At 34.6% G+C, this 142733-nt stretch overlaps 12 protein-coding genes, 2 long non-coding RNA genes and 1 other non-coding gene across 29 annotated transcripts; 6 read left to right on the forward strand and 9 right to left on the reverse strand.

Moving 5' to 3' along the window:
* Positions 1 to 7578: 7578 nt before the first annotated feature.
* On the forward strand, positions 7579 to 14042 carry LOC104904877 (serine/threonine-protein phosphatase PP1 isozyme 4). 2 transcript variants are annotated; one of them, XM_019251814.3, is made up of 4 exons: positions 7579 to 7949; positions 10392 to 10951; positions 11038 to 11265; positions 13613 to 14042. In XM_019251814.3, exons 1-3 carry the CDS (start codon positions 7745 to 7747, stop codon positions 11224 to 11226), a joined length of 954 nt encoding a protein of 317 aa, XP_019107359.1. In that variant the 5' UTR covers positions 7579 to 7744; the 3' UTR covers positions 11227 to 11265; positions 13613 to 14042. The 2 variants fall into 2 exon arrangements, with proteins under 2 accessions (XP_019107359.1, XP_019107360.1); XM_019251815.3 differs by having other exon boundaries at positions 11038 to 11260.
* A 999-nt stretch (positions 14043 to 15041) lies between these two features.
* Positions 15042 to 26138, reverse strand: LOC104904867 (folylpolyglutamate synthase). Of its 2 annotated transcripts, XM_010693276.4 has the most exons (16): positions 25873 to 26138; positions 25524 to 25666; positions 25359 to 25424; positions 24535 to 24644; positions 23098 to 23158; positions 22424 to 22507; positions 22214 to 22270; positions 22068 to 22128; positions 19386 to 19432; positions 19159 to 19236; positions 18703 to 18867; positions 18318 to 18614; positions 17232 to 17310; positions 16594 to 16743; positions 15749 to 15915; positions 15042 to 15662 (listed from the first exon to the last, which is right to left on the reverse strand). In XM_010693276.4, the coding sequence occupies exons 1-16, from the start codon at positions 25880 to 25882 to the stop codon at positions 15603 to 15605; spliced, it is 1635 nt and encodes a 544-aa protein (XP_010691578.2). In that variant the 5' UTR covers positions 25883 to 26138; the 3' UTR covers positions 15042 to 15602. The 2 variants fall into 2 exon arrangements, with proteins under 2 accessions (XP_010691578.2, XP_048495535.1); XM_048639578.2 differs by lacking the exons at positions 24535 to 24644; positions 25873 to 26138 and having other exon boundaries at positions 25524 to 25665.
* Positions 26139 to 28290: 2152 nt separating this feature from the next.
* LOC104904860 (probable glycosyltransferase At5g11130) lies at positions 28291 to 29749 on the reverse strand. The gene has a single exon (XM_010693263.4). It carries the CDS (start codon positions 29713 to 29715, stop codon positions 28636 to 28638), a length of 1080 nt encoding a protein of 359 aa, XP_010691565.2. The 5' UTR covers positions 29716 to 29749; the 3' UTR covers positions 28291 to 28635.
* Positions 29750 to 31101: 1352 nt separating this feature from the next.
* LOC104904851 (sm-like protein LSM2) lies at positions 31102 to 34969 on the reverse strand. Its single transcript, XM_010693252.4, has 4 exons — positions 34832 to 34969; positions 33791 to 33832; positions 33542 to 33700; positions 31102 to 31531 (listed from the first exon to the last, which is right to left on the reverse strand). Exons 2-4 carry the CDS (start codon positions 33791 to 33793, stop codon positions 31412 to 31414), a joined length of 282 nt encoding a protein of 93 aa, XP_010691554.1. The 5' UTR covers positions 33794 to 33832; positions 34832 to 34969; the 3' UTR covers positions 31102 to 31411.
* A 2576-nt stretch (positions 34970 to 37545) lies between these two features.
* TRNAV-CAC (transfer RNA valine (anticodon CAC)) lies at positions 37546 to 37619 on the forward strand. The gene has a single exon. It is a non-coding gene; the product is annotated as a tRNA-Val (tRNA).
* A 2621-nt stretch (positions 37620 to 40240) lies between these two features.
* Positions 40241 to 48499, forward strand: LOC104904840 (uncharacterized). Of its 2 annotated transcripts, none has more exons than XM_057392811.1 (6): positions 40241 to 40549; positions 41068 to 41107; positions 41189 to 41272; positions 43142 to 43307; positions 46637 to 46895; positions 47875 to 48499. In XM_057392811.1, the coding sequence occupies exons 1-6, from the start codon at positions 40496 to 40498 to the stop codon at positions 48064 to 48066; spliced, it is 795 nt and encodes a 264-aa protein (XP_057248794.1). In that variant the 5' UTR covers positions 40241 to 40495; the 3' UTR covers positions 48067 to 48499. The 2 variants fall into 2 exon arrangements, with proteins under 2 accessions (XP_057248794.1, XP_019107350.1); XM_019251805.3 differs by having other exon boundaries at positions 40244 to 40545.
* Positions 48500 to 62799: 14300 nt separating this feature from the next.
* Positions 62800 to 74293, forward strand: LOC104904817 (delta-1-pyrroline-5-carboxylate synthase). Of its 3 annotated transcripts, XM_010693221.3 has the most exons (21): positions 62800 to 63060; positions 64466 to 64537; positions 64664 to 64767; positions 65549 to 65651; positions 65762 to 65896; positions 65987 to 66004; positions 66362 to 66639; positions 67931 to 68081; positions 68209 to 68373; positions 68522 to 68599; positions 69486 to 69575; positions 71984 to 72070; positions 72172 to 72258; positions 72511 to 72607; positions 72721 to 72824; positions 72920 to 72995; positions 73068 to 73224; positions 73312 to 73380; positions 73553 to 73619; positions 73714 to 73784; positions 73887 to 74293. In XM_010693221.3, exons 1-21 carry the CDS (start codon positions 63010 to 63012, stop codon positions 73966 to 73968), a joined length of 2142 nt encoding a protein of 713 aa, XP_010691523.2. In that variant the 5' UTR covers positions 62800 to 63009; the 3' UTR covers positions 73969 to 74293. The 3 variants fall into 3 exon arrangements, with proteins under 3 accessions (XP_010691523.2, XP_010691515.2, XP_010691531.2); XM_010693213.3 differs by lacking the exon at positions 65987 to 66004 and having other exon boundaries at positions 62802 to 63060; positions 65762 to 65923; XM_010693229.3 differs by lacking the exons at positions 62800 to 63060; positions 64664 to 64767; positions 65987 to 66004 and having other exon boundaries at positions 64496 to 64537; positions 65762 to 65923.
* A 2126-nt stretch (positions 74294 to 76419) lies between these two features.
* Positions 76420 to 77596, forward strand: LOC104904810 (uncharacterized). Its single transcript, XR_791663.4, has 2 exons — positions 76420 to 76617; positions 77222 to 77596. It is a non-coding gene; the product is annotated as an uncharacterized LOC104904810 (long non-coding RNA).
* Positions 77597 to 80060: 2464 nt separating this feature from the next.
* Positions 80061 to 81626, forward strand: LOC104904806 (uncharacterized). Its single transcript, XR_791661.4, has 2 exons — positions 80061 to 80684; positions 81267 to 81626. It is a non-coding gene; the product is annotated as an uncharacterized LOC104904806 (long non-coding RNA).
* A 2093-nt stretch (positions 81627 to 83719) lies between these two features.
* LOC104904799 (hypothetical protein) lies at positions 83720 to 86143 on the reverse strand. The gene is made up of 3 exons (XM_010693188.4): positions 85787 to 86143; positions 84311 to 84657; positions 83720 to 84188 (listed from the first exon to the last, which is right to left on the reverse strand). The coding sequence occupies exons 1-3, from the start codon at positions 86051 to 86053 to the stop codon at positions 84029 to 84031; spliced, it is 774 nt and encodes a 257-aa protein (XP_010691490.1). The 5' UTR covers positions 86054 to 86143; the 3' UTR covers positions 83720 to 84028.
* A 2592-nt stretch (positions 86144 to 88735) lies between these two features.
* LOC104904721 (mannose-1-phosphate guanylyltransferase 1) lies at positions 88736 to 91756 on the reverse strand. The gene is made up of 5 exons (XM_010693086.3): positions 91602 to 91756; positions 90875 to 91032; positions 90448 to 90510; positions 89817 to 90056; positions 88736 to 89723 (listed from the first exon to the last, which is right to left on the reverse strand). Exons 2-5 carry the CDS (start codon positions 90983 to 90985, stop codon positions 89052 to 89054), a joined length of 1086 nt encoding a protein of 361 aa, XP_010691388.1. The 5' UTR covers positions 90986 to 91032; positions 91602 to 91756; the 3' UTR covers positions 88736 to 89051.
* A 7471-nt stretch (positions 91757 to 99227) lies between these two features.
* LOC125495051 (wall-associated receptor kinase-like 20) lies at positions 99228 to 108627 on the reverse strand. The gene is made up of 3 exons (XM_048639580.2): positions 107770 to 108627; positions 107211 to 107270; positions 99228 to 100461 (listed from the first exon to the last, which is right to left on the reverse strand). The coding sequence occupies exons 1-3, from the start codon at positions 108572 to 108574 to the stop codon at positions 99401 to 99403; spliced, it is 1926 nt and encodes a 641-aa protein (XP_048495537.1). The 5' UTR covers positions 108575 to 108627; the 3' UTR covers positions 99228 to 99400.
* A 4800-nt stretch (positions 108628 to 113427) lies between these two features.
* Positions 113428 to 120251, reverse strand: LOC104904693 (hypothetical protein At1g04090). Of its 2 annotated transcripts, XM_057392812.1 has the most exons (4): positions 120111 to 120251; positions 115702 to 115809; positions 114736 to 115594; positions 113428 to 114296 (listed from the first exon to the last, which is right to left on the reverse strand). In XM_057392812.1, exons 2-4 carry the CDS (start codon positions 115714 to 115716, stop codon positions 113764 to 113766), a joined length of 1407 nt encoding a protein of 468 aa, XP_057248795.1. In that variant the 5' UTR covers positions 115717 to 115809; positions 120111 to 120251; the 3' UTR covers positions 113428 to 113763. The 2 variants fall into 2 exon arrangements, with proteins under 2 accessions (XP_057248795.1, XP_057248796.1); XM_057392813.1 differs by lacking the exon at positions 120111 to 120251 and adding an exon at positions 116888 to 117880 and having other exon boundaries at positions 114736 to 115809.
* On the reverse strand, positions 119785 to 126058 carry LOC104904667 (ultraviolet-B receptor UVR8). 6 transcript variants are annotated; one of them, XR_007271666.2, is made up of 13 exons: positions 125898 to 126058; positions 125569 to 125794; positions 124938 to 125011; positions 124357 to 124441; positions 124137 to 124268; positions 123803 to 124039; positions 123251 to 123478; positions 122947 to 122990; positions 121209 to 121391; positions 120879 to 120969; positions 120529 to 120576; positions 120405 to 120445; positions 120167 to 120271 (listed from the first exon to the last, which is right to left on the reverse strand). XR_007271666.2 is itself a non-coding variant. In XM_010693027.4 (12 exons), exons 2-12 carry the CDS (start codon positions 125783 to 125785, stop codon positions 120149 to 120151), a joined length of 1452 nt encoding a protein of 483 aa, XP_010691329.1. In that variant the 5' UTR covers positions 125786 to 125794; positions 125898 to 126058; the 3' UTR covers positions 119785 to 120148. The 6 variants fall into 6 exon arrangements, 4 of the variants coding, with proteins under 4 accessions (XP_010691329.1, XP_019107318.1, XP_010691312.1 ...); XR_791634.4 differs by having other exon boundaries at positions 120405 to 120448; XM_010693027.4 differs by lacking the exon at positions 120529 to 120576 and having other exon boundaries at positions 119785 to 120271; positions 120405 to 120448; positions 123251 to 123472.
* A 10398-nt stretch (positions 126059 to 136456) lies between these two features.
* LOC104904649 (BTB/POZ and MATH domain-containing protein 3) lies at positions 136457 to 141547 on the reverse strand. Of its 4 annotated transcripts, none has more exons than XM_010692979.4 (4): positions 140814 to 141547; positions 140052 to 140400; positions 138565 to 138835; positions 136457 to 137075 (listed from the first exon to the last, which is right to left on the reverse strand). In XM_010692979.4, the coding sequence occupies exons 1-4, from the start codon at positions 141233 to 141235 to the stop codon at positions 136858 to 136860; spliced, it is 1260 nt and encodes a 419-aa protein (XP_010691281.1). In that variant the 5' UTR covers positions 141236 to 141547; the 3' UTR covers positions 136457 to 136857. The 4 variants fall into 4 exon arrangements, with proteins under 4 accessions (XP_010691281.1, XP_010691271.1, XP_010691298.1 ...); XM_010692969.4 differs by having other exon boundaries at positions 136457 to 137078; positions 140814 to 141542; XM_010692996.4 differs by having other exon boundaries at positions 137014 to 137075; positions 138527 to 138835; positions 140814 to 141546.
* Between the last annotated feature and the right edge of the window lie 1186 nt (positions 141548 to 142733).

The raw sequence follows: 142733 nt of genomic DNA on the forward strand, positions 1-142733 counted from the left end.
TTAAACTTTAATATTTAAGGAATGAAGGACTTTGTTATATATGTAAAAAAAGTTCTTTGAAGACTTCACTAGTTAGAACTTTGATGCCTTTCAAAATTCTTGATATTCCTTGAGAAGTTATAATCGAGTCAAGATATGTCCAGTTGCTTAGGTGCGCATCATCATAGAACTAAAAAGTTTCTCTTGAGTTGGTTTATGTTGTCCAAGTACAATGATGAAAAGGACTTTTTTCTTCTTTTGTAGAGTATGTTTAGATTGAAAAAAATTCTAGCATTTTTTGTGTGTTAGCTAAGCTAGGGAGTATTCTTCATCAATAGTTGGGGAAATTTTTCTCGAGGTACTGAAGTCAATTTAATGGGTATAGACCCCTTCCAACTTTGATTGCTCTATTTGCAAGAATCAGGGATGGAACTCCTGACCACTTGTTTAAAGAATGAGATCATTTAACACTCACACCAACCAATTTTGGTTAGCATTATTCCCCTCAAAATACTAGTATTACCAACCTCGGACGAGGTTAAATTGTTGAATTTAATTTACACATTGAGCATAATTAAACAACATAAGAACAATGAAAATAAATTATTGTTTCCTCAAAAACAATTGGTACCTTAATCCTATATGCATGTGTAATCCCAAACGTGTTCAGCAAATAATGACATTTAAGTTTTTAACATACATATAATAATGCGATTTCATCTTATAGTTAGTACTCCATATAAATGTTTATATCTCAATATAATATATATAGGTTTATTCATTATATTCTTATTTTTTTCATATAGAAATAAATATTGCAAAAAAAAAAGAAACTAGCTAGTTTATATTTTTCTAATCTCAATTGTCAATATAAATTGATAAATTTTAAATGCTTTATCTTCACTTGAGTTTTGCTAAACTATTGTTTGAACTTACTAAATTTTCCATAAATCCACGTTATCTTAAAAATAGAAAATTCGTTCCAGTATAATAAAAGTAACATGGGAAAGTAAAAATAATTTCTAATATATCATAAAAGTTTTAAGATTTTGAAATCAAAAACCAAAAATTTACTTTTTTTTTTTTTTTGATAAGTTAAAACCAAAAATTTACTTGAGAATATAAATTGATTTAAGGTGTTTTATCATCCACTCAAGTTCTGCTAAACTATTGTTTGAACTTACTCAATTTTCCATAAACCCGAATTATCTTAAAAATAGAGAATAGACTCTCAGTCTAATAAAAGTAAGAATACTTTTTTAGTATATATCATAAAAGTTTTAAGATTTCGAAATAAAAAATTAAGGGCTCGTTCGTTATCGTTTTTTGTTTTCAGTTTTCAGTTTTTTTGAAAACTAAAAACCATAATATAAAAGCCAAAAAAAGTAGTTTCCAGTTTTTACTTGTAGTTTTCAGAATTAGCATGATTACTATCATTATGACCAAGTTTAAGTTTATAATACTACTTATATCATATGATTCTAAAATCATAAAAATTGAAAATTAAAAACTGATAGTGATATCGAACTATCCCAAAAATTTACTAGTGATACCAAAACCAAATTGACCCTAATGTTCCTTTTTTTTTTCGTTATTTGAATTTTGATGTTTTGACCCTTTGAAATTTGAAAGCTTATATCATCATAGATGCTACTTTCAAGTTATAAATGGCCATCTTTACTCGTTTACATTTTTTTTTCTCCTTTTTTTTTGTCTACATTTTTATATACCTTTGCTTTTTCTTTTACTAAATAGTTTATTCAATGGCTACAACTAGTGTACAAGCTTTTACTTTTTCTCTTTATCTCTACTTTTTAACTGTCTAGCTTTTGCACATCTCAGATCTCTGATGCTCCTTGGGATTATATTCGTTAGGATATCTTGTAATAAGATTGAACACCACTCGCATAAATACTGAATTTACATGAGTGGTGAAAATTTTCTGGTGTATGTCTACCTTACTCATTGATGTTACATCTTGCAACCTTAAATATTTGCTGTTCATGTGTTATAGGCCGTTAATTTAGGATCTTTTTATTAGGTCAACTTACATTGTACATGATTTATCATTATATTGTCTTTCAGGGTTCAAGAATCAAAACATGCGGTTGCTTGATTATAAGGTATTAATAATTGAGAAGGTAGAAATACAAATTAAACCATGTTTCAATCTCATGTGTCATGTCATTATGTAATACGGTTTTATTATACGTAATCAACATGAACCAGATCGGATCGGTCCAAAAATAGGTGGTTTTGGACACTTTTTTTTGGCTCGTGCTTCTGGGTCGATCCCGTCCGAATTTCGGGTAAATAAGTATCGGAAAACATAAATATGAAAATTCATGTTAAATTTTGGCTCGGCCCGAAAAAATCTCGATACGATCGAAGCCTTGGCCTGAAATGGGTCACTTCTTTTTGGCCAAAATTTAGCTCGGTCTGGTCCATGATCACCTCTAAATTTTATATACTTTGATTGAACATCAACCGAAAATTGTCATACATCCGGGTGTACCGTGAGCATGATACACTATATCATTGCTTGTATGAAATCATCCAAATGAGTAAAATGTACTAGAGAATAAGAGTTTCAAATGAGTAGAAATTGTTCATGTTACACTCGGGTGTATGATGAGTGAACTCAGCATTAACTGCGTAGTTGAGGATGGAATAGCATGAACATGTACATTGCAACAATAAAAAAATCTACAAATTTACCTAAAAATGTAACACTATTGCTTACATTGTCTACCAAACTGTGCATATTATCTAATTCTCTTGCAAATTCTTGTTAAAAGATACTATTGTCGTACACATAATAATGTCCAAAATAATGACCTTTGAAATCTTAATTTAGGAATATTACTACCCCCTTATCATTTAAAAAAAACGTTTTCTACTTTTCAACTACTATAAAATTGAATTTATATTTTATATATGAAAATAATTTAATTTTATATGATACTTGAGGTCGTACTTTGCACATTAAGTACTTATAAATTATTCTTTCAAAAAAAAAGTACTTATAAATTATTGATAAAAATGGTAAGAAATTTACATTGATTTTGAAGATAAACAAAATGGTATAACTTTATGGTTTCTATCTTAAGGTATGTTTCAAAATGGTATAACAAAATGGTATACCATGTTTACTATAATGTATTGAAGTAACATTTATTTATTTATTTATTTATACAATTATAGTAAGAAATACTAGTGGTGAAAGAAAATTAAATCTTAAGGTATGTTTCAATATTGTATAAATAAATAAATAAATGTTACTTTATACATCCAATTAATTTATAGATTGAACATATCGAAGAATAAATTTTTCAGCAGGAAGTTGAGTATGGAAACTTGTCATGCGCTGGAATTTATGATCAAGTTGATTTGCTAGCAAACGTGAGATCTAATCAAGGCTCCCTGTATGTGAATGCCACCCTTGGGAGGGAAACGAAGTTTGTTGATGTAGTTAGCTCCCCAAGGGGAGAATAACGACTTTTGAGTAGTCTTTAGTTTGTTTTATGTTTTGGGTTACGTCCCTTCTATTCACACACAAAAATACTTTAATGGGATTGTTTGGCAATCGGCTGTTGACTGTTGGCTTTTGACTGGTTTGGTTGGCTTATTTGACTGGCTGGAAACATTGGCTGTATGTATTGGCTTTTTTAAGTTGGTTGTTTAAACTAGTTGTTTGCAAAAGTATTCGGCAAAATTAATTGTGATTGTTGGCGGTTTACTAGAGAGTTTGTAGGCCAACAAGCCAAAAGCCAATCCAAAAAACTGTTCCAAGTAGCTTATCATTTTGGCTTAAAAGCCAGCTTTTCAGCCAACCAAAAAGCCAATAACCACACACTTTTTTTGGCTGTTTGACCGAATTGAAAAGTCAAAAGCCAATGAAAAAGCCATTTACCAAACATGGTCATATATGTAGTTCAATAACAACGTTTTGTCTTAAAAAGATTATTAATAGTAAACATCGCTACAACTCTTTGTAATTAAATATAAGACATGTTTGTACTAAAAAGTCCATTTTTAATTTTATATATCCGATTAAAAGTATGAAGAAAAGATTAACAAATAAGAAGCTCATCTATCTCAAAAGAAATTGATGGAAAATGAATCTTGATATCGATAAATTGGAACCAACTTAACACCAAAAAAAAAAAATGGAACCAACTAGCCTCAGTTAACTATAAACTTTACATGCATATAATACATTATTTGTATTAGAATTATCAACAATTTTTTATTTTATGTTGCCGACTTGCTTGTCTTTTTTTTTTTTTTTCAAATATTCCCAATATTTGCACCTGCTCTTAAGGTAACCTCAAAATTGTTATAGGTTATAAACTTAACAATTATACTTCCTTACTTATTGAAGGGGATAATTTGTCATTGATCTATTCTATTCGGCAGTGTTGGAAGATTCTATGGAAAATTCATTCTTTGTTGCGGATTTTATGGCTCATTAGGGTCATGAGTCTTCTTCTATGTTGTATTAGTTTTCTTCTTCTAATGCTGTTTTTCTACCATCATCCGAAAAGATGATATAGGTTGGTCCCATAATACGGAAACAATTATGTGAATGCCAGAGGTGAAGAATAATGCTATAAACACTTTGACCGTACCCAAAAATCAAGGGACAAATGAAAGGTTGTACTACAATTGTTTATCAAAGTGGTAAACTCATTAGATCATGTCTTTATGAGTTGGAAGTGTTCCAAATAGGACGATGCAAGAAGTAACTAAATTGTATGCAAATCCGTCTTTGAAAAAACTAGGGACTGTGTACTAAAGTATTAAAATTTGATCTTAAAAATAAAATTATATTATGTAATAAAACATACAATAAACCTTGTAAAATAACCATATTAAGATTATTATGCTATAAAATAAATCACTTAAAGCATGAAATCTAGGATAATATGACCAAAAACTCTATTTATTTGGATATAAGTTTGAGAAAATATCTTTTGAGAAAAAAAATACAATTATCTGGTTAGTTGTGTTTTGCTTGTGTCAAACAAAATGGTCTCCAATACAAAACTAATGATAACAGCTCTACCTCATTACAAACATGACTTAAATCACTAAGTAATCACCACTAACTAATTAAAGCAATTAGTTAATTGCCAAGGTAAGAAGTAATTGTAGTGGAACTTAGCTTCATAAAGTTTATCAATTGTAAACAATTACTCTACCTAATTAGACGGTTAACTATTTAATATAAGTGAAACTATTGGGTCAGACCGTCTGACCCAATATATTTCGTCGGACGAAGCCGCGAGAACGGTGTCGCTGTTCCTTCTTCATCTTCTTCCTCCGCCGCCGCCGCGCCGCTGCTCGTTCTTCATCTTCTTCCTCCGCCACCTTGCTGTGTCGACGATGGACGTATTCCTTGAGATTTCATATCCTTGAATTAAGAGAGAAAGAGCCCAGTCGGTAGCAGCCATTGTTGTAGAGGAGAGAGAAATGAGTTCCTCCATACTTGGTTTTTAGTCTAATGTTCAACAGCAACAACAGCAACTACTTCCTTCATATGGAGAAATGAGTTCCTTCATATGGAGAACGATCGACAAATCTGGTTCAGCATGTTGTCCATCAACCACATGAAACTTGTAGTTATGAATCAAAGTTGCGCTTACCATCTTCAATTGTGTGAAAGCTACTTCCTTCCATAGGCAAGTTCTTGGACCGGCGTTATATGATAAAAATTTATAAGGTGACTATGATCCAAAGGGAATGAGGGTTGTTTAATAATGAAGAAGAAGGAGAAAGTGAGAGAAAGTAGAGGTTAGTGTTTTGTTTTCTTTTCAGTTGGACTTTGTTTTCTTTCAGTTGAACTTTCTTTTCTTTCAGTTAGACTTTCTTTTCTTTCAGTTGGACTTTGTTTTCTTTCAGTTGGACTTTCTTTTCTTTCAGTTGGACTTTCTTTTCTTTCAGTTGGACCAACTGAAAGAAATAATGGGCCAACTGAAAGAAATAATGGACTAACTGAAACAAAATGAAGACTACCTGAAAAAGAATAAAGACCAACTGAAACCCAAGTAAGTCTAACTGAAGCACAAAAACCCACTGAAAAACAAAGAAGACTAACTGAAAACAAAATGAAGACTACCTGAAAAAAATTTGGAACCACCTGAAAAAAAATGAAGACTAACTGAAAAAAAATTGGAACCACCTGAAAGTCGTCCGACCAAGATTATGGTCGGACGAGTCCGACACAATACGTTCTCTTAATATAATTATATGAATAAAGTTACTCTAATTTTTGGCGACCTTAACAATGCTAGACTTTAGCGCAAATAGCATTGTTGATTCTATCATTGCTCTAATATGCTTAGAATGTGACCTATTTTTATAGAGGATAACAGGAAGTGTGATATATTAATCAGTAGACAAACGTCCATACGAACAAGGAGATATCTTAACTGTACAATGATATTCCCAACGTTGTTCAGCATCAAAAAGGACAAATCTAGCTACGTGATGGGTAACATAATTTCCATCCCTTAGCACAATGAGACCATTTAAAAAAAATAAAAAATTCCTTGCTTATGTTGTAACCTTTGATTCAAAGATTATGACATATGAGGAAATATTTCTATTTTAGAAAAAGTTGAAAAAATACGAAATATATGTCATTACTCTATATTTCTAAACAATTCCCTTAGAACATATGACCTTTGTATTTTACTTTCATCTCATATATTTTCATTAATTCTTAGGAGTACAACATAGGGTATAGGAAATATTTTTTTCTCAAAAATTAGAATAAGGTGTTACGTTGACTTTTGCAACATTTGACTAAAAAAGATTCTTTAGTTAGGGATGTTCATTTCATCCATTCAAATCTTCCAATATTTGAAATGTCCACCCAAAAAAACACAATACAAACTTTAAAACACACTCAATAAAAAATTAATAATGGACCCACTCATCCCACAAACTAAATAACCTCACACACACATGAAAAATTTGAGATAATTCTTCTATATTATGCAATATATAGTATCAAGAATGTTTTGATTCAGTGAAAATTAAGATGTTGTAAACGATAGATTACAGATTCGAACCCCCTTCCCTTCTTTTATACTTACTACTTTGTACTGCATTCGTGATACGTAAGTCAGTATTAGGGATGGAAATGGATCGGATTCGGGGCGGGTGGAACATCACCCGCATCCACCACCCGCAATTGTTTACTCCACCCGCATCCATCCATCCGTCATCCATCGGGTGAAACGGGTGGGTCGGGTGCTAAACGGGTGATGATATTTAGTATATTTTTAAAAGAAATTAGTGACATAATATAAAATAATTATATCAAACACATTCAATATAAGTAATTTACACGTAAAATTTAATAATTGGGTAATGAGTTGGATGTTAAACGGGTGATGGATCGGGTGACGGATGAAAAAATTCTCACCCACCACCCACTTTCCATCCATTTAAATTCGAGTTTTCATCCATTTAAAATATCGGATTAAGCGGGTGATGGATCATCCATCACCCATTTCCATCCTTAGTCAGTATGGATAAACAAAAAATACTATCCAATATTACTATACCATCTTTGTATCAGTACTTAGAACAAAATAAGACTTCTCCCTCTTTCTTCTCTCTCTATGCGCGAGGGAGAAAAAGTGCAAGTGCTCTTTCTCTCCCTCCTCCTCCAAACCCCTCTGTTTGTTCTTTTCAAAATTTCTAGGGTTTCCGCCATTGTTAACGATTGAAGCTTAAATTAGTCTAATTAAAAATGGCGACTCAAGCAGGAAGTCAAGGGATAGACCCAGCAGTGTTGGACGACATTATCAGACGACTTTTGGAGGTTCGACTTGCTCGTCCTGGAAAACAAGTTCAGTTATCGGAGACGGAGATCCGGCAACTTTGCGTCGCTTCTCGTGAAATCTTTATGCAACAACCTAATCTTCTCGAACTTCAAGCGCCTATTAAGATTTGCGGTAAACCCTCACTTTCCCCTCTTTTTAAATCTTTACAATTGATGTTATTTCAAGTTTATTTTTTCGTAAGTGTAGGGCATTGTGATTTTTTTATTGAAGAATCTGTAAATTAGTAGGTAGTTGGTGAATTTGATGTTTATATATTGAACAATGATGTGTTATTAACTTATTAGGTATGATTATGCTTATATGTTGATAAATGTTGGATTTTAATGGCGGATTTATTTAACTTTTTGGTGCATTGTGATTCAGAGGTGCTGGTTAGATTTGGGAGTGATTAAGGAACAGGTAGCTTTTGTTTGTTGATTTGGGTTTTCATGTTTGATGTTTTGTGTGATAAGATAATGTTATTTGCAATAATTACTGATAAGATATGGCGGAGGGTGCTGTTATTGGAGGGGTTTATGTGTATTGATGGTTAGGCATTCGGAAGGAGCTATTAATTCGGAAGGAGCAATTCTTGTAAAGGGGCTTGGATCACTTAGCTTACAGAGATGGCTCAAGTTTAGTGAAGGTGATGGTTCATACTCTGTGTAAAGCAGCAGAATGCTCTAATGGTGGAAGAAGTTAATTTTGTCACTGGGGCCCTATTGAACTTTTTGTACATGGTTCATTTGGTATGCATATTTCTTAATCTAGAAGATAAGTAGAGGATTTTAAGTTTGGCAAAGGTGTAACTTTGTATCCGTGCTAGTGGATTGGATTGTTTCACTTTTCTGCTAAGAATTCCATGCAGCCGGTGATCTTAATCAGCTTTAGTAATTCCACTAAGGACACTCTCAACTGCAATTATGAATTATTGCATACTGCAAAGACTTTTCACATCAGTTAAGGTTGCAAGGAGTAGATGGGCATTATTCGACCAATAGTGTAGTAGCATTGTGGAAAGAGAGATTGATGATTGGTTAAATATACATATATTACCTAATTTAGACAATCAAATGAGACACATCAAACTAGAAGGAGAATGGGCATTTTGGGATGGTGGGAATACAATAGATGATTTAGACGGTTATTTGTCCTATCCTTGTCATATAATAGCATGTAAAAGCATTTTCCATTGTATGTTTGTATTTATTTATGTAAGGTTGTTTAGAACACTTTGCAACACTAAGATATAAATTACTTCCTCTATTTCTTAATGCAGGCATCGTATTGGCAGACATGCTAATGCACAACATTGATCATTAATATCTTTAATAATATATTATAAATAATTAGAAAAATTTTATATTTGTGATAATATACATTGAGATTAACCTAATAACAATTAAAATAATGAATTTATCTTGACATATTAGCAATTAAATATGACCAAAGTTAATATCTAAGTAAAGTTGTATGATGCATCTATAAGATATTTAGGAAGTATATCACTCCTTATTTCTAAAAATGCATTCAACTAAATGTTTGCGGCCAGTTGTAACCATAGTCGATTGAACTATGCCAGTTACTATATCTCATGCTTCCCCTCCTAATCTACTTTTGGGTTGGGCGAATATATGGAGGAGTATATGTCCTTAGGAATATCTTGCATAACTTTCTCTATTTGAAAATGAAAAAGTGAATGGTAGTTTTTTTTAGACCTGGCAGGAATATATGTAGAACCTTTTCCGGGAGCTTCATTGGTGATCACCTTTTCAGCTAGCTAAGGAATGGGTTTACTAGGTTCCTTTGTTTGAGAAGAAACCTAAAATCTTTTAATACTTCCTCATCTCGGGTCTTAGAACGTTTAGGACTTGTACAAGAATTTTACTAGAAAAGATCAAAAGAACTTGTTACCTTTATAGTTCTGTGGTTTTCTTTGTTAGTTGCAACATTTGAATAGTGGTTACTATTCATCTACCAATTATATCCTGTATCTTTTCACCAATCTATAAGAAAAAAAATAGTTAAGTGAGATGTTGTTTGATTCGTCCTAATACATACTTTATTACTTTCATAGTATCAACTTTTTATAATTTTTCGTTATACATAATTAAAGATAGTAAGGATCAAAGTAATGCATTGGATAGCGTGTAAACATGAAATGTTGCAACTAATAAAAACCAGAGGATGTATTTGTTATTGCCTTCGTTTCGGGCCTTTTGGGAGTCTAGATGAGGGGACAAGGGGCAGGCAGGTTGGAAGGATTCTTTTTTTTTTACTGACGGTAAACCGCTAAGTCTTTGCCTATAGTTAAGCTGGGTGATGCCATAAGATCTCTGATTCGGAACTAGTTTTTTGTTCTTTTGACCTAATTATCATTTTTCATGCAATTTTGAGTTTTAGACTATATTGGTATATCCCTTCATTGTTGTAAATTAAAATAGAATTGTTCTGATATGGAATTTGTTGGAAGAGTGCTGCTTGTCTGTCTGGTATTTCTTTTACAGTTCTTCTAGTTTACTTCGAATTTGGAAAAGCAGTTTTTGAGGAGACGTCTTACTTGCTCTGTTTCAGGTGATATTCATGGGCAGTATAGCGATTTGTTAAGGCTTTTTGAGTATGGTGGTTTCCCTCCTCAAGCAAATTATTTATTTCTGGGGGACTATGTTGATCGTGGAAGGCAAAGTCTTGAGACAATATGTCTTCTACTGGCCTACAAGATTAAGTATCCTGAGAACTTTTTTCTTCTCAGAGGAAATCATGAGTGTGCTTCTATTAATCGGATATATGGATTTTATGATGAATGCAAGAGACGGTTTAATGTGAGACTTTGGAAGACCTTTACAGATTGCTTCAATTGTCTTCCTGTTTCCGCTTTAGTAGATGATAAAATACTGTGCATGCATGGTGGACTTTCTCCAGACTTGCAAAACATGGACCAAATTAGAAGCTTACCTCGCCCTGTTGCTGTCCCTGATACTGGTCTGCTTTGTGATTTGCTCTGGGCAGACCCTGGTCATGATGTTAAGGGATGGGCGATGAATGATAGAGGAGTTTCTTACACCTTTGGTGCTGATAAGGTATCAGAATTTTTGTCAAAGCATGATTTGGACCTGGTTTGCCGTGCACATCAGGTTAGTGGCCTTCCTATTTAGCTATATCGCTCAGTTTTTTGAGAGTTGAATCACTCTGTTTTGCTAAAATCTTTTTCTTGTTTTAGGTGGTGGAGGATGGCTATGAATTCTTTGCAGATAGGCAGTTGGTTACTATATTCTCAGCCCCAAACTACTGTGGTGAATTTGATAATGCTGGAGCAATGATGAGTGTCGATGAGAACCTTATGTGCTCTTTCCAGATCCTCAAGCCAGCAGAGAAGAAAAACAAATTTTTGATGTCGACGAAAATGTGACTGTTGCTTTATCATGGTACCTTGGGTCTGAGAGGTTAGGTGTGTCTCTCTTGCTTTACCCTCAGCTGGTGATTTTTAGGATCTCGTTTTATATGCCGCTTTTTCTTTTCTTTTTTTACTGATTCTGTAGATTATTCTATCATCTAGGCATTATATAAGTGATTTCCCTTCTTTCCTGCTTTGCTTTAAAAAATCAGGTGCTGGTACTTGATATCAAATTATCAATGTGTGTAGGTTGCTATTTATGCTGTAAGAATTTAGATTCATGTGGATGCAAAATCCCCCCCCCCCCTCCTTAGAACGCACTTATTTTGAAATTTGAAGATATTTGACGTTATGTACGTAAACTTTTTTTCCTGGTAAGACTTCTATTGTGCGACACACATGTTAAATGGCTCTATCTGGCTCCAAAGCTGACAACTTGTTGATTATGTTTCTAGATGAGGTTTTTTTTCCGCATAGAAAGGTTTCAGGAACAATAAATTGATAAGTTTGTAAATGGCCAAGAAGTTTGAATATGGACCGATAAAAATGTATATAAAAAGATAATATGTCAGTACTCAGTACCGCAGGAAAAATAATCTGTCAGTAGTATATCATAGTTGTCTGAGTTTCAAAAAGATAATATGAGGTATTGGGAATTTAGGACCCAAATAGTGAAACAAACTATAAACTGATACTTAGTTGCATTTTCTCCCATGCGGAAAGCTGCACCAGCTTTTCTCATTTTAAACTTTGCTGCAAGAATGTTGGCCGTGTTGGAAACAGTATATTCCCTCTGTTTGAAGTTTTTGAAAGATACTTGTTTATTCCTTATCAGAAGAAAGCATGTGAAAATTTAGGAGTCTAGAGCCATAGCCATCTCTACCAGTCTATCTCCTATTTGTTTGGTCAATTGTTTCTTTTTTGAATCCTCACCTCAACACCTTCATTCTTTTGGTCTATGTGATCTTGCAAGTTCAGATTACAACTGTCCTTTGGTTTTATGACTGAAAACATACATAGAATTCCTGGCTTTGCTGAAGGTGGAACTTAAAGTTCCTATCATCGAAATAATGCTGTTGCAGATGATGCGTGGAAGTAGGTTCCAAGTTTCTGGTAAACTAGCATTTGATTCCTCCGTCTAATCATGTATGGAACCATTGGCACTCTGTAGCCAATATAACCAATGGCAAATGAGGACTTTAGAAGAGCAAGTCTAGGATATAGCTCTTGGAGAAAGATTGAAGCATGCATTAAGTAATACTTCCTCCATTTCTAAATACATTCAACATTTCCAGCCTACACGCTTTTCAATGCACTAAATTGTTCCTTAATATCTTTTGTTATATAACTAAAAATTATAAAAAGTTGATATCATGGATGTATAATAAGACTATACTTCACTCTATACTTTCTTATACATCTGTGAAAGAATGGGGATAACCTTAGTAGATTAATACTAGTCACTATGCAAATGTTGCATGTATTTGGAAAAGGAGGAAGTACATACTTCATGAAAATTTTGTTGCGCACAACTTGGCTATATACGTGAAATTAACAGCTCGTAGAACAGAAGTACAATTATGAATAGCGCAATGTGAAATTGATGAAAAGAAGAAAAGACATTATTTATGTAGTTTTGTAAATTGATAAGAGCACTAAGTGCTCTTCCATTCTTATTTTTTTTTCAAGCTTTGTGTTGTATGGAGTCAAATTCTCATATTTTCTGTTACTTTTCATCTGCGAGCCATCATGTATGCAGATGGGTGAATGACCCATATGAAAGGGAGTATGAATGCTAACGTGGGATTATGCAGTGAAATAGGAATAAAAGAAGTGAGAGGTCTATATGTTATTGAAAGATGAATAGATATTGGAAAAACAAATGAAGAGATCTGCATTTGCATCACATTAATTGCTAGCTGATTGTTTTCTACATTAACTTGCTGAATGAATCTGCTTAAAACTTTTGAGCTACAAAAATGTATATTGCTTTGAAGGTTCATCTGTACTGCCTCTATGGAAAAGCTTTTGAAGTCATCCTCACCTTTTATTGCATTTTTTTCGTCACATTTTGTGCATGAAACTTAGTCAAGAATGTACTGTGACTGTAATAGTGAACCAAAATTACGCACTTGACATGGTAACTGGATACTTTGCTCAATGGCAAATGTTTGATGGATCATGCTGAATACTCGATCAAGTATTCATGAATTTGCAATCTTGAGTTGTATTAACATACCTTGATGTAACTTCAGAAAATCAATAATGAGCTTGTATCTCATCTGTTATTGATCGATTTTGGTTTGATATTGTTCTTAAAAATTTGATCTGAAAGTTGCCAGCTAATAATATGTATGTTGTAATTGTATCATTTGCTGAAACGCATTCCTCTGCTTTCTAGTTGATTGGAGAATGTACTTGACGCTGCCAGTAATAGACTTGCTGGTTATTGAGTAGAGACAAGTTCTACGTCTCCTCCTACGACTTCGTTATCCATAGCTGTAGTTCGGTATGGCAGCCCCGAAATAATGAATTCTCGCTATGGCTCTTCTTTTCATTGCTCAATGGCGCCGGGCGCCGATTAGTCGATTACGATGATTTAGTTTCATGTATATTTGTAGTACTCGCTCTTAGATCTATTTGTGGGTCATTGTATCAGTAAAGTAAAGCCCATTTTCACACTGAGCTTTTTAGTAGTTTGTACCTTTTCGTCATGTTGCAACAAGTGATCAAAAAAATGAAAAATCTTGTGTAAGTTGAGTTGGCCTGATAATTCAAGATCCCTGCGAATTCACAATTTCACATTAATGTGCACTGGGAGTTTAGTTTGAGTATTATGTTCTAGATCAATCATATATTGTGCATTTTCATAGAGTATATTACATCCGTTCTTTTTTAGTTGCAACGTTTGACAAATTGCACTATTCATGTTTTCTTATTTGACCACATTTATTGATTTATATGTTAAACAAAATATAGTCATGTGGGGTCTTGTTTGATTCGTTTCGATGTAAGCTTTCATAATATCAAATTTTTATAATTTTTACTTACATACAATTAGAGATAAAACGATTTGAAATTGTACATTGGCAAGCGTGAAAGTCAAAACGTTGCAACTAAATAAAAAACAGAGGTAGTATTTTCCAATGGTGTTATATTTTGAACTTAAAATTATGTTGGTGTAGTTGGAGATTGAAGAACATCTCTTCTGAAATTTATCAGTAATTTGTCTCAAGGCTGGCAATTTTTTTAAAAAGATTATTTTTATGCTCTTCAAATGCCATGAAGACCAAATAATAATGCACAAATTATTAGAATATGCAGTTTAATTTTAACATAAAATTAGACGAATTTCAAATTGAATTTTTCTAAAAAGCCCGTTCCATTACATTCTAATCCATCATCATCCTAATTATCCCTTCTCTTCTTTTTTTTTTCTTGATTATCGAATTATAATAAATAATTTCAAAAAAAATAACTCGGTAGTTTTACCGGAGGGATTAAACTAGTCACTAAATGGATTAAACTAGTCCCCTCAAAAAAAAAAAAAAAATGGATTAAACTAGTCATTGAATTGATTAAAGAATGTCATTACTGAATAGACTAAACTGGTCATGAAATAGATTAATTTGGTCTCTAAATAGATTAAACTAGTCACTATATTAAAAAAAGGTGGCATGTTCTCCTCTTAATATTGGGCTTGGACCGTACTTAATTTTAAGTTAAAATTAAACAATCTCTTACAAGACTAACGGATAATAATGCCATGGGACTCCTTTTGTCCATTATACCGATTTGCATATGAATTTAGTATGGTTGAGGGAGGTATGTAAAAGAACAAACACTATCCAACATATTAGTGCAATCTATAAGTTACAAAGTGCTACTACCAGATAGTGGATTTCTGCAAAAGATACACTTGAATCTAAAAGAAAGCTTCCAAGTAATGCCTAATGGGTAGATTTGCAAATGCGTATGCGTAAGTATTTATTCGGACATACCGAAAATGGAACATAAACAGGAACACTAGCTATGGAACATAAACAAGATCAGTAAGAATTCTTACAACCCATTCTGTTCCTATCTTCTCTTTGGCATTTCAGAAAATAACTATGCTAAGTGACCAAAAAATCCCAGAAACTGTTTGCTGGCTCTACTCGCTTCATAGCAAGATATTTGGTGGCATCAAGTGGCTTCTCTTGCGAAGTCCATCTTCATCCATCAACGATGGATACACAATTAATAAAAGATGGCCAAGCTATGATATATAGGCTGCTCTTGAAGTGTAAGAATTTTCGCACCGTTGATGGCTTCCTTAAACTGGAGATCGAAAGAGAACTTGATTCTGATCTATACGAATGCAAAAATCACTGTAGATACTCATCCATGTTTCATTTCCTTATTAATCTTAAAACGTCTCCTATCAAATGCAGGGAACCCGTGACAAGGACCTAAAAGATTTCAACAAACTCATAATCGTTAAACGTTCTGATACCAGGGATTATAGGTGCCGCTATTACTAAGGAAGATGCTTTACCTGAACACGAACAGACTGATTTTGCCGGGCATTGTCCCGCAGCCATTTGATGGCCAAGGGAAGAGTTGGAAAGACTTTGCTGCTTGTACCACTGATAATGCCCTTCTCTAATTCATCTTGTGCTTCTTCAGAACTGGTTTCTGTATCCTTGGCATACCCACCTACAGCTGAATTAATACACATACATAAAACTCATAATCAAGCCGAATCTATTTGGTTCGACAAGCTTAGTTTTGCATTGTTCAAACTATCTTGCTCACAATATATAGCAAATTATATTTCGAGGGCTTTCTAAATTATCTCTATTATATAAGGGAAGCAGGAGGAGGACACCAAAAATGATAAATCCTTTTATACCCTTAAGTAATAAAATACAAATTCACCCTCTTTTACCATTATACCCTCAATTAACAAAATATTTACATCATTCTTGATTTATTGGTTTTCAATAAACAGAAGAAAAATATACAATGAACTTTATGAACAATTTTTCGTATATATTATTACGCAATTAATCTTTTGTTTGTTTTCGCACGCATCGCGTGCATACAAGACTAGTCAATGTAATGTGCACACCACAGTGGCATTTAATGTAATTTTGGGAGAAGGTAGTAGAAAAATGTGCGTTGTTTGAGACTCCTTCCTGAAAATTACAAACAATTGCCTCTGATATGCACTGTTTTCATATTGCAATGATAATATAGTACTTTCTCTGTTTCAAGGTTCAAAGAAATGTACCTAAGAACCTAACAAAGGTTATTTAGAAGTCTTTGGTTCAATAAAACATAAGGGAAAGCAAGAGCCAAAATCAGACACTCCGTGAAGGATGTGAGGGATGACCATACCTTTATCTGCAATAACAAGACTTTCCCATACTCTTTGAAGAGTCAACTGCCATGATAAATCAACTCGTTTTGCCGGTTGTGGAACATTAGTGATAACCTTGTTATACACTGATATATTTGGAACAAAGAGAGCCTGTTTAAATTGCACTCCTGATCATCAATATATAAATTTCAGCGGTGATACATTAATTCAAGCAGAATAAATAAGTTCAAAGATCAAACGCACAAATGGGTAGAAATAATTCCAGGAATCAATCTGTGACATTGTAAACCGGTCTATTAGAAAGCCACGTCACTGAATATAGTGATATAAACAAGGCATTGAGCAAATAGTACAATATCTTCAATCACTGTAAGAACTAAGAAGTCAGACACCAAATTCCAAACAAATCACTGGACAGGACATCAACTAACCTATAAAGGCCATTTTCCTCAATCTAGGCGATGTAACAAGCTTAAATAGCAATTAGAAATGCCATTATTTCTTCCCTATATTATCTAATAAGATTTTCCAATGTAAGTACTCTTGCAGGCAATTAAATCTCAGCATGTTAGATGAAGGATCACAAAATGTACTGTGTAACATATGCTAGGAAATATAGCAACTAAATTGACAAGGGACTTGCTCGAAATTTTACCATGACTTGCACAAGCTTTCATTAAACGTGGTAGAAGCAACTGGGGATCCCGTACAGACATACAATTGAAGAGCAATATCTGCACGTTCATCAATAGCAGATTAGTTTTTGCAGATTTCTTTTGGTGAGTATGGATATGACTAAAGATACTAGCAGAATTCTCAAATCTAATGTCACACATCTTTTATATCTTTTACCCCCCCCCCCCCACCCCCACCCTCTCTTAAAAAGTAAGAAGAGCACATAGCAATAAGCTATCATACATAATTGAGCTTAATATCTGGTTATATAACTAAATTTCTATATAAATGAGGGAGGTTTGCCACATATTAAGGAACAGCCTACTTGGTAGTCAAACAACCCAAAGTGTGGCCGAATATGAGACAAAGGGGGGGGGGGGGTTCCCAACTGATTTTCCATGTATATTTTATCCTATGTTACAAGTCGCACTAGTTGCAATAACTCCTTAATTATAACTTGATCCTTGGGCTAGAGGTGAATGGGAGGTTAGGCAACAAATTTGTACAAGGGAACAAATGCTGTTAACGAGAGAAACAATAGAATACAATGGAAGAAAATAGTGTTGTCATGTCGATGGGCCCTTATCCAACTCCTGATCATATTTTAGGTTTATTTACATCATACATATCTTCATATGCCAAAAAGTCACTTGTACTTTTTCTAGTTTATAACAATGTAGCACACCCCCATCGTCATGTATACAATTTGATAATTGGGCTAAGTCTGGTTAATAAGAGTCACAAAAGCGGAAGCCAATAGGGCAGGTCCAATAAGTTAGAGGTGGATTTGAACTTAGGACCGGAAGGTGGAAGAGCTTGTAGCTTAATCTTAACAGCATTAGGTGAAGACCTCTTTGGTTGGCATTGGACAGATATATGATCATTCAGCATTTATTTTTTTCGAAAAGTTTTCTGTACCTAAACCACATGATCTCTTGTGGATTGTACAATGACTTAGGGAGGGCTTTCCTCATAGAAAAACACATGTTCAACTTTTATTTGTCATTTTCAATAATTGCACAACTAAAGAAAATTTACTCAACAAACTATAATTTACACCGATTACCTGAGTTGAACACGTCTTTGTAGCAGAATTGTGAAAACCGCGTGCCATATCAAAAGAAATACTTGAATTATCAGGAAGTGAATGCTCTGCATAGTTCACTAGCTTCTCGTCATCTTTAATGACATGCGAAAACCATCTTCCACAGACTTCCATGCTTTCAGGACTGTGAGCTCCATCCATATAGAACACCAAATCTCCAGGTCCTTGAGTGTTGATATATTGATCAGGGACAATCTGGGCTCTTCCCTGAAGACTAGCGGTTGTCAACCCTTTGATGAACTGCTCGGGTAAGGAGCTCTGATACACAGCAACAGGAGAAGATTTACTCAGTGCTGAAGAGGGATGTAACCATGAGTACCAATATCCATGATATAAACAGACATACATTGTTTATATGGTAGGAAACTTCAACATGTCCAGTCCTTTGAAGCCATGAAGAGCATAATGCCACTGCAAGGCCAGCATTTACAAATTGATGCTCACCACCAAGACCAAGTTGCGAGCCATTTAGCATGTTAGGGTTTAATGGTGACGTTACTTGAAGAGTTACCTGCAATCACCAACATTTGCAGAACTGCCTTAAACATATAATACCTTTTAACTGTCAGGCACAAGATGCAGTAACTGGGTTCAAAGCTTTACAGGAATATTGTACTCAATACCAAATTACAGAAGGATTTATCTTCTAGAAAACATGCAATTTAGATCAACCTTTACAGAGATGCTGAGACAATGATTGTTGTCTAGGAGAACCAAATTCTTGGAACTACTGGAGTTCACCTACTTGATTAACATAGGATACGAATAGTCCCCAAGACACTAGGTAAAAGTCTTGACTCACATTCAATTTTGAGGCATTCTCTTCAAGTGCAGACATTGCTTCCTCAGGCTGCGGCACAGTAAAAGCGGGAATACCGTCCTGAAATGAAAGCTCAAAGTAATCACATCAAAGCATTGTATACCCCATCTCCAACCTCCCAGAAATAGAAGTCTTCAAAAAACTCCTCCCAACTCAAGTAGCCTCAAAGTTAAAACAGATATATCCAGTTTTAGAATGAGATGAGGGACCTTGAAGATGCCGGCTTTCTCTCCAGCAATTTGTCCAAGAGTGTTCCCTACAACAAAATCAAACAAGAGGGATTTCAAAAAGAAGTGAAGTATGCAAAAAATGATAAACATCGAAAAAAGAATGATGACCAATGAAATAGATTTATCAAGCAAACTCATTGAAACAGCAGCAGTTAAATGTAGATCCCACCACAATCATGGTCTAGGATTGTAGGAAGATAAAATGCAGGGATTCTTATTTCTTACAATTGAAAAGCAAGAATCAAGCAGGTCACTTATTGAAATAAAATTCACATAAATGTTTACGACCAATATTTACTAGTGCCGTCTTTAACCAAACAAAAGAATTGGGAGATCATATCCACTATATTGTCTTGACCTCAATGTGGGACAATCTTCAATCCTTCCTCAGAAGGCGTGTCAACTAAAGTCAACACATTTTTATTTTACTAGACATCAAAAGGTAAGTTTAAGGACAAAGTTGAAAGATTTTTTTAAAAAAAAAAAATCAATGTGCTTTTGAACTTTTTAAGTTCCTTGCCAAAACTATTAAAATTGTAAATTATAGCTAAATTAACGTTTATGCTAGCTCACGTTACAAGCTAAACGCAAATAACAAATGGTAGTGACCCCTTTTACAGTCAAATAATGAAAATGAAAATAAAAATGAACCCTTTTGGAGATATGAATACAGAGACTAAGTAGATAAACATTCAAGAAGAAATACAAAACCAAATTACCACTTCACCATTCTCACCACGCTTCACTTCTACTTCCCCCATCCCCCAACCCATCCACCATAAAAGCAATATTTTATAATTTATCCTTGACATATTGTGTGCATCCTGCATGCCCCCTTGCATGTATGGATATTAGGCCGAATTAAAATCCTACACTAGTTACAAAATATTTCCTCCATCTCTTTTTAATCTACACATTTTCCTTGTTTGGTTGTCTTTTTAATCTACACAGTTTCACCTTATCTAAAAAATGGTAACTTTTTTCCATCATCTTTCTCCACCTTTCAACCTATCTCTACACTCAGACACTTTCTCTCTCAAATATTTTAGGGAAATTCCATTTGGTACCATCGTACTTTGTACTTTTCCATTTGGTACCAAAATTCTTTTTTGGATTCTACAAGCTACCATTATAGTTTGAACTTTTTCTCCACCATAACATTCCGTTAAATAAAACATTACTTTTGGATTAAATAAGGTCAATAGTTTGCCTCGTTTATGTGTCTTCTGCATCGAGAATAGTTCAACTAAGGTTTGGGAGTCATTTTGGCTCTTATGGGTCAAAATTGAAGTCAAAATTGGTAAAAAACGACTAGAACCTTGTTTTATGTGTCATGAAAAACCTACTTGTTTTTTGCACCAAATTGGACCTTAAATTTTGTGGTTAAGGAAAAAAATGACTTCAAAAACCTAAAATGCGCAAAATTAGACAAACCTCTAACCCTTATTAACCCCCAAACTAATTTTTTGTTTAACATAATGTTACCGTAAAGAATAAGTTTAGCATAATTCCCTTCAAGTTTCCCTTTAGATCTCAAAATAATTAGTTAAATTCCTACTCCATGTCTGCATATAAGTTAGTTGTTCAAAAGATACTATAGATGACCTCATGTCCCCATCAAACACCCAAGCACCGAAATAATCCCTTCCAAAACTTAGCCTGACACTAATTTTAGCACAACTTCCATATTACATTAGAAAAAAAAAAAAACCTTTCTCGAGAGCAATTTATCTCAGTCCAATGATTCTGTCTTGTCGAAGGTTCTGCTAGCTGCTTGCTAGGCTCCTACTTCAATTGTAATTTCTTGCTGGTCCATATAAGGATCTTGGGTATGATTTGTAGCATCCATAGATCACAGTCATTTCTTGAGAGGATTTAGGTCCTTATTTTCATCTATGATGCATATAACCTATATAAATGTGTCTTAGGCATCAAAATAAAGGTTGATTAGTAACCAGAGGAGACTTCTAAAATTCTTCTCATAATTCCATCCTCTGCTTGCAAGGGTCTCCTTATAAGAATTTTGAACATTATCCCTGGCAATCAATCTGGCAATCCCTGTCTAGAGTTATCTATGGGCCTGTTGGGTTTATTGGTGAACAGGAGAGACTTCCATCCAAAATGTATAGGCTAGCAAGAGTCCTACTGGATGAGTTAGTAGCCTTTAAAATAGACTTCAAGAAGCAAATCATGGGCTATGCCTATGCCTAATACAAACTTAATCAACCCATATTCTTGGAAAGCGAAAGAGACTTCCAGAGATTTGTCCTAAAATCTTCCCATACAAAAAGTATGATAATAGTGTTTGTGGCCTTTACCAACAGCAGTTAAGGTTGTCTTGTCTGTAATGACATCTATTATCTCAAAGGTAATTGAGCTACTCAAGGAGCCTCTAACTTCCTTTTGAGATTTTCCATTAACGCATAGGAAGTCCTGATGTGTGTCATAGTTGCATAACAACTTTGCAGGGATATTTTGCTCCGTGTCAATGTGTCATACTGTCATCCATCTGACACGCTGGTTATATTAACCAGTCCACAGATGACACTGAGCTACCTGTTTGTGCACCATGTTACTCTGTGCAAGTCAACATACACACAAAGTTTTCAAAGACAAGTATGATTCTTGAACTGGTGTTAGGTATATAAGACGATTACTGACCAAGAATTTCCATGTGATCATACCCTAAAGAGGATATACCACAAACAATTGGTGCTTGTACCTGAAAAATGAGTGCATGGATAATCAGATTCCGTAGCCACCACAAAAAATCATATTCAATAAGAGGAATGAAGCGTAAAACGTACCACGTTTGTTGCATCAAATCTTCCACCCAGTCCAACCTCCATGATAGCTACGTCGACCTGCAAATTTCAGCTTGTATTTTCAGATATATTTAGTTGTTCAGCTATCAAGATATCAAGATAGAAATTTAACAAAGAAAACCAGAAGCCTGATAGCATGGTCAGTAGAAGCAAGAGAAAGAGATAAAGATTAGATAATATGTCATAACCAACCTGCTCTGCAGAAAATATCTTGAAAGCAAGCAGAGCTAAGAAGCGAAAATAAGTAGGCATTGGTATATCATCAGTGGCTTTTTCCTACATATAATAAACAAAGAAACTGCATCAAGAGTGAAGAGACAGCACATCATCATGAACCAATACCTAAAGAGTAAAGACAGTTTATGACTTTTCATACTCATGTAATTAGATATATAAAGTTCAACACTTCCAAAAAGTCAGAATTGCAATTAAATTCGATTCATGAAGTGCTTTGAAACAGATTAAGTTTGCAAAATGTTTCAATAACCAAATCGAAATTAGTTTATCCAACATTTACAAGAACAAGAGAATCATTGAATTACTTCCTATCTTGGGTTGCTTCACAATAATCTAACACTTCCTTTTTTGACAAATGGACCTTTTCTATCTATCTCCTCATTCCAAAGCAAAGACAAAGATCCCCTTCTCGTACTATCTCTCTTCTTTCCCTTAATAAGTGTGTCCAAACCAAGTGTTATATTTAATTTGAACTGAAGAGTAGCATTTAAGCAACTTTAACATATTATTTTGGTATTAAGTGATTAAGGTTTTAAAATATAAAAGCACATCGGGAGCTGTTCTAAGCGATGCTTAGGAAAGAGCAATAAATCTCAAAATTTAGAAGAAGTCCATAAGAGAAGTCATACCTTTAGCCTATCAAAACACCACCAGAAGTACGCCAAAAACTTTTCTTGACATATCTCAGCACTACAAAAGAGATCAATGCCTTATAAGTGATATATTCAGTGCTTAGTAATTAGAAAAAGCAAAAGACAAATAACAATAATAATTACTTAACAGAAAATAGACATGTTTCCCCTCCCCCAACTTCTCCATGAAACATTCTGGCCTCCAAAATTAAACTTCACTACATCAACCCCCAAGGTCGATATAGAACTATAGAAGGCTCCCCTTTGCCTCAGACCTACATAATTATCTAGTCTCACTAGTCACTGGCTCACTGCCCCCAGCATGAGAAAATAAATTATTACTAATAAAGCAATTCCCACAGCACCAACCCTATGATAACCAGAACCTTTTTCTCCCAAACTAACTTATCATAGACATGCCAAACAAGTAAACAACTCCTAGAACTGCTCAACTCCATCAATAATACTTCTTTCTCCACCTCTTTAGCTAATAAGGTCGTATTAAGAAGCAGTCAAGCTCCCATAGATACAAGCTGAGACAAAGAACATCCGAAAAATGAATAACTAAGATATGAACCCCACTAGAAGTCTTCGACAAATCAACACTCCTCTCATCTTCTTCATACTAATATAATGACATCATCAAGAAACATAAAAATATCCTTGAAATTTATCTCAAAATCAAGATTTGCTCTTCAAACCTGATCCCACAATATTCTCTCTAAACTTTACCAATGTTGACCAGCAATGAGGGTCCAGAAACCTCTTGCCCTCAATAATCTCTACCTAACCATAAAAGAAAGAAAAAACTGCCCCTCCTTAATTTAAGCAGCTTAGAGTGATTCCTGCCTCACCCCCTTCCCATTCGTAATTCCACATAACTATCAATTTCTTTCCACCAATATACTTCTCTATTAAGGATAAGCTCCTCCAAATTTCTTTTCTTCAGTTTAGTTCTATTTCTAAACGATACTTCTACTGTGAAAATTTCTCAATATCACTTTATTAAGCCCCTCAAAATCCCTGAAGAACCTCTCACACCAGCTTATCCGCACAGAACTTCTAGTTTATCATAAAACAAAATCAAAGCCAACCATAGACTTCACATCGCAATCCACTCTCAAGAACCTTATGTGATAAACAATGACAAAGGCCTCCAAATAAGATCCAGTATAAAAATAGCACTCACTATATAAAACGCACATGGAATAATAACAAAATAAAATAAGCCATGACAGATGTAAAAGAACTTGACAATATAAGGACTTTGGCATGGGATACAAAAGCTAGATTACATATAAAAAGGTTTTGATTCGCCCTATGCTTGCTGTGTCACAAAACATAAACATTAGCCAGATTACTCAGAATGGTACCAAGAATGGTTTATTCAAATTAGAACAAAGAACCCTTTAAGCTAACCCAAGTATTGCTCACCCATCTAATAGAAATCTTTCCCGAACATCAATTAGGTGGGGAGATGTAAATAATCCCGTGTGGAAGCCACAATTGCGTAATATGGATTCTGCAAAAACACATGTTGAACCCTGTGCACACGGAAAGGCAAATGAGACATTAAACTATATCCGTAACAACATTAGATCATAGTTTCTCCTTTTATGGTAGTTCATATCAGTGCCAAATTTGTTGTTGTGGTATTGAGGTCACTAAACTCTGAATACTGCACTAGTAGAATAATTGCTATTTCCAGGTTCCAACATAGTTGATCTGAGTGTTCAAAAATCCCTAACAAGGTGATTAAAAACACAATTTAGTTCTATTCTACACATGCTTTGATTTTCACACTTACAAACACATACTTTTGACCATTTTAATTATCAGTAAGTAAATTACAAAAAGTTAGTACTTCAAAAATTTATTAAGACAATTCAAACAAGATCATACATGACCATACTTTACTTGTGTATAAATCACAAACGAAGGTCTAGGTGAAGTATGTGATTTATTGCAAAAGTACAAACTCAATTAAATGCAATCTTCAAAGAAGTAGTTATAAAGTCTAGATAGGTAAGATAAGTAATTTTTACAGATGAATAAATTTGCAGCCACCATCAAGCCAATTGTAGTAATGTTCAACAACCGCACGAAATGCAGCATTATTGTAGAAGTTCAGATGACAAAATAGGTTAAAAAAATTGCATTGAAACCTAAACTAACCTAATTGGGGAATGGGGGGATTAGAAGCAAGAAAACATCCATATAAATGGAAGTGATCATTCAACAAAGGAGGATAAAAGTACCTTCCCTTTGGTGCCTGCCACATGAATAACCTTCAACTTAGAAATTGGTTCTTCCAACTCCAAAATCTGCAAAATCCCACCCAAATTCAATATACCATATTGGTCCAAAATACACAAAAATCATTAATTTGATGAAAAATACATAGTAATTAGTATTAGTATGACCTTAATATAATCAAAAAGCAAATCAAATCGATCTCCACTATTGCTCTTCTCAGCACGAGTTCGAGTTGTGATCAAAGAAGAAAGAGCACACATTGCCTCTTCATAAGGCGACACCTTAGAATCCAACAATCCATTACCACCCTCTACAAAACCCACAAAAAAAAACAGGGGAACTTTCATAAAAGTTAACCAAATTCAATCAAAGATTGCATTTTTAAGGGAACCCATATTAAAGTTGTTACATTTTTATGTTATACTGCATGTTTCTGGGCGAAATATTATTACCCAGATACAAATTTCATGAAACAATATGGTAACAAATACATTCAAAGAAAAACAAAAATGTTACCTGCTGACATGATTAATGAAGTTCAGGGTTTGAAACAAGATTAGTAAATAGTTCTATATTGGAAGAATTAGAAGGTATTTAGTGGGATGAATTAATGGAGGTTGGTGAGGAGAGAGAAATAGATCGATTGAGAAGAGATGAGATAGAGTGAGTGGGGTGCAAAAGTTTTTGCAAAGGAGTGAGCACGAAGAGTGGCAGCCGCAAGATTACAAGTTGCTTTCTTTCACCGCAAAATCTAAATTTTTTTGATTGAAAAAAATGACGAAATTTTGTGCACACAATTGTTGAAACTTCAAACTACCCTTAAAGTGGGAGAATGATGGAGAAATGTTTGTGGGATCTTAAGGGTTAGTAATTTTTATGAAAGAGATTGAGCCATTTAATATTAATTCCTGTCGGTTGGCTATAAAAAATAACTAGTTATTAGGTCCGGGCTATGCTTCGGGTAAGAAAATTTTCATTTATTAATATTGTACTTTGATATGATAGCACTAAATATAACTTAGTCTAGTGGTTAAAATTTTAGTACATGAACTTGAGGTCATGAGATCAAAACTTATATTATGCAATTTATGCATGCCTTTTAATATATTAGTATAGATTATACTTTTATTATATTACGTAGCAATGATAATTTTGAGTTGGTATTAGAAATAAAGAATTTTAACTATAGATGTGATTTTACAAACTAATAGTAACAATTTCACCTATTTTCTATACTTCGAAAATAATTTTAAGGGTTATGTTATATGGAAATAAATACACTACTTAAAATGGAAATAAGTTGTGAATTTATGGAAAATTTTTGCATCAACCGATGTAATAAATGATCAATTAATACAACTTATTTCCATTTTTAGCTTCTTATATACAGCCCTTAGGGCTGCATATAGCTTTTCCCTAATTTTAAAGCATTATATCAATCAAACTAGTTGTAGACTCACTTACTATCTCCAAGCAATTTATAACATTTTTTTCAAAATCCCCCTATTATTTGAGAAACAGCCAGATTATCCATTAAATTCTCCAAATTTCCAAATTACAAAAAGTACCACTAAAACATGTATTATTGCATATGTTCGATATTTTCTCGAGTAGTAAAATAGTTAATCAATGGACAAAGTGCCCACGAGTACATAGGGGTAAACTCTGCAGGATAGTGATTTTTCCCAATTTGTTCAGCATCAAAAAGCACTAGCTTAGCAAGGTGATGGGCTAGAGCATTGTCATCCCTTTTAACATGAGATCAAGTCATATAATTACAAGATCTATTGCATTGGTTGGGTATAACATATTGAAAATTCAAAATTCTCTTTTCTCACCCTCATCTTTCCCTTCGCACTCACTGCGAATAGTATATTCAAATGCAGGATAAAAAGTTTATTATCCTATAATACGTTATTAAAATTTATGTTTCTAAAAGCAATGCTATAATAATTATAAGTTAAAGACCTTACAAAAACTGATTTTCTTTATTAATTGTTTTTTCATGTTGAATTTTTTCTCTTGTACTAAATTGACATAATCCAACAATTTGAACTGGATAAAAGAGACTAGCTTATAGCGCGATAAGTACGATAACCTTGGAATTTTCAAGGAGACTTGAGGATAAGTGAATCAATTGAGCGCCCTTGGTACTAAAACCATTGTCTATCTCACTGACCTACATTTTTTCAAGCAAGGTGGGGGAGGGAGGCAATCGTATTTTTCATAGGATATCTCATTACTGATATCAACATTCTGAACTAGTCGTGGGTCTGGTGGCCTTGAGGTGGCTAGTAATAATGTTGGAGGTGATATTGTATTTTGAAAGACAAAGCGTATTTTTGACCTTGAATATAAGGATAGACAATAATAAAAGAAAGTCTTCGCTCTTAATAAATTTAACCTATTGATCTTATACTAGTGCCTTTTTTTGGTAAAGACATAAATAGATTTTTTTTTTTATCTATATGAGTCACGACTCACGAACGCAATACAAAGTACAAAAAAGAAGACCAAGATTCGAACATGTGACCTATCATTCACAACACCTCAATCTTAACCATTAGTCCAATACATCCTTGATATATGCCATGTTTGGTAATCAAATGATTTTTTCATTGGTTTTTGGCTTTTCAATTTGGTCAAACAGCCAAAAAAAAGTGTTTGGTTATTGGCTTTTTGGTTGGCTGAAAAGCTGGCTTTTAAGCCAAAATGAAAAAGCTGCATGGAGCAGCTTTTTGGATTGGCTCGTGACCCACAAACTCTCTAATAAACAGCCAACAGCCACAATTAATTTTGCAAACAGTTGGCTTAAACAGCCAACTTAAAAAGCAAATACATACCACCAATACTTCCAGCCAGTCAAACAAACCAAGTAAACCAGCCAACAGCCAACCATCGATTGTCAAACAACCCCATACATTAATTTACCACAACAGTGCAATTAATCATTTATACCTTGTTTAATTATTGTATGAGAGACGTGCTCATCTTACCATCTAAAAATATGATGGAAACTATACATTAATTTACCACAACGTTCAAGCATTTGAATAATAGTAACAATATTTGATACTTCCTCAAATGCCAACTTATTTTGTAGTACCAACTAACCACATGCACATGCATGCCTGATTCTCCACTCCATTCAAATGAAATCTTATTGGCTACTACGTACCCGTCAATTACAACTACCCGTTGAATATTCCACCATCAACGAATCAAACACATTTTTGTTGTACTAATCAAAAACCAACAACGATAGATTATCATATTATATCATATCATGTCCCACTTTGCATATCTTATGGCATGTCTTCTAAGCCATAATTGATACATTACCATGTAAAACGCATCGTACGGCTCTAGTGAAGATTCATTCCATGCAAAATGGTGTGCTATAGTTACACCCAATCTTCTCATCTTCTCATACGCGCCATCCTCGCACGCGCTCATCAACACGCGCTTAAACTCCTTTGACTTCACCGTTGACTTCACAAACAACGCGATCTCTGACCATTTAATCACGTCCATAAAAGGCAAGTCTTGTATCGGACGGTCTGTAATCACAACAGGAACACACCCATACGCAATCGCCACACTCAATCCCACCACTCCCTCACCATCATAAACAAACAAACAAAACTTACTACTTCGAATCTGAACAATCTTCCCATCATAATCACCATCAGACGGCTCAGATTCAATCAAAAAGTCGGGATCATTTCTTAACCCATTAATCATATCTACACCCGAGTGTACCACGTCAACAAACCTCCAATACCCAAGAAAGCGCGTGGGAGGAGGACTCTCAAGAGAAGCGCGTGGGTTAACTAAAAGTGGAGAAAATACAGTGACGTCTTTATGAGGGATAAACTCACGTGCGGGTGACGGAAAACAAGAAATCTGAAGAGCGTTTTTCTTCAATTCGACGACGTTTCGTGTTGAAGTGGGACCTACACCATTACAAGAGAAGTAAAAATGATCAGCACCAAGAGAACGATCCCAGTAAGAGTAAGAAGTACGAATATGATCAATGTGACGCGAGAGTGAGCGCGTGGAAGTAGGTAAGAAAGGGAGGAAAAAAAGAGTAGCTTCATTTGGGTTAAGTGTGAGGAAATTAGAGGTTAAAAGAGAATTATGGAGGAGAGAGAAAATAGTAGTGTTGTTTTGTTGTTGTTGCTGTTGTTGTTGGAGTGGAAGTGGATAGATGAAGATTTTGAGGTGAGTGAGCATTTTAGAGTAGTCGGAGAAGAAGGTGGTTTTGGAGAGGTAGACGGTGGAGTTTGCGGTGGTGGTGAGTGGTGAGTGGAGGAGGAAGAGGAGGAGGAGAGAGAATAGTGATGATGGATTCATCATTTTTTATATATGATATGGAGTATGAAATGATGAATTATGGAGATTATGGAGATGAGTTGGGTTATATATGGGAAATTTTGTTGACTTTTATTAGTATGATTGTTTGTTCTATACTTCACCATCAAGATGAGCTAGGCATAGAAAATATTACTTCATTCGTTTTGAAATGAGTGATCACATAAAAAAGAAGTAAAAATAGATGTTATATTTTGAAAAATTGCACTATTTACTTATGATATTTGACCATGTATTTTTTATAGTTTTAGATAAAATCAACCGTTGTTATATAATATGTTGTTGGATTCATCTCAACGTATACTTTCATAACATTAAATTCTTATCATTTTTATTAATACAGAATTAAAGTTACTAATGGTCAAAATACCACATTGACAAGGGTGAAAGTCAAAGTATAACATCTAATTTGTTACGAAAAAAGTATAACAAGATCGCTCATGAGTCATGAGGTAGATATGGTCATTGGACCTTTTGGACTTTGGATGACCAAGTTTCATAATTATCCTAGGATGATGGTCTTTTTAAAAGTTGAAAATTAAAATAAATAAAATTTGACGGATTTTCTTAAAATAATCTCAACTCTGTAATTGTTTGTGAATTATTCAAAGATTTGGAAGTTTAGTTTATAATTTGCGAATATGAGAAGATTTCGAAAGAATATGAAGCCATTTGTGAATAATCAAAGTTGGGAGTATATTGAAAATATGCATCAAAGTTTAGATTATTTACATCACTTTAATAATTTATCATGTTTTATTTGCTTTAAAAACTTAATTCCTACTTCCTATAAAATTTATGAAGTTTAAAGAGGATTTACTTACATTAGAATTTCTACTTCATAAACTTAACTCACCTACTTTTATACTTTTTGGAATGAATCTTCTATAATCTTAGAAGTTGCAATTTAATAATCTAATGTTTCAACTCAACTACCACTATATTTTGTCAATACTGGTCTATGCATGTTCCATGTCTAGCTGGTAAAATAGTTACTTGGAAATTATTAGAAAATATACAAGTTTCAAGTTTGTAGTTGCGAGGTCACAACTCAAAAGTCACAATCAGTGAATATGACAAATCGATGGCAGCCACCTCGTCTTCAAAATATGTTACTTAGCCAAATAAATGATGTATGTAATAGTTGTCCTTCTACAAGCAGCCACCTACAAAACGATGGTTTTTATCCCCAGTTTGCAATACATATCATAAGTAACCTACTAAACAAATCACAAACAGGTTAAAACTCAATAAAAAAAAACAGACATACAAGTATAACTCAGTCGGGGATAATCAAAAAGTAAAGTTAAAATGAGAAGATCGCGCAAAGATTGACTTATTTAAAACAATTTTTCAATAAAAAAAAACACCTAAAAATGTATCGCTTGGGCTTGACAAAAAAATGCATAAATAACTCCAGGTTTTCAGCTGTGCAAGCATATTTCATAATCTCAGGATTTTCTAACATTCACCATCGCAACAAATGTATAAGGTCACTTACAGCTAATTTCATTACAATTGGTAAACCTATATGCCCCAGAACATATAAAGAGCGTCCGGAGCATTGAACTAACGCCACTACCAATATCCGAACCAAAACGAAACACTCTTAGCAGGTAAAGTCAGTCCGCACAAGATCCATCAAATAATGCTTGCTACCAAGTATCAGTGTGTGACATATCTAACCGCCTCGAGCTTCTCTCCTTGTGGCGTCATGAAGCAATTCAATATCAACTCCATCTGGTGGCAGTTGGACATATCTCACGACTGAGCCTCTTATGAAGCAGTTCCTCACGGATAGCTGCACCAAATAAAAGTCAGTTTCAGTAGCAAGATGGCATACAAACAAAATCATCATTGTGAAGAGGCTATCTTTTGCAATCCAACCAAAAAATTTCACCAGCTATACGAATTACGAAAGTGGTCCAGGTGATGAAGGGTATGCTAAGCTATGTTACTCGGACTCTTTATTTTATCCTTGTCAAATCCTCAACAATCTAACATGGGTGTGGACACTTCAATACTTCATTTTACGCCAAAATCATGGCAAATTTTCATAAAATAGCTAAGTCGACACTTGAAAACATGTTACCAGCATCCTACACAAACCCAAGTCAGAGTAACAACAATTACTAAGTGATCATACAAGGTGAAGAATACCCCCCCCCCCCCCTCTTGAAAAAGATGGTGATGAACAGAATTTGCTAAAACCAGATATGTCCTATGTCATTTACAATTAAATTCAGACAACAAAACATGAGCTTTAAAGAAAACAATGAATAGAAAAGAAAAGGCACATCTAAGACATTTGGGTCCATTCATAAACCAAATAGGAAAAAGCACGAAGAAGCTTTTCCGATTTTCAGATTCCCCATAATTTGTCTCAGTTATAATCATTGGCCAGATACTGAAGTGATTTGACTGAACATCCTCAAAATAAGACAAGGATCTCAAGAACACATATAACCATCACCGACTAGTTTGCTAGTCAGCCAAGGTGACGAAAGCCTGTTGGTGGTCTTCACTTTCAGAAGCTATTTCCATCTATCTTAATGTGGTGGACTTAGTTACAATGGCAGATCATCTTCCTTTATACATTACAAACATTGTCAATAAACACACACAATTATTTCCACATCACAAACCACACTGCATCATATCACAGATTCACAGTACATCAACGGACAGTTGAATCATTGACAATTAGAGGAAGATTCCTATTAGACATTGCTAAATTCTCTCAGCTCAACCAGGCTCAACCCAAACCTAAGATCCCAACATGAAACTGCAATTCTGCAATACTAGAGGCTACTGCAAACAGCTCCAGTTAGTTTCCAATATGTTCAAATTCTTGTTAATCTAAAGATGCATGACATCACAGTGGCACAAACATAGGCATTTATCTTATTGACACTCAAAATAAATGCTTATTGGCGTTGCTGGATTTTCTCAATCAAACCAGGCTCGTTTTAAATCAATGATGCTCAAAGATATAGTCAAAAGTCACACAAGTGTGGATATGAGAGTCAGACATAGAAAATTTTCACTCAAAAGATATGGAGACAGGGTGAATAAGCGTTGATGTTGAATAATAAGTGTTTAAGGTGAATAAGATATCTAGACACAAAGACACTGATAATTTCTATGTTCAATTAATTTTCTGTTAAAGTTAATCTCTTACTCTCAGAATCAAACTTTTATGTAGAGAACATTAATAAGATGCTTGTTCATTAGTACAAGAAAGAAAGAACAATTTAAGATATTAAGCGGACAAAAAGGGAACAATGGAAGGACCGAAAAAAGGTCATGCATTTGAGTAGTCATCCCCTTCCCACCAAAAAGTTATGTATCCATCCTCTTCGTTACATGTTGGGGAAAAACATAAAGGCACAATGCCTCAGCCACAGAACCATCTCTGCACTCATCGTTCTTCAGCAACTGACAGCCAATGACCAATTGACCACCCACCAGCAATGACATTACCACATAAAGAGTCACCTCTCTCCAGCCATCAACGAGTAAAATCCCTAACAAATCATTCTATTTCCAATGATACATGCAAATTGATGACTGAATTCTATCCGGAAGAATTTGATTACCATTTCCACATCAAGTCTTCCTGAAGTTGCAAAAAAGTGATCATGGAAAATCGATATTCTTTTTTACTTACTCAAGTATGATCCATATATTATATTTGTACCACAGAACAAGAACATAGAATAGCATCCTCAGCATAATCCATACAAGCATTTAGCAGATGAAAGGGTAGAAAGAATGGGAGAAATTTCAAGTGAAATGGAAAAGCGCATACCATGTGAGGATACTTGTCTTGGTCAACAACCCTAGTGTTTTCCAGCTTGATATTGAGGTATTGATCAACCGAACGGAGGGTGCCCCTAATGGCTAAATCATTCTTCAGTTCCACGACCACTTCACGCCCCACAATTTCCTTGAAATATGAAAAGAACAGCTACCAGTACCGAAAGGACATGATAGTTGATTAGGCAAAATTCAGCAATAGATGTTAGTTCAATAGTATAAAACGAAGAAGAAAGATTACCATTTTCTACAGCTTCCTCGGGTCTCAGGTTCTGAGATCTATCTGTAGTCAGATTATCAGATATATATATCTTTGTCAGGTCATAGGAACAAAACTTAATCAAGGTACTTGAACAATAGAGTTTAGTTTTAAGCAAGAATGCAAGATTAAATGTGCTTAGCGGCCTAGCCAAACATAGCAGAACGTGATAGAAATATGAATGATTACAAAATCTAACAACTCCCAATTCCTTTCAGCTCACTAAATCAGTGGAAATATAAAGAAATATATTGAAAAAATTCACGAACAACAAGCAAAAATCACTCCAGAGGAACCTAAATTATTCACCCAACCAAAACAAAAACAAAAAAGATGCTATAGATAGGAAGATTAGTTCTCTTTCCCTACTATTACCTAATAGAAAAACCCCATTAAAGAATTAAAATGTTTCATCTGATTAAACTAAACAAGAGAAAGAAATCAATGCACACTTCCTAATACTTTTCTTTTCTCATCCTTCATCCCTTACAAGTTGTAATTTACAACCAAGGATCAACCGGGGAAATATAATCAACGAATAAATGCTAACAAATAACAATACATTGCGAATGTCACTATACAATGCTAATATTCACAATGGAATTCAACTAAGAGCAACTACACAACTTGTATCACAAAGATTATCAACTGCAGTAGTGCATGATTTTGCTACTCCTATGCTAAAACAAATTAGCCAAAACACATAAATGTCGTTCGCCTCGCCTCGAATAAGGCTCGCCTAAATTCTCCACACAAAAAATAGGATACAAACAACCAATGGCGTATCCAAGGGGTTTCAGTGGGTTCAACTGAACCCCCAAATTCTGGATTTTCTTGAATTCTTTCTCAGATATTATATGTGAAGTGCAAAATTTAAATGTTGAAGCTTAACAGTAAAATTAAACCTAAATAAAACCTTCAAGTTTATGGAATCATCAAAGAAATTCTTCAATTTATTTCCTCGAAAAGTAACTTGAATTGAGCAAGAGATACGAAACTGAACTTTTTAGATAGGAAACAAACCTGAAATGGGTGAATTTGAACCTGTAATCAGCAGAGAGAGGAGGCAATCTCCTTGTAATCGCGAAATTCCTACGGGATGGAGTATGGAGATTTGGAGAGTTAGGGTTACAACTTACAAACTCCCTCCTCTACAGAAAAACCGAGTTGTTTATGAAAAAAACAATACTTCCTGCTTTCATTTTTCACGTAAATCAACGCGCTTGTTTAATCATTAATATTTTTAATTGTACGTATTTAAAATGTTAAAATTTAATAGTATAAATCGAGACGAATCTGATAAAATTTACTATGTTAATCTGTATATAGTGGCGATAAATTGGAGTCAAAATTGATCAAAAAATAGCATTATTTCACCTAATGTTTCATTTAAAATAGAACGGAGGAAGTATTAAAGATTTAAAGATACCGTTCTTTTACTGATTGCGTTTTTTGTATATCAACTCGCATCGTGTGTAAATAATACTAGTTCTAAATCAAGCTTGCTCGGTGGAGGTGGTGGGTAAATCGACTTGTGACTTTAAGGTCACAGATTTGAACCCCAGTGCCTATTTGTGCTTAGGAGTAAGGATTCTTTATGTCCCCGCTTACTTTCAACCGCTGACTTGAGTAGCTTGGCTGGCTGACTTGCGATAGGTGTTGGCCTAGTAGGGTCCCAATGAGAGACAAAAATATATAAGACTAGTTTTATACTCACTCCGTCACATTATATAGTGCTTGCATTCCTTCTCGTTTTGGGGTGTTTCTAAATGTTATGTCTATGTACTATTTTATCAATTATTTAGACTAAATTATCGTTTGTTTCTACATAAATTTTTAAAATTACCCCTACTTTTTCAAATTATGTGCCCCTTTCATCGTTTTACATTATTCCAAAGAACATTCATTACTTATTGTCCAAAAAAATAATATTTATTAAGTACTTTTTTTATTTTAAAAGAAAAAGGAAAAAAACTAGTTCCAAGACAAAAAGTGCCAAAAAAGCACTTACTTGAATATACATTTTTGGAAATCCCACTATTACTTCAATTTTCTTTCATTATGATGAAAAACGAGAACTAATCACTATATTATGGAACAAAGGGAGTAATGTTTTCCACTAAAGTCATAATAACTTGTTTTTCTACTATGGATCTATTATGATGATATACTTCATTTATTCTCTAACAATTGCAACAATTGATTTTTCACGTATCGTAATGCATCTTAATGCATAATTTTAACCATTATATCCTTGATTAGTAAAAATATAAAAAGTTCATATATTGAAAGTATGTATTGAGATGAATTTAAGAAGATCTCATATGGCTATATTTTGTACGAAAATATTACATTTGATGATAATAGAATTGTGTGTGAATAGTGTAAAAATCTAATTGATGGAAGTTTTAATTATCTTCTGCCAACATGAGACGTTCTCGAGATAATATAAGTTCGTGTGAAATAATAATTATACTATAATGAATTTGAGTTTGAACGTTAAAATAATTTATATTATTGTTTCATATTTGTCTTTGCCTCGAAAAGTTACTTGCTATTTCCTATAACATGCATAAGTTTAGAGAGGATTTACTTCCAAAAGAATTTATACTCATTGAATTTAACCAACCAATTAACCAATAAAAGTTGCAATTTGATGAAGTAATTAAAGCAACTAAGTAAGAAGCAAGTTAGCGATAGTTCAACTCAGCTCATTTATCGCAACTAGACCTGATTATTAAACAGGATAGTCCAATGACTAAAAGGGTTAGGGTCAAATTTATATGGTTTTTATTTATCAAAGTTTTAAAGGATAGGGTCATTATTGGACATATCTCAAAAGTTTTGAAAAATATATTAGATATTGTAAAAATAATTGCATTTATTAATTTCTATTCAATTATCCTCACTCTTGTCTCTCTCTATTCATTTATTTCTTACTCGATTATCGGCCTGCCCATAACCGGATCACCATTGACGCATGATCCGAACCGATTCGGCAATGAACCCGAAGTGACCCTTTACGATCCAATCCGTTATTGACTTGTAACGACTCTGGAGTCTGGTCTGACCCACCCAATATCCAGGTCTAATCACAACCACAAACAACCAACTTAGCTTCAAGTAGTTAATTAGTTATAAGTTTGTTAGTACATGTAATCTTTGGAATTTGGATATGATTGATTGTAGTTTATAAGGAGATCTCTGATTAATTAGAACAGGGCATTTATATTGTCCATTATAAACATCAATTATTGTATATAATTCATTTCAGGACCATAAAGAGATTTCTCCATTTTCTTCTCTCTCAATAATCTATTTTCAATTGAAATCCTATCAACTTCTTTATAATACTATTACATATTTTGTCAATATGTGAATTGTGATCCATGCATGTTCCGTTTTCTTGATACTAAAATTGTTACTTGTAAATTTCCAAATATGTAATAACTTTCAACTCTATTAGTTGCGAAGTCACAATTCAATGTCACAATTAGTGCATTTGACGACAAATTTATGGGAGCCACCTCGTCTTCAATATATGTTACTCAGCTAATGAGCCAAATAAAAGATGTCTGTAATTGTTGTCCTCTTACAAACTGCCATTTTTCATTCTTTTTATGTAGTTGCTGGAAGATTCTGCTATGTAAAATACTATAACTTGCTTAGAAAGTTGTAGTTGTTAGTATACGAATTCTAATATATAATGCGAGTACGGAAAATTGTATCACAAACAAGTCTGGGTGGTGTAGTCGGTTATCACGCTAGTCTCACACACTAGAGGTCCCCGGTTCGAACCCGGGCTCAGACATTTTAATAGATATTTTTCCTTTTTAATATTTTTACAACAATGCTCCTTAATATACAAATGATATGAACGGGCGACTCTTCTCTCCCTACCCTAAAGAAAATTAAATCCGCCTAGCATAATGAAAATCGAGATAGAAAAAATAATGAGAGCAGAATTCATATTCGATACATAAATTGTTAAAAGAGACAGTCTAATTTTAATATAGAAGTAAATCTAGTCACTAAATGAATTAAACTAGTCACCGAAAGAAATTAACCTAATCATTATTGGACTAATTCTCTTTTTGATATTGGGTTACCATTACCTAATTTTAATTTAAAAGTAGACGGTCTCTTACCAGACAAACTCTATTCCATAAAAGCAAATTGTAAAACAATAACAAATACCAAAATGAAATTACCAAATGTTATAAAAAGAAACTTGACTATAATCGATAATTTGATATGATATTAATAAAGTTTTCTAATCTAACTCTACTTAGCTTTCCTAACCCTAGTCGAATTCCAAAAACCTAAAAGTCTGTCCCTGCTACTATTGCCGCTATCTAGGCTATATATACATTGTTAGCTTGTAACCATGACACGAAATCCTCAAAAGACAAAAATTATTCTTATCATATCAAATAAAGAGTTGGGAAAGTTCGGACATTAATTGAGTGACCCTAACGGTTGTCAACTCTCTTATTATTGAATTTTTATTGGTTAGAAATACATTAAAATATTATTTTTATATCTCTTCTCTCCTCTTTTGGTACATACATTGATACATATCAATATTTTATTCTAATGTGTCTAAGAGGGTTGGCAACCCGAAGGGTTACTCAAACATTTTTTTGGGAAAGTTCATTGATTTTGGTACCAATAATTAACAAAATATGGCTAGGAAGAATGAGCAGATTGATGATGATGGTAAAGAAATTAACCATCATCTACCTAATTACATAGTTTCTGTTCCTTGGTATTTGAAAGTTAGTTTGAGACATCAAAGAAAGAGAAGATCATCATTATTGGATAACCATCATAATAATAATAGTAGGGCGTGTGAAAATAAGGGTTTTCAAGCTCTTGTATCTCGTAAAGGTGCTTTCACTAACTGTGGAGCTATCACACATAATGAAAGAATACATTTTATGGAAAGAACTAGGAAAATGAAAGCAAAGTATACAGGAAAACACATTGCTAGAGATGAAATTGTTCGTCAGGAATTCGAGCTCGATTTCGACGTGAAACATGATAGATGGAATGGATTTGATATTGCAAACTGTAACCATATCCCTCATGGATCATATGACAATAATGATGACATGAAGCTCATGAATTGGCGTTTACGAGAGGATACAACAAAATATTTTATGGAATTTGGATGTAAATTCAGCGTACTATGACCCTAAATCTAGATCTATGCGTGAGGATCATCCTCGCCCGCAACTCGTTGATACAGATGACAAGTTTTACGAAGGTGATAATCAAGACAGGTTGAGTGGTCAAGCTTTGGTTTTCAAGCAGCAACTAACAACGGCTCCTTTTGAATATACACAACGATGTTCAATTAGATGCAACTCCAACACAAGCTGAATTGGTTTACAAGATCAATATTGAACAGATTGTGTTGAATAAGTTGCATGTTAAGGAGAGCATCATAAAAAAGTATGGTTAAAATTTTAAAACTGACACTGATGTGGAACGATCGATCTAATATGTTTGATTCAATTCAATATATATAACTTTTTGTTGTTTTTGTTAATAGATAATCAAAAAGATTTATGATTAAAATTATGGATCAAAACCTTTTTATAGTTTTTGGCAATAGATAAAATTATAGTCAAAATTGTTCATAGAAATTGTGATATTCAATATAATGTTGCAAAAAGATGAAGCACCATTTTCACTACTTGAAGTTGTTAGTATGAGCAATACTAATACATTAATGTTTTAGAGGCACAAGTATAATATCGTTGTTTAGTCGACAAATATGTTATAATACATGGAGGAATTTAAGCTCCAACCTAGTACTTCACCTAGTATATTAGATTTTAAGTTCATATCTCGTGTTCTTATAAAATGTTAAGATAGTTTCATCCAAATTTACAATCGGCTGATACTCCATTTTATTACGAATCTATGAAGTAAAGAGATACACAAGATCAACAATGATAAATGTAGTCTAACTACAATGCTTTGTACTACCATCATCTCATATTAGTTAAGACAGTTTGACTATTGACTATTTACATATCTTTCTTTGACTATATTAATTAGAGTCATCCATAGTCATTGTTATGCATTAACAATGCGAGATAAATAATTGCAAATAAGGATAAAGACTCCAAAGTAGGGTTGGCAATGGATCGGTTGGGTCGGTCGGTCCTCAAACCGTCCATCAACCGCGAACCACCATGCCATCCATTTCCATACATTTTCGACCTACCCCACCACCCACTCCACTGCACCAGTCCACCACCAATTAATTTCGGGTTTCACCTATTTATCTAAGGCGGGTGAGGAGATAATCTATCCATCCATAAATAATTGCGAGCTCTACTCTGAATGTATACTTTTGAGTTTTGACTCCCAAGGAGTATCATAAAAGGATATTTTTCCTTAATTCCCAAAAAGTTAAATGAAAGTGTAGTTTGTCAAATGTCCGTTCTAATACACGACGACATATACAACGAGAAAGGAAGAAAAGGGGACTTTTCAGTTTTCAGCCATAATTGTTGCAACCCAAAAACATGGCGGAATTCTGAAAAAGCTCGAATCTCGATCAAAAAACTACGCATTTCCGCGAATAATTTCTCCTTTGAAATCATAGAATCACAATCTTACCTAATTTCTTTTTCCTTTTCTCTGATTTGTGTATCGGAAGTTTGATCATGGATGAACAGTACACTAATCTTCCAACAAGCCATTTACTTGGCTCAGTTCCAGTACGTTAGTTTCTCTCTCATTCATCTTTTTATGCCCTAATTTCAATTTGTATATCAATTTTGTTGTTCGATTCGACTTCAATTGTTTTTTTACTGCTTTTGGTATAATGTAGCTAATTTCCTTGAAATTATGATGTAAAGGAAACAGAAGTTTGGAAAATCCAATCCCTAATTCTTCTATATGCGTCGATGATTGCATGATTATGTCGATTTTCCCCCTTTTATGTGGAATGTTAACTTCACGCGAGGTTATTCTATATAATTTCGATATATTGGGAGTTCTTGATGTTTTTTTTTGCCGTTTTTAGCATGATTTTCTGAGGTTTTGAGTACCTCAATGGATTAACTGATGGAGTTCATCTATTGAGATGGACTTAGGTTGTTTTATTCTTGCCGTGGCTGATTCATGTGCACTAATATGACACATTTCTACAGCTGTGTATTCTTGGTGTGAAATCTATTATTTTGTGTATCATGAAGTGACTATTGGCTGCATTTTAAATCGAGTTTATGTGATCACAGGCTGTTGTAGCTGAAGAACGGAAGGGTGAGTCGTACACGGGTAAGGCAATCTAGGACTTATTCATGCCGGGTTTATGATTTTATTTAGAAACAATGTGCTAACTTGACTTAACATGTATAGCGCCCCAAGCGACTTTGCAAAGCTTTCCTCCACACCAAGGTGGAGACAGGGGACCGGGATATCAGAATCTTGGAAATTCAAGTGGTATGTGTATAAATTACACTTCATTACTTTCTACTTCTGTAGGGTTTGGTATTTCACGTTTAGTACTTGAGAAGTGTTTGTTGGGAGTGAATAACGAGTTACAGAAGTATATAGCCAGGTTCTTTTGTAATGGAAGGAACTTTGATTGTTGTTTAACAATCCCACTAACTATTTTGAGGATCAGCTAAAGTTAAATTATTATTGTTGTAACAGTAATACCAATTTTGAGGAAGGGCAATACTTACTTCGTTTCCCTTCTATGAATATCTATGTTAATTGTATTCCCTTTTGTTTTACCTTTTCTATTATTGTTTTTTTATATGAGTTGTTAATATGCAACTAGTTGTTGGGTGCAAACGATGCCTCGAGTGATCTATCAAGGACAAAGTTGATATTTTAAGGATTGACATTTTGTCATAAGTAGAAGCCATAATTTGGTGGTTAGATAATAGAATATTGACTTGCGATGTAAGGAGTCAAGAGTTCAAATCCTCTCACAAACATTCTTCTTAATATTATGAGTAAGAAAAGAGTCTTCCAGGAAATGTCATGTAACCCTATGACATGGTGCCATGTAAGCATTTGAGAGGGTGGGGAGACACATGGCAGGCAATAGTTCTTTAACACGCGTTTCAATAATATGATACGATATTGATCAACTTCTAATACTAATTTATATTTTCAAGATTTAATTATAATGCAATTAAAGATGCTTGGCATTAACTATGTTGAAACAAGAAGATTTAGTGCGTTTGAATCTTTGTGTTTGGTCTGAACTTATTCTAACAAGAACAAGTATTAAACTTGTAACATGAGGTTAAAAGATACTTCCTCCTTTTCTTATAGTTGTACCATATTGACTTTTGACACTATTCACTAATTTTATTTTGACCCTCTTGTATTATTTATACGTAAGGAAATATATAGTCATTTGTCTTGTTAGATTCGTCTCAGCATGTATTTTCAAGCTATCAACTTTTTATAATTTTTTTATGCATAATTACAGATATTAAAGTTTAAAGTTTCGCGTTGGCAAACATGCTAAGTACTTAAGGTGTAACTAAAAAGAACTGAGGAAGTATGAAATTGCCAACTAATAAGTACGTCTACCGTCCAATCTCAAAATAAGAATCCTTACATACAACTCAAGGAAATATACATCGTAGGAAAGACATGACAAGCAGTGCACCATGTACAAATGGACTCAATTTTTGGGATCTAACACAGGCTGTTATATTGGGATAGTTGCATCAGGAATAAGCCAACTAGCACATTGGTCCCACTTTATCATTGAGGATAGCAGGGATGGATATATAAGAACCTTGTTGTGTCAAGTGTTCTGCTACATATATGACCTGTCTATGTCGTTTGATATCGTTGTTGTTGCCATTTCTCAATCTTAAGTTGTTTTTGGTACATTGGAAGCATTTGTTGGGAGCACTTCTACTGGGATTTAAGAATTATGCACTGTTTTCTTTTGGACCTATTGATATCTGTCGATGCAGGGATTGAGCTGATTGAATCACCCTTGTCATGGCTATCAATTTGGTTATCTTGATTAACTTTCACTGTGATTAATATTTGCCAGCTTCATGGTATATTCACACATGTAAGCATTTCCAACCAGGAATGCATATGATTCTCTTGCCACTATGAGATCTTCATTCTTGTTGGTGCCTGATGCATTTAGTGTCTTAAGTTTATCAACATCTACTTGACTACAAATTCTTATCAAGTGATTTATTATCAACGGCCACCTAGCCATAAGGTTTTATTTTTAGTTCAAAATTTGGTAAATCTAAATAATGAAACACTTTTTTTAAAAAATATTCCCTTGACATGCATTGACCTCTCTTGCATGTTTTGCAGAAGGAGGTGGGCCACCACCTACAAACACTTGGCAGGGAGTCTTTAATATCTACTCATACACACAATACTTCAACGTGGATACAGACATTGTTATTAATAGATTGCTGAGTTCATTGGATCCTCGAAGTGGTGATTTCTTTAGCAAGATTGAGGCAAATCCTGATCTGTGAGTATAATCTTTTATTAACTTTTGGTCTTTTACCCCCTGCATATTTCCTGTGTACTTTTTCATGTTTGTTCCACCTTATCTGTCTACTGTTTGCCTGCGCTTTGCATCTGTTTGGTTAGCAAAATTATTTGGGCAACTTGCTTCTTTGATTATATAAATGTTGTCAGACCCACGTCCCAGGTAGTACATTAGGAGTCTTTAGATCTTTAATGGTACGATTTAAGCAATTTATGCATGGTGCATAAATTGAACAATGTAGAAGAATGTTGTGGTGTATGCAAATGAGAAGACATCTGTATCCTGGTAGATGGTGGATACAATTCTTGATTGATTGTACATTGGGATTTGGGAGGTAATGAATGTGAAGATCAAGAGGCCCTTTTAATGAATTTAGTTAAGGAGCTGGGCAACTTGATCTGAACTGTGTCAACATTAATCGTATGTATATGGGCGATGACAATGCCTTAATGTAGGATATAGAAGCACTAGAGTTATTATCTAAATATATATCTCATTTATCAAAATAAGGACAAACGTCGCTATGGATAAATAATATTTACATAACCATCTTCCGATAAATTTTTTAGGAGTAATTTTCTTGAAAACAATTCTGAAGCAAAATCTTTCAGTGAAGCATGATGAGAAAATGTTGGATTGGTTTCATGTTGAAGTAGTGTCTGATGCTTGTACATGGCTGAATTGTGTTGGTTTCCAACATGAATACATAACTTCTATTGAATTTCATTGCTAACTTGATGTCAATTATTACGCGGTGTGTGGTTTATATGACTAATAATCCCAAGTAATAAAGCACAGATCCGTTTCGAGGAATTACATATATGGGATAAGGTTATCACCAGAAATGGAGAAAGCTGTGTTGTCTAGAGGGTGGTGGGCCCTGGAGGTGGGGTGAAAATTCGGGCATCAATAAGCAATCTGTTCCAAGAGTGTGCAATTGGTGAAAATGTGCTTGAAGATATAAGCTAGGTGTGATTATAGATTAGATGAATTTGAATTCCAAAACAAGTGCTTTTTGAGTTGTATGTTAGGGAGGGTTCATACTATTGCTATCCAACTAATAAAATGTTGCCAACTGTTTACAGTTTTTGTTTATGAAGTTTCAAGATATGTCCTCTGACAATACGGATCGTGAATATTTCATATAGTCAAAATTGGCCCCGTGGATGTGGCAGTATTTGGGTCACTTCTTTGTTATTTTCTTGGTAGGTCACTGTATCGTTTCTGAAACAAGCTGTTTATCTGTGACATAGACTTGCATTTCCTCACCTTGCAGTATATATCTGAGACATAGCAACAAGAGACGCAGAGCTATTAAAATTTTTTGGGCAAAAGAAATATATTTTATGAAGAATAGGCTTTCATCAATTCCAGCCTATGAACTCATCTTCAGCTCAGTTTTTCCCTCCAATTATATGTAGGATCTTCAGTTCTCACATTACTATGCACAATATTCTGAATCTGGCTAAGGCTCAGTAATGTCATGTTGTTTTGGGTTATCGATCACCGAGCCACCATTGCATGGGTTTGAAGATTGTTTGCTTCATTTAGATTATTCAGGGACAGAGAAGTTGGAAGAACTCAATCTGAACAGGAATTACTTCCGAGTTCTGAATTCTGATACATCTTGCTCAAGTTGGTCGTTTGGTTTGCCTGAGGAAGTTTATGTCCACCCAGATAAGGGAAAATCTAGGTGGTGTGATATCTCATTGCTCTGTGTACTTCAATGGCTGTCAGAAGTTGAGAACATTGCAGGATTGCTAATTAGACCCATAAGAATTTTCCTTTCTATTTAATAGTAACGCAGGATTCTGATCTATCAAGGCAAAGTATAAGAGATTTTCTATGAAGCAAAAATGGTTTCCTAGATCACTGAGCTCAACTCATATTCCTCTACAATCCTGGTAAATATTCATATTACAATTAACAAACAAGACTGACAGACTGGCGAATAAATAAGGTAGAGAAACTTCCTCAAAGCAACAATACTGCATCAGATTCATCAAGCAACTTTGAACTTGAGAAATAAATGATGTACACTGGGACGCAGATTCCACTTTTCCCTGAGAAGAGATGTTTTCTGAGTGTATTCACCAGAAGACTATATCCGAAAACCTTAAATTTCTTTGTATCTTTCCTAAGATTTGAACCCTTTCCAACAAGTTTGTCAGCATATTTTTTTTTTTTTTTGATATAATATGAAAATCCACTGGTAGTAATAGGTTTGTAATTTTTAAAAGAAAGAAACTGTATTTTTGAAACCATGTGATAAACTGATAATACAGGAATTAGACTTTTATGAAGCTTACTCTGACTGTAGACTTCTGTACAACCCTTTGCCTTGAGAAATTTAGTTTTAACTCTGTTCATAAAAGGTGGAAGTCAAAGGCACGATTTTGAAGTTTTTGGCCCTTCATGATTCTAAATTACGAATGGCCTCCTTGATTTGGTTTAGGGAAACTACTTCTCCACCTTACTGGAAGATGATAATTTTACAAACAATAGTTGTTTTCTTAAGTAGGAACTCTACAATGCTGGGATCCTGAACCGAAAGGATTGAAGGACCATCAATCTTAATTTAAATTTTCTGTCATGTAAGCTTTGATCTTCACCTGTGTCTTTCCAGGTAAACCCTTACCACTAGTGGGTTAGTCCCCCCCCCCCCCTCCCCCTCCCTCCTTCCTGCTTCTAAAAGAGGATCCTCTCCGTTTCCTACAAGAGACGGATGGTCCATTTCGTAAATCAAAGGTTGGGAATTTATGAAGGGGGAGATAGGGTTTCTTTTTAGGAATTTATTTCTTTACTAGCTTAGCTGTCATCATCCTAATTCCTAATATAGGAAATGGATGAAAACAAATAGAGGGGATCCTTATACCTGTTGAAGAAGTGGGAACTGCAGTTAGGCAAAATACCTGGAAGCAGGTGAGATCATCCATGAATTTGCTCTCTCTTACTAAAATGGATTTAAGGGACAGAAAATTTTATGTTGCTGTAAGAATGATCGTGGTTTTTCTTTGGTTGTGCTTGATGTTGTCCTTTTGAGGAAGCCTTACGGTGTTCCACACAAAAGCTATTTAATTCATTCGTGGCTCTAGGTACTGTCTTGGGGTGACTTGTTCATTACTAACCTTTATCAATCCTCTGTTCTGACTTGTGATCTTGTTCATTACTAACCTTTCCAGTTCTCTAATTGACTTCCTATCTCTGTAGAAGAGATCAGCGACTTCCATTTTGTTTTTCCTTCTATAATCTTAGTTTTGGTTTTCTGACGACGGGGTTGCTAATGCTAATGTTTTGAAACATTTCAGGTATGGGCTTATTTGGGTCTCCACGACTTTGGTATTTGTGATTGCAGCTCTAGGAAATTTAGCCACCTACTTAATAGGGAATTCTTCCTGGAATTTTGATGTCAGCTTTATGAGTTTGGCTGCCAGTACAGTGTATGGGTATGCAATTGTGGTGCCATTGGCGTTCTATTTCTTGCTTCAGTATCTGGGATCGCCTGCCAGCGTTGTACGCTTCTGGTGCATGTGGGGTTATTCTCTCTTCATCTTCGTTCTAAGTTGTGTAAGTGTTCACTGTCATCATGCTTATCCAATGGCCATTCAAGTGTTAATGGTCTGAGTCTCTTACCAGGTTTTGATTGTTTATATATAGTATATTTTAAACTGGTCTCCTTTCAAAGATAAAGTATACAGAGATGCAAAGTGGCACTCTTCCTACAATGTGAACATTTCTGTTTAAATTAGTTGTATTCTGCTTATACATTTTGTACCTTAATTGCTAGATTTGTGATGTTTGTTGTCCTTTTGATTGCATTGTTGAGCCTGTTGGCCAAGATGCCCAAGATTCCTTTCGTCTAACAACAATTGTCCTCTTTACGTTTTATTTTGTCCCATTTTGTTGGATTCTTTAGTCGATAAATGCAAAATCCCCTAATCATTGTTTCCATTTTCCATCATGCAAACACAGGGTTGGTTAAATATCCTTTAGTATTAACTAGTCTTAAACATTTGTGAATGGTTCAGCTAGAAAATAGGACGGAGGGAGTACTATCCCTGAAGTCACAAATACTACAAATGTCGAACGGTAGTTATGTCACCGAGCCAAGTGCTGGCTGCCGTTTGGGTTCACCGCCTCCTTTTTCATGTTATTCGAACTTCAGAATTCTGTTACGCTATTTATGGGATTTTCATTTGGCAAAGGGCTAGGATTCAGTAACCTTATGAGACACTTATTTATCCAGCTTTAAGGCTGCAGGATACAAAATCGCTATGATCTTTTGGGAACTAGAAAAATTCAGTCTTTTAGGTTGATCGTTACTCTAATTTAAATTTCATAGTTTCTCCTGCACCAGAGATAATGATAGCATTATTAATCACATGTATCGGCATCTGAGAAGCTCTAGCACTTACATTTAGTACTCATTCCAGAGTATGGGTAACAATTCCGGATCAAACTGTGTTTACAAATTTTGGTTTATATTTTTACATATTTCGCCTTTGCAAGCCTCATAATTTAACACATTTTGATCGCAATTTTGCAGTTTTTGTTGGTAATTCCTCTGGAGTTCCTCCGCTGGGTGATTATACTCCTAGCAAGTGGTGTTTCAGCCTGTTTTGTTGCCTCAAACCTCAGGACTTACGTTGAGGGGAATGATCTCATGGTGGTTTTGATAGCTGCATTTCTGTTGCAATTCGCTTTAGGACTCTTTATCAAGGTCTGGTTTTTCACATAGAATTTCTTGCCTCATCTGATGATGGATCTTTTCAAGATTGAATTTTTGGGGAGAGATTTGCTTGTGAACAAACAATCTGACCACGCCATGACCTATAGAATTTGTTTTTTCCTTCTTTCCTAGTTATTTTTCCGTCTTTTGTTGTTGTTGTTGTTGTTGTTGTTGTTGTCGTCATCGTCGTCATATTGTTAGTTTTTTTTTGTGTTCTGAAAAGCCATCAATTTAGGTATGAAAGCTTGGGGTAAGTGGTAGCAGACTGGCAGAACAGGAATTGTATTTCTTTCTGCGTTGTTAATTTTGTTGTCGTCTTTTTTATCTGGGTGGCTTTATCTATTTTTTTATCTGGATTCTACACTATCTTGTAAATAGAATTTACTCAAGTGATTTACTGAGTGATGAGTGACTGTTGGTATATCGCATACTTTAATGGCTAGATACTTTGTACAAATTTCTCTTTGTTGCTTCCTTTCTCTGTTTTCTTTCCCCCTTCGCTTTTGGGATTTGTATGTCATGGATTCAGATGACATCAAATATTCAAATATGATCAGATCCTGCGTAAATTCTACATCAAATATAATTGCTAATAGTGGTGATAACTGATAACTGCGACATTCTTGGAAGACTCATTGCAGATCCCGATGTTGATTGTTGCACGATAGCAACCACTACCAGGTAGAATTTTCTCATGCTGTCATAACACTGCTTGTGGTATTTTCTCCCTTCTTTATCAGACATGCCTTATGTTCAAGCTAAATTATAATAAATTATTATTTCTATATGAGTTACAAAAATTATTCGAAAATAAAAGTAATTTTTAAAAGAAATCCACTAGTATATAGTATTCCCTCTATTTTAAATTTTTGGGAGTCGGAACACTGAAATGTGAAAGAACCAAGGAGAAGACTAAAAGAGAGATAAAAAAAAACTCGCATGTGGTCAATCATGTGCTAGAAGAGATAAAGATAATATATAGTAAAAAATGTCAATATTGTAAGTAATAAAAAAACTTCATAAATTGGGAAACGTTGCAAGTATTAAAAAATAGAGGAAGTATTAGAGCATGGCCACTCATGATACAAAAAAACATGTCATCCCTCTCTCTCATCAACTTTCTCTCTCATCTTACAAAAGTCGATCGTGTCTCACGACTTATTTTGTCAAATGTACCCCACTCATGACCCTAAAAAAACATCCGGGAAAATAATTAATTTCGGATGTGTGTCAAAATATAGCAAAATGGGTGTCTATTTACATATCTCGAAAAATTATGACTATAGAAATTGATCTATGCTTTGTAAGGGTGCTTTCTTTTCAACTGAAAAAAACTGAATGTATCATAACTGAACTTATTGGACATTATTGACCTTTATTGGAACTTTTTTTTTGCGTTTTTGGACCACAAATTACCATATTTGGTGGTGTTTTTTGAAGGAGCACCGCAATCCAAACAAAAGTTCCCAATATCGACCTTTGCTTTTGAAATCCTAGTCATTTTCGACTCATAATCAAACTCATCAAACATCTAAGAGCGACACTTCTTCGAGTTTGGTGTCAACTCGTCCGTGAAGAAACCCCACAAAAACATAGGACCCATAAATCAAACCAACTCAAAAACCCCAAATTTTGGTTTCAAAATAATCGCAATAAGTCAATGTAAATTAATCTCAAGTTTTTTTTAACAGATTTGAAGTATCAAACATTACATTGAGGAGGATTTAAGGAAAAAGAAGAGTGAGAAAAGGGAGACTCAGAGAATAAGAGGACGTCAGAGGGAGAGAGAGAAAAGAGGTGTAAAATAGATTAGGGTTTTTGCCGTTTTGGAGGGAAGGGTTATTACCGGTTTGGTGACTGTTAGTAGAGGTGGAAAACGGGACATACTAGTGGGGTCATGATCGGGTCAACTTTGTGTAAGGTTGCGGTCGGGTCCGTTCATGTACGGGTCCTTCTCGGGTCATGCCGCGTCGGGATAAACCGCGTTTCCGATCTCACAAATAAATAAAACACATATAGGACTAATGAGAGTAAGTTAAATAATTAATGGATAGTGGCTAAACTATATATAGTATTTCATGACAATTTTTCCTTAAATTTGTTTTAAAAGTAACTAATATAACAACTTTTTGGGTCGGGGACGGTTGAGCCCATCATTGTCGGGCCAATTCCGTGTATGGACACTTTTTGGTCTGGGTCGATTCGGGTTCAGGATATACTCGGGTCTATTGTATTTTGGGCTAGTTTGAGCTATTCGGTTCTATTTTGGGTCATTATTTCATGTATGGACTGTTTCGGATCGTCAACAAGTACATGTTTATTTTGTCGTCTATAAGTGTTAGGAGGGGGTAAAAAATGGGGTTAGGTGGGAGGGTTGGGAAATTAATTACGTGAATAGGAACAAAAATAAGGGTATGTAATTAAATATTAAGTGCGTCCCAATATACTATGTAGAAATTTTTGTAAATTTAGCAACTAAAATGAGATATACCTAGGCTAGATAGCAAGATATAGCAACTAATAAAAGACGGAGAGAGTATAAGATAATAATAACATTTTTTGGCCAATTTGCATAAAAAAACCCTAAACTTATACTCCCTCCGTCCCATAATATAAGTTCTGTTTTCTTATAAGGTGTCCCAATATATAAGTCTTATTTCTATTTTCAATCAATAATTATGCCCAAAATACCCTCATGAAAATAGTTTAATTCCCAAAATATCATCATAATTTCAGCTTCCAATGCACTATTATTAATGACAAAATGGAATCTTTTACCTCATTGGACTCCTCTACACATTAAACCATGCAACATTAAATGACAGTTTTTATTTTTTGTTAAAAAGAAAAAATCAATGTAAGTGTTTCTCAATAAAAATAATTTTTTTTATTCAAATAAAACAACATTTAACCTTAATTCCTGCGTAAAAACAGAATCAGAACTTATATTATGGGACGGAGGGAGTAGTTTTTAGGTTCTTTTTATTCCTAGAACCACCATCAACACCATCGAAATCTAGATTTCAAGCCACGAAATTCGAATTTAGGTTCTTTTTTTTTTCGAATTTAGGGGTTTTAGGTTTCAATTGTGGACGGGGTTGGTTTGATGATGAGCTAGGGTGGCTCGCACGGTGGTTTGGGGTGGCAATGGGGTGGTCAAAGGTGGTAATTGGGATGGCAGGGAGATATAAGGTGTTTATTTTTAAATCGTGGGAGATATAAGGTGGTTATTTTAAAATCGAGGGAGATATAAGGTGGTTATTTTAGAATCGAGAGAGATAAGGTGGTTATTTTTTAAAAAAAAAACTTATAAAGGGGTTATTTTCCAAAATGAGGTACTTATTAGGTGGTTAAAAACAATTTTGCCTACAATAAAATTGGAAAAATTAGAATTTACATCCTAAACTTTGCAAGTTTTTAAACATTACATCCTTTGCTTTTTTTTAAAAAAAAAAATTACATCCTAACAGTTAGCTCCGTTAAGCAAATCACCCCCAAATCAGAATATTCCGTTAAATTTAACAGAGTATCCCCTTCATTCTGTTAAATTTCAATTAAAACCCATAATTAACACACTAATCTCCCCATTAACACTAACCTCCCCAAATCACCCCAAATCACAAAATAACCATCATCTTCCTCCTCCATCATCTTCCTCTTTATTGCACCGCTGCCACTGGGATAAGCCTTCGGCAACTAGGTGAGATGATCGCTAATTTTCCTATGCTCTTGCGTTACGATGTTGAACTTCTCCGACCTAAGTATCGCTACTTGCGAAGAACAATGGTCCGTCCACTACAAAACCTGATTGAGTTTCAAGGTAAAACTTGATTTATCCATGATGTATCAAAGAAGTCACTAAGCTCAATAAGTACTTTTAATGTGAGCTTTTATGGAAAGCTTATCGAAAGAAAAGTAGACAAACTTATAGGATTGGAGAAAACTAATCTCGATGGTGGTTCAACTTAATGCAGATTTTTCAGCTACTCCCTGGAAGGCAAAATCATTCCAAGACACAAGGTTTTGGTGGAGAATCGGGTGAACTTTGAACTCCGATATATGTTGGCGAGCACTGATGACGAGTTCCCGCAGCGGGTTCAGGCTGCAGCTGAAAGGCGACAGAGGTTCGAATATGGTATGGCCGCACTTGAAAATCTCACCTATAGTGATGTTGCAGATTCTGAAACTACAGAATCTTCTTATGGTAGTGAAGATGACCCTAATTCTCTGTTCTTTCCAGAGTAGTTATCCTAGTGGAGGTTTGTATTTATAGAAGTACTTAAAATGTTATGTTCTGTAGGATGTACTGTATAGCGTGACAGACCTATAGATATTTGATGAAAATCAAGTTAGAAATTATTTACAAAGTTGGATAACAAAAATCAAGTTGGCAAGATACGCAATTCCAATTTATTAGCTATTTATAGCAACCCTCTACAGCCATTCCTATTACATACAGTATACTGGTACTACATCAGACCAAAAACTTAGGCCCACATACGGACCAAAAAACTTAGGCCCACATACGGACCAAAAATAATGCTGCATCTAAATCAAAATCACAAGCCATCTCCTCAAACCATCTCCTAATTGTGCAAGTCCAAGTAAAGTATGCTGGCATGTGAGCGAGCTACGTTCAATGCATCAGTCAGATTGTAAGGGGTAACAAGCCAGATTTTATTGCCTTCTAAATCGCGATACACGAGGCTAAAATGCCCCTCTTGCACACCGATCGCCTCCGTCGTACTACATATTAGCTCATCAAGCCCATCTGTTGAATTGATTACAAACTTCCATGCTTTGTCAGTATCCTCCTTGATCACTTTTACTTCAATTTGGAAGAAATCCTTTTGTTTCTTAAGGGACCTATCATCAATGTGCTGCATACTGTTGTCGCGAGACAAATTCTTAGTCGGCAAAATACTGCACCTGGGAGAAAGAATTTCCTTAGCCCTTTTCCTCCTGTCTTGTTCATATTGCAAATGTGAAATGCAATATCCAGAGTTCATGACTTCATGTTATTTGCATTGTCCAGTAGGGCCAGTTTTGGTGCATTTTCTTAAGTTGATACTCAGTTTGAGATTGACCCTGGGTTAAGTAGGTCTCGACCAGTGGAACAACGCTGCTTTGATTGGCAACCTCGCCATGAATCGGATTCTCTGTAGGAATTTCAGGAGTGAGTTGATACTCAGTCTAAAATTGACCCTGACCCTGCCCCTGGGTTAAGGAGCGAGGTCTCGACCAATGGAAGAGCCACAAAAGCATTTTGATTGGCAACCTCGACACTGATGCTGCTGCCATGAATTGGATTCTCTGTGAGAATTTGTGGACCTTCGTGAACTGTGATCTGAAGTTGATGACCCCTTACGTAGGTCAGTCATTGGAGGAGCAGTTATTGCATTCTGATTGTTATCAAGGTGGTTTTTCACATAGAACTACTTCTTGCTTCATCGAATAATGCATTGGATGTTTTCAAGATTGAATTTTTGGAGAGAGATTTAGGCCTTGTTCTTTTGGACGTATTTTCAGTTAATGTCCGTTCAGTTCAGTTTCTCTTTGCAATTCAGTTTCTCTCAGTTCAGTTCGTTTCGATTTCTCTCGGTTCAAAATAACGGGGTCTTACTTGTGAACAAACAATCTGACCATGCAAGAACCGATAGATTTACTTGTATTCATCATTTTTGATAATTGTTTGAGTTTTGAAAAGCCATCACTTACAGTTTGTTTGGTAGAAAGAATTTGGAAGGAAAAGAAAGAAAGTGGAAGAAAATTTGTTACTTTCCAATGTTTGGTTTATTAAAAAAAATTAAGTGAAAGGAAATGGGAGGAATTTGAAGGAAAGACTCTTTAATAAAATTTCACTTTACTTTCCTCCCAAAAGTGGGTGAATTTGGGAGGAAAGAGAAAATTTATACCAAACATAGGAAGTTAAGGTTTTTTTTCCTTTTTCTTCCATTCTTTTCTTTTCTCTTCCCTTCCTTTCTCTTCTCTTCCTTTCCTTTACTAAAAATGAACCAAACACACTGTTAAGGTGTATATAAACTTGGTGTAAGGGCCTGTTCTATTCGGCATAAAACAACTGAACTGAACTGATTGGAGCTGAACTGAAATGAACTAAACTGAACTGATTGAAGCTGAACTGAACCGAACCGAATGTAATAAATATATAAATAATATTTAAAAAATAATAATATGAATATTAAATAATTATTATAATGATAAGTAATAATAATGAATAATAATAATAATAGTATTTTGGATATTTTTAAATGATAGTTATAAATAAATAATATTAATAATCATAAATTAATAATAATAATTATTAATGATAATAATGATAAGTAATAATAATTATTTTATATTATTTGTATTAATATATTTATACTTGATGATGATAGATAATAACAATAATATCTAAGAAGTAAATTAATATTACTATTTTAATAATTAGATTCAATAATATAATAATATTTAGTAATAAAAATAATGCTTGGGTTGGACTGCGAAAATTACATCATAAACCGTCTTGACGCGGTTTGATTGGTTTATGGGCTAAAAAACGTGGGTTTATTTGTGCTTTGACCTAAACCATGTTCCTCCTAATAATAATAGTAATAATAATGAGTAAATCTATAATAAACAAAATAATATATAGAAACAACAACAACAACAACAGTAATAATAATAATAATAATAATAATAATAATAATAATAATAATAATAATAATAATAATAATAATACTTAACAGTAATGATATAAAAATAAATACTACTACTACTACTACTACTACTACTACTACTACTACTACTACTACTACTACTACTACTACTACTAATAATAATAATAATAATAATAATAATAATAATAATAATAATAATAATAATAATAATAATAATAATAATAATAATAATAATAATAATAATAAGAGTAATTAGTAAAATAAATTATACCAACATAATAATAATATTTAACAAAATGGTTATAAACGAATGGAGCTGAACTGAACTGATTAGAGCTAAACTGAATCGAACTGAACTGAAAATAAGCTGGGGAGAACAGGCCATAAGTGGTAGCAGACTGGCAGAGTGGAATTTGTGTTTCTTACTGTATTGTTGTTGTCTTTATTTTTGTTGGCTTTCATCTTTTTTCGTCTGGATTCTACACATCTTGTGTAAATAGAATTATCCAGTGATGTACTGAGGCCCGTTATCTCCAGCTTATTTTCAGTTCAGTTCTGTTCAATTCAGTTCAACTTTGAACACATACTTTTACTCTCACATATCACTATTGATTTCATTCAGTTCAATTCAGTTGTTTTATGTCGAAGAGAATAGGCCTGAGTGATGAATGACTTTGGTATAATGCATTTAATGGCTAGATACTTTGTACAATTACCTTTTTTTTTTCTTCTTCTTTTCTCTCTTTTTCTTTCCTCCCTTTGCTTTTGGGATTTGTGTGTCACGGATTTAGTTGACAAAAATATAATCAGGTCCTGCTATTGATTCAATGATTGTTGACACAATTGCAACAACCAGGTTTGAATTTTCTTATGTTATGGCAACATTACTTGTGGCCTTGTGGGAGAACGTAATCCCCCATATTCGATATTGGACAACTTGTCTCAAGTTATAATATTTTTGTAATTTTATTAGCAATTTTTTTGATACATATGAGCCACGAAGGCAGTACAAAGTACAAAGAAGGGGAAGGAGGATTCGAACCTGTGACCTATCTTTCGCATCACCTTAATCTTAACCACTAGGCCAATACATCATTGGTTAATTTTATTAGCAACTTGATACAATATAATATATAACATTAAGTTGAGTCGATATAATACAATGCAAATAAGATATGATATACTAATCAGTCGATATGATAAGATGACGTCAAGATATGGTATATTTATCTATATCAATTAGATTTTAGCTAACAATCTCCAAATAATACTGAGTAAAGCTATAATAAACAAAATAATATATAGAAATAATAATAATAATACTTAATAATAATGATATAAAAATAATAAATAATAATAAGAGTAATTAGTAAAATAAATTAGACCAACATAATACTAATAATATTTAACAAAATGGTTATAAAAGAATGAAGATGAACTGAATTGAGCTGAGCTGAACTGAATCGAAAATAATTAAGTTAGGGAAACAAGCCCTTAGTTGTGACACTTTTAAAATCACGAACTCCTAGGCAGTTTTTTGAGAGGAGAGAGATATAGAAAGAAAATAAAAGAGTCCCATGTAATAGAAAAGAGATAGAAAGAGGTTATTACTCAAAATAAAAGTGTCACAACTAAAATGAAACTTCTTATAATAGAAAAAGTCACAATTAAATTGAAATCACCTATTCATTAAGCTATGTTCATAGAGATTGTTCTATGCTTTTGAAAAAGGCACTCATCTATTATTCAAAGTTAATTATTAAATTTGTCCCATCTCTTTTAAAAAGTCACTTATGAATAATTGCATATACTTTTAGGGTCATTTCAATCAATCTCCTATATCTAATCTGTCTTATACTTCCCCCGTCCCAAAATATAGTTCCCATTCCAATTTGCACAGTCTCCAAGACGTACCTTTGACCTACAATATCTTCTATTTCTTATTAGTAAAAAATATAAAAAGTTGATATTACGAATTTACACATTGAGACGAATCTAACAAGACCCCTCATAAATATGTTTTTTTGTATACATTAGTAAAAATATTTGGTCAAAATTTTTAAAATTTGACTCCTAAAACAGAAATGGGAACTACATTTTGAGACGGAGAAAGTATTAAAAATGTTGCAACAAAAAAACATCTCAATGATGATAACCTGCCCATCCAGCAAAACAAATAATAAAACGCCGGCAACACTGGCAATCCATCAATAACTAATATAAATCATAGTACTTTGAGAAATTTGAAGTTTTAGTTTAGCTCTTGAAAAATAGGCATAAATTAGAATATACACCTACTTAATAGGAGCACCATATTAAGTATATATTTAAGCAAAACCACCCTAAAGTCTATTCTAAAGACACGAAATACAAGATGATTTGTTTCTGTGCAATATTGCAAGTAGTACAAATCAACTATTTAACTATCAACCAATGACAAACAAAAGCTTAAATAGTGATTAAACATATGTGTCTAGCAGGTTATGAGCTAAAAATATACTTAAAAGGAATAAGAGTCGTGTTAACTTAGCTTAACACCACAACAATCCACATTAAAATTGATATACGTCATAAGAGAAAAAGGAGAAGCAAGCTAAGCAATATGCCAATTGATATAATGCAGTTGCTAATCAAGGAAGCAATAATGTAATTACATACTTATATGGATCTACTAAACACATTATTTTGTCTTAAATAACTTGATAGGCTATGCCAGTTATTGATTTGCTGTTTATAATTGTTCACTAAAGGTGTACTTTGTTTGTTTTTAGTTTTATGTCATGCTCATGCATCTTTAGATCATTGGTTCGCGTGTTGGGTATTTGGGTGAGTGGCCTTGTGTGAAGGCAGCCCTAGAAGAAATTCATCTTACCACGGGTTTTTCGAAAGGGGGCCAAAAAAAAACTAACATAAGAGTATGTGCATACATGTTACTATGAGTAGTTTTTTTTGAAGGGAACATGTTACTCCCTCCGTCTCATAATATATTGTTTGTTTGCTTTTTGCGTAGTCTCCGACTCTTCGAGATATACCATTGACCTTCAATATCTTCAATTTTGTATTAATAAAAAATTTAAAAGTTAATTTTATGAAAGTCACGTTGAGGCGGACCTAACAAGATTACATGAGTATGTTTTTTTGTATATATTAATGACAATATGTGGTCAAAGATTTTAAAGTTTGACCTGAAAGAGAGAGAAACAAACTATATTACGAGAGGGAGAGAGTACTATTTTTTCTTCTATATGGAATGTTTTCATCAACTTTTTGCCATTAATTATTCATAAAGATGTCTAGTAAATTAGAGAGAAAGCAAATACCATGCTTCATTGTAATTAGTTTGTTGTCAGGCCTTGGTTGAGGGGGTCGAACCTAGTTGGTTTGGCCCCTAGTTGGTTTGTCTCTTCCAAGGCTTGAGTTTGGTTGTAATGTATTTGTGAGCAATATATCTTACCTAACTAGCAAAAAAAAAAAAAGAAGAAGATGTCTAGTATAAACAAATGTTGGTACTAGTTGGTTGTTAGTTATTAATATGTAAAATAATCCATTAATTCATCTTTAGCTGGCAGAAGCTAAACAAAAGGATGCTACAATCAGCTTTAAGCTGATTAGAATGCCATTATTTGTTAGGCATATTTCTTTCCATATTTGAGTTTATTCATGTTTAAGCTAAATATTAGCAGATAAGTTATGAAAAGCCAATATCAAAACTTAAATTAGCCTTAGTTATGCACGTACATAGGAGAAAGGCATAAGCATACTTGTGTACGTGCATAATTAAGGCTAACTTAAGTTTTGATATTGGCTTTTCATAACTTATTCACTAATATTTAGCTTATGTATAATCGCCTTTGTTGAATTCTTTGCAGTCAAGAGTTTTTAAGATTATTTAGCACCTACCTATTATTCCCAAATGAAATTTTTTCCTTTGGAAACTTTTGTATGATCGCCTTCCTATTAAGGAGCAGCTCTATAGAAGAGGTATTCCCTTGAACCAAGGTTGTGATTTGTATCACAAAAACCTCGCATCATCTCTTTATTCAGTGTTCTCTGGCTCAAAGTGTTTGGCAACACTTTGATTTCACTATATATTCAACCTCAACAAGGCACGCATATTCTGCTGTTCTATAGCGAGGATGGTCAACAAAGTTTGCATTTGAAGAGATTTATTTGGACGCTTTGGAGTCTTTGGCTTCATCGTCATGAAAAGGTTTTTAGGAATAGCAATCCTAATTCTGCTAGTTTTGCTCGAGTCCTAGATACTCTTTCTTCTACTTTGATGCAAGGGGTTGATGATGACTATACGGTGTTGCGGTCTCTGCCACCCATGCTAAAGCTCAAGCGTGTCTTAAAGCTATAGTTTGGACTACATCTCAACATATCACTAGAGTTACTATTTACATAGACCGTTCTAACCGAGCTCATTCCTTGCAAGTTCCTACTTCCGTTCATATCTCCATCAAATGTACTATCCACCATATCACGAATTCAACTAAAAATTTAAATTATCGTTTTTCCTAAAGTGAATCGTAAACACTCAACAAGCACACAAAATTCATATTTAATTTTGACTAAATAATGTGTATGTTCAAACTTGTTCACGATTCATTTGTGGTTTATATTAGTTCTTTCTTCCCCATTGTCAAAAAACAAAATGCACGTACATACAATATATAGATCACTATCGTTAGTTATAGAGCCGATATCTCAGTACTTTCATAAAATCCATCAATATGGCACAAGACATGAAAAGAAGCTTATGACCTCAGAAGTCACTATGTAATATAAGTATTATATAATCCCTATCATGCATATAGTAGTACCATGTTTCTTTCTCTCTTCTTGCGATGTCCTATATGCGCATCCCCCACCAAGTCCTTTATAAACTAACAACCAAGTAATTCCTCAACACTTGCATGGTCATGGTTCCTTGTCAAAATTATAAGGACACTTGCACGATGGAGATTTTCATGGAGAATATACACTTGGAGTCTTGGATGATATATGATGGTATCAAACTAACAAAAATCTAATAATTGTCCTGGCGTTTATTTTATATATATGGGCTACCTTTTTTACAAGTCACAAGGGGGGAACGAAGAACACCTTAAAAGGACAAAACTTGTGAAGTTACAACAACTACTTCATTGGGAGATGAAGAATTCTATCTAGGTTTTTTTTTTTTTAATATTTCATTCGTTTTTTAATAGATGTTTTATACACTTTTTTTCGATGTTATAATTAGGGATGAGCAGAAATTCCGGGTATTCAGATCGGGACCCGGTGCAGACCCGGTCCCGATCCAACTGGGTCTGGGTCCAAAAAATGGACCCGGTTGCATCTGGTACCAATTCTGGGTAGAAATTTCAGAACCTGATGGGTATCCGGTTCCGCTCTGGGTATCCGGTTGGAGCGGATCTAGGTCCGGGTACCGGGTACTTAGAATTGGTTTTTTTCATATACTCATATAGAATTGGTGATAGGATAATAGTTGTTAAGTAAAAAGTTATTACTTAGTAGGCCTTTAGGCCCCATTTAATTTTTTTAAAAATTATACAGCTCAATTGGCCCATCTTAGTATGTTGTGAACTTACAACTGGGTACCCAATTCTGGACCTGGTACCCACCGGTTCCGGGTCTGGGTCCAAAAATTTAGGACCCGGTTGGACCAATTCCAATTCCAGATTTTTAATACTCACTGGGTCCGGGTTTATGAAATTCTACCGGGTACCCGGTTGTGCTCACCCCTAGTTATAATCGAATTATACAAGGCCACATCAGAGAAAAGAGTGATCACACACAAGTTCATATGAGGTTTCATCCTAAAACCAATTGACAATAAGAGGAGTAGCTCATTGAGCTTATATGTTAGTCACACTCTATCTTTTTCTTTAATGTGGGACAAGTTCACATGTGAGTTAACACCTTAATACTAAATTTGGTAACTTACTAATTCCGACGGAGCCATTAATTTGAGATTGAGAGACTACCTCTTCAAAGTTTGAACTTCACTACCCAATACCAGTAGATATACATCAATGGTTTGGGGACTTCACATGATCACATCCCCGTTCTCCTCAAATGCTTGGTTTGCACATGAATTGATTCATAATTTCAAACACTTGAAATAGACATATGATCCTACAACTATCTATTTTGAAAAAAAAGGAAGAATACTATATGCAACTTTAGAAGTAAACATTAAAAACCTAACACAATTAGCATTAATAAACATCAATAACACTATTTGATGCGTGCATGATTTCATAATAAATTGACTAAAATTGTTATATATTTATCATCAAAATTTCAACCAAGTTTATTATCATACACTCGAGTGTATCATGAGCATGGTTTGAAATCATCCAAATGAAGTGTTGTAAAAAGAAGAGTTCCAAATAAAAAAACATTAATCTCGGATATACCATTTTATATTACACCCAAATATATGATGAATGTACTAAAATTTCGACTCCCATAGCAAAATCGCTTAAATAAAACCCAAAAATCAGGCTCTTTCCTAACTCCCTTATTAGTTAACCAAAAAAAAAAAAAACGAGCCATAAGAGTAATTGGACCCACCTCCTGAAGATACCATGTGCCCGAGAAGAGAAATACCCGTATTACACGGATCCTACCCTTAGACTTTGTCATTTAGTATTTACCTCTTTTTAACTTTACTCACATGCTCTCACCTCCACTCACTAAACCCTAGTCTCCAAAATCTTTATCCTTATGATGACGCACATCACCTAATCCACCAATCATAATCTCCAACCATCTCATTATTTTCTAGATTTTTTTTTACTAAACTAACTTTAACTTTTAAGTTTTTGTGAAAAATAACTTATAAAATACTTATTATCCCAAGATATATTTTAATTTTACCGTTTTGTTGTTGACATCTACCGAATGTCGGTTTCCAGTATTGACGTTTTCTTTCCGTTTATTTGAAGTCACGTAATAGTTAGTGAACTATTCAACCATAATGTTTGCGTTACTCAATCCGATGTTCTCGTTTCCGCTTTGTCATACACGGCTCGCGCCGATGCTTCCCCGTAACATTGAACGCTCCCCTATCGATGCTTTTTACATCCCATAGCTTCGCGCAAATCGCTTAGCCCCGTACATCTTCGGTGAAAAGCGCTCGATCAGTGAGCTATTATGCACTCTTTCAAGGTTGGTTGCTTCTAGGCAAACGTCCTGGTTATCTCTGCACCCTTACATCATTTATCACCGAGCAGTCATTTAGAGGCGTTAGCTGGTGATTCGAATTGTTTTCCTCTCGACGATGAAGTTTATCCCTCATCGTCTCACCGACCGTTCTTGGCCCCTCTTATGAAAAAGGGGATTAAAGAGGTCACATGCTATCACATGATATTTAATGAACGGAAGAAAAAGTCAATAACGACATAAGGTAGTTGTTAGCAACAAAATGTTAGAAGTAAGGAAGTATGACAACAACGTTTTTATAAGGCAGTTTATCGCAAAAACTTAACAGGTAAATATAGCCAGATACAAAATCATATTCTTTATCCAAAACGTATCTGATGGACCATGTTGACAATAATTTATTGTGCACCTAAACTGACTTTATCACGCAAAAATCGATTATACCAGGATAAAAAAAAATTGATGTATCAAACCCTGTCTACATCGAACAAAAGTTAATTAAATGAAAACTGAAGTTAAAAAGTACTCCTTCTGTTTTTTTTATTGTTCTCACTTACAATCTTGACACTATTCATACTTAGACATAATCTTCTTTTACAAGAAAAATATAGTCATGCCAGATTTTATTTGATTCGTCTCAATTAGTACATTATTAATATTTAATCGGTATAACTTTTAGTAATATATGATGAAAGATATTTAACTTCAAAGATGTGCATCGTTAGATGTGTATGGAAAGTGAAAAAAAAAAAAACAGAGGAAGTAGATCATATAATTTGCGATACACAAATAAATTATTATAAACCTGGTCCAATTTTTTTTTTTAATAGTACATCGTAAATAGCCAAATCACATTTGCCCTCGTGAGCAGTTGCAGAGGATAGAGAAAATCCTGGGGTTTTTTGCGCGTATATATATATATGGGGTTTTAAGTGCCCTACCACTACTATCAACTATCATCACAGTTTTCCGTTTTTCCATCCTCATCTTTCTCTCTCTCTCCTCCATACTTGTTTACCGAGTCGCCGAGTCGATTCGGAACTACTAACTCACTGAGTTGGACTCGTTTATCTATTTTCATCTTCTTCAACCTCCAGATATGGACACTTCCAGAGTTTTCGTCAAGGATGTTAAGCGAGTCATCGTTAAGGTTGAAATTTCCGCTTCAATTTGCATTGATTTTATCGAATTTCATGTTAATTTCGTTAATTTCAGATTTCTTTAATCTGTGATTGTGATTGTGATTGCGATTGTTTTTAATTATTATTTATGAAAAATTTGGAATTGATGTCGATACTTTCGGTTTGCTTATTGTGTGAGATATATGGAGTATTTAATTCTACCTGGATTGACATTGTTACAGAAGACATTCCGAAAATTTGCTAATTATAGCTAATTTCACGAATAAAATAATAAAATTGGATTTTTTTATTTATTATTCTCTATATATGGTGATTTTTTTTTGTAGATTTTGTGTGAGAATATAGATTTTCATTTCCTAGAAGTGATTTTGCATTGTTGTTCTGGTTTCTGTGGTTTGACCTAAGAAAGGAGTAATATCTGATGTGATTTTTTTAAGTTCATTAATGGAAATAGATTTAGCATTTTTTTTGTTTATTTTTGTATTTATTACCTTTAAAAACGACATCTAAGTGATGTGTCGAGGAAATAAAGGTTGCAACTTTTCTAGGATCTCTCGTTTACGAGTCTCGGAATCCTTGTGCAAGGTCACAGTTGGGCCCTACATTTTTCTGCTTTTTTTTTTTTTCCATGTTCATATGTCTTGGTGAAAGTAATAGATGGAGAGAAGAAAACAAAGGTGGAGGTAAATAAAAGATTTAGTGGCAATAACACGTAGTATTAGGAAAAATCCCAATAATAGAGCAAAAGGACAGAATTTTAATTGAAAAGGGTCAATTTTTGGTTGTGCTTTAGCTTCTATTATATTACCTCTGTTTCCTTTTTAATGGTTACACTTTGCTTTTAAAAACTTTTACTGTAAATTATTGTGGATGGGTTCGTGTTAGATTTGTTTGATTTGATTTGTTTGAGATGGTATTCTAGAATATGAGTGTTTTTAATAATATTTACTATCATGGAATCAAAGAGGTTAATGATTAAAGGTTTTCTTTGAGACTGTGAAAGAAGTAAGAACAAGTATAACTAGAAGGGAGAAGGTGGAGCTAATATGTAAGTACATAAGATAGCAACATGAAGATCATGGAGCTAGAATTTATGTATTTGTGACTTTTCTTAAGATACATCTTAGGTGCTTTAGTATGTTTGAGGATCAGTAGATATGGACATATGGTGGTTGGATTCTTTGATATTTATGGCCTTTATTTGCTGTACTTTTGTTACTTGTTATTTATAATATTGAAAGGGGAAGTAGTATGTGCTTCTTTTTTCGAATTTTTTATTTTTCAGTATGTGAAGTAATATAATATATTGCAGGACTCCTTTTTTTTATATCAGTTTCTTGAGTGCAGTTCCCTTCTTGAATTCATAGACTCTCCCGACTGTTGGATATTGATTTAGTCGTTTGTTACTAACAGGTTGGAACTGCCGTTGTTACAAGGAGTGATGGGAGGATGGCACTTGGAAGACTAGGCTCACTTTGTGAGCAGGTAGAGTAATTTGTTTCTTTCCAAGTTTTACCTTGTGTGTAGCATCTGTAGGTTCTTCAACCTAACTGTAATATCTGGTGGATCTTACTCACATTTAATCCACTCACTTTTTTGTTTAATGTACAGCTTAAGGAGTTGAACCTTGATGGGTATGAAGTCATTTTGGTCACTTCGGGTGCTGTCAGTGCTGGTCGTCAGAGGCTTAGGTTCAGGAAATTGGTTAACAGCAGGTTTGTGGCTTTCCTTCTTTATAAAGTTTGTTATTGCATCTGCTGTATGTATTTTGCAGCAGCTCCTTGTAAGTATTATTACTTTTATGCCTAAGAAGCTGAAATAATTGCGGATCAGAAAAAAAAGAGTAGTTATGTAGCGAGGCCTTCCCTATCAGTATTCTGACAATATACTTTCTGGTTAAGGACTGTATACTGACAGTTGCTTACATGGAATATGATATATAAACAGGGTTGAAGGCAATAGAGTGCAGCAAATATCAAAAATAAAACAAAACTGTATTTTGTTCTGGATTCAATACGTGGGTTTCAAAAATTCTTAATATTAGTTCTTGGATGCCGATTTTGACATTTGAGGGAGCTTAATAATTAGATTATGACGTGACTTGTTTGAGCATATATTAGGAACAATCCAGCGTAGATATAATGGGGCTGCACTATAACAAATACTTTAACTGTTACCACTGTCATATCAGCTTGCCATAGTTTAGAGCGTTGCTATGGAAGTTTCTCTATGATGAATAGTACTAAAATCCACATTTGTGCTGGTAAAAATTTCAGGTAGTTATTAATTAGATAGAATTGCTACTTTGTGAATCCCTTTTTTCTGGTGTGTGAACGTTCTTGCATTATTTTGAATTATATATGTTGTTTTATGCGACTGAAACAAGTCGAAGATCTGGTTATAAACTTTCAAGCCTTCTTCTTTCTTTTTGGTTATTAAAATTTATGTTAAGGAATCTATCACTTGGTAATCTCAAGGAATATGTCAATATTGCAGTTTTGCTGATCTGCAAAAGCCGCAAGCTGAACTTGATGGGAAAGCATGTGCTGCTGTTGGACAGAACAGTCTCATGGCTCTCTATGACACATTGTTTAGTCAGGTCCTAATCTAAGTAGCCAAGTTTCTACTCATGGTTGTGGAAAAGCTGTCTGTGAATGGCGGGGGCTTTTTGACATACGTAGTTTGTTTACATAGTGAATTTTTTTGCAGTTGGATCTGACTTCTGCTCAACTTCTTGTTACGGACAACGACTTTAGGGATCCAAATTTTAGATCACAAATAACTGAAACTGTGAACCAGTTGTTAGATTCAAAAGTTGTACCTGTATTGAATGAAAATGATGCAGTAAGTACCAGGAGAGCTCCTTATGAGGTATGTACTGTTTTTTTGCTTAATCTTCATTGATGGATCTTTTTTTTCCCCTTTGTTAACCAGGGTTGTACATTAAACAAGGTAAAAGTGTGTCATCGCGTGACCAGGATAGCTCAAAACAAGTAACATCCCACATGTTTTGATTACTTAATTTGAAGCTCTTTTATCATTTTCAAACATTGCTGAAGGGAAAAAGAACAGAAAAGATTCACTTTGAGAATTTTATTTGGCCATATATCTATGGGTTTTACTGATATCCCCAAGCCATTCCATGTATCTGATAGTTGCTTTATACTTTTTTTAACTCCCTTAACCTGAGGATGTAGCGTATTTTAATAACTCAACTAAATAATAGATGCAGAATTTTTTTGTTATTGTTTACTACTAATGGTTTCTCTTGCAGCTTTCCATAGTTCTAATTATGAGCACTTTGAGCAGGATTCATCTGGTATATTCTGGGATAATGATAGTTTAGCGGCCTTGCTTGCTTTGGAATTAGAGGCAGATCTCCTTATTTTGTTGAGTGATGTCGACGGCCTTTATAGTGGTCCACCAAGTGACCCCCAATCTAAACTTATCCACACATATGTTAAAGAGAAGCATCAGACAGAAATAACTTTTGGAGATAAGTCTAGATTGGGCAGAGGGGGTATGACAGCCAAAGTAAAAGCAGCTGTTTATGCTGCCAATGCTGGAATTCCTGTAATTATTGCTAGGTATGGCTCTATGTAATTCGTTTGTTTTGGACGTCTAATGGCCCTTTGTTTCTGGTTCTGCTTTATTTCTGTTTGTCCAGTTCTGTGTCATTGTTGATTTAGTCCCTTTCTATTTTAGGTGTCTTTAAAGCATCTGTCATGCTTGTTTCAGTGTATTTATGGTATTGCTGTACTGATTATGGTGTATGCGATCCAGTTTTCGCAATTTCACTTTGGTTTAGAGATTGTTCTCATGTTGTGAATTTGCAGCAAACTTTCTTTCAGTAGAAAATTGAAATATTTGACTAAGTTGAGTTGTGAATGTCTTTTTGAACAAAGGCATGTCGAATACCTGGCAAGCAATCATTAACTTCTAGAGTTTCTTTTAAATGGACAATCTCTTTGCCCTTGTTTCTCAAGACTTCCTGTAAATGATAGCATAACTAGCTCATGGCCATATTTGTGCTAGATTGTGATGCAAATATGCAATATAAGTGCTCCCTGATGCTTCTGCTTATGATTGGTAAGAGCATCAGTTGAGCAACCTAAACCTTATATTCCTACATTTCTATTTCTTGTACCATCTCTATTCTGCAGATTTGCCGACTCACAACTTTGAGTATGTGTATAGGAAAAAAATTATAAGAAGTTATATTGTGAATATATATATTGAGCTTAATCTAACAAAATCCCACAAGACTATGTCTTTCTCTATGTATAAATAGTACAAGATGGTCAAATTTGGTTATGTGAATAGTGTCAAAAGTCAAAGTGGTCTATGTCTTTCTCTATGTATAAATAGTACAAGATGGTCAAATTTGGGTATGTGAATAGTAAAAGGTGAAAGTGGTGAAAAGAAATGGAGGAAGTAATTATCTATTGTTCTTAAATCTTATCCAGAACTACAGTAACTTGCTAATTCACAAAATAAAAGAAACGGTGCAAGTGAAACTGTTGATTTAGTTCCAATTCCGATTAATTGATCTATTATTATATTGATGTAATGAACATTACATGTTTAAAGTAGCATATGGAGACGATAAATTATAATGCTAGAATTGGGACCAAGTTTGTATGTAGCATTCTACTTTTTTATGGAGGTAGATAACACGAAAACAATCATATTCTTGAAATATCAATTATTTTTTTGAAGTGTTTATTATTTTTATTTCTCTTGAGAGAGTTATTTGTATGTTGTTGAGGGTTCCACATTCAAATTGAAATATTTTGCTACTTCCTGAGTAAATTTATCTTCTTGATTTATCTTACAAAGTTCCCTTTGACCTGATTCTTTTCTGTAATCTTTTGAAAGTGGGAAGGCAACAGACAATATCATCAAAGTACTGAAAGGCCAGTGTGTTGGCACTCTATTTCACAAGGATGCTCATTTATGGGCTCCACCTAAAGAAACTGGTGCACGTGAGATGGCAGTTGCTGCAAGAGAGTGTTCCAGGAGGCTTCAGGTTATTTTCTTCTCAATGTGATTATTTTATGGAGATCAGATTATTTTTTAAGATTTGAGCTACTTTATATAGAATTCCAACTTTGCAATATATATATTTGCAAATCAAATTAATTTTTAATCAACAGGCGCTGTCTGCACAAGAAAGAAAAAAGATTCTGTTTGACATAGCTGATGCCTTAGAAGACAACGAAGAACTGATTAAGACTGAAAATGATGCTGACATTGCTGCTGCTCAACAAGCTGGATATGAGAAATCATTGGTGGCCCGGCTAGCCTTGAAGCCTGGCAAGGCAAGACAACACTTTATTTTTTGCACTCTGTTTGGCTAGTTTTATTATGTCGTGTGATTTTTTGCTGACTCCCTTCGATCTATGTAAAAGCTGTTTTTTACACTTCTTTTCTGGTGGTTCTTAATCATATGCTGTTTTAATTATGCAGATTTCTAGTCTTGCCAAATCAATTCGTGTCCTTGCTGAAATGGAGGAACCTATTGGTCAAATTTTAAAGAGAACAGAGGTACAACATATTTTTCTTTTATTTTTGTGTCTTTATGCTATCGTGTTCCTTCGTTTCAAAGAGAACAGAGAAACAATTATGCTTACTTAACAACTATCAGCGTGTAATTTTGTATTTGATGGTACTTTGATCCAGAAACACATAATTTTAGAGTTGTTTTGATCCAAATTAAATGTTTTACATTTTCACTGCAAAATTGGACTAGCGCTCCTATTTAATGTCAACGAGATTTCAAACCCCAATGCTTTTCTACTAATTATATTAATGCATCTTTTGGTTGCATATTTGTTGCATTTTACAGAACTGGTCCGAATCGGTTCTGGTTTTCGAATATTTGACTGTGGGGTTTGGAAGGGTAAAGGAGAAGAAATTGCTTTAGCACTACGCTGTGATAGCCATTAAGTTAAGTATGTGGCTGGAGCAGAAAGCCCAAATTTCTCAGGATTGGCTGTTCGTGTAATATGTCGTAGGGTTCAGTAATTCTTACTAGTGTTCTTATGGGTAAAGCAGCTGGACTTTTTTTAATGATGATTCTATTGAGGAGACTCAAAGGAATTGGCTAATTTGTAATTCTGTCTTCTGTTTCTGTTTTGAGGACAACTTATCCTCTCTTTAGTGCTCGTTCTTGTGCAGATAATTTTTGTATAATTTTCTTATTAAGGAAAAAGGTATTCAGATGTTCTTTCTATTGTGCAAAAGGCTAAACTCGTTTTTATTATGGGTTTGAGGGAGTATTTAGATTTGGGGTGAGGACATGTCTTAAGCACGATTGCGTAGATTACAGAATATTAATCAACGTGGACTTTATGCTCTTGTTTGGTGCTAAGTAAATTTAAAATGCAGCTAAATATATTTTCTTTTTTTTCCATGATTACTGTCCTTTCAGATTGCAGATGGACTTATCTTGGAGAAGACTTCATGTCCATTGGGTGTTCTTCTGATTGTTTTTGAGTCTCGTCCTGATGCTTTAGTTCAGGTTTGTATCCTTTTGACTTGCGATCTTAGCATACTGCCAAGTACCATCTGCATCTTTTATCTACGAACTTTGCAGCTCCCCCCTCCCCCCTCAGTCAATAACTTTGTAGCACACAGCCTTTTGGTTTCTAATTTTTAATCTTGTTTAGCTTGGTGCTTAACATAGGATATATGTGAAAGATAATATAGACATAGGCACTTGATGATACCAATTTGCAGCATGGGATCAATAGAAGGCTCTATTGTTATGTAAGGGCTACTCTATAGAAGAGTTTGACTTGCCAGTATGTGATAGACCATTACATAGAGCATTTTGTTTAAACTCGAACCGCAACATCATATTTCCATGTCTCAGCCATTACAATTCATTGCTTAAGCATTAAACCTCTTGATACCTTCGAAGTTCACATATGAGAATTTGTGAACCATGTTTAGTCTCGACAAGTTTGAAGAACCTCGTGATTCTTCATGTAATAACAAGATTATGTGTTATTGACTATGCCAAAAAAAATATCTCTTATACCCAGTTGATCTTTTCTGTTTGTCACTTTGTGCAATGATGACTGCAGCTGTTTATGTATGTTAGCAAGATCTGTTCCACCAACTCCGTGACAAATACCTAATATTATTCAAGCAGTTCTTGTCGATGAATCTGGTGTGCAAAGATTTTGCTGTCTTTATAAGCTGTAAGCAATGTGGAATATGCCCGGCAATCAGTTTTGGTGATGCAAACTGTATAGACCTATCTGATGGGACATTCCTTGTTTCATTTATTGTTGTTATACATGTAGCCAATTGGATTTGAGCCTTTCTAAGAAGGCTCATCTTTGAAGCTGGTTGTGTAATAAGCTATGTCATTCAAGCTCCACTAGTGTTGGGCAAGGTGGGTGTATCAGACTTGACCATATTATATGCATTTTGTATATTTTGGTCCAAATTGAAGTGTCAACCTATGTTGGAGTATCTAGTCAGTCTGTGACATAGGTGTTTTACATAGGGTAATGAGACATTTTTGGAACTCAGATGTCCTGCTGTAGAATCTGCTTTCCATGTCGAGAGACATGCAAGGTTTGAGTTGGAGGGAAATTATAATTATTGATTAGTTTAAAATTTTCTGGCACTTTGCAAGGATCTTGGTTTCACTTTCAACACTCGAGGAAAGTTGTTTACATCTGGTAAAGATTGAACAACAGTTGATAGGTTTCCTTGTTCTCGATATTCAATGTAAAAAGGATGATTTGAGTATCCCCATCACACAGTTAGTGATGTGCTGGTGAACAATTGACATGAACATTTGACGTTTTCATTGTGCTGACTTCAATGTTGTGACTCGGGTGGAAACTGGATTGTTGATAATTGTATTCCAGTGGCTTTCAAGGATGAGTCTCTGGAAGGGAGTCAAAGCAAATACTTGTCCTATAATTTCAGAATGAGAGAAGCTACTGAAAGTGTGCAAAATCAGATTAAGGTTTTTATATGTTAGCTCTATGATTTTATTGTATCATGAATGTGACTCGGTGCTTCTGAGACTGTCAATTAAAATTGTCCAGACACATGTACTGCAAGGATACATAGGAATTGTCTTTGGACTCATTAGCTTCAGCTCTGATATGTTGGTAATTTGGTGTTTCCCTATTAAGTTTACAGCAAAGATAGACAGAAATTATTCCCTTATTGTATTCCAAATTTATGTTGTATCACAATTCTTTACGAAAAAATGAATACATAAGTAAGACATAATAGTAGGCCAAGAACAGGGTATTCTGTGTGTGTTCAAGCTATGATGATGATCAGAAGATATATAATTTTCTTTTGCCCTGAAGTACATATCAGTCGGCTTTTAATCACTTTCTTTTCTTTTCCTATTAATTTATCATTTTTTATTGTTCTTCCTTTTATTCAAACATTCTAGCAAAAAAGGCTGTCGTCAAGTGTCTAAAATGTATTCCAAAGTGTCCTATTAGCATATATAACAATAACAAAATTCCATCTGGGGTGTCTTAGACTTATTGGGGCAGTTGGTGTTGCTGCCTACATGCTGCGTACATGAATTTTCCATATAAATTCAGTATACATATATATATATATATATACTCCACGGTAAAATTCTACGTGCGTGCTGGCTGTTTTGATCGCTGATGTAATGACCTCTTCAGAAACACGAAATTGTCTCTGTCCCTACTATCCTCTCCAAATTTAGTATTCATGCAACATTTGACTCTACCTGTTTCTCTTTAAAAGTGCAAACTTAAGCTTGAAACTGCCTCAGGTTGAAGTTTATATGGTCAATATGAATCAGTGTTAGTATATATTGTTTTATAAGAATTTAGATGGCTCATATGGTTCTACATGGTACAAGATTCTCTTCTTACTCACTAACACTCCCTGCCTTGGGGGTCCAAATCGCAGATAGCTTCGTTGGCCGTACGGAGTGGAAATGGACTACTTTTGAAGGGTGGAAAGGAGGCAAAGAGATCGAATGCTATTTTGCACAAGGTTTATACTATTCCCTTTTGTGTTCATTTTGAAGTTGTTTGAACAACTGCTCTATATTTTTAAACTTTTTCTTGCTTATATAATATTTTTTGCAATTTTAGGTTATTACTTCCGCTCTACCAGATAAAGTTGGTGAGAAACTTATTGGTCTAGTCACCACAAGAGAGGAGATACCTGATTTGCTCAAGGTAGGTATCCGTATAAGCATTTAATAAATGAAGCAATCAGTGACTATAACACGACTGTTCATATTACCTCAAGCACCCATGTATGATTCTTGACACTCAAGCCACAGATGTAGACACTTTGACATATCATGTTTTGCCAAATTCATGGAAAGCCGAATTAGACACTTGAACATGTACACAGTAACACTAGTATTCGATTCTGAGTAACATAGGTTTTTGATGAGCCGTTTCCAAATTTTACTGTTGTTGCAGCTTGATGACGTCATTGATCTGGTCATCCCAAGAGGCAGCAATAAACTTGTCTCTCAGATTAAAGAGTCAACAAAAATTCCTGTCCTTGGACATGCCGGTAAGTAATGTTGACAGGAATTCATTTTCATTAAGATACGTGTACTTATAAGGATTTGTCATTTAAGAGGATAACTGAATGTATATTGATCAAACTTCATGGTTTCTTACCAGACGGAATTTGTCACGTCTACGTTGACAAATCTGCCAATATGGATATGGCGAAGCGGATTGTTTTGGATGCAAAAATGGACTACCCAGCTGCTTGCAATGCTATGGTAATTTCCATATTATTTTCATCTTGCTACAACATATATTCCTTATTGTTGACTACAATATTTATTTTATTGCATGTTCTGGTGTATTATTTTAGGAAACCCTGCTTGTACATAAAGATCTGCTACAAAACGGAGGTTTAGAGGAGCTCGTTAGGGATCTTAGATCTGAAGGTACGCGTTGTCAGTCAATAGGTATTCTTTTTGCTTTTCTTAAGGGTCAGAACTTATGTACTTGTGTTATAGGAGTTGATTTGTTCGGTGGACCAAGAGTCGGTGCCCTGCAGGAGTTGAATATTCCATCAACTCAGACGTTCCACAAGGAGTATAATTCACCTGCTTGTACAGTGGAAATAGTGGATGATGTTTCTGGTGCCATTGAACATATAAATCAACATGGAAGGTATTTTTGAATTTTACTTTTCATTTCGTGCTTATATTCATAATACAGAGGGTGATTTTGATTACTTCTTTGGTTGTGCGGTTGCAGTGCACATACAGATTGTGTTGTAGCAGAAGATGAAAAAGTTGCTGAAGTATTCTTGCAGCAAGTAGATAGGTGAGGACATTAAAAAATTGTGCATCATTGAGTATTTTGTGTGGAATGCTGTCTTTTTAATATTAATCATCTTTTCAATATTGAAACTAGTTTACTCGTAAGAACATGATTGGATGATTAGTTTTAACCATAGATGTTATTTGTGGTGTTTAATTTTTATGTAAACTTTCAGTGCTGCTGTATTTCATAATGCAAGTACAAGATTTTGTGATGGGGCTCGTTTTGGCTTGGGTGCCGAGGTACATTCTACAATCTTTTACATTTGTCGAGTTTAAATAGAAATATATTGCACTTGCAAACTTTCTCAAATCATAATATTTTGATTTGGATCAGGTTGGGATAAGTACAAGTAGGATTCATGCTCGAGGTCCCGTTGGAGTGGAAGGGCTATTAACAACAAGATGGTATGTTCATGCTATATCACTAAAATTCTGTATTTTCAGCTTCACATATAACTCTCATTAGGTTAGCATGGTTTTGACGGGGCTTGTTTGTTCACGACGCAGGATTCTCAAGGGAAATGGGCAAATTGTTGATGGCGACAAAGGTGTGGTATATACCCATAAGGACCTTCAAGTAACGTCATAAACTCGCAAATTTTATTCGAGACGTATTTATTTTTAGTTCCTTGGACCCCCATAGTAGTGCAGTTTGTGTGGGGGAAAAGGGTCTGCATTTTTCATGTCCTCTCTCCCGCTGCCTTTTGGGTAGTCTATGTACGTCGTAGTTCTATTTCTACTTCTACTTCTACTTCTACTTCTGAGTTCTGACCCTTACTCCATGTATTGAGGATCTTATTGTAGACTTTGTAGTCTGTAGACGCTATTTATTACTTTGTCAAAATAAACGATTACCTTATTTGAAAGGTTTTCAGTTAATTTATCCAATATGTTCTACTCCTTGGTCTTGTTAATGTTCGGTGCAGTACATCTTGTATTCAGATTTATAAGTGGGAAGCTGGGATTGGGGAGTATGATGTGTAACATGTTTTCGGGAACACCAACAATTCAAAGTAAAAATATACCTCCGTTTTTTTTAGTTGCAACGATTAGACATTTTCCCTCTCTATTTTATGTCAAATCGTTGCAACTAAAAAAAAACAGAGGTAGTACTATTGTACAATTCAGGTAAAAAAAAACATGCATACCATTTGGTACTATTGCACGACGCCTAAATACAACTATTGAGATGACTCTACCCTGGAAGCAAATTTGTTTTTTCGACCCCCATGGAAATATACTATTTGGAATTAGATGGTCTCATATTGCCCTATGATGTTAATTTTTATTTTTCGAGCCCAATGGATGTTCGTTTGCATGAATTATAGCTTTCAAATTCAGCTATTTTGCGCAATTCTGAAATTTGTGATCCGACTATGTTTTTAAACAAGGACCTTATGCAGGTCTCTAAATGCCTTAGAATGATTCTCAGATGGTTAGCACAATCCAATTTGATTTTAAATACCTTTTACAATTTGATTTAAAATTTTTCACTTAACCTAAAAATAGCTTCAAAGGCCATCATAAGTTCATTTGTAGGCATGACTATGATATTAAACGGTCTCCTAATACTATCAAATTTGTACCATGAAACTTGTAGCCTTATAGGCGTGAACAACCTTTAAATTCAGCTATTGTGAAGCTATTTCCAGATTTTTCCATATCCTCCATTTTTCGTTTTCTATCAGGGGCGTTAGGATAACTGTCATGTGATTTGGACCCTTTTCACTAATGTAAAATGTCATCTACAATTTGTTTCAAAGATTTCTATTTCTACCCAAAGATAGCTCTAAAGGTTTGTTCCTGAGCACCAAGGAGGCCCCAAAGTTGTGAATTATGGCACCACAAAGGACACGCCAATATTATACATGTAAGGCTATGAGCCAAGCTTCTTATGTCCCTCGGCCATTATATTAAGTTTATTGTGAACTGCCAACTTCCAACCAAGTATGTCAGCATTTTAAGATTGTAGGGCCAAACTAGTCAAAATTAAGCCTTCTTGTGTCCCGTCGGCCATTGGATAGTTGGATATCAATATCATAACTTATCTCGTCGATTTATCTATTAGCTAACTAGTTATTAGGTTCGGGCTATGCTCCGGGCAAGAAAGAATTTCATTTATTAATGTAATACTTTATAATAATAACACTAAATATAATTTAGTCCAATGGTTAAGACTTTAGTTTATGTACTTGAGGTTGCAGGACCAAACCTTATACTATGTAATTTCTAATTTTTTTTTCATTGTACATGGATTACATGAACTAAAATTCGCTAGGGAGAGCGCCACGTGGCACAGTTTCTTGTTTATGCACGCCTTTTAATATATTTGTATAGATACTTCCTCCGATTTTATTACTTCTTCCGTTTCAAATTAAATGCAACAAAAATGTATTATTTGTGAGACATAAAATAATTTTTTTTTTTTGCAGCTAAGAAATAGAGTGACAATACTTTATCGTAAGAATAATACAAAATTAGTAGGATCATCCAACAACAATGATAGTGGATAAACTAATAAATGAATACTCAAAAAGGAAAACGGAACCTAAACTAATTCTTTTGGCAATTTTTAAAGTTTCAACTATGGTGTGCTTGAACCATGACGCCTATTATCTATATACTAGCCTTATATGCACGTGATGCGCGCGTTAATCTGAAAACTTGTTATTCTATTATCTACTACATCCAATCTATAATTGTTAGATAAATTTAGATATATAATTCGCTACTGTAAAAAAAGGTTGTGAGTAATTTTTAATATTAATTTTTTTGTGAATAAATTTTGAACAAAAAGAATAGACCTAATGAGTTGGTTTGACTGGATTAAAGAGTATCAAAGGTAGTGAATATCTAAGACTTTTTAGATGGACGTCATGTATACCATCTTCTCTTATTTAAAAAAAAAAAAGTCAAGATATTTTGTCCATTTAATTTCATGATTGAAGTATTTGATGCATATATACCATTTATAACTTGTTTAGAATGACAAGTTGAAATGAAAAAGGATTCTTAAATTATTTTTTAAAAGTTGTTTCATTTCATTATATCATTAAAGTAATTTAGTATTTTCGCGGAGCACACCATCTTCATCCCCTTCGGCCCTTCCCTTATATAATAGATAATGTATATTGTATACATCTATACTTAATTTCAAACAACTGATAAACAAGACCAAGAAAAATGGAGAAGAAATTCTTTTGGCTTTCGGTTTTGCTTCTCTGCTTACTCGCTTCTGGTATTCATTTTTTCCTTTCTTAGTCTATGTTTATTGATATTGGATTTTGGTAATTGGCTTCTCCTTGGAGTTTTCATGAAGTTGTCTCTTTCTCAATTCAAGGAATTTGTTTATATTTGTTTGGTAGCAAAGAAATAAGTAGAATAAATTGAGTGAGTCGTTTGGTTGATTTGACAAATTGGGAGGAGTAAATTTAAAAATTTCTCAAGAGCAGTTGTTTGATTTTCAACTAAACAACTTTGGAACTATCCATGAATTTTGTCATGAAAAAACGAGTACTTACATAAACACACTTTACATTAGCAACTTTCTATAATTCTTTTTGATGTTTAGAGAGGTCATAAGGACAAAGTGAGAATCGATCATAAAATCTCTTAAAATCGAGAAAAAGCTCTAAGCCTTTAACCAACTAAGTTATCACTTACTCTCAGCAACTTCCTATAATTTGTGAGAATGGAAACTTCCCTTTATATTAAACCTCTAATTTTCAAAATTTAGCCAACCAACAAACAACATTCCAATATCCTTATTCTTAGAAACTTGAGAGTTTTGGTTAAAATTAATTACTTAAGATAGTTTGTGTTTTCATGTGTTTATATGACAGAGATGAACATGGTGGTCGAAGTTGATGGTGCGACTTGCGCAAAACCAAGTAAGTACTACAAAGGCGGTTGCTTTGCTACCATATCAGTTTCAGCTTGTAAGAAGACTTGTAGCCGAGAGAATTGGCCTGATGGTGCTTGTGTATACCCATTTAGATGTGAATGTCGAAGGCCTTGTTGAGATATGTGTGCTCCTCTATCTATGAACTATGTGAAGTGTGTATTATATAAGTCTCTTTTGAGTTGTACTATAATTTCCAGTTAGTTGTTAAGTAAAGATTTCCATATAAATCTGAGTACTTTTTTTTAGTAAGATCCTTTGTTTTGTTGATCTCCTCCATTGTTGAATATTCATCAATAATTTTTATTTTAATTTACCATGCAATTGTATCATACTTCTTTTGTTTCAAAATACTTGACATACTTCTCTCGACACACTTGCCAATGCACATTTTCAACTGTTGTTAACTCTAATTTCCTATAAGCGAAAATTATAAAAATTCGATATTTCAAAAGTATACGTCGAGACGACTCTAACAAGATTCCACGTGACTATATTTTTCTCTTACATAGAATAACAAAACTCTGTATAAAAAAGTTTGTAAATAATGTAAAAGTCAAATTGTATCAAGTATTTTGAAACGGAAGAAGTATATGTTTGATGACCTTTAAAATTTTAAAATTTGTGGCCAAAATTTTGGACTTCAAAACGCCTTGGGATTACTCAGGTGGTTACCATCTTTTATATTCAGTTCAACTTCGACATACCTCCAATGTCTACCATATGTTCGTGTCCATTTTTAAGCACGAATATATCAAATGGTGTCATGTGAGTCTATGACTATAAGATGCATCACATAAAATTTGTTTCCTTGGTCTTGAGAATGTCTGGAAGCATAATTTATATTACTTATATAGCCTTCAAATTCAGCAATTGTGTTTTTATAATTTTTTTGAACCTGAAAAAGTTACTTATTCAGGACTCTCTCGAAAGATTTAGATCTAAATTGATTCAAAATCTTTTACGACTTGTTTTATATATCCTATTTTGACCTCGAAATAGCTCAGAAGTCCACCATATGTTTGGAGGTATCGATATGATATCAAATGGCCTCCAAATACCCTAGGATGTATCACATGAGTTTTGTTTCACAGCATTGTCGGAAAGTTCCAAGGTGTCTTGGGATGACTTTAGGGTGGTAAGGACCCTCTAATCGATTTAAACGCCCTACACAACTTGTTTTTTATATATCTATTTCAACCTCGAAACAACTTAAAAAGTCACCATATGTTTGTACTTAGATATAGATATGATACGAGATGGTCTCATATGGCCCTATGATGTCAGATTTTATTTTTCGACCCCTTGAATGTCAGTTTGCATGAATTGTAGCCTTCGAATTCAGCTATTTTGCGCAATTCTGAAACTTTGCGACCCGACTATGTTTTTCAACAAGGACCTTTATGCGGGTATCTAATGCCTTAGAATGATTCTCAGATAGTTAAAACTATCCAATTTGATTTAAATACCTTTTACAACTTGATTTAAAAATTTTCATTCAACCGAAAAATAGCCTCAAAGGCCACCATAAGTTTATTTGTAGGCATGACTATGATATTAATTGGTCTCCTAATACTATCAAATTTGTACCATGAAACCAGTAGCTTCAGAAGTGTGAATAACCTTTAAATTCAGCTATTATTTTCAAATTTTTTTACATATCCTTCTTTTTTTATCAGGAGCTTTAAGATAACTGTCATGTGATTTGGACCCCTCTTCACTAATATTATAAATAGTCATCTACTACTTGTTTCAAAGAATTTTATTTCTACCCAAAGATAGCTCTAAAGGTTTGTTCCTGAGCACCAAGGAGGTCCCAAAAATGTGAATTATGGCACCACAAAGGACATGACGATATCGTACATGTAAGGCTATGAGCCTATGAGTTATCATGTGTCGCATCTTAAATGGAAAGCTTTAAGGTCGGGATTTTTATTGGGCCTTTGAATGAGTGGTCTTATACAAGGAAATTCAGAGAAAATTCTTCTTATTAATGGAATTCTCTATAGGAGGCCAAAAAAAAAAGGAAAAATTGACAATAGAGGTCTGAACTTTGGGTGATAATTTTTAGAAGGTCTGAAATATTGAATAACTTGTGTAGGTCCCAACTTTAGGGGGTCTTAACTTTTAGCAGACCTTAGTGACTTAAAACTGACTTAATAGGTCATCACTTGTAAAACTTGGGTCACATCAGAAGGATTAGTTGAGGGAAGGTTGTAGGAATTAACTAGGTGAGATTTTTTAAAAAAATCTTCAGTTTTAAGTTTTCGAGCCCGCTAAAAGTTAAGACCCCCTAAAGTTGGGACCTACACAGGTTAATCAATAGTTCAGACCTTTTAAAAATTATCACCCAGAATTCAGACCTCTATTGTCAATTAAAGCACAAAGACAACATAGTATACCATCATACATTCAAGATTTTGGGCTTAAAATAGCCAAGCTTCTTGTGCCCGTCGGCCATTATATGAAGTTTATGGTTAACTGCCAACTTCCAACTACCAACCAAGTATATCAGCATTTTAAGATTGTGGGGCCAAACTCGTTAAAATTAGGCCTTCTTGTGTCCTGTCCACCATTGAATAGTTGGATATCAATATCATAATAAATTATCTTCTCGATTTATCTATTAGCTAATACTTCCTTGGATTTTACTATTTCCTTTATATCAAATTAAATGCAATAAAAAGACATTATTTGTGAGATATAAAATATTCTTTTGTTGCATTCAATTCGAAACGGAGGAAGTAGTTTAGTGCTCCTTCAAGCATACACTTTTGAAAGAAATGGGTAAATGGATTATAGAAGTGAAGAGAAAGTATTAATTTATTGCATATCAATTTGAATCTAATGTTGCACCTAAGAAATAGAGCGACAATACTTTATCGTAAAAATAATACAAAATTAGTACGATCATCCAATAACAGAAACGATAGTGGATACAGGGGCGGATCTAGGGGGTGGACTACCCGGGCCTCAGCCCACCCCATGATCCACAATATCTATAAGTAACCTATATGAGATAGTAATGTAAATAGGTATAGTGGAGTAGGTGGTTGGAGCGCGAGTATACTAGGCATCAAGTCACAAGTTCGATTATAAAGACATTTGTTTTTGGTTTTTTCAATTAATCAATAAGTTCGGTCCTCCCTATATTAAAATCCTAGATCCGTCACTGAGTGGATAAACTAATAAATGACAACTCAAAAAGGAAAACGGAACATAAACTAATTCTTTTGGCAAATTTTGAAGTTTCAACTATGGTGTGCTTGAACCATGACGTCTATTATCTATATATAATGTATACATCTATACTTGATTTCAAACAAGTTATAAACAAGACCAAGAAAAAATGGAGAAGAAATTCTTTTGGCTTTCGGTTTTGCTTCTCTTCTTACTCACTTCAGGTAATCATTTTTTCCTTTCTTAGTCTATGTTTATTGATATGGGATTTTGGTAATTGACTTCTCCTTGGAGTTTTCATGAAGTTGTCTCTTTCTCAATTCAAGGAATTTGCTTATATTTGTTTGGTAGCCAAAAAAAAATAAGTAGAATAAATTGAGTGTCTCGTTTGGTTGATTTGACAAGAACAGTTACTTATTTAATTTTCAACTAAACAACTTTGGAACTATCCATGAATTTTGACATGGAAAAACGACCACTTACATAAACACACTTTACATTAGCAACTTTCTATAATTCTTTTTGATGTTTAGAGAGATCATAAGAACAAAGTGAGAATCGATCATAAAATCTCTTAAAATCGAGAAAAATCTCTAAGCCTCTAACCAACTAAGTTATCACTTACTCTCAGCAACTTCCTATAATTTGTGAGAATGAAAGCTTCCCTTTATATTAAACCTCCTCTAATTTTCAAAATTTAGCCAACCAACAAACAACATTCCATGATCCTTATTCTTAGAAACTTGAGAGTTTTGGTTAAAATTAATTACTTAAGATAGTTTGTGTTTCATGTGTTTATATGACAGAGATGAATATGGTGGTGGAAGTTGATGGCAAAACTTGCGCAAAACCAAGTAAGTACTACAAAGGCGGTTGCTTTTCTACCATATCAGTTTCGGCTTGTAAGAAGACTTGTAGCCGAGAGAATTGGCCTGATGGTGATTGTGTATTCCCGTATAGATGTGAATGTCGAAGGCCTTGTTGAGCTATGCATGCTCCTCATCTATGAACTATGAAGTGTGTATTATATAAGTCTCTTTTGAGTTGTACGATAATTTTCAGTTAGTTGTTAAGTAAAGATTTCCATATAAATCTAAGTACCTCCTTTGTTTTGTTGATCTCCTCCATTGTTGAATATTCATCAATAAACTTTTATTTTAAGTTACCATGCAATTGTATCATACTTTTTTTTTTCGAAATATTTGACATACTTCTCTCGACACGCTGGCAAATGCACATTTTCAACTGTTAATAACTCTAATTTCCTATGAGTGAAAATTATAAAAAGCCGATATTTCAAAAGTATACGTCGAGACGACTTTAACAAGATCCCACATGACTATATTTTTCCCTTACATAGAATAAAAAAACTCAGTAAAAAAAAAAAATTGTGAATAGTATAAAAGTCAAACTATATCAAGTATTTTGAAACGGGAGAAGTATATGTTTCATAACCTTTAAATTCTTCAATTTTGTGGCTAAATTTTTGGACTTTTGGGAACCTGACAATGTTTTGTTAAATCCAAGACCTTCCTGAAGATATATAAATGGCGACTCTTAGGTGGTTGAGACCCTTTCAATTGTTAGAAATTGTCGCCTACGACTTGTTTACTATCTTCCTCCTCCTATCTCGAAATAGCTTAGAAGGATTTCATTGTCTTCCCTTAAGTATGAATATGATTTCGAATCGTCCCATATGATCATAACATATCCCTAATCCCATGAGGATTGTTTTAGGTCCCAAAAATGTCCAAAATCGTGACTTAGCCTTCAAATTTGGTTACTTTGGAGGTATTTTATTGACTATTGTAAATTTAACTATTTATTGAGGACCTTCTTAAAGGCTTCAAGATTCAAGATGCATTGAGATGCCTCATGGGTAGTTGAGATCAAATTCTCTATTTTACTCTTCTACAACTTATTCTGCATGTTTCTCTTCGAACCCTAAAATGGCTTCAAATGTCTCTACTCCCGCAATATCACATTTAGACTTACAGTATACATGTTTTCTCGTGACTAGATGCCGTACCATGAGGTATGTAGCACAATTCCACGGAAGGTTCTAACAACATGAATCTTGGCGCAGCGCGATATTGTGCAAGTTGGGTCATGGTTTGTACATGTGAGTTGCGATGCATCTTTGATGAGAAAGCAATACACAACAAAATTTTAGCCCAAACACGAGCGTACGAGAACCCGTGGGTTGTGTTGGCACTTGGTTTTAGGTCTAGCACGAGTACAACACAAGGACAATATATGCCCAAGCATGATATGACACGGCACACATGAGTCATGACTATGGTCTATATTGTGCCTTGGTTTTAGGTCTGGTTGACCCCACACGGCTAGGGGCACGAAGCAATCTCTTGTTCTCTTGTTCTTAGGATGAGCCTCATCAAACCGCCATTACGACAACCCTCGCTAGAGCTGGCAAAATATTACCCAACCCGCCAACCCGACCCGAACCCAACCCATTAATAATGGATTGGGTCAGAATTTTGAACCCGTTTAATTAAATGGGTCGACCTGACCCAACCCGTTTAATTAAATGGGTTGGGTCAGGTTGAAAATTCCAACCTGATTTTGACCCACCTAACCCATTTATGAAAAAACAAGCTAAAAAAATCCCTAAAAAATTTGAATTCCTCTATTGCTCTTGCTTATTATGACTTAGTCATTACACTTAAGGTTGGACAATTGCTTACGAAGTTTTAATGATGTTATTTTGAACATTTGTGTTGATTTTGAACAAAAGTTCTGTTGATTTTGAACAATATTATCATATGGTTATGTAATGACTTAATTTTAATTTGTTGGCGACTGTTATTTGCAAATAAATTATGTTGTTTTTATTTATTTTTTCTAGAAAAAAACACGAAAAAAAAATTAAACGGGTCGACCTGAAGGTTGACCCGTTTATCATAAGGTTGGGTTGGGTTGTAAATTTCAACCCGTTTAAGTTAATAGGTCAGGTTGGGTCAAGGAGTTCTCAACCCGCCAACCCAACTTGATCTTGACCCAACCCGACCCATTGCCAGCCCTAACCCTCGCCCAGCCACCGATTTCATCATCACACGGCCAACATCATGACAAGCACCCTTTGCAAACTAACCTGCATCATTCCAACCACTGGATGCAGTTGCACATTGTTCAGGTCTCAGAGCTTCAGTTTTCTAATCATATCATGAAATTGCAACTGAAGCAAAAATACTTTAAGAATCAAGCATCATTCTTAAAGAACTTTTGCTTGACACTCCAATTGAAGGATTTAACAATTACTTTTGGATATCAACTCCACCCACTTCAGTATAAAAATAGAAAATATTTAAAGATGAAACAGAGACTCTGGAAAGGTGAGATTGATATTCTTCTAAGTTTGCTTGAACTATTGAAATGGAGCAACTGGTCTCAAGAATATACGTTCATTAACCATGCTTACATTATGAGTATTATAACTACTAGCAACAAGAATGGTCCTATAACCCCCCCCCCCCCCCTCTTCAGATCTTGCTTATGGAACAGTTTCCGGGCATTTCCGCAGCATAGATCTCAGTAAGTGTATCAAAGCTTATGCCTCGACAAATTTCTTGACATCCTTGAGCCACCTAAGATACTCTTTGTTATCCTTCTCAATCATGTACTCATGCAAAAAGTTTGTTGTGCTTGGCTTGATACCCCTAATCTCCAGATATTTGTGGAAGGCCTTTTGCAGATTTTCATCCAGATCACTAACAAATTAGAAAGATTAATAAAGTAAGTTCACAAGTTGGAGAAAATGAAGATAAAAAACAAATAAACAATGCTCAATTTTTTCAAAAATCAGATGATACAAGACAGGATAAAGACTTACAGGAAATCAGGGCCTTCATATGCAAGTTGATCTTCATTTTCATGATTTTTCAGCGAGAGACTGTTGATGGCAATTTCATCTGGGTAAGCAGTGCAATCAAATTCCAAAGCCGGTCCGTTCTTCTTGGTTACAGTTACAAGAAGTGGTACACTCGACTGTGAGCTTGACTCATTTTCATCGTCTTTATCATCGTCATCCTCCTCATCTTCTTCCTCACCAGTAACAAGACTAGGCATAGACACTTCAACTGTTATGGTTTCATCCTCATATTCTCTTGTCAGAGTCACAGTCTGCTCTCCAGCGATATCCTCAATCTTGAAAGGGAAGCTACCCGGAGCCTCAACAGTCTGCAAAGACAAAAAAAACAAGAACACAACAAAAAGAATTGCTATAATTTCCAACAGTAAGGAGATAGTTTAAATCCGAAGAAACTGCAAAATAAATACTTCCTTTAAGAACAGAGCAGCATTCAAGGTTTACTTATAACTTGACAACAAGTTCAAAGTAATTAGATAAAAAGACTATGGAGCAAGAAACCTACTATCTATCATTACTATTCAAACGTGAAGTTTCAACTGTAAATTCTCGCTAATTCAGATATCAAAATATCATCATGTGAGATAGTGTTAGATTATCTCCATGTATATTTTGAATATCAACTCAAGAATATGTTTTGCTAATACGTAAGTAAAGATATTAATGGTTAAACGTACCACAGTCGGCGAAAACACAGGAGTAACCATTTCAAATAAACCTTTTCTAGGTCTTACAAACTTCCAAACTTTTATTATCATTCCAGTAACTTCCAGATACAACTACCAAGTACCAACTAACATTTCAGTTTGCAATTAGTACAATCCTAAACTTCAGTTTGACTATTTTACACCAATAAAACTCAATCGCACAAATTAAAAACCCCTCACAAGCCCTTTTTATCATCAATCAATCACAAATACTAATACCACAACAAAAAGAAAACAATTACAATCTATACTAATATATTAAAAGGCGTTGTAAACAAGAAACTAGGTCATGTGGCGCTATTCCTTAGAGTATTTACTTCAAATTAGAAAATAAATGATATAAAATTTGATTCTATGACTTCTGGTTTGTATACTAAAGTTTGTATAGTTAAAGTCTTAACCACTAAATCAAATTAGGTTCGGTGCTATAATTTTAAAGCAAAATACTTATAAATGAAAATTATAATTACTCGGAGCATAGCCCGAGCCTAAAAACCAGTTTCTACTAAAAAAACAAACCACATCTGAAAAACTCAACACAACTTCAGACAAATCCAAGTAATTCAGATAGAAAACCTAAAAAAAAAAAAAAAAATCATTTCTCGAGCACATGAGCAACCAACAATTCAAACATTCAACTATATCCCAAAAAAAAAAATCAAAAAATGGAGAATTTCATAATGCAAGAAACAAAACCAGTCAAATTTATAGAGAGTGCGAAAAAAGATTCGACCTTATCAATATCCTCAGACTCTTCAACAACATTAATTTCACTTTGAAGAACTTCAACAAGCTTGTTATCAGAAGAAGTACTGTTCGAGGAGAAATGGCGGACGGAAGAGTAAGTAGCAGAGTGAAATAATCGAGGAGAGAGAGTGGCGCGTTTGACGGCAGAGAATACGGCGGCGGAAGATTTCGTGTTGCTCTGAGATCCGATCATACGAGCGGCGAAAGGCGCCGCCTTTTTTGCGGAATTACGAAGAATTGCAGAGAACGCCATTGTTGAATTTGGGAAAATTGAGGAAGGAGAGGTTTTTTAGGGTTTAAGGGGTTTTAGGGATTTGATGGGTGTTTTTGGGAGGTGAAGTTTAGGGTTTAAGAAGCTATGTGGAAGTTTATTCTGAATGAGGGTATATTCGTCATTTTCTAAAGATTTGATTGTATTTGGTTTTTGTTTTGGGCCAAATGGTGTTTGTTGTCATTTGGGGAAGTATTTGCTGAAATGGAAGTAAAGCCCATTGAGCTCTTTTTATTATATATACTTTTTCCGTTTTAAAATAAATAAAATATAGGAAAAAGATGCGGAGATAAAGAGTGGAGGTAGAGAAAGGAAAAATAAAAATAAATAGAGAGACTCGTGTGAGAAAGAGTGAGATTGAGAGAAGTAAATGCTAAATATAGTAATGTTGATTATTATGAAATGACCTAAAATAGTAAATATCTATTTTATAACAAAGGAAGTATATATATTTGGGTGCAAATTGAACCGAAATGAATGTTAAGTATTGGAGCATAATATGCTTATTTGGAGCACAATGTGCATGACACACCCAACTAACTCAGGGCAATTTTTTTACTCATTTGCTTATTTGGGGCTTTCACCATTATGCGATTTTTGCGTGTATTGGGTGTACCATACTTACAACACATCCGATTGTATTGTTAGAAACTGACAATCGCAATGGCAAATGAACACTAATTTCAAGGTTGTGCCGTGGTAGGAGACCACTGACTTGAAAGCAATTACGGCCTAACAACGGTGGTAATCAATCTGGCCGGAAAGCTCCCCAAGGTTAACACAACAGACTAAAACTGCCACCACTAGCAGTATAGACTTGGAGAGTAGCACGAACCCAGGAAAGAAAAAGAAGAGAAGGAGGAGAAGATAATGTTTTGTGTGTCTTGAACTGATTAGGAATCACTGATTTTATAGGAGAAAATCAGGCCAAAAAACGAAAGACAGTAAATAGAGAAGATATTATGGGATACCATTAATCCTATAACGATCAAAACGTTACAAATCTTTCATCAATCACACACGCTCTCATGATCGTTGAGCTTGTAAACTTCGAATTATAATGAAGAATTTGTCTTCATGGTGACGATTGACCAATGACTAATATAAGTTCATCGAGAACCCTAAAAAGTCTCATAGCTAGATTGATTACAAAGTAACTTGTAAATAGTAACCTTCAAAATGATCTTTGTCCACTACTTTATCTCCTGTAACTTGATAGCCAATATAGTAATATGGCCTCCCAAGACTAACACAATGGCTTAGCAGCATAAAAAGAATATTCTGCAACTATTCTAATATTCTCAACTGGTTTTATGCAAGGGGCCAATGCCCATTCAACAAATGGACCTTACGAAACCTCCAATAAATAGACTTATATCCCTCATCTACTAATATTACACCACATATATATATATATATATATTCACTCAGTCGACTTTTACAGTATGCACATACTTTATTTTAACTATACACTTCCTCCATTTCATAATACTCGCTGCACTTTTTATTGAGAGAAGTTTCACATTACTTGCTACACTTCTTTTTTGGGCAATAAACTCTCTCTATCTATCTCCTCTCACATGGGTCCCTTTTCTTTTTACTCTCTACCTTTTTCTTCTTCAAAAATTACACAGAAGTTCGTAAATTGAGAAGTGTAGCAAGTAATATGAAACGAAAGAAGTATATATAATTTATTAAATATTAAAGTTGTATATATCTATATTATTGATTTTTCAGCAAAATATGTTGTACATATGGAAATCATACAGTTTTTTTCCCCAAGGATCCTCTTACATATCATTATTATCCATAGATAGTTAATATTAAACCCCGTTTTTATAGACTAGAAGGAACTGAATTGAGACGAATCGAACTGGATTGAACTGAATATAAATTCAGAAAAATAGGCCTTATTATTAATAAAAAATTGGCAAAAGTTAAGATCCTCATGGAGACATGGACTAATTATTTTTGATAGACATCTTCAATTTGCATCAAATGAAAGGACTCGAATTTAATCACCTTTTTCTTGGTCTGACACCTTCACATTGAGATGCGAGAAAATACATAACTTAGGAACAAAACCTCATACTCTAGGTGGCATTGGTTGCCACTTCACATGGTAGGGCTTCCACACCAATCACACATGGGCTCTCTCTCTCTCTTTGTGTAATTTGGTGGTTTATTGGAGCATATTCTTTTCTTCTTATGAATTAAAGAATTTTAACAAACAATAAAATCAGAATTTCTTTTTTACTCTTTTATTATTTGTGAAACGTAGGTTTTACTGCGATCATGATTGGAGCTCCCACCTCCCAACCTCATGATCTGGAGTTCGATTCTCATCAACCTCATGGTCGGGAGTTCGATTCTCATCAACCTTATATTACTATTTGGGGTGTTTGTGTGGATTTATGCTTCTGGATACAAATCCCCAGTTTTTAGTCTCTGGAAGTTTTCTTGTGAATCGTGATCTCTTTCTTACCCCCGAGCTCATGAGAACTGAGCCTGTTTGAACCAGTTAATTACCAAATCAAAAAAATAAAATAAATGATAATGCTATCTCTGAAAGGAGAGAAATAGAGATAATTGAATTGATGGATAATTAGAGATATCATATCAATAGTGAAAGTTATACATCGACAAATGTGCAAAATCAAAACAGAAACTAAAAACTGATTCTGATATTAAACAATGCTCTAAGGGACTTGACATTAATGTTTATTGAAAAATTACAGCCAAAAATCAATGAGGTGAACCACAGAAGAGAGCAAATGAACCAATACAATTATTTTTCTATGTACACACAAGAAAGGGGAGCAGGGATAGAAAAATAACACACTTCACAAAGAGATGATCAATGGGAAACCTTGCCAATACTCACTCTTACAAAATGCAAGTATGCAACAGAGAACATATGAGATTTAATTTAAATTACAACTTCCAGAGAATAATCTATTTTGATGATGAACTATCTGACTCACATTACTATTTCTGGCTTCAAAATGCTGGTTTTGATCTCCTTGTGAGGCAGAACAACTCCGCCGTTACTGTAAATCTCATCACAGACATGAACATCTTCTCCAAGAACAGTCATATTCTCCACTCGTGCCCACTGCCCCACAGTCGAGTGCCATCCAATGATGCTGCTGGAGATGCAAGCATGTTTCTTGACCCGAACCCCACGCATAATTGTGCAGCGAGAAAGTCTAACACCAGCCTCGATCACACAGCCCGGTCCAATCGCTACATCAGGCCCAATAAGACACCCTTCTCCAATTGTTGCGCTCTCGTCGACCAACACATTTCCAATGATATGAGAGCCACTGGCAAGTTGTGAGGGTGAATTCTTCCTCAACGAGTCAAGGTAGAGTCTCAAGCCAGTTATGTAATCTCTTGGTTGTCCGATGTCCATCCAGAAACCTGGTAGAACCATTGCATATAGCTGCTTCTCAGATGCAATTTTTGGGAAGACCTCTTTTTCAATGGATGTGGGTCTTAATTCAATCTTATCAAGAACAGATGGGTTCAATAGATAAATCCCAGCATTGATCTTGTTACCAACAAATATTTTAGGTTTTTCCACAAATTTCTCCACCTTCCCAGTTGATTCCTCCGTAACTACAACTCCATATTTTGATGGTTCATCAACCTGTTTAAGTGACAAGCACAACAAAGATTTGAGAAGATCATACAATAAGATTATCACTAAAAATGAAGTGAAAGGACAGTCTAAATCAAGTACCTTCGTCACCATGATCGAAGCCTCTCCTCCATGACTTTTGTGAAACTCGATCATTTGTTTCAGCGGATACTCACTAATAACATCACTGTTGAGAACAAAAAATGGTTCACCAGATTCATCAATCAATTTGTCCCTCGCCAAAGCTAACGGACCAGCAGTACCCAGAGGTTCAGTCTCTTGGGAACAAGTAATTGTGATTCCAAGCTTGGCCTCAAAGTCCTTCAAGAAATTCAGCATCACCTGCAACGACATAGAGTTAATATTATCTTCAAGAGTGTTTGGTTGGGAAGAAAACATTTATCTGAAATTTTTTTAAATTTTATTTTTGTTTTGTTTGTAAGGTGGAAAATAGTGTTCCCGCAGAAAACATCTTCCTTTCGGAAAGAAGAAATGATGCCACAATTTCCATCTTGATCCTTACCTTCTCTCTTTTCTCCTATCCACCTTCTTCCCTCCAAATTCATTTTTTCTTTTTCTTTCCATCATTTCTTGTAAAAAAACAAAGAAAGAAAAACTTATCTATAATTTCCCTTGGAAAATGTTTTTCAGGCAAAAACCATTCTCCATCCAACCAAACAGAGACTACAATTTTGAAGCATATGTAACTAGATTAAAGGCACAGGAAATTCACCTCTGGTTGGTAATTGATAGCTAAAACCACTTCAGTAACTCCAACAGCCTTCAGAGCTTCAATCTAAACAGAGATCAATAACACGTATCAACAATGTGGTCATATATGAAAAAGTATATACTTCCACAAGATCCGAAATCAAAATTTTCTTTGATTTAAAATGGTAGGCAGGATCAATATATGAGAAAGACAAGCTTTGGTTACTATAAAACAGCTACTTGTACAGACTTCAATTGACACCATATCAACATTGATAAAGTCAAGCTTCTAAACTTAAACAAAACACAAGATAACAAATCGACATATTCTTCAATGTGTCACAAAAAGAATGTACATCAAATTCCACCTTCCAAGCTTTCATTGACAGGAAAAGGCAGGCAAGTATATGAACACAAGTTTATAAGAAACCATGCTCAAAATTACAAACCTGATGCAAGATCATGGGCTTGTTAGCGAAATCGACGAGAGGCTTAGGAACACTGAGTGTCAATGGCCTCAACCTGGTCCCGAAACCTCCAACAAGAATCAAGGCCTTCATCTTCAATCTTTAACTTGCTTTCCCACTTATTGATACAACAATGAAACCTAACCCAAAATTAACCAAAAGAACATCAATATCCATATATTAACTTGTGAAGCAATTCAGTGGCATCCAAGGGGAATTCAGTAGATTCAACTCAACACCCCAAATCTGAATATTCACACTTCCATATTTGACTAACTTTGACCCATTCACCCCCAAAAAAAAATTAAAAATCTAATTTAAACCTTCAAAAATCCAAAATCCAGCATCAAATCAGACCTAAATTATAAGCATTAAATCCCTAATCAGTAATCACACACCCATTACGATCCAAAAGTTTCTCTAATCCATTATTAACCAATCACACTGAAAGATTAAATCTTTATAAAAACCCATAAGATCAAACACAGAAAAAAAAGAGGGTAATTTCATCAAATTTACCTCCACAAAACCCCACAAACTAAATCATAAAAATCCCATTTAATTTCAAAGATCTAAACACACAAAAGATCACATTTTTAAGAAGAAACCAAGAGATCCAGCATTGTTAAGAACATAAAATGAACAACAAGAACATAAATAGCTGAATTAAAACTAAGGGTAATAAAGAAAAGATATGAGATTAAAAAACCTGAAAAGAACAATTAGATGAATTGTGAAATTTCCCTCGCTTTTCACAAACCCTTCCCCTACTTCAGGGGTTCTTTTTCGAGGAAGAAGAAGGTGTCGGTCGATAAATTGTTGAATGGTGATGAATGATGTGGGGGATAATGAATATTGTAATTTGAAGGACTGTATTTATATATAATGATTTATGAGAAATCTAATTCACCTTTAACTCACTTACAAGTTTTTTATTTGGTATAGAACTATAATTCTATTTGGAATAGTACCTAACAAAAACAAAAACAATTCTATTTGGAATTGTAAAATAATCTTTCATACTATCAGCGTACTAATTGGGGCATTTTTTTGTTTTAATATATTTTTTCTATAAAATAAAATAGTCTCCTTTGTTTTTTGAAAAAGAAATGTGATTTTAGATGTCGATAGGTAATTTCAGGTTTAATAAGTTTAAATAAGTTCGGATAAGTTATACTAACATCTTATGAAATAAATTTAATAAGTTTAATTCGGACAAGTTTAGATAATTCACTCTTGATTAAGAGTCGAATGTTTTGCTTAAACAAATCTAATCAAATCTAATTTATTGAAGTTTATTTAACAATGTTATAATGTATTTGAAATTAACTAAATTTATCTTTATCGAAACTTATTTTGAAAGTGAAGAAAAATGTGCCCTGCATTATTTCAGTTTAATCCATATTATGCGTCTAGCCTTTTTCTATCTTTTCACCTCCAATTGTTAAATATATTTTCCTAATTTATGTTATCCATCATCTATTTGCTTTGTAAGTTAAAAATAAATTATAATAAAAAATTACAAATGACATAATATAAAAGAATACACTAAACTTTTTAAAACTTGGGAAAAAGTTGTTTTCATAAAAAAAATATTATTGGACAATATTTTTGGCAAAAAAGGAACTAGTTAGAAAAGAAAATAAGAGCTTTTATCAACCAATAATTACAATGATTATAATTTTAATTAAATAAATAATTTACATTACTTTAATGTAAAATATATACTAGTATAATATTATGTTGCGTTCCTAATTGCTTTTTTGGGATCCCACTAGGAATCCTTTAGTAAAAAGTTTGAGGGTAGGGGTATAAGAGAATTCCTACTACCAAGCACAAGTAGGTAGTGAAATTTAAACTTCTAACGTCAAAGTTACAAGATGAGTTTTTTACTACTTCTACCGAGCAAGCTTGGTTTGATTCCCTAATAGTAGAGTGACACTAACACCTCTGATCTCTTTTTTTTTTTTTTTTTTTTGATAATTTAACTCATTTCATTAATACTCATAAAAGAGTTCAAGGCATACATTGAAATACCAAACTACACCACCTTGAGCGATAAAACGAACACCATAAGCACCAAAACAACTACTCCAAAACAACAAGAAACCACTAGACCAAGCTAGAGTATCAACAACTTCCAAATTGAGAAACCTAAAACAACACCTAAACTTACCGACTGAAAAAACCAAACTAAGGCAACAAGATCAAAACAAAGTAACAAAGAAACTCATGAACTCCTTATATATTGAAGTAGCGAAACCCATTTACCCATTGGGATACTCCTCACTACACCATTTCCTTGCAACTTGAACTCCCTTTTTCTTCACCTTAATCTGGCGAAGAACTTGAGATTGATGATTCTTCTCCATATTGCGATGGAACCCAAGGTGATTAAGCAATTGACATTAATTTTTCTTAAATGGCCTTTGTAAAGAAGGAATTGGCACAACATTGCTCATATTAGAATCAGGCGACAATAATGAATCAACACTAAGATCGCCAATTGAAACTGCATTTCTACCATTTCCATTACCACAAGTAGAGACTCATCTCCATCAACATAGACTAAACTTCCTTTGATACACACCTCATTTGCAAAAGAAAGGGCACTTTCATTGCCACATAAACTAGCATTTTTGATAATCTCTCTAGATTTGTGGACATTTTTTCCTTGTTGACACTGTTGTTTTTGAAAGGTTCATTGTTCAACAAACACATTGCATCACAAGTGATATTTGATTCCTTAACATGATGAATCATGCGCTCTAGCTTAGGATGACTAGAGTCAAACTGCAGATTTTCCCAGTTTAGCAGAGCATCGACTTCTAACTTGAGCTCACTATCGTGAGAGAGGGGCGAACTTTCTTGTTGAAGAAACGCACAAGAATCTGAACCGATATCCCTGCATTCACTAACAATAGCAGCAACCAGACTCGAACCCTCTTGAGAAACATGAAGAAAAGCATGGACAAAATTCCTTCAAGGATTAACACTACCTAATGCAGGGACAAGAACTGAATACCATATACCCTTAATCTTCACACTTAACTTCAAAATCCACCCCCAACGATTACAACCAGATTGAATTTTCCACCAAAGGCAACCAAATCGTCTAGAATGTTCAAATTCAATCAACTTTGAGCAACCATTAAGGACATTGGAATCCCATTCAATCAACTTAATCGGAAAATTTATCCACCGTTTTCGATTATTATAGAACTCAGCAATTTTTAAGAAACCATTACTCAACTCCAACTGAAAAGATTTACCTTTGATTTGGATTCTCATCTTCGAACTTCACTTGACCACCTTTGTTAGACGCCCACCCAAAAAAAACAAAACCTGCAATCTGTTAACCGCAGAACCACAACACAGCAAAACAACCTGAAGAAGGGAAACAAACTGAGACCAAACCTAGAGAAAATTAATTGGGAAAAACTGATTTAAAGAGGATTTCTGAAAATTAAAAGAAAGAGAAAATAGAAAAGGGAGTGAAAGAGGTGAAAGAGAAGCATTGGGGAGGGTGGTGGCCACTGCGGCGACGCACACCGGAGAGATACACGCGGTCGGCGCCGCCGCAGGGGAGCTGGGAAAGCGAAATAGAGGAGATGAAGCGTTAAGGTTCCATGAACTGAAACAGAGGAGATGAAGCGTTTATCTTCCTGGCAAGTTTATTTTACTAGTCTAGTCGACCTAAATTTAAGGGTTCAATTGCATCTTTTAGATAACATTTGGTGAGATTTTATATTATTCAAGTAACTTTTGATCGAATTGATCTTGGGTTAGGTTAGTTTTCTAACCCAGCTCTAAGCTCATTTCAAACTAGGGTCTTGTTTGGTTGTATATAGGAAGTCATACTTCTTAGGAAGTTATGTTTTCCATGTATTTGAAATTCCTAGGAAGTGTAAAATTGTGTTTGATTGATAATGGGAAGTAGAACTTCCTATGGGAAGCTCTTAACACCTCTGATCTCTTAATCAGTGGCGGAACATCAAAGGGACTGGTGGGAGCCTCGGACCCAACCAACTTTTAAATTTTCCTAAAAATTAAGATTGAAAATGTATTTTATTTTATTTTATAAAATAGCTTAATTTTTATATTTGATACTCTCTAAAAATATAAATTAAATTTTTAGCCTCCTCTAAAATATTTTTCTCGGTCCATCCCTGCTTTCATAGTCTCATTATGTGTATAATTCTACAACACTCGCTATTAGAAACTAACCAATCACTCATGCCCCTTTTCTTTGTATGAGGGAAGATAGCCCACCACGCAAGGCTTTTTATTGGGGTTTTATTTCTCGCAACTTGCCACTTCCACCTTCACTCTTCTTTTCCTTTCTTTTTCTTTTTTGTTTTCTTTAAAAGAGGGAATTGGGTTAGGTGGTATAACTATAACGTATTAGATGGATCAAAAAAGAGTTAGATGTTGAATCTAATAGGCAAGTCAAGCAACACACTCACTCCTTTCTTTAGATTACATGTAAGCAATGATTGATGCTCAGAGTTTAAGTCTCGGTTATTAATTTCATTATACATACGTTGGTAGTGATTCGCAGTGGCGCACCTACATGTGGTCTCAATTGTCACATAACTGATCCGAATGAATAATTAAGCAAAAAACAATTGATATAATATAAGTGCATAATAGTTGCTTTGGCAATCAAGAATTTGTACTTAGATCTTACAATTGTTGCAATAGGCCCAACAATTCCATTCATTTATTATGACCTTAGAAAATAAAGTAAAAACAACATAGAAAGAAATTAAATTATAAATTTGCACATTTTTAAAGAATCGCAACCCATTACTATTTTTCTTAAGCAAATTATATGACGAAGTTATTGTCCAATCGAGTTATTACGGACATAGTATTGCACTAGCTTAATTGTATAATATTTGTTTTATTCATACAGTTGGTCTTGTAAGAGACCGTCTACTTTTAATTTAAAAGTAGGCGCGGCCCAAGCCCAATATTAAGAAGAGAATAGATCATATTTCTTAATATAGTGACTACTTTAATCTATTTAGTGACCATTTTAATCTATTTAGTGACCAGTTTAATCTATTCATTAATAACATTCTTTAATTCATTTAGTGACTGATTTAATCCATTTAGTGACTAGCTTAATTCATTTTGTAAGACTGACGGACTATTTTTAAAAATTGTTTGTTCTAATTCAAAATTTAGAAGGGAAATAAAAGAAGGAGAAGAGAATGGACGACTAAGATGGTGCAAGATACCTAAAAATAGTGTTAGGTTAGAGAGAAATTGAATGGGCTTCTTAGGAGAACGTAGGTTTGCATTGTCTAATTTTATATTAAAATTAGACCGTCTATTATAATAATTTGTGTTATTCATATGATCTATTATAATTTTTTTTTCCAATATCAATTATAGAGATACAACAAGTTGACCTTGATTAACCTAATTTTATCTTTCCAAGTAAAAAGAATAAAAAATCCTTACATAATACAAGGTTGGCCGTTTGCCTTCGACAAACTCTAGTTAGTACATATTTGACCATCAACCGTTCAACACTTCATCACCATATGTGCATTTTCAGTTTGTGGATTTGGACCAAAGTAACCTCTTTACTTACCAAACCTATTTCTGCTATTACTCCCTCCTTCTCTAAATAGAGTGTGCGTTTTTTCATTTACGTTTGTCCCAAATAAATTTTCTATTTTCTTATTTGGTATGGATTCATCAATTAATTTATTATTTTACTTTCAACTTTTATAATATCACCACTTTTCTAATGGTATTTTCTCTCCTTAATAAACAATTCATAAAAAGTGTACCAACTTATATATTGAATTATGATTTAATGCAACTAAAGTCATACACTTGATTTTTTTCTTAATATTTGTGCCAAAAAAAAAATGAACACTTTATTTAGAGACGGAAGGAGTATATAAAACCTTTATATGGGACTAGCATTCTAGCAGAAGGGATGACCTTATTGACCTTCACCAATTCTCCTTTGACGACATTCCAAGCTATTCAATTTACACCATTAAATTCAACAAGCTAAATCTCCATTTATTTCTTTCTGTGGGCGGTTTTTATCTGCCATGAAGTCAATATGCTCCTTTAGTCCTTTTCACGTGTTATCACATGAAGCGTAATTCACATACATGATACATCATCTATTCATCTACTGTAAACATTTACCCAAATGTACATTTATGATGTTTGTGTGTTACTTTAGAAGACAGGTATCGTATAAACAACGTTCCATCACTCCATGTAGAGTTGTATGTATATGAGGCAAGTATCCAAATTGAAGTGATATTGAATTTTTTTGCCCTCTTTCTGGGACCCATGATAAGATGAATGATCCTATCAAACCAGAATCTCTCGCAGGTTAATTCAGATTAGATTTGCAGGCATACACTTTGAGAGTATGAAATGGTAAGGGGAAAATCTCTCCTAGTAGTGACCAAACCCTCCAACCTTGAAGTTGAAATGTTATTTCCTTACCATTAAGTCAAACTTAACTTGGTGAAGTGATGTTGGATTAGATGCTCAATAATACTCTGTATTAAAAATCAAAACGTATGATAAGGTTTGGGTACCCGATTCTCAAGGTCAACTTCTGCAGCCTGCGCCTACAATCTTGGTTCCACTAGGGTTTACGTTGCCGAAGCCACGGCTCTCCAGAAAGGTCTCCTCCTGGCCCTTCAGTAGGGGGTTACCTCACTTCATATTGAAGGCGATAATCTGCTGGTAGTGAATGTTGTACTTGGGAAATGTGCTATTCCCTGGCAGATTGACCACCTCATACAAGACATTCGGGTCCTGCTCACCTCTTTCTCCTCATGGACACTGCAGCATATCTATCGCGAGGCGAATCAAGCAGCTGATTGGGTTGCAAATGTCGGTCACTTGGTCGGTTCTTCCTTTGTCATAGCTTCTTGTAATAATTCGGCTTTACATTCCATTCTTGTAAACGATATATTAGGTCCAACCCTCGTGCGGAGGGTCTCCTAATATTTTTTCTCCTTATCTATATATATAAAAAAAAAAGTTCTCAAGTACTCTGTACTTATATTTAAGTATGGGATATCCACTTGGTCCAATAGGAGATATTAGGCGTTTAAATATAATTACTACATCATCCAATAATGATTATCAATATTACTACCACATAAGCTCATTTTAGTTGCCCATAAATTAAAGACCTACTATCTAGAATTTCAAAAGTAAGGGAGAGGTGGTAGCTCGGTGGAGAACCATTTCGAATTTCAAGACATTGTACTGGGTTCAAGGGTTGGTTTTCGGACCAAGTATCTTTCCTAATAAAAAAAATCAGAAGTAAAATAAGTTCTTTGATAGCTCTAGTTCCATGACAATGTGCATCTTAATACTCGTCCATCCCTAATTATCTTCTTTTGTCTTCACAAGTTTTAATATCATACTAATATTTGGGCCCGGGTGTTATCCCAGGTGGTTTTTTTTCCATTCGCATTAGAATATAATAAAGAAAACTCCACATTTAAAAGGTACAAATATAATAATATGGACACTTAAAGCATGATTAAAAGTTAGTTGAGATGATGGTAACTATGCTTTATGTAATAGTAAGATGTCATGGGTTCAAATCTTGTTACAAGCCAATTTAATTTGGTTAGTTGACATGACATATATATGTACATATTGGACAATTCTAGATTTCTAGTGGAGTAGAGGTGTCACGTGACGTGCAAACGTTATTAGACACGCTTTTTAATATATTTGTATAGATATTGCCGAGCTAATATGTAGTATGAAGTGCAATTACATAATGTTGGAGGATGTAGTTCTATTACCATGGACATTAGCATAAAAAATCTTTACAAAATCACATGTAAATCATTATCAGATTACCCCCTTCTGTTATGGACTATCAACAACAGTAATGTGTTGACATTAGTTTTTTGATTACTTAAAATCATACTACCTCCGTACTTTTTTAGTTGCACCATTTGGTTTGGTGGCACTATTCATCAATCAACTTTGTTAAGTTATCTCGCATTATTATATAAGAAAAAACATAGTCAAGTGGGGTCTTGTTTGATTCGTCTCAATGCGAGGATTCCAAATATCAAATTTTTATATTTTTTACTTGCACCCAATAAGAGATATTAACGTTCAAAGAATCGTCTCGGCAAATGTGAAAAAGCAAATGGTGCAACTAAAAAAATACAGAGGTAGTATGTATCTTGATTGTACTCCCTACTTCTATAACCTCTTTTTATTTGCATGATTGGAAACTCTAAGCTTGCCTCTTTATATATTGGCAACTTTCATACTGCATAAAAGTGTTATAGCCATTGAAGTGTAAAAATTAAGAACCAGGAAAAAAGATGTGCATTCCATTTCACAATTACACCCTACAAGCTACTGAAGACCCTTAAAAATGACCAAGCTATTGAACGAACGAACAAACAAACAAACAAACACACACGCAGTATCTGAAGCTATATAGATATATATCTCTGTTAGGCTATGAAAGTGGAACTAGTCTTCCACATTCTTTGCTTCTGCAATGCTAATTATATACTCAATTTCTTCTGCAACTTCTTTCATTGAAGGCCGATTTTGTCTGCGCTCCTCCAAACATCCAACAGCAAGAAATCCCAAAGCCTTCATCGTGTCTATCTCCAAGGTACTAGCTCCTTGCTTCAATAGAGGATCTACACCATCCAACATCCTCTCTTCATCTACCAGCCTCTTAATATACACGGCCAAGTTTACATCATCTGCTTCTCGATTGAAATCGATGGCCCTTTGTGATGTTAGAAGCTCCAACAGCACGACTCCAAAACTATAAACATCACTCTTATCTGTCAACTGATAGTTCCTATAATACTCAGGATCGAGATACCCGAGTGTACCTTGTGCACAGGTTGAGATGTGGCTCATATCCGTCTCAGCCAACCTTGATAACCCAAAATCTGAGACCTTAGCATGCAACTTCTCGTCTAGTAAAATGTTGGATGACTTGACATCTCTATGATAAATCGGAGGACTAGCAGAGAAGTGAAGATACGCAAGTGCTTGTGCAGTATGATATGCAATGCTTAAACGATGAGACCAAGAAAGGCGGCTATACCCTTTGTGTACAAAACCGTGCAAATGCTCATAAAGGGTACCATTAGGAATAAACTCGTAAACCATTATAGGTTGCTCGAGCTCAACACAACAACCAAGCAAACGAACAAGACTCTTATGATTAACTTGGCATAGGATTCGGACTTCATTCAAGATTTGATCAGTTCCTTTCGCGTTTCCAACTTTCGCACACTTGACAGCAGTAAGTGTACCGTCATATAGAGTACCTTTGAAGACATCACCATAACCACCAGAGCCTAAGAGGCGGTCACGAGAGAAGTTGTTGGTGGCTTTTTTGATCTCTTTGCCGTTAAAGATCTTAGCAGTTCTTCCTCCTCCGGAGTTTAGGATCTCTTCTCGCTCTTTCTTTATCCGCTCTAAGGCTTCTTTGATCTTGCGCTGGCGTTGGTAATATAGTACAGCTATGGTACCAACGACCAGTGCACCTCCTAGTCCTGATACTAAACCTGCAAAATGAAGAGATCATGAAGAGTCATATACCAAAATAGATCAGTAGATAACCAACTTTAATGGTTGATTTGCATTGTCTTGGCATTGGTTTTTAATCAAAGCAATGCAAGTGCAGTACTTTATAAAGGACACAATGTTATCAAATTTAGTTCTAGACTTCTAGCATAAATTTGGCTCATAATAGACTTAAATTTACCCCTTAAGAAGAAATCACTTGTAGATTATAGAAAAGGATCTAAGCTGATCATGTATTGATGATGGTCAACCTATTATAGATTTGACTCGTTATAACTTTAGAGTGTGTGGTTGGGAGGAAAGTATTTTCCCGGAAAACTATTTTCCTCACTATTTTTGAAAAGAAGTAAAAACTCAAGCTTTGATTTTTGTGGAAAAAACTTTCCAGATTTTCTATTTCATTTATCTATCAAACTTTACAACCTATTTCTGTTGTTCCCCCTTCTTTATACAAGAGAGTCCTCTATATATACTTTGTATACTAAAGAAACCCTACCAGCATTCTAGGAGCTGTACAACAAGACAAAGATAAAAAAGACAAAATAACGGCTGTAAAAGTGAGTGGGATCAGCCAAAAGAAATCTGCCTAGGTACAGAAAAATAGAAAAAAGAGAGAGAGCATTAATTGTCTATGCTAGCCTACATGAGAGTGTAGAATAAGGTATCATGAGACCAAGCCAGTAACCTTTAATAGTTCAATATACCCCCCTCAAGTTGGACTGATGGTGAACAGGCCTAACTTGGAAGAAAGAAAATTATGCTGCTGCTCACTCAAACATTTTGTCATAAGATCAGCAAGTTGAAGAAAAGATCTGACATGAAGAACATTCAAGAATCCAGAAGTGAGATGGTCTCTAACATAGTGACAATCAACCTTTAAGTGTTTTGTTCTCTCATGAAAAATGGGGTTGTTGGCTAGATAAATAGCAGACTTATTGTCACAGTGAAGATCAATAGGGGTAGGAATCTGAAAGCCCAAATCATTGAGGATCCCATCTAGCCATACAATCTCACTAGTTGTTTGAGACATACAACGATATTCTGCCTCCGTGGATGATTTTGACACTGTTTTTTGCTTTTTAGTCTTCCAGGAGATAAGAGATTTATCCAAGAAAACACAATAACCTGTGAGAGAGCGTGCACTGAAAGCACAGTTTCCCCAATCTGAGTCACAGAAGGCTTGTAATTTGAGCTCAGATTGAGCTGAGTAAAATAACCCCACATTGATTGTGCCTGCTAAGTATTTGATCACATGTATAGCAGCTTGCAGGTGAGGTTGGCGAGGCTGAGTCATGAATTGACTTAGCTGTTGGACTGAATAAGAGATATCAGGCCTAGTCAGATTTAGGTAGAGAAGCTTCCCTATGATACTTCTGTAGAATTCAGGATCTTGAAGCAGCTCACCTTGATCAGTAGAAAGCTTTAATCCTTTAGGGAAAGGACATTTACAAGGTTTACAAGTTTCAGTCCCAGTGCTTTTCAAGATATCAAGGATAAACTTTCTTTGGTTTAACATAATCCCTTGTTCATTTCTAGCAACTTCTATTCCTAGAAAGTACTTCATGTTGCCAAGGTCTTTGATAGTGAAGGCACTATCCAAGGCCATTTTGATTTGAGAAATCTCTGTAAGATCATTTCCAGTCACAAGCAAATCATCCACATACACAAGGATGATGACTTGAGTTCTCTGAAGTCTTTTAGTAAAGAGAGAGTAGTCCTTCTTTGATTGCTCATATCCATGCTCAATGAGGAATTTAGTCAACTCAATATTCCATTGTCTTGAGGCTTGTTTAAGGCCATAAAGACTTTTCTTCAGTTTGCAAACTGAGTCTCCTGTAGCATGCTTGTAACCCTTAGGAGGCCTCATGTAAACTTCTTCATCTAGATATCCATGCAAGAAAGCATTGTTGATATCAAGATGATGAAGATGCCATTGTTGACTAGCTGCTAGAGCAATTAGGGTCCTTACTGAAGTGAACTTAGGCACAGGAGAAAAAGTGTGTTTGTAGTCCTTTCCTTCAACCTGTTTATCTCCTCTGGCTACAAGTCTTGCTTTCAACCTATCAATGCTGCCATCAGGTTGAAACTTTATCTTGTATACCCATTTGCTGTCAATCACACTCTTCCCTGCTGGTAAAGTTGTCATCTCCCATGTGTTATTTTTGTCAAGGGCATCAAGCTCTTCTTGCATAGCCTGCACCCATCCTTCATCTCTTACTGCTTCATTGTAGTGAAGAGGCTCTCTAACTCTCAAAACATTGTTGAGAGAACATAAGTAGTCTGTGCTAAACAAACCACTTGCCTCCAGATTCTTCATGGTCTCTGTGTGAGCACTTGCATTTCCAGCTGTACTTCCTTTGCCTGGGATTGCATATATAAAATCCTTGAATCTTGCTGGAATCTCACTTTCTCTTGAAGATTTCCTTGTGACAGGCTGATGTAGAGTTGTCATTTCCTCTGTATTAGCTTCAGTTTCTTCATTGATCTCCTCTTCACCTGTACCTGCCACATTAATCTCATCTTCTTCTTGTCTGTTAACTTCATGAAGAATATGGGTTAGTTCATCATATTGCATATCACAATTTTCACTTTCATCAGTAGAACATCTGTCATTATGGATGTTATTACCTGAAGCATTCTTTTTTAGCAGAAAAGGGAAAATGTTCTCTTTAAAGACAACATCTCTGCTAACAAAAACCTTCCTAGTGGCAAGATCCATCACTTTATATCCTTTTTGACAGTAAGGATATCCTAACATGATGCACCTTATTCCTCTAGGAGCAAATTTGTCACTAGATTTATGACTAGGACTAGCATAACAAAGGCAACCTATCATTCTAAGGTGTTCATAGTTGGGTTCTTTCTTCATGAGCCTTTTGTAGGGAGTGTCCCATTTAAGAACAGCTGTAGGCAATAAGTTTATTAAATGTGTGGCTGCAAGAATACATTCACCCCACAAATAGTTAGGCATACCTGCATGAAGTTTCAGAGCCCTGGCAGTTTCAAGCAGAAACCTATGTTTCCTTTCCACCCTTGCGTTCTGTTGTGGTACTCCTGCCACACTTCTTTGATGAAAAATTCCTTTTTCTGCAAACATCATCTTACATTCCTCTTGAAAAACTTCAGTACCATTATCACTTCTCAAGGTTTTTACCCTGGTGTTGAAGTGATTCTCAACATGGTTTATAAAACTTAACAAGGTTCCTTTTACTTGTTCTTTGTTAGATAAAAGCTGAGTCCAAGTGACTCTACTGTGGTCATCTACAATTGTTAAGAAATAACTAGCCCCACTTAGAGCTTTAGTCCTGTAGGGACCCCATAAATCAACATGTATCAAATCAAAGCAATTACTAGCAATAGATTTGCTTAGGGTAAAAGGCAGCCTGTGATGTTTAGAAATAGAACAAGTATCACAAAAAAAATATTTCAAGTTTTCACACTTACAAAAAACCAAATGTTGCATTTTAGATAAAGAGACATGTCCTAGCCTAGCATGAATAGTGTTCAGGTTAACTACACTATTACAACTCTTCAAAAACTTTGAAGCATATAGATCATCATTCTTCTCTGCCTCTTCCTTCTTCACAAGTTTATAAAGGTCCTGCTCTTTAGTTCCAAACAAGATAGCCTTCTCAATGGAAAGGCCCTGTAATACACAACCATTTTTATCAAAAAGAAGCTTAAGATCTCCTTCCTTTAATAATTTAGCAACTGAAAGCAGATTGTGATGAAAGTCTTGAACATAAAACACATTTTTTAGAGTAATCATGTTATTTAGGATAACATCACCAATTTCAGTGACATATTTCTCACTTCCATCTGGAAGTCCAACCTTTATCTTACCCTTTAACTTATTGATATTGACTAACAAGTCTAAGTTGCCTGTCATATGGTCACTGGCTCCAGAATCTATAAGCCAGTTATGAGATTTTTTTAGAGTTTTCTTAACTACAGCATTGGAAATAGAAAGCTTACCTGCAAAGTTAGCTTGAGAGCTTGTTCCTGCTTGCTTCTCATTCATTGCCTTGAGCACTTCTTGAACAATGTTGTTCACAAAAGTGTTGTCTAACTTGGTTACACTTGCTTCTTTTCCATTGCTGTTGTAGTTCAGTGGGTTGTCTTCCATTTCATCTTCAGCATTTCTCATGGCATTTCCAGCATGTTTGTAATGTTCATCTGGCTTCTTGTACCACTCTGGGTATCCCACAATTTGGAAACATTCTACCTTCAAATGTCCCTTCTTCCCACAGTGCTCACAGATCCTTCCCATTTTCTCTTCTTTAAACTTCTTATAATAGTCCTTTTTCTGAAAATGTTGTAGAGGTCCCAAGCTTTTAGGTTGAAATCTTTTAGTAGCAGCCAAAGCACTTGCTTCCAGACCAGCAGTGATCTCTCCTGTGAGTTGTTTTTGTCTTTCAACTTGAAGCATCAAGTTGTAGGCTCTATTCACAGGTAATAGAGGATCACTGCTTATCAAATTTGTTTTCATTTGATCATAGCCACTGTTCAGACCCATGACAAACTTAATCAACCTTTCTTGGGCTTGTAAGTCCATAACTTTCTTTGCTAACTCACACGTACACTTCTTCATAGCCCCACAGCTACATTCAGGGATCCCTTCCAAATCCATTATCTGATCCCAAATACCTTTGAGCTTGCAGTAGTATTCACTGATGCTCATGTTGTTCTGCTGCAACTCCCAAAGATCCTTCTTTAATTGAAACAACTGTGGAGCGTTTGTTTGAGCATATCTCTCCAGTATTTCTTCCCACATCTGCTTAGTTGAATCCATGTTAACCAAGCTTCCAGCAATGTCTGGCTTCATTGTTGCCAGGATCCAAGATCTGACCATATAGTCACATCTTATCCATTTTTGAATTTCTTCAGAACCAGTTGCTGGTTTGCTGTGTTTTCCTTCAAGAAAGCCCAGTTTGTTCTTAGCTCCAAGAGCAATCTTAATGCTCTTACTCCAACTCATGAAGTTACTTCCATCAAAGACAATACTTCCTAGAGAAGAAGAAGCATTGTCACTTACTGCTATAAAAAGAGGATCCTTATAAGGGTTGTTGTTATTTGCTTCATTCTTTCCAGCATCTCCACCAGCCATGATAGAGGACTTGAGCTTTTACAACTTTAAGAAAAAAAACAGGAGCAATCAACCTTGCTCTGATACCATGAAAAGAAGTAAAAACTCAAGCTTTGATTTTTGTGGAAAAAACTTTCCAGATTTTCTATTTCATTTATCTATCAAACTTTACAACCTATTTCTGTTGTTCCCCCTTCTTTATACAAGAGAGTCCTCTATATATACTTTGTATACTAAAGAAACCCTACCAGCATTCTAGGAGCTGTACAACAAGACAAAGATAAAAAAGACAAAATAACGGCTGTAAAAGTGAGTGGGATCAGCCAAAAGAAATCTGCCTAGGTACAGAAAAATAGAAAAAAGAGAGAGAGCATTAATTGTCTATGCTAGCCTACATGAGAGTGTAGAATAAGGTATCATGAGACCAAGCCAGTAACCTTTAATAGTTCAATAATTTTACTCTGTTTGGTTTGGATCGGATTAAGAAAGGGAAAATATGGGTTGAACTTCATTTTCCAAGGGTGGAAAATTACTCTCTAGAGAGGCAAAGAAGCCACACATTAACACAACATAAGCAAAGTAAAATGGCTTCAAAAGATAGTTACTTTCCTTGCAATCAAACAAAGGAAAATCAATCTAGAATTGAGTTTTACTCTAGAAAATAGTTTCCATGGAAAATAACTTTCCATTGAAAATGTTTTCCGCTCAACCAAACACACCCTTAATTAAGAAGATGAAATATCTTAAGAAATAAGAGATTACTGGTAGAAGTTATTATAATCAGTAAAATTTACTTTAGTAGAAAACATCATTTGAGGTGAGTAATATTTGAATCCTATAATGATGACATATTTATGCAATTTCATTTCATGTCCATCATCACATTAAACTATATTGACACAATTACTACTATTTCTCCAACGATATCATTATTCATTAGCATTAACCTTCTTAACCAATCACCATTCAATTTTACCACTATTATGCACCAAAGAAAACCTTTAGATCCATCATCTATTAAAGAGTGTAGATGATCATCAGCATAAACACGTGTAGTAGTTTTTTTTTTTTTTTTCCTGCGGGAGTTCACATGGGTACCTCAAAGAACAACCTCTCAGCTGAGATTTTTTCCATACCCAAGACTCGAACCCGAAACCTTGATTAAAAAGCGAGAGACCTTAGGCCTTAACCATCCACCTAATCGTATACAAACTTGTTTTAGTGATGCACTATTGAAGGTTAAATGTTTGAATTTCCTGTTGAATTGGGCTTGGCATGTGGTAGTCAAAGATTTTGCACCAGCAGACCAGCTACTATAATTTAAAGTAAAATTGCTATAGTTACCACTTTTTGCGATAAACAACACTTTATAGTTTTTCCGCCAACTTAATACCTTATAATTTTATATTCGTCAACCTCAACTCATATCACATATGACCTTTTGGAACAATTTTATGTGAGAGCGAGAATGGACACCTACTTAATAAAACGTACTCCTTCAATCAACAAATTAACACTAATTAACCAACATCCAATTTTTTTAATGCGATAATTAAAGTTCATTAAGAACCTTTTAGCCTTCTCAATGCAATCATAATCTATAGTTGAATTATGCTTAAAAAAAATCAGTCAAAGAAGTTGTACCTGCTATTAAGGCAGCTTTATTTGAATTGTCACACCCCCCTTCATCTTCACAAACATTATCTGCATCCAACACAAACAAACAAAACAACTATTAGTGTTTACAATCATTAAACTATTATCCTTTTTAAAAATTTCACGTTGTATTCACCATTTTCTCTTTTGGATGTTTCACAATACTGATACATCTCCCTCTTCAAAACATAATCACACGGGTTTAGAATGTAATCACTACACAATATCTATCTAAAATCTTGGTTTTGTTTATCAGGTAGAAATGGTGTATGTATTGTGAAATAATTAAAAAGCAAAACCAAAAAAACTACTCCATTTCATATTACTTGTTACACTTCTCAATTCACGGACTCCTAGGCAATTTTTGGAGAAAATTAAGGTAGAGAGTAAAAAAAAAAGGACCCATGTAAGAAGAGAGAGATAGATAGAGTTTATTGCCAAAAAAAAAAAATATAACAAGTAACGTGAAACTTTCCACAATAAAAAGTGTAACGAATATTATGAAACGGATGAAGTATTATTACTTTAAAGATATATAAAAACTTACTATGAGCACAAATTCCATTGATTCCATCCCAATGAAGGCCAGAATTACAAAAACACCTACTAATTCCAACAGAGTTAGGATCAGCCCTACACGTGGAATTCCCTTCATCAACGGTACAATCAGCCTGAGTTCCACAAACAGGTTCCTGAGGAAGCCTCCACTGGATCATTAACCCGGGCCGACCCCACTGGCCCACGGGCCTATTGGGGTCCAAGCCCACAAAGCTTCTATAACCCTGACAACCTCCTTCTCTGACCCGGATAGAATACGACGTCGCTCCACCTCCAGCTTGAAAAGTACAACAAATAGGTGTGGTCGCGCACGCGGACGCGTCACGTGTAGAATTAATATACACGTGACAAAGGCTGTTGGAGGAGCAGTTAAGTGGGGACCGCAAGAGAGTTCGGGAGCAATTAAGGAACATGATTGTGTTGTCACCCGTGACGTTAAACGGTGCCGTTTGGTTAAGTTGGACACCTTGGGTGGAAATATCTGATGTGACGCATGTGTTGGGTAAGAAAGGTGAGGGCTCAATTACTAACCGTTGATTTTGTGGTGTGATGGATGTGATGGTATAAGTGTTGTTTGATGTAGGGAATAAAAGTGTGTTAGTGTTGTTGTTGCATTGGATTGTGTAGTCTTGGTCACCACACGTGGGGGATGTGCTTAGTGGGTATGGTACACGTGTGGTGCCGCATGGCGGGCATTCGCGGGTCGATGTGGTGGATGTTATGGCGGCGATTAGTGTCGCCGCCGTGAGGAGGAGGCGGAGTTGGAGGAGCATTTTGGGGGAGAGATTTGGCATAGTAGCCTAATGGGTGATAATGTGTGATAGAAAAATGAAATGGGTAGCATGTAGATTTTATATATGGAACATTGTTTAATAGTAGTACAACTGTGAATTTTGACTTTCGAACGTTGATGTTTAGACTAATTTTTGTCTTCATTTAATGTTCTAGTAATGGGTTGAGGTTGGCGAATATAAAACTCGTTGAAGGATCTTTTGTGATCTTGTGCGGTTGTATATTGTGTTTGAAATTTTGATATTATATCATTTTTAAAAATTATTAAAAAGGACGGTCTAATTTTAATATAAAAGTAAATCTAATCACTAAATGGATTAAATTAGTCACTGAAAAAAATTAATTTAGTCATCATTGGAGTAATTCTCTTTTTAATATTGGGGTTACCATTGTCTAATTTTAATTTAAAAGTAGGCAGTCTCTTACAAGATAAACTCTATCCTTTTAAATTTACACACTTTTCTTTTCATTTCGTTTATTTTTAATAATTCTAGTTTTATTTTATTTATATTAGATAATATATCCAATTAATATTCACTACGTGTATCCCTATTTGATCACTCATTAAATAAATTAACCCATTTTGAACTAAGGGTGTTCATAAATATCTGATCCGATCGATTTGATCCGGTTTTTCGGGTATCCGGTCAGTTTTTTAGTTATCAGCTATTTTGGATCAAATATTCGAAACTTTTCGGATTCATGTATGGATTAGAAATAATTTTCTTTTTCAGATATCTGAAACATCGAAATTTTTTGAATATCATATCATAAATATTTATTTTAAAGGTCGGATATCCAAAATAGTCGATAATCTAATTCAAAATTTCGAATATCCGATCCGAAATTTTTCGAATCACATTTTCCCGATTCGAACTTAAAGCCTCCACCTATCCCATTTTTGTTCTCTCCTCTATTTTTTAATATTTTGGTATTTCTTACTCTTTGCTTTTCACAATTCTTCTCTTCTCTCCCACTTTTTCACTATTTCCTTGATTATATACCCAAAAGCAAACCGTGTAGATTAAATAGGAAAAAAGGTACTATTATTCATAATTAGAAACAATCTTGTCACTTTTTCTCAATATATAAAAAAAATTAGTTATATAAGGCCTGTTTGATTTGTATTATCAATTAATACTTTATCAAAATTCAATCCTTATTATTATACTAATATGTAATGAAAGATATATAAGGTCCAATAATTGTATTTGCAAAGGCGCACATTTAAGTAGGAAGAATAGAAGAATACGTATGGAGTACTTGTGTTACTATTTGATGTTCGTTTTAATTATTCTACTTTGACATTTTTTATATTATTGCTATATTAAATTATATGCAATATGTTTTAATTTTTACCGGTAGAAATGTTAATTATAGATACTTTTGGTCAATACTGTGTGTGTTTATTTAATCTTAAATTTGATCATCTTTCCAGGTTCTTTCATCGCTATTCAATTTTCATAGTTATTCATAATTATTCTAATAAAAATTGTTAAAAGAGACGGTCTAATTTTAATAAAAAAAATAGACCCTAATCATTAATTGAATTACACTAGTCACCGAAAAAAACTAACCTAGTTACTATTGAGCTAATCCTCTTTTTAATATTGGGCTTACCATTACCTAATTTTAGTTTAAAAATAGACGGTCTCTTATAACATAAACTCTTATTCTAAATGAATCCATGATTTAGTTTTCCATACAATTAAATATACATGACAAATCATAGTAGCAGTACATAATACATACATCTAGCCATCTACGATTCTGAATTTCTGATAAAGCGGAAAGAAATAAATCGTTTGACTTGACTTTCAAAATTTGTTCTAGAGAATATAGCTTATCTAACCTATAAATTCAACTTCTCTTAATAATAATTATTTCGCACTTAACATACTCAAGTAACTCAACCAAACAATAATTTAGACCAAAGAGTTGCTACTATGGGCGATGGACAACGAATCACCTTATAATAATCTAGCTTGTTCCTCAAATTATTACTTCTACTTCCTCCCGTTTTTTAAATAACTCGTTTTGATTTTTGACACTATTCATATATGTAACTTTGATTATTTTTTTATGATTTGTACTTAATGAAAAATATAGTCATGCGGCATCTTATTAGATTCGTCTCAATGAACATTTTCATAATATTAACTTTTTGTAATTTTTAATTATTGATAATTAGAAATATAAAGGTCTAAATTAGTGCATTGACATATGTGCACAAAGTAAACAGATCAACTAAAAAGAAGCAATTTTGCGTAAGCAAGTTAACTTGTTACTTCTTTTGTTTATATAATTTGTGTCAAACTTCAATTCAATTTTGTGGGAAATTAAACATGTAGTTAAAAGTCCAAGCTTTAAGTGGTTGAGCCTTAGAAGTTAGAAGTCAAACAATCATTTTATACCTCAACAAGACAGCAACATATGAATTGCTTAGTCAAAATCAAAGATGTTTATTCAACCATGAACGGCTTAATCTTGGATTAATTTATATCACCCCTTTGCTTGTACCACCAACAACCATGCGTGTTGAAGATTATCTATTAAACAACCCTGTATTCCACTATAATAGTTTAATTATACATCCAACTTAAAGATAACCTAGGAAAGGTATTGATGAACATACTCTTACGGCTCATTTGATAAGAGGGCATAGATGGTCGGAATAGTCATGCGTTATAGTGTAAATGTGTACTAATCCAATGTTATTACCTATTGCAATGCTACTTCATCTCAAGATATCCATTTTTTCCCCTAAAATCTCATTACTAGCCGTCAGTCTTATGGGATCAGTACATGTACATGAAACGAATAGGTTATTCTTTTTTGTCATATGGTTATAAGATGAAACCTCCTATAAATTAAACTTACGAGGTGGAATATTCATTTTTTTATGTGCGGCCTAGGTCAATCTAAAGTTTCACAAATTAACATAAGCAAACAAGTATGAGAGTTGTACTTGTCTCATATGGAACCTGTTAAGCTCTAACAACAAGAACAAATATCAACACACATGAGATTTTTTTTTAGGTTGATAAGATAAAAAAAGAACCCTACTAAAAATTGTTATCTTGCACAGATATAACCAGTTAGATTTTCACGTCAGACTCCTTGGAAGAAGAGGGGATGAAAAGGAAAATTCACCCCATAGAACCCATAGTGGAGTTGATCTCACGACCTTAAAGTCATAAGGCAAACTCTTTACCACTAGGTCAAGTGTTGCTTGATAACAGACATGGGATGTACCTTATAGAAAATGATAGAATAATAATATGCTATATTAGTATGAGTAAACATGCATGGACTCCTCTCTATAACTAATAAACATTGCCAACCTTTATCCTATTATTTTCCTTTTAATTTAGAAATGCAGGTATAATTTTATTACAATTTGCGTACTAACTTAATTACAATACCTTAGCTGACATCTCCATGACTTAATCACAGCACTAATATGATCATGATCAAGTGACGTAGTACTTATATATTATAATAACCCTCAAGTCTAGGTCAAATTAAACATCAACATAAGTTTATATTAAATCGAGTTAAATAATGTTTGCCAATGGTTGATAAAAACATGCGAGTATGTGACCATATGAAAGATGGGCGCATCTCCAAGTCGAAATGTCGAATGCGTGGTACTTTTGACTTAAGAATGAGCCTTACAAGTTATAAACCACCAAAATCTCTATTTTCTAGAAAAAAAGTCCAAAATTGTTCGGATGATAAAGGTTATGTTGTTTTGAACTTATTTTTAATTTAGTTAGGTTTTATTTAGTTACTCTCTATATTTTAGTTTCTCTGTATTTCAATTCAGTACAAATTCTCTCATTCCAAAAAAAAGGGAGCCAAAAGGCTTTTTAATAATAATAATCCCGACTATAACTGATCGAGAATTCGAGATCAATAATACACAATACATGTCTTTTTATAATGATTCCAATAAAAAATTATTTGATTAATTGGTTAACTTATATATTGTTTTTTCAAACTTTTTTTCTTCATTTCTCTCATTCCCTTTCTCTACCTACTCATTTAAAGTATAAGATTATTTGACAATTTACATATTCATGGTCATTAAATCATTTTGAGAAGAAAAATAGGGCATAAATTTTTTATAAGTGGAACATATGTTAGTTATGCTACTATTGAGGCATAATAATTAATAAAATAAATTATAAAATCCCCCTCTATTTCCAAGTTATAATATATACAATCTACAGAAAGAAAAATGTCAAATAAAGTAACCCCACAAACAGAATGTTAAGATGTTTGATAAATCTCTAACGAGTAGATACATCTAACACAATTTTTTTGTACAACAAATATTGTCTGTGTTTTATGTAACAAATAAAGAAAAACAACACAAACAATATTTGTATCTACACAAACAATAGTTGTTATATACGCAAACAATATTTGTTACACAAAAAATCATATTAGACGTATCTACCCGTTAGTTGTTTATCATACCTCGACGACCTGTTTGATAGTCGTTAATAAATTGCGGTAATGAGATTGAATTTTAGTGTAATTTTATTAAGGAAGCACCCTTAAAATCTCCATGGGAGGCATTTTTTCTCCATGGGCAAGCAATCTCACCTCTAAACTTGTGTTTTTGTCTCCAAGGGGGAAAAAATTTTCATTACCACTCATTACCATCTACAAGGTGGTATTGGATGGGAATGAAAATTCAAGAATAAAAGTGGACACTTTAGGATAAATTAGCATTACAATGGGAATGGACAATGATATTTTTCACAAATTTACACACAAATTCATTCTCATTACCATCATTTATGACCAACTACCAAACATGCCGCGAATGTTAAAAGGAGAATAATAATGTTACATGGTTTGTTCTTTTTCTTTCATTATTTTAGCCAATAATGCACATAGGACATAGTTTTCAAGAGTATAGAACGTCACCTAAATAATCACTTTAGTTCCATAAATGAGCTCAAATACTATACCCTAATTGGCTAATTCCCATAAAAAAAAGTAGCATATCCTAACTAACATAATTAGGACGAATCGATTTAATCAATAACTAAACTACATCAATTCACAACCTAAGTTTGAATTGAAGAGGGGGGAAAAGTTCATCAACAAGTTACTTGCATGCTCCACCATGATGTATGCTCCTAGGTGCACCATGTATATTAGCATTGGTATCTTTCTACCATCTTTCATCCCCTAACCAATTGTCCTTCTCCTTTGGACCAGTTGGACCTTCTTCCCTGGAGAGTTCCGCCGGAAACTTGCCAACAAAGTTCGCAATTGAACACCTTACTACTCGTGGAAGTCGTTTGACTATCTTATCAAGCTCTTTCCTCGAATCATAGACGATCTTTGGTCCCCATTCTCTCATAAACTGCAGCCATTGAGGCTCAGTAACATCCGCTCCTAGATATTCAGCAGCAACAATCTGGTACTGAGTACTACAATCTAAACAGAAATTACTTTTACCACAATCATTTCTTACACCAATACCAAAACTTGATGAACCCTGAAGATAGCTCCCCGGATGTGGGAAGCTAGCATGGCCGCTCTTGGATGAGTACACAATAGCCCGATTCCCCTCCACGAACTCCAAATCACAAGCACTTACCCATGCACCACCACTATGCTGTGAGAAGTACATGCTATGAAGTTCACCAGTGAAGTTGCTTATACGAAGAGTAAAATGTTCCCAATCACCAACATGTTCACCTGTTGTTTGGTTAGTACATGTCAGAAACACATAATTTTTTCTAATGTTGTGTCCCCATGTTCATTAGAAACCTACATTGTATCATCACATTCCTTTCAAGTGTTCATAGTACCCTATGGTTTTGGAAAGATTTCAGTTAAGCCCCTACTATTATCTCACAATCAATAAAATTCTGTTCATCAGATGTTTTTGTGAGTTCTACAATCAATTTTTAGGATTGAAAACTTATTTAAGTAGCTAAATTTTTTGGTATAAAATCATAATGCATAACACATCTCTATAACAGAATTTATTAACGAAGAGATAACAGAGTGGCCATCAACAAAGACTTCTATGATTACACAAATACTGTGTAAGTTATGAAAAAGGTGAAGGTATAACATATTCAAGAAATAGAAGGATCCATAGAAAAAAAATGCAAAGAAAAACTATGTTCACCTGTCTTTCTCATTGCAATATTAGTTGGTCCAATCTTTAGAGTAGCTGGTCCATTGAATGGCGAAAAAACCCACATTGCTATATCAGTAAAAGTACCACCTAGAGCCGGTTTTACATGAACATAAACTTCAGCACTTTCGAGATTTCCATGCTTGAAAATTTTCCTTAGATCATCATCCTCGGGAAAATCTATCCAGAACTCGCCATCATTCGTTCCACCACCAGGCAGATTTGAGCCGTCTGCATTGATGGCTTCACCATTGCGCTGTTGCCCTGCTTTAAATAAAAGAGCTCCATTTTTGAAGAACCATGAGACAGAAGATGGAAAATAGACCTCTCGAGGATGGAAGAGTATGGTAGGACCATAATGATGAATTAGCATATGGATTTGATCCAGATTTGGCATGCCGTACTTCCATTTTGAGTCCTTATTCTTTAAACAAACAACGGGCATTTCTGATATAGTAGTCCATAGGCTACTACAGAAGAAGGTCCCTACAGAGACACCTTTCCCTAGCATACCTCTATCACACGGCCTAGTCTCGAAAACTTTGAAAGGGATTTTTCGAAATTTTGAGACCATGTCAAGCAATAAACCACAAGTCTCACAATCATCAATAAGATCTTCTCTTACACATCTTACTTCATCTAAATCAGGCTTACCGGGCTGGTTTGTAACAACAAACCCTAGGGCTTTATAACCCAAAGGAGGTTTCGGTAGCCAAAAATAACCCGGTTGATCATGTATACCCATACCATCATCAGAATTCCAGACTATAGTATAGTCAACTGGCATTGCAAGAGCCGCTGAAGAGATGGCTTCAGAGTCTGTACTGACACGACTGTGTGACAGCGAGTCCTTAGCCACAAGAACATATCCATTCAAAGGCTTGCCATTTGGTTGACAGTAATGACCAAGGCAGAAAAAACCTTCAGGTATTCCTAAGGGTTTATAAAATGAAATACCTTTTCTCTTGTCATGTGAAAGATGAGAGCCCCAAACAAACTCGAACCTGGTTATTTCTGCAACTTGTAATTCACCCAGATTGATTGTTCCAGTGGCAAACCCTTGTCCTAGTTAAAATTAACAATACGCTATGTCATTGTGATTCTTCAGGAATACATGTCAAATTTTATCAGAAAACTATGAAATACTATCTTCCAGATTAATTCAGATTAGTTTCACTAGCATGAATCAATCTGATGCATTTGAAGTTCTGTTAAATTCCTGCAGCTTTCCTAACTTCTGGCATCAAATATTTCAACCATTTAATAAGTGTACCCTCAGTTCAAAACTAATCAGCATATTGTCCTTGCTAAGATCTCATGATTTTTGGACATGAAGCATACAGTAGACCTTAGAACCTTGTAAAAAGACCCTTTACAGTAGATGTGACAATATCACTTAATAGGACGAAAGACATTGCTAAATACAATCATGAAAAACGGAAATATGCAACTTTAAACCAAGATCTTAGAGGTCGTTTAGTTAAACATATGAAGTGCTACTTCTTAGAAGTTCTATCTCCTCATAAGTGTTCAAAGTTGTTTGTTTGAGTGCAACGAAACAAAAATTCTCATCAGAAGTTCTACTTACCTAAAAAAAGCTAAGTAACTAAGGAAGTGAAACTTTCAACAAGTGTAAATTTGTACTTTCGTGCGTGTATGTCAACCACAAATTGACAGTTGGTTTCACTCCCCTAAAACTCTTCATGCTTTTTCATGTTAACCAAATAAGCAATCACTATATCTAAGTAACATTGCCTACCATATTACTACATAACACAAACAACAAAAATTACAAAAACAAGGCTATAGTTCATTTTATATGGGATTTCACTATTTTAACAACAACCCACATGCCTATATTGTTCAGACTCGTCGTTTCACCTCAAGAACCCAAAGAACCCGTATTAGATTCTCGACACATGGACATGGCTAGGAATCTTGGAGACTTCATTTTGGGCCAAAAAAACTAAAAAGTTCTACACGATAGCCCAGTTGGACACTTAGACACATACTCGTATCAGACATGAGTATCCGAATCCGAACAATAGCCACAGCCACATACACATTATGCATAATTAAACAATAGAGGACTAGTTAACCAAAACAAAAATAAATTAAGATTACAAGTTTTAAAAAAATATACCATCAGGCCAATTAGGCAATTGAGCTGGCAATAAGAAAGTAGTAAATGAAGGGGAAAGATTTATAGAGTTATTTGCATCAATGCGGTGGCATGCAAACGTCTTCCTCAATCTCTCCCCCATTAACTCTGTCTCAAATTCAACAAACCCATTTTTTTCTTGTTCTTTTTTTCCTTTTTTACCTATAATGATATTGGATTTTCCACAATGAGGGAGTTAATGAAATCAGAATTTCAGGAATTTGATTGGAGGGTTTTATATGATTTCTTAAAAACTGGGATTGTTTAGGTCGAAGTTTTAAGATTTACTGTCTTGTTACATACATTTCCACTATTAATTTGGGGGGGTTTGTTATGAATTTTGATGATGGCGCCATGAAAATATAGAGGAGAGAGATGGTTAAAATTGGATCTAATTATTTATCTTCCTCTTCTTCTTCTTTAAATGGGGTGGTTTTAGTTTTGTTTAACAATAATGTTACGCTACAAAATGAGTCCATATTATAGTAGTATCATATAAAATCCAAAAAAAAATTAAGAATGTCTTGGCCTAATGGTTAAGTGAGGACTTAGAGGTTGGCATGGGCCGGACCAGCACGTGAGCCGGCACGAGCCCGCTCGAGGCCCGGCCTGTTGTTCGCTACGTGGGCCGCGGGCCTGTCACGGTCAAGAAATTTTATTTCAGACCCGCACCTGCACGATCCCGCATGGGCCAGCTTGCGGCCGAACCCCGAATGCTCTTTTCCTTTGTTTTTTAGCCTAAAACTGTCAAAAATACAAAAAAAACACCATAAAACATAGGCCATGCCCGCGGGAGGCACGAGCCCAACCTGCGACCCCGTGGGCCTAGGCCGAGCCGCGGACAAAATTTGGAAATTTCAAGCTTGACCCGCCATTTCCCCAAGCCCGCGGGCCGAGCTCGTGAACAGGCCCGGCCCATGCCCAATTCTAAGTGAGGTGTTGTGAACGATAGGTTACATGTTCGAATCCCCCCTCCCTTTCTTTGTATTTAATATGCCTTTCGTGGTTCATATAGATGAAAATATATACATAGAATTCTAAAAAAAATTGGATCCAATGAAAAAGCCCAAATTACAATCGTATCAAGTGGAATTTTCCAAAATTTTATTTTATACTCTTAAAAAAGGTTCCATTTTATTTTATTGTTTTGATCAGGAGGTTTATATTTAATTTGTTATGGTAAAACATTTTTCCATTACTACATCAAACTCAAAGTCACAATTAATAGCAAAGACGTGTGAGTTACAATAGTAAAATAAAAATAAAAACAAAGAAGAGGTAATATTTCTCATTGCAAAATGGAATACATTACAAATTCACGAAATTCTTTCTTTTTTTAAGGTAAAATGAATATTCCTTGTATAAGTGGTATCTTTGATCAGGAGAGTTGAAATTCCCACTAAAATCAAACCCTTATCACAAGGGTGGAAGGAAGGTCCCAATCAACTAATTCAACATTGATTCTTAGTGACAAAAATAATTATGATAAACCTAGTGTTTCTCAACACTTGTACTATTTATTTGCTATAATTTCAATATATGCAAAAGTCTTATTGTTTATGCTTTTTTGGTTATCAACTTGTTAAAAGTTTTAAATAAGCAACGAAACCCAAGGGCTCCGAATTAATAAAAAGAACTTCAATATACTGATTAATAGAAATGCAGAATTAGATATATAAGAAGAATATACATTATATTAGCTAAAAAGAAACCTAAGCAATGTATTCAGCTCAAAATAATTGAATTTAATTATAGTAATTATTAGTATTTACTGACTCGAAAACAAATAAGATATGCTAAAAGCCTGAAATAATGGCATTAACGGAACTTCATTAATCTAATTCTAATAAAGGAAATACATATTCAAATACCAAACGAATCGATTACGAAACAAAAATATTCTCTGCTAATAATCACTATCTCCTCAAAGCTGATCCTAGACAACACATTTTCATAAATTAAGCTTTGTAGAATTAATAAAGCAATCTAAAATCCTAATGTAGATCCTATCAGAAAAAATTCCACTTACACATTACACCTATGATACTCAATTGGTAGTCCTTCAGAGATATGGTGTGTCTTACCTGAAAACATAGCTTGTAAAGCCCTAGGATTAACTCCACTAGAACTTATTGTACTTCCCATAATCTAACGCATAAATGAATTAGTTAACCTTGACAAGTCTCAATTCAATAAAATCACCATATGTTTTAATAGGACAAGTTACATGGTACATGTTATATAGTGAGAGTCGTAACATATGTTAACTAATATAAGAGTGAGTGATAGTCTAGTAGTTACTGGTTAGAACTTTTTTTCCGATTTCAAGAGGTTCTGAATCGATTTTCACCTTTGTCAATTTGAGATCCCCTTTATTTTCTCCAACTTGTCAAGATTTCTCCTTTTCTTATTAAAAAAATATTGACTAATATTTTGATACACACCAGGTACATCATATTCGTAGATTTTAAAAATAAGTGATCTTATTTAGAATTTTTCAGGACAAATAGAATCCACCTCGCAATTTACAATGACATTGCGATGAGTTCCCAAACCGAGATGAACTCAGACAAGATGAACATCATGTACAGGATTTCATGAAATTTATAGTACAAGTACAACCTCGCCTGTAAAGCAAACAGACTGAAACTAACATCAAAGCTTACCCATGAATGAATGATCACATGCACAACTCTATACATGCTTATGCTCTTTGTATTTACATAGATTCTATTTCTAATAAATCACATTCGTCATGTACTCGAATAATTGCCAAGGACGCTAACCTAACAACTTGTCGAGGTTTCTCCTTATTAAAAAACATTATTGAAAAAAATGTTGACCCAATATTTTGATACAAACAAGGTACATCATATTCGTAGATTATAAAAAACAAGTGATCTTATTTAGAATTTCTCAGGACAAACAACATCCACCTTGCAAATTACAATGATGTTGCACTGAGTTCCCAAACCGAGATGAACTCAGAACTCAAACAAGATGAACATCATGTACAGTATTGCCCAAAATCTATAGTACAAGTACAACCTCGCCTGAAAAGCAAGCAGACTGAAACTAACATCAAAGCCTACCCATGAATGAATGATCACATGCACAACTGTATACATGCCTATGCTCTTGTATTTACATAGATTCTAATAAATCACATTCGTCATATACTTGAACAATTGCTAAGGACGCTAACCTAACAAAATTGAGCCAAGACTTGCCAAAGTCCTCGGCTCAAGTAGGAGACTCTGCTAGTAATAGTGTATGCCACCAGCCACACGCCACGTTTTTTGCCACACAATCATCCAACTTTACTTGAGACGGAATGTTCCGATCAATCACATCGCCCAGACCGAGCTACAGAACAGAATCAAGTTGTTAGATGTGACCATGGTACACTACAGCTATGGCCCAATAGGAACCTATTGTTTTCCTTACCACAAAAAAAAGAAAAAGAGAAGAAAAGAACTACAACGACCTATTTGCTCACCTGTCCATACTTATTCCAACCCCAGCAGAAAACTTTTCCATCTTCTGCACGAAAGAAGCAGAACATTAGCAACAAATATTAGCTCTAATATAACACAAACTGATACTAATACACTACAAGAAACCTGTAATTTCATAACAAGTTCACATGCTGAATTGCTGATACAATATCACTGAAACATGAGACGGAGGTAAAATAAGCATATTGGCCAGAACATATATGGATATTTAAACTCATAAAACCAATTTACTACATTTTGTAACAAGCAACTATGATATTCCCAGTAATTATATGGTCTACAGATTTCTGGTACATACAAAAGCTACAAAGACCAACAATTCATCAATGATGAATTTCCAAGTAGCATGCTTATAGGCTGTAGACATAAGCTAGCTGTAGAAGGTGCAAGTAATCTACATCAACTTTATATATACTTCATTGCCCCTAAAAATATCTTAATGGTACTGTGAATACCTGTAACTATGGCACTATGACGAGCACCACAAGACACAATCGTTGCATTAACATTGTCTACACTTGGTGCCTCCAACAGCCTTGGGAGCGTCTGAAAGAAATATAAAGGTTAATCCATCTATTGATAAACCACAAAAACGAGCCTGCCAGCCAGCTCTAGCAGGTATCACGAAAGTATGTCAAACAAAATAATCCAAAAAGGTGTGGAATAGATACAAAATCCAGCAGTAAATACATCCTCAGGAACCGGGAAGGGGTTGTAACAAATACAATGATGTACAATCGTGCATAGATGACAATGGATACATCATCCATTTGAAAAGGATTTACCTCTGCTTGGTCAGAACCAGTTCCCAGCTGCCCAAATTGATTTCCTCCAAAGGCATATACATCACCATCAGCAGATATACAGAGAGTGTGCCATAAGCCTGCAGCTACTGACTCAATCCTAATACCAAGCAATGAGGAAACACAAGTAGGGCTTAGCACATCATCTGTAGCTCCTTGCCCGCACTGCAACAGCACAGTCAAAATTTGTTAATACTGTATCATGAGAAGTAGTCAATTATTTCATTGACTTTCCCTTTAACAACAAATACACATTAAGCAGTAAAGTTAGAAGAAAAGAATCATCTGATCCCTTGCTAGAGTGTGCTTCATCTTGAACATCTACTTGGCTTTTTTCTCCACCAATTTTATTTACCTACATAACCATACCAAATAGCAGTTGATGCAATGGATATCCAAGAATGTAAACAAGAGTATAAAATCCCCTTGTACAATAATAAGATAAGAAGAGCTTCTAATGTTACTAAAATGACATTTATATTTAAGATTGTATATAACTAAGGTGAAGCATAATTAGTGGAACTGAGAATGAAAACCAATAATGTCTCACAGTCAACTAGTAATGCAGATTTGATGACAAACAAGGATCAATGCATCAAACTGACTGTTACACATGTGTGTTGGCAGAAACAGTACTCCAGGAGCTAGACTCTGGACTCTGGAGTCACAAAAATGAACACATTTGTCATGGCAATAGATTCGCACGTTCTAAATTTTCTCAAAGTTACATTCTCTTGTTAAAAAATATACATGAAAAGAACATAACTTCCCATATATAAAGTCACATGGTTCTCCATTCTCCAATTTCAGTATCCCATACCAAAATTTTTTATCACGTTGCTATATACTCCTACATTTTTATCCTCCTTTAGATCTTGGGTTTAGTACTCATTATCTTCAAAAGAAAAATTTTCACCATCACGTGCATTATAACAATCATATCCAACTACTAAAGAGAATCTCAAATCTGTTCATCACAAAGTGCTAAGAACCGATATTTTAAGGGGAAGGGTATTTTAGGTAGTATCTTTATTTAACTTGGGGAATAAGTTGAATAGTTTGTTAGGGAAAGTAGTATGAATAGAGCAACTTAGAATGTGAAAGGAGGTGGAAAATAGATGAGAAATTGGGTGAACTCATAGTAGTTCAATCAAGAGAGGATCAAGCCTCTTAAAACGCTTGAATATCATTTACATTTGTTATTTTTTCAGTTATTAATCAATCAAAGTCATCTTCTTCCCTTAATTTCTCCATCTTAACACTATAATCTGTCCAAACTATGTTAATTCATAGCACAAAGCTGCCACTTCTTACTGTTGTGATTGCTCCCACATCTAACTTTTGCTTCCTAAACAGAAGTGGCGCACAAATGTAACTCGTGTAAGAGAAGATGTATATTTCTATCATCCCACTAAACGAAACAATAAATCTTTACAGCTAGTATGAGTGTCTCATATAACAAAAGAATTTCCTTGAGAACTAATTAGAGAAACTAACGAATGTTTAGCTACCCCCCTGTTACCAGCAATCACTGTTTAAAGGAACCACTAAAATTGGATGAAAAGAATTTAGCATAATTTCCTGCTAACTTCTGAAAGATTGACTTGTCGACACTAGGTACATCAGCCCAACATCAAATTCCGATAATTCTACGCTGCTATGGAAATTTTCTACTGCAACAAACAAGCATAGCGAAAATAAATATGCATCTCTTACATACCTGTCCATAAAGACCCCAACCGAAAGCTATAATTGCTCCAGCATCTATTCAATACAATCACATAATTAAGTCAGTGTATAGCATGAAAAATCTATACATACAATCAGCTGCTCACCAACTTCCAGCTTGACCAGAAGTAATGTCAAAAAAGGAACAGAACTAGGCTTAGAATTAGTAGGATGTTTTATTGATTTCATTCTCGTATGAGCACGTTCAATATCCATGATTCAGACCTCATTGTATTGACATAGACTTGTCTTTCAGTGCATGTGAGGAGAAATAACGAGAATTATGCGATCCTCACCTGTGATTGCTGCACTGTGTCGTCCCCCACAGGCAATGCTCTTGATGTATGTCCCAGGAACTCTATATCCAATGCCATCCGAGCTTAAAGTTGAATGTCTATCCTTCCTATAAGACGACTCTATACACGGTACAGGATGTGGAGATGACACCATGCGTATCCTTGAGCCCAAACCTAGTTGTCCTTCACCTCCATAACCCCAACCCCACACTTGTCCAACATCTGAAGCTTCACGGAAAATAGAACCCATCAGCAGTCTCATAAAGCGCAGTAAAGCATCATTTTGAGTAATCAAATTTTGCATATAACTCCAACACAAGACAATCATCGACTACAATAACACCCAAAAAAGAAAGTTCCTAACTTTCGTACGGTTAACAAACTTTCTCTGTTAAAATTTACAATTTGGCAGTTTATTTTCAAAAGAATTTCCCCGCTACACCTACTCAGTATAGCTATGTGGCACACTCTAGCAAGCATTGACTTTGATTCCTGTGGTGACACTTACTGAAAGCAGAGTCACGCTAAAATCTGCTGATGCAGCGAAATTACCTGATAATGCTAAAGTATGTCTGCCTCCAGCAGCAACAGTTGATATCCTCACTCCGGGGCTAAGCGTCACTAGACAGGGCAAAGCGGAAAGAGTTTCTTCACTAGCTGAGGAACTTTCAGCAGTTTGTTTAGCTGATGAAACTCGTCTTCGCTTCACAGATTCTTCTCCTGCTCCTTTACTGTCTACAGCAGTTCCTGACCCACTACCACTAGCATTTTTGGAGCCTCGAGGGCTAACTGCCAAAATTCATCTATGAAGCAAGTCTAAAAGCTCAACCAGCTAAAGAGCAGGTGTTTTTAATTAGCCTAAGAGTAATTGACCGGCCATAATTACCTTGTTCTGTAAAAACAGAACTTTGTTTTTCAAGTTGATCCTTCTCTAAGTTCCCTCCAGGAGAAGAATCTCCAAAAACCTTGCCGGAGGGGACACACTCCTTCCATCCCCAAGTATAAACTTCTCCTCTATCTATATTCAATGAGGTCAAAACTTGATTGGAGATGGATTCAAACAGAGAGCAAATACAAGAGCAAGAGATAGAAATCACTGGTGATACCTGTAACTGAGACACAATGTGCCCAACCAGCAGCTGATCTTACAATGGGAGCTTCTGTAGGGAGTGGAAAAGGCTCTGGCGTTTCCTTGAGATATCCAGCAGTACATCATTTGAGTCAGTTCGAAAAGGGGGGAAAAACTAGTTGCCCTGCTCTAGTTCTTTGTTTCAAAATAGTTGCAACATTTCTATGTTCTTCATTAATCACTACAACTAGTTGCCCTGCTCTAGTTCTTTGTTTCAAAATAGTTGGAACATTTCTATCTTCTTCATTAATCACTACATACCTCTTGGACACACATATTAAAGCAGTAGAAAACTTAGAGAAAATTGGGGTCCCCCCAACACCATGTTAAAAGTAGGTATGTTGGTTACTAAAAGTGGGTATGTAGTACCAATAGCAAAGTGCCATAAGAGAGAAATGTAGTGACTAATAAAAAAACAGACGAAGTATATAACTAAAAACTGATCTTGCAAGATATAAGTGGTCATCATAGTGCATCGAACACCACGAAAAAACAAATGTTAACAAATGTTGGCAACTATTTTGACACAGAGGAAGTAGTACTCGGGGCGTGCATTACCCCATGTTTTCCAGAAGTCACATAGCTCTGCCCTAAATCATCAGTAGAGCCCCAAGTTATGAGCTTCCCAGTATCTATATCAAAACACAACACCGCAAGTCAGAATATCCACTACAATACCAAAGTATAAATGACGTCCAATACAATGCTGGAAAAGAATGCAATTATCAAAACTTCAACATTGTAATAACAACACCAAAATTCATATCCATAATGTCACATTATAGCACGCCATATCAAACCCAATCAATCCCCCCCCCCCCCAAAAAAACACATTTACTTCAAAATTTTGACCAATAACCCATCATCTTTGTTCTTTTTCTTCAAAAGTTCAATTTTCACCAATTATGATCAAGACTTTTTTTTTTTTAAGGTAAGATGAATATGGCTTGCAGAGGACAAAAATCGAACTCCGTCTCAAGAGTATAAAGAGCGCCTCCAACCAACTAGACCAACCTTGATTCACTGTAATCAAACAACTTAAAAGAAATGTCACATAGTTTTCATAACATTTATTTCAACCCCCCCCCCCCCAAACAACCACAAGTCCAAACCCTAATTTTACAATCAACATTCAAATGAAAGCACACTAGCTCACAAACAATACAAGCAAAAGGAGAGAGAAAATCACCAGAAATAGCCATAGCAAAACCACAACCACCACCACCAACATCCTTCCAAGAAGCTCCAATCGACGGCGGAAGCTTAACAATTACCGGCGATTGTAACGGCGTTCTTTGCGGCAATGCTCCCGGTAAATACCCCCACATATACACTCTTCTTTCTCTCTCCTCAACCTCCATTTCCACTTCCATTTCTCCACCTTCTGTTGCTTCCCCACCATTCATGGCACCTTTCTTCAACCCCAATTTTTTTTTTAAGAGAGATAAAAATCAAAATTTCAATTATACATACAACAAAAAGAAAATCAACAACAATGACAATCAACTAAAAACCTACCACAAATGTTTTGAGGAGAGAGAAAGTCGGTCTTTATAATTACTTAGTGGTGAAGACTGTATAGGAGAGAGAAAGAGGGGAAATTTGATTGTTTGAACATTTGGGGAAATAATTTTGCCCTAATTTTATGAAATTGGGAATGAAGAAAGAGGGACAAATAAAAAGAGGGCGTATCATTATCGGAGTAACCCGTGTGCCACGTAGGATTGTTACGTCTGTCAGAGGACACGTGGAGAATTCTCAACCGCTAAAATGCAAGGAAGAATTCTAGCCAGGAGTTTCCCAGAACTTTCTGGAAGGGTTCTTTCTTTAATGACTTCGTGTTCGACTCAGATTTTGACACGTGGCGTGATCTTTGGGATTATACCAATCATTAAATTTGACTCTTTTAAAAAAAAATTGTACGAATTGAGTGATTATTTAGTGAATCTTTGAATATTAGTGATTTTAGTGGTTTGGAGAGCTATGAAGTTAACATGTGTAGATTGTGAGTGCTTTTTAAATTTGTTTCTTTGGGGTAAATTAGTGGTAGTGGTACAACTTGTTTTTGGACTATAAATGTATTGATTTGTTGGTGGTCTTTTTTTTGCCAAATTTGGTGATGCCAAAAGCAAGGGTTTGAATAATTTTATATTGATGTCAACATGTAGAGTATATATGGGTGCAAGTAAGTGGTATGAAGTCTACATCAAATTTTTTTCGAATTTTTCACCAGCGAAATTCATGAGTTACTCCTACGATTTTAAAATATTATCGGGTACTTTATAAGTTTGTATATAATTATATCAAACACCTTTAATAACTTATTGGTTTTGATTAAGTTAACTTAAATGACCCAAAATCAGTTGATCTTTATCCTAATTACCCTAATATTTCATGGCATTATTAAAACTATTTTGACCGCGTGAAAAAATAAGGGATTTATATAAGGGACGTTTTTGGCATAATGTGGGTTAATATGCGAATTAGGTTCGAGTTCAAGTGATGTCAGATCATTAAAGTTAACTGAATCAACACCAATCAATTCTTGAAGGTGTCTGATACATTATATGCAAATTTAAGGGTACCCGATGAATTTTTAATAACGCCATGGTACCTCATGAATTTCTTAAAACCTCAGGGGTACCTAGTGAAAAATCCCAACTTTTTTGAGGTTAGAAGTTTCATTTAGATTTATTTAATAAAAAATTGTTATAAACTATTATATAAAAACATTTGTGAATAACATCTTTCGACAACCACTGGCTGACTTGGATGTTATTCGACGCGCAATAAAATTGAGCATAAACCAACATGTCATCTTCAGCAACTAGGATATGGGAAGTCGACTCCCTAGAGCAAATGCTCACTTTCCCCTCGGCTTCCTTGTTGCCAATCTTGGCAAAATCAACACATGGCACCCATGATGTGCAAATTCTCATTGATGGTTCATGGGAAGCGAGTACACAAATTGGGAGTATAGCCTGGGTTACCACAATCACCCACACCAATAAACAACGAGAAGAAGAAAAATTGTTCACGCCCCTTCCGCCCTGAAGCCCTAGCATGTCTCCAATCTCTTATATGGTCCAAGCAATAAGGGTTTGAGAATATTTCAATCTACACTAATTCAGCAGTTCTTGTTCGTTGTCTGTTGTCGGCCATGGTACAAGAGGAATCTATTCAGTTGACATTAGCAGATATCAAGGACTTGGCTTCAACCTCCAATCGGTGTTGTATTACCAAAGTTGCTCGGAAACAAGTGCGACACGCTCATGACCTCGCTCACGCTATTCGTATCTCTCGCATTTCTTTTCTAGCGTATCATTTTCTTTTCTGTTTTACCCGATGTCACAAAAAAAACTCACTTAAATTTTTTATTGGAGTTATGAATAAAATCAACATATTGTTTAACTTTTCTGATTGGACATCGATCAAGACTTCTAACAACTCCTTGGCTTAGGTCCCATTGGCCCAACCTGAAAAGTTAGTAGTCAGTAGTCACACTCACATTCATCTAAGATTTTAAAGTTATGCTTTCAATAATTTTTACAATACAATCGAATTAACAGAAATTGAGAGAATGAGAGGGGGGACTAGAAAAATTGCGTGAACAACCCTCAAAGCATAATATTTGGGCACTTGTACCTCATAATCATGGAAATTACTAGGAGCCACTAACTTTGTAAGTGGATGTACTTTGTAACTAAACAACCATAAATCCCAATTTATGTTTCACAACTCTTGTTTTTTCTAACACGTTTCTGCCTTCCATACCTATCAGCAGGGCCGTCTCATAGAAAACAGGGGCCCTGTGCAAAATTTAAGATTAGACCCCTATAAGATTACGATAATAAAACAACATATTAACATTCTTATTTTAAAATACAGAATCATCTTGATTAATAAATAATATTAGTTGTATAAGTTTCTATATCAAAATATATAGAAGCGTTTTTCTTGCTTTTATAAGCAAAATGTCCCATTTATAACAACTTTAAAGTTGGAAAAATAAATTACAAAAATATATAAAATGCAATGTGGTAAAATGGAAAATATGTTCATGAATTTTTAAAAGGATAAATGTGTCAAGTATATACTAATATTAACATTTCCATGACAAGTTCAAGGGAAAATGTCATAAAACTTTGTTCTGGATATGAAAACATCTACTTTAGAAGATATACAAGAAAAAAAGAAGTGAAAAAGGGTTGTTGGATAAAATAAAACAAAAAGCAAAAGTTGAGAAGAAGTGGTTGGCTGACAAAATAAAACAAAAGGCAAAAGAAAAAAAAAAGTGGAGCAGCATCATGGAGTTGGGTGTCGAACTCGACATCTATTGAAATCAAAATCCCAAGATCAACTTCGCGGCTACCACCACTGAGCCAATTCAAACACCTTATAACATTATTGCAGCAATACGGTAATATACGCAAGCAACATATGGGGCCCATATGCAGGCGGGGCCCTGTGCGGGCGCTCACCCTGCACAGGGCCTTAGCCGGGCCTGCCTATCAGGCTACCAACCCTTCATAAAAGGTCAACCACCAATTAAAGTAATCTCTTCTTCTTCTTTTTTTATTCTTTTGAATTGTTTAGTAATTGTTAATATAAAGATGTTAACGGATAAGTGTCAGTTCAGTGGAGTATCATCCTGAATTTCAGGGTATTTTTCAGGGTTCGGATTATCATCCTAATAATATGTTGGGAAATTTACTTTTGGATTGTTTAGCCTTGTACCCGACCTCTGAGCTATTGTGCCCTACAGGTTAGGCTAGGGGTTGGTGTTCGTACTAATTATCTTTCCTAATTATTTTTTTTTAAAAAAAAAGTATAAAGATGTTAACATTTTCTTAAAAAGAAAAAATAAAGAGCTCCGGAAAGGGGAAAAAAACTTATATTTGCTAATCTATTAACAAATTATCTATGAAATTTGTGTTCGGTTTCTTATGGTATCATCAATTATCAAATCATTAAATAAGAAAATTACGACATAAACGATGTATTTAAGCAATGTTGAATCATCAATGAAAATCAATTGAAGTTTATGCCTAAAAATCGAGTGTTATCTCAACCCTTGAATTATTCTTGTTTATTGGATTAGGAAACTTAGAAAGATTTGCCTTGTTTAATTAGTCCTAGCTAGACTAACCATCAAAGAAAATTCATCTTACCATGGATTCTCGAAAGGGGGCCAAAAAAACAATCAGCTATCTACAAAACACTTTTATACATACAACTGGTCAAATCAACTATCAACTATATCAGATAATACAATCAGCTAATACAATCAGTTAATAACTATCCGATAATTGTCAAACAGGATCTATATAATCAAATCAAACTCACGAACCAAATAAACTAAAATAACCTACTTGCAGTTGCCACCTCTCACAAAATACTACTACCTCTGTTTTTTTTTTAGTTGCAACGATTAGACATTTTCCCTCTCTATTTTATGTCAAATCATTGCAACTAAAAAAAACAGAGGTAGTACTATACACAACGGTGAATGAATAAGCAAAACCATCATTGTGTTTCTGATCTATAAATAGTAATGCGAGAGAAACGTATTTGCCGTACAAATCATATCAATACAAGCAAGCAATTTCTTAGCCCCATATATGATGTGGTAGAGACATCATATGTGGCTCAAAGGATAGATTCAATCATTCAATCATTCAATCATTCAATCATTCAATAATTAAAATTCCAACTAATCTAAGATCCAATATATGGCTATATCTCATGTTACATAAACAAAATGAAACAGTGTTTCTGATCCTATGCATGATTGTATTTAAGTATTTAAATAGGCTCCAATGCAATTATCAATTACAACAATAATTGTGGTCCATACCAAGATGTAATTTCCACAATTGAATTGTTCCTATCAAACAAAATATAATTTGGAAGATTATTTATTATTTGGCGATTTTTTGTCTTGTTTGTGATGGAAACACATACTCTATTGTATGCATTTATTTTACTCATGTACAATACATCTCTTTTTGGTGCAATGATTTTTGTAGATTACATATTAATCTAATTACAACTAGATGGTATTACATGTAGTATACTTAGCCCTTCAACCCATTTTATTAGACTATATAATAACATAAAATATATTGACTCTGTTTAGCAATTTAGCACAGAACAAACAGTCCCGGCCTGAACAATATGGAGGTCTTGTGCTAATGTTCAAAAATAGTCTTTCATATATAAATCTTTTCTCTTCAAAATCTTTTAAATAAATTCCAAGAAGAACCGAATTCAAAAAACTTGTAGATATTTTAGCTATCAGCTTCAAGTATTTTATGTTTGCAATTCTGTTTTTTTAATTTGGGGCCCTTTGAAAGTGAGACCCTGTTTCATTTCCTACTTTGAACATGTTAAGGGTCGGGCATGAGAACAAATACCACTAAATTTACATATTTTCCGCTTATATTCTTTACAACTTTTTATTATGGATTAAAGGAAGTGTTTGGTTTTATACATTGAGAGTACTAGTACTATGTGCCGTACATATATGATATACTAGTATGTATTATTTATCCTTAACGATCAAATTAAATGAATACGTAGGATTGCTTCCCACATAAACATCATCAAAGTTCTCCAATTTCATCACTCTCTCGCCCTGGCCATTCGGTGTACGTGTACGTGTACGTATATGTGTATGTGTATGTGTATGTGTATGTGTATGTCAGTATGTATGTACACTCTAAGCGAAAGGGGGAAAAACATTTAATTAGCATGAAATGCTACAACACATGTAGCACCTAGGAGCTACAAAAATATGGTACACCACCACATATTTGTGACTTACTTCATGCATTTAGAACCCATGCACATTTTAGACTCTTATATATTCATGTCTAAAAATCCCATCTTTAAATCCTTTATATATACATATACATATTTATCTAATTAAAACACAAAAATTTGTCATATCACAATTAAACAAATTCAAAAAAGGAAGAAAAATGGAAAGTGAAAAGCAGAAGAATAATAATGGAGTAAAAAAATTCTTCCAAATGCCACTTCACTACCCAAGGTACACCATAGATGACTACCAAAAGATGCCTGAAATTACTCTTGATAGGCTTCTTGCTGAGTATGGATTATCAGTCAAGGGAGACATCGCCTTTAAGAGAGAGTTTGCTATTGGTACTTTCCTCTGGTCTAACTATGCTGATGCAAAGAAATTTAATTAGCTTATAATTTCCCAACTTTACTATGTACTATGTTCATGTCTTGAAGATATATATTATATATATTACTCCATTAATGGAGGAAAGTAAGCATATTATTACAATGTTGTCGTTACATATTATATATACGCATACATTAATTCATATACTACATCTGTTTCATATTATTTGCAACGATTAGACATTTTCTATTCACACCTTAAGGGCCCGTTCGATATTACTGTGGTTTTCTGTTTTTTGATTTTCAAAGTCATATGATATGTCCTATAATGAATAAAAAAATAGTCAAACTTATTGGGAACATGATGATTTTGAAAACTGACAACTAAAAAGTGAAAATTACTCTTTCTGGTTTCCTGTTTTTGGTTTTTTGTTTTCAAAAAAACTGAAAACTGAAAACAAAAAACGATAACGAACGGGCCCTAAGTCGTTGGAAATGAAACGAAGATAGGATTTTACATATGGTAAATCATTGAATGTTTCATGAGTCACTTGATTCTCATTTCTTCAATGTCCATTCGGTTGGTTCTTTATTTTTGTGGAAGTTGCTGCAATATATAGACCATCTCTTTTAATAATTTTTGTTTCTCGTAAAGCAATATATAGTGTGAATACGTGGCAATCAAATATGTTAGTATCACTGCCTCAGTGGTATGAGTTGATGGTTTCTGACCAATTACATAGAAACGAGGTAATCATATGGTTATTAGTTTTTTTTTTAAGTTGATAAGATGAATGACCTTACTGAATTAACACCTTGTATAGATATAATAATTAATCAAGTTTACAAGTCAGACTCCTTAAAAAAAAAAAAAAAGGAGGGCGATTATTAGTTATACGTTTACAAGTGCTACATTATTTGGCGATGGTGGCTATGAAGAATTGAGAAGAGATTATGGGGATATTAAATCAGTAGTCGAGCAATAATCTCAAAACTATGACATAATTTTCTTCTCTTGAATGAAAATTAACATGCTAAGCGAATTATTAATAGAAGGTTGAAATAAGTTGAATCATGACATATAAAAAAGTAAAAAAGTCTTGTATACCGACTTAAGTTATTTGGTGTCTCACATTCGATCCTTTTTATTATTTGAAATTAAAGGCTTCTGACATGCAAAATCATGTGCTCGACGTTGGTTGATAGGTATCAAAACAATAGAAAGAAGATTCTAAAGCATTGCCGACGTCGTGTCATGTCATAATCGAATGAGGTATGTCATGTGGCACGCTTCATACTCAAGCTTTAACATTGATCATCAAGTACACTCAGCCCTGAGGGCCTCAGAACCTAGTTGCGGGTATGCAAAAAGCTCCTCCGTATAGGGTTTTACTTCAAAAAAAAAAAAAAAAATTGGTTTTATTTGAAAGGGTCTAATTTGAAAAATATCATATTTTGTATAATCGACAAACACTCCACATCTTCATCTCTATACTTCGTAATTTACGCTATCCCTTATCATTTTTATCAATCTCTTTCACCAAAAATTCAACCTTTCATATCTTTAACTTTAGTATTGTCATGAATACTTTTTCATAAGTATCAATAATAAATCAATCCATCAAATAGTATTGATTCTCTCTACTTTTTATGAAAAATTATGGTCCTTTTCTCTCATTAACGAGAAAGAAAAGGTCCAATTTTCATTATATAACAGGTCCCCATAAATATCCAAAACGGCCCTGAGTACACTCCATGACTCGAGGATCCGTCCCATCTACACTTTCCATTTTTTTCACGTTTGCCCATACACATATAGGGGCCGTTTGGTTCAAAATATAAAATACAAAAGAAACAGAAACAAGTAAAGGAAATAGTAAAACATTTAATAAGTACCGAGTTCAAATCATAATATAAAAATGGAATGGTAACCATTACCACCAACTAATGAATTTTGTTACTTGAGGAGAAGGGGAAGGTAATAAATTGGAGGAGTCCAATACCACCAAATAATGGCCCTCAAGGCATGCCACGACATTCGGTGCAAGGTCCCGGGAACGTCTAAAATTGTGACTTATATATTTCAATTTTGACTTTTTTCGGGCTCCTTCGTGTCCGGTCATATTTTTTTCGCCAAAAATAGTCCTATTAGTGATGCACGACTTATAATGCATTTTCGGGTTTTTCGCACCATCTAAATTGCCCCCAGAATGCCCTCAAACCACCCATTTGTGATTTTGTGGTGCAACCACAAAATTGGCCCGAAACGGTGTAAAAAATATTCTTACCCTCGTTCAAAGTCGTGCAAGTCCTTAATATACTATCCCATGTCTCCTCGAGACATTCCACGACTAAGTGCACATACATGTCCCGGGGACGTCTAAAACTGTGACTTATAACCTTCAATTTTGACCGTTTTAGGCCTCTTACGGGGGCGGTCATATTTTTCCTAAAAAAAACCTTCCTATGGGGTGTGGCACAACTTATAATGAATCTCGGGGTATTTCGCACCATCTAAATTGCCCCAGAATGCCATCAAACCACCAATTTGTGATTTTGTGGTGTAGCCACGGAATTACCCCGAAACAGTCGTAAAAGTTGTTCTTATGCCCGTTCAAAATCGTGGATGTCCTCAATATATCATTCCATGTCCCCTCAAGGCATGCCACGACATTCGGTGCACGGGTCTCGAGGACGTAGAAAACCGTGACTTATAGACTTTAATTTTGATCGTTTTAGGGCTCTTTCGAACCCGGTCATATATTTCGTCGAAAACCATTCTACGGGTGCGACACGACTTATAGTGCATCATGGGGTGTTTCTCACCATCTGAATTACCCCAGACTCCCATCAAACCACCCACTTGTGATTTTGTGGTATAGCCACGAAATTACCCCGAAACGGTTGTAAAAGTTGTTCTTATGCCTGTTCAAAGTCGTGGATATCCTTAATATACCATCTCATGTCCCCTTGAGGTATGAGACGACATTCGGTGCACGGGTCCTGGGGACGTCTAAAACTGTGACTTAGCCTTCAATTTTGATGCTTTTAGTGCTCCTCGTGGCCCAGTCATATTTTTTGCCGAAAACCTTCCTATGGTGTACGACACAACTTATAATGCGTCTCAGGTGCTTCGCACCATCTGTATTTCCCCATAATGCCATCAAATCACCATTTATGCTTTTGTGGTACAGCCACGGAAAGACCCTGAAACGGTTGTAAAAGTTGTTGTTATGCCCATTCAAAGTCATGGATGTCCCAATAGATTGGAAATTGCTGATTGGTTCTGACCTCTTAATGTTATTAATATCTTTAATTACATATTGGTAAAAATTTAAAAAAAAAAAAAATTTCATAACATATTCAATAGGACGAATTGAATAAAATCCCACATTATTATGAATTTTCTTATACTTCATAAGAATATTTTGTAAGATTTTTTTTTACTCATCAATAGTGCTAAAATTAGAAATGAAAAATCTATTGTAGAACACAAGCATTATCCATAAATTAATATTCTCTTTGTTTCTTTTTTTTCTTCCTATTTGACTTACACGGTCGTCAATTCACATCTTTGACTTAAATATATTTCATTCTGTATTAAATTATAATGGAGTTACCTAAAAGAAGTTCTGCCAAAACTAATATGGTACGCTTTTTCTCTCCCCTCTCTCCTCTCTATTTTCAAAAACCCTAGCCTCCATTATTGATTTTTAAAGGGGCTTCCATCGGTTTTTACCGTTGGAAAGCCCCACTTTTGTTTTTTATTTGTTTTTAGGTTTCCAATAACGATTTCTCCCTCGAAAGAAAGGGTTTTCGATCTCCTTCGTAAGAAAAGGTTTTTCGATCTCCTTCGAAAGACAAGGTTTTTCGACCTCCTTCGAAAGACAGGGTTTTTCTCCTCTTTTAGAGGGGGAATTTCTACAGGTTACAATCCGGGATACTAGATCTAATGGATTGCCGTGAAATTATTTTGTTGGTGAAGAATTATGCAAGATCACAAAGGTTATCAATTTTTCGAATACGGTCAGATGAATCCGACGGAAATCATCCTCACGACTACAAGGGATCGTTAGATTGTCTCTCCAACAAGGCTGTATTTTCCAGCGATATAAGCGGGAGATGTTCCACATTGCAAGATTTGTTTGACGATCGTAGTTTTTATGAAGGAAATTTTTGTTTGATTCAACTTATGTATTTGTTTGATTCGATTGCTTATGTAGATGTCGTATGACTTTTTATTAATGAATTAATTTTACTATTCAAAAAAAAAAAAAAAAAAAAAATTATAATGATTCAATATTAATAAAGTACTCACTGACACGAATCAAACAAAACCCCACATTACTATACTTTTTTTATTATATGTTGAAATAATTTAGAAAATTCTTTTCAATTGTAAATAACGTCAAAATTCTAAATAAGAAAAGCAAAAGAAAACGAAGAAATTGAAGTATTTTCATTGTTTTTTTTTATCACTCTTCATTTTCAGATTCAACGTTGATATATTTGACACCTTATTCTCTCTTTCTCTCTCTTATCAGATTCAAAGTTGATATATTTGGCACCTTATTCTCTGTTTCTCTCTCCTATCATAAAGGACTTTATTTTTATACTTCTCCTCTCCAAGTTCTTATATACATTTCAACTTTTGCAATTACTTCATTCGTTTAGAAATAGTTGCACCATTTCATGTTTTAACGTTTGCCGATGTATGATTTCAAACATTAAATCTTCAATCATCAATGAATAATAATTATAAAACGTTAATATTAAAAAAAAAAATACATTGAGAAGAATCTAACAAAATTCCATATAACTATGCTTTTCTAAAATATAAAGCACCAAAAATAATCAAAGTGTAAGATGTGAATGGTGCAAATGGTACAACTATTACTAAACGGAGGAAATATTAAAAAAGGAAGAAGGTAAATTAATATCATTTATTTATAAAGACAAATCCAAATTGCTATAAATAACCAAGTAGTGATATGTGCTAAACAGAGAAGCGAGTCATCTTTTTTCTAATCAGATCATCCAGTCAACAGTCAGAAAGAAACTGTTATCTTTGTTATCTACAACAAATATTTAAACATACTCCTACTTTTATCCACCAAAGAACAAAAGAAAATACAAGAAAACTAAAAAGAGAAACTTCTATACTGAAACCAGGGCACGAGATTGCAGTAGCCCATGCATTGACAACATCCAAGTTAAACTGCTTGCTATTAACACCAACTTGATTTTGCATCATAACTATGGTTGGGAAAAAAAAAGGCACTAAATGTACCTAGAACTCTGCCATGATATGGCAGGAGGATTAAAACTAAAGGCGTCTCCTGAAACGTCTGCCAGTCGGATTCACTGATTCTGCAGGAATTCCTGTCTCTGCTGCGAGATCAAGCCCAAACACGCTGCTGCTGCTCCTTTTCTTGCTTGAAGGCAAACCTGAAGAATCGTCCACTGAGGCGACAGTCTGGAGTAGTTCTGACAGCAACGACGGACAACTCTCTTCCAAGTGCCTGAAGCCTTCTGAATGCATCACTGCTGAAAATACGAAATAAATAATGTGTGAAAAGAAAATTCACATCAAATTGAATCATAGAAATTATATAGGAAAAAGTAACACGCGCACACACACAATAGCACTGCTCTACAGTCGTGACATAAATGCCAACAATGGCAAGAATTATCCTTCCAATGCCTAAAAAAGAACATAGCAGCAACTTCTACTCCCAAATCCCAATATTAATCTCCAAGTGTCTCCATCCCCCGGGTCCCCACCCCCTCTTCTACCAGCTCAAAACCTAAGAGTAAACACCCTCTACCAAAATTACGGACGTGATTCTGCTCATAATACAAACAGTCACATGGTCTTCCCATTTTGAACACAATCCTCCATCTATCTAAAGCAGCATTCCTCTTTTTGGAACTGAGCCAGCTCAGAAACACATAGACCCCGTAGAACCAATGATCACAATACTCCGGAATAGAAATCACGAGGACAGAAAGTGATTAATATACCACAGTTCTCCATTAAAGGGAAACAAAAGGCTAGGAGGTCCTTCTCTAGCCACGTTAGTTAAAAGCTCCCAGCATTTACATGGGCTCATAAGTTAAGAACGAAATGCTTCACAACTGGTTACTCATAATTCTTTTTTTTCCTTGGGGTCGCGAAAGGGGAGGGGAAAGGTAAGGTATCATACCCACTCCATGCGACAACTGCAAGAACAACCTCTACCTACAATAAAACACTTTCAGAAGTACAAAGATTTGGAAAACAGGCTACTAAGGAGATTTCGATCCCATAATTTCATCCATCACTCAAGTTTTAAAGGGTTAATAACTTCAATTTTCCAGCAGTACAAAGAGAAACATATAATAGTAAACAATTAAAAAAAGGGGGAAGTTAAATGCAAACTTGTGCACGGAAAAAACCATAAATTCCCATTATTGTTTATTTTCGCGAAAACCAATTTTATTAAAAAAAAACCACCAAAGAATTAATAAATAATGCTAGTAGCCTATATGTAACCAACAGTGTCAAACCACAATATCACTTAAAAGCATTTTCCAGAGAAGGAATCAGTTAATATGAGGATGCAATCTGCTAGCTCTTACATGCCAACCGAATCACCATGGGAACCATCCTAGTCTCTATACCACTCAAGCACAAAGTGCTAACCACTCCCCTAAATCAGTTACCTTTCACAACCTCATCTTGAAATATCTCTTGCTGTTAGGGAATCAATTACCTAATCTACTGTTTTCCTCTTGCAAAACAAAAACGCTAGCCAGAGAAACAACTGGAACATCACCCATAAAAACCCAATAAAATTCTGAAATCCAACCCCAGAAGTCTTTCAATTTCCCTTTATATACTGTAGCGCACCATCACCAAGAGATATATAGGAATACAATCGCTTTATGAAAAACTGCAAGATGCAAAATACATAGCTTGTACAAGAAACTAAAGCAGATTTAAATGATTTAACCTGACACAAGACCGTCAGATTCTACAGGGTAGACGCACCATTCAAGTGTGCTGCAGCAAATTTCAAACAAGCACTCTTCAGCTGCACACATCTGTGCTGCTCAGCTAGCGAGAGGGTTGTAGGCACAGTTTCAACGGTTATTTCATCACATAATTTGGATTCACATATTAGTTTCAGCCTGTCTAGGCCAAACCGGTCAGCAGAAGCCAACAAATGTTGCACCATGATTGTAAACGAACATGAAGTGTTTGAGCCCATTATTTCATGAACATCAGGAAGGCTGTCAGAGTAAATATACAGCAGCATGGCCTGCAAATCAGATGACAAGCATGTCAAGTTAGAAACAGTCACTAATGTCCCCAGATAAAAGCAATGCTACTCGTAGGATGCATACGCACAAGCACAATTAAGCACCAGAAGGGGAAAAAAATCGATTCACAAAGAAAGCAATTGCATGGAGAATCATACCTCTCTTGTTCTTAGTCAAACTAAAAGGTGGTTTTAGATTACCTATTAAAGAACCCAACAAACATATTTTTTCTCAAGTGGGACTAGAAATGATTGTCAAAGACTCATAGGAAAACACACACATAAATCACAATAAACCTAACAGCAAAGGCTCAATTTGTAAACTGTAATACTAAGAGATCTGCATTGCTACTACATCATCATCATTGGTATACATAGTTGCAAAATACATATACAAACTATACCACTTTATTGCCCAACACTCAGCCTAAAGCAGGGTAAAGAGCTTAAGTAGGGTACAAACTAAGCAGGATGAATATGTAAATCACTAAATCCTGCCCCAAAGGTGGAATATCCAGTTTAGGCTCCCTATGTAGAATTTCATAGTATTACCTATTTTTATTGATAAGTTGATAAAATGCACTGAGGTTGTGAATCATATTATTATCTACAGATATAGTTATTTACTACACAAGTTAGGTTTCAGATGCAAGCCGCACATCATACAACAAGCAGAGTCAGAAATGTACAAGTAACAAAAGAATATGTCCCATCGGCTATTGAAGAAGTCGGAAAAATAAAACACATGAAATCCCCAGAAAAAATTTTATGGTCCAAATTTATAAATAAAATTAGATAAACGTTGGTTTTATTTGTTATCAATTTGTTTCCTGTTGTCACTCAATACAAACATAATTAGTAAAGTTTGACAAATTTCAGATTCGCTATACATCCTATATCATAGAATTTTGATATTCTAAGACCAAATTCTCGAGATTGGCGTAATATCAAAACAAGCACTAAGTTAGTAAGAATCCATATGTAGGTTGTTAACTCAGCCACTAAGGTAGTTTCCATAAACCCCTAGAGAGAAGGGGAGAAATTAAGCAATGCATATAAACTAGCTTATTTTGGTGCCAAACACAAACTATGGCAATCAACATGCAATAAAAGTTGCATCAACTCTAGTAAATGACAAAAATAAGAAGGAAACGGCTGATACAAAAAACTTCAAGTTTGTAGTTTGTAAAAAAGGACAATTATATAACAAGAATACCCTGAATATAGACGGTTCCACATCTTCCACCACCACTGTATCCATATCTGGATTTCCGACAAGTCCAAAGAACTGCGCTTTGAATACAGGAGAGCGAGCAGCAAGAACCAATTTATGGGCATTGAATGTATCGTCTCCAACTTTAAAGACAATGTCGCACCCAATTTCATTCTCAAACAAATCTTTAAAACAACGACCCATATCAGATGGTGGCATGTTTATGCTATATTGTTTAGGTCTCTCCATACGACTTCTAACAACTCCAACAGTGCACTCCAGCACAAGGCAATCCTCCTTCAAAAACTCCGACGATTCCAAAGCTGGCCTCCTGAAGAAACGCTTGTATCCCCTGAATATTTGAAAAATCGACAACTAGTCAGGCAAGAAAACATGCTTTGGAACAGAAAACAAAACAAAGCAAGACATTATCATCAAGAACAGTGCATTACAACCAGATAAACTTTAATAAGGCCTTTATCTTCAAGAATTTACTAAGTGCAAGTTCATAACTCTTTTAAACTACAATGTCTTCAAATATGATAACACAATAGGGCACACTAAAGCAGCTGATTGCAAAGTTTTGAACCAATAATTTTCTTTAACAATCTTAACTTTAAATTCGAATCCATAAATTCCACATTCTATAACACTTTCAATAAACTTCCACATAATCTAAAAGCAAAAACTACAAATCCAAGAAAACCCCTCTTTAAACAAACAATTGATCAACCAAAATCACCAAAACTTAAAAGATTAACATACCACATACTCCCTTTATACTTCAAAGTATACGGCCCGCTTTCGAGAGCCCGATGGAAATGACTATGAACCTTGTGTTTCTTACTCCCAGTTTGATCAAGCAACGTCAATTCAAACAACGCCCTAACATCTGTGCCATCGCTAGCTAACGCTATAAAAACCGAAACATATGTGGAGCTATCTTCAGGGTTTTTACCATCTGGGTAAAAATATATCGCCCAATCATACCCACCAACGGTAAAAATGTCGCTGGAAACGTATTTTCCAGCACCCATACCTTTCGCAAGAGAATACCCCTTGATTTCGAAACGGTGGGACCCATTTACGGTCTCAATTACAGACTTCGAGGAAGATATATCACAAATTTCCGCTCGTTTTAGGTCTGGTATAGAGGTGGTTACTTCGCCAGCGTCGAAATTGACCATGATTTCATGGACTTTCTAGAAATTCGATGGTAAAACCCTTTGATCAAACCCTAGCATGCGAAATTGGGGAATTGAGAAATTCCTCGAGGGTTTAAGGAAGACGAATTAGTTGAATTGGAGGGGAATTTTGTTGGGTTGGAGAGAGATTAGATGATTAACGGAGAATTGAGGTGAAATCGAGGAGAGAGAAAGAGGGAATTTGGGGGTTTTTGAGTTTGGGGATTTTGGAAAAAAGGTTTGTGAATGTGAATATGACGAAATCGGTTTTATTGGAAAGTTTTATTAAGACAAACAATTTATGAGTTTATTTATAGAAGAAAGAAGGGGAAGACATGAGACGAGAATGACAAAGGATTAACTATATTTTTTCTTCCGCGTTAGTGTGGTGTGCGGGTCACAAACTAGCAAACAACTACAGTACTACTCCTATTTCTTCCAAAATCTAATTTTTTTTTTAATATTATTTCCTCTATTTCATAATACTCGCTACACTTCTCACATGGATGAAAGTTATTCGGATAAAATCCAAAATCCAATTCGAATTAGTAATTCGGATCGGATTCAAACTGTATTCGGATTGGATTCGGATTTAGATTTTTGAAAAAAAAAGGATTTTCGGATCCGATTGGATTGAGGGTAATTGGATCCAAGAATCCAATATAACCGAATAGTAATACGCCTTGTATTCTGTATCTGGATTGGGTTTAAGTGCTTAATTGGTTTTTTATTATAAAAAAAACTACTCCATAGCCCAATACACATAACACTTCAATCTTTCCGCTAAAACACTAACTGCACTTAATTCCTCGTTTCCTAAATCTACTAGGCTGTTGTTGTGCTTAATTTATTTCATCGAAAAACTAGAGTTTTAAAAAAAATCGGATTTTCGGATTGGATCCAATCTAAAGTATGAAATTTCGGATTGGATTGGATCGGATCCAAACCCTAATTGATTTAGATTCGGATTGAAAAATTGAAATCCAAATTTTATTCGGATCGGATTGAATTAGGCCCTAATCCAAACCGCACAACGAACTTTCACCCTTAACTTCTCATTACAAAAAGTTTTACATTACTTGCTACATTTTCTTTTTGGGCAATAAGCTATCTCTATCTCTCCCCTCTCCCCTCTCACCTCTCACATGGATCCCTTTTATTTTTATTCTTTACCTCCCTCTTCTTCAAAAATTACCTAGGAGTCCGTGAATTGAAAAGTGTAGTGAGTAATATGAAACAGATGAAGTAATAGAATCTAAGAGAGATAGTAAAGTTTTTTATTTATTTAAATAATTGTTGTATGGAAAAATATGATTTAAGGAGAGAGAATGGAGAATAATTAGTGAAAGAGCATAAATTGTAACATTTTTGTTGAATAAACAAAGGAAAAAACAAAATTCAAGAATCAAAAAAAATGATGGGACATGGCTTTTCTAGACTAGTTATGGGAAATGGTAGGATGGATTTGGACGGAAAAGAAAGGAAAGGTAAAAACAATTTT

The sequence above is a fragment of the Beta vulgaris genome, chromosome 2 (assembly GCF_026745355.1).
Source record: "Beta vulgaris subsp. vulgaris cultivar EL10 chromosome 2, EL10.2, whole genome shotgun sequence".
NCBI lineage: Eukaryota > Viridiplantae > Streptophyta > Magnoliopsida > Caryophyllales > Amaranthaceae > Beta > Beta vulgaris.

Bases quoted from the DNA above. Each gene is read 5' to 3' on its own strand.
- LOC104904667 (XM_010693010.4), bottom strand. From the start codon at position 125,785: ATGAATGGTGGGGAAGCAACAGAAGGTGGAGAAATGGAAGTGGAAATG. The intron at 121,392-122,946 runs GTATGTAAGAGA...GTGCTGTTGCAG, and splicing joins GTTGGGGTCTTTATGGACAG to TGCGGGCAAGGAGCTACAGA. The intron at 120,970-121,208 runs GTAAATCCTTTT...TATTTCTTTCAG, and splicing joins CTGGTTCTGACCAAGCAGAG to ACGCTCCCAAGGCTGTTGGA.
- LOC104904860 (XM_010693263.4), bottom strand. From the start codon at position 29,715: ATGATGAATCCATCATCACTATTCTCTCTCCTCCTCCTCTTCCTCCTC.
- LOC104904799 (XM_010693188.4), bottom strand. From the start codon at position 86,053: ATGGCGTTCTCTGCAATTCTTCGTAATTCCGCAAAAAAGGCGGCGCCT. The intron at 84,658-85,786 runs GTCGAATCTTTT...TTGTCTTTGCAG, and splicing joins AGTCTGAGGATATTGATAAG to ACTGTTGAGGCTCCGGGTAG. The intron at 84,189-84,310 runs GTAAGTCTTTAT...CTAATTTGTTAG, and splicing joins TATGAAGGCCCTGATTTCCT to TGATCTGGATGAAAATCTGC.
- LOC104904877 (XM_019251814.3), top strand. From the start codon at position 7,745: ATGGCGACTCAAGCAGGAAGTCAAGGGATAGACCCAGCAGTGTTGGAC. The intron at 7,950-10,391 runs GTAAACCCTCAC...GCTCTGTTTCAG, and splicing joins AGCGCCTATTAAGATTTGCG to GTGATATTCATGGGCAGTAT. The intron at 10,952-11,037 runs GTTAGTGGCCTT...TTCTTGTTTTAG, and splicing joins TGGTTTGCCGTGCACATCAG to GTGGTGGAGGATGGCTATGA.
- LOC125495051 (XM_048639580.2), bottom strand. From the start codon at position 108,574: ATGCCAAATCTCTCCCCCAAAATGCTCCTCCAACTCCGCCTCCTCCTC. The intron at 107,271-107,769 runs GTAAGTTTTTAT...TGTTGGATGCAG, and splicing joins CAATGGAATTTGTGCTCATA to ATAATGTTTGTGAAGATGAA. The intron at 100,462-107,210 runs GTACAACTTCTT...TTCATTTTGCAG, and splicing joins TAAAGCTGCCTTAATAGCAG to GTTTAGTATCAGGACTAGGA.
- LOC104904649 (XM_010692969.4), bottom strand. From the start codon at position 141,235: ATGGTCAATTTCGACGCTGGCGAAGTAACCACCTCTATACCAGACCTA. The intron at 138,836-140,051 runs GTATTCTTGTTA...TCTGATTTGCAG, and splicing joins TGGAACCGTCTATATTCAGG to GCCATGCTGCTGTATATTTA. The intron at 137,079-138,564 runs GTGCGTCTACCC...TCGTATTTTCAG, and splicing joins TGCTGCAGCACACTTGAATG to CAGTGATGCATTCAGAAGGC.
- LOC104904693 (XM_057392813.1), bottom strand. From the start codon at position 117,008: ATGGGGGAGAGATTGAGGAAGACGTTTGCATGCCACCGCATTGATGCA. The intron at 115,810-116,887 runs GTATATTTTTTT...AATTTTAACTAG, and splicing joins ATTGCCTAATTGGCCTGATG to GACAAGGGTTTGCCACTGGA. The intron at 114,297-114,735 runs GTGAACATAGTT...ACCAAACAACAG, and splicing joins TATTGCAATGAGAAAGACAG to GTGAACATGTTGGTGATTGG.
- LOC104904851 (XM_010693252.4), bottom strand. The intron at 31,532-33,541 runs GTATGCGCTTTT...TATTTGGTGCAG, and splicing joins AAGACAAGTATCCTCACATG to CTATCCGTGAGGAACTGCTT.
- LOC104904817 (XM_010693213.3), top strand. From the start codon at position 63,010: ATGGACACTTCCAGAGTTTTCGTCAAGGATGTTAAGCGAGTCATCGTT. The intron at 64,768-65,548 runs GTTTGTGGCTTT...TCAATATTGCAG, and splicing joins AGGAAATTGGTTAACAGCAG to TTTTGCTGATCTGCAAAAGC. The intron at 72,071-72,171 runs GTTTATACTATT...TTGCAATTTTAG, and splicing joins CGAATGCTATTTTGCACAAG to GTTATTACTTCCGCTCTACC.
- LOC104904721 (XM_010693086.3), bottom strand. From the start codon at position 90,985: ATGAAGGCCTTGATTCTTGTTGGAGGTTTCGGGACCAGGTTGAGGCCA. The intron at 90,511-90,874 runs GTTTGTAATTTT...ATCTCTGTTTAG, and splicing joins AGCCCATGATCTTGCATCAG to ATTGAAGCTCTGAAGGCTGT. The intron at 90,057-90,447 runs GTGAATTTCCTG...ATGTCGTTGCAG, and splicing joins CTATCAATTACCAACCAGAG to GTGATGCTGAATTTCTTGAA.
- LOC104904840 (XM_057392811.1), top strand. From the start codon at position 40,496: ATGAACAGTACACTAATCTTCCAACAAGCCATTTACTTGGCTCAGTTC. The intron at 41,108-41,188 runs GTAAGGCAATCT...TAACATGTATAG, and splicing joins GAAGGGTGAGTCGTACACGG to CGCCCCAAGCGACTTTGCAA. The intron at 41,273-43,141 runs GTATGTGTATAA...CATGTTTTGCAG, and splicing joins GAATCTTGGAAATTCAAGTG to AAGGAGGTGGGCCACCACCT.
- LOC104904867 (XM_010693276.4), bottom strand. The intron at 22,129-22,213 runs GTACGTTTTACG...CTCATTTTTCAG, and splicing joins GATTTGATGCAACAAACGTG to GTACAAGCACCAATTGTTTG. The intron at 16,744-17,231 runs GTAAAATTTCGA...ATTGATGATCAG, and splicing joins GAAAGCTTGTGCAAGTCATG to GAGTGCAATTTAAACAGGCT.